Source organism: Ursus americanus, chromosome 7, assembly GCF_024610735.1.
Source record: "Ursus americanus isolate L20-20 chromosome 7, mUrsAme1.1.p, whole genome shotgun sequence".
In the NCBI taxonomy this organism is placed as follows: Eukaryota; Metazoa; Chordata; class Mammalia; order Carnivora; family Ursidae; genus Ursus; species Ursus americanus.
The window spans coordinates 27,050,309-27,194,487 of record NC_142133.1 but is presented as its reverse complement, the minus strand read 5'-3'; positions in this window follow the sequence as shown (position 1 = coordinate 27,194,487).

The following is a 144,179-nucleotide window of genomic DNA, read 5'->3' as shown; positions in this document are numbered from 1 at the left end:
GGAAAGAGCTGAATGATAATTCAGTGACTGTAGTATATGGCATACTGAACTTGATTTAGGGAGAAATGGGGGCACCAGAGGGTACAAAGACCAGAACTTAAGGCTTGAATGTTTGTCATTAGAGCTGTAGCTTGTATGGGGAAACACAGAGGGATGGGAGCTTTTTTATACCAAGTCACTAAGAGGCCATGGGGATTTGGGCTCAGCAGTCACCATGGCTCTACCAACTTTCTGGGAAAATAATTGCTCATCAGTGAGCTGCCAGCCAACTGTTTCATTTCCCCTTAGTCTAATTGAACTCTGATCATAAACACCCCAAACCAGTGCTCTCTGACAGGGATGCCTGTGAGCTCAGTGCTCAGGGATGAGCCAATCCTTGCCTATGATGGTGTCTAGAAGGTGTGAGTGAAGAAGGTCAGAAAGAGGTGACACTTGATCATTGATTTGAACCAGGTCTTAACTTCAGTCACTGCCTCTGCTGTTTCTCAGTGGGTGGTGGGCTGTCTGGGGCTCAGAGAGATGTTGTCACCCTCAGCTCCTGGAAAGACCAAGGAGTCCTGTTGATGGTTGGCTTTCGTGGGCTCCTGAAAACAACTTCTTGACAAAGTGTACTTCCCAGTTTCCAGCAACCACTCCAAACATCCAGCTTGGAAATAAATATCAGTCCATTCCAACGATTAAAAAGATCTGATAAAGGACTTAATATAACCACCAGAGCTGGTGGATGACTTCAAGTAATAGAACAAAGATGAGCTGTGTGATTCTGAGCAAATCACCTCACCTCTCTGAGCGTCAGTTTTCTCTTCTCAACAGGGATGGTGATATTACCTGCTGTCAGGGCTGTCAAAGAGCATTCAAGAAGATACCTAGCACTGTCAGCTTTGGGAATTCCTGCTAAAAACTAGGCTCCTTTTAGTGTTTCAGTGAGAAGATCCACTGAGCCCAGAAGCTGAAATCCTGTGGCCAATTCTTGGTTTTCTCCCTGAGTTTGTTTTTAGGACCAGGGACATGGTTCACATAAAGATGTCACATGGTATAATTAGGAAAACTGCCCATTTTTTTCAAGAAGTTTTTGATATTTTTAACTAAGCATGATGCTTATAGATGTGGTTCAGATCCATATTCTTTCCTGGGATGAGACCAGGCTTCTGCCTCCTGATTCACAGCCCAAATATCCATTCAGTGTCCTCTTCTAGGTCAGCCGGCCCCTCAGCTTGTGTGTCCACCTCTGTAAGTGCACAGATACTGCAGGAGCCTACAACTAGATGGGCCGCTAGATGCCACCATCTTGCATATACCTCTCCAGACGCATAGACACGCCAGCTACCAGGAGCACTGGGCACTCAGCCTGAGTTATGAGTGTGAGCAGTTTCCACAAAACCAAGATGGTGGGTCAGATTAGGACTCTCCTGCCTTCCTCTTGGATTCATTATAGGCTCTGGTGAGAAAACAGGCAGTTAATATGTGGACTTCCTTTGCTTAAAACACTGAGAGTGTGTATAGATATATATATATATTCTTTCTACACTTTAAAAATACATATAACTGTAACACTCTTCTTTGCTCATAATGAACAAAATGTCCAAAGTAGCGCTTAAAATACATTCTGAACAAACAGAAGCTGCATCTGGAAACATGGTTAGTGGGAAGTACAACTGTTTGGAGGGGTTTAATTTTTTTTTTCCTTTTCCTAAGCAAATGCTCTGAAAAGTTCATTTTATATCAGAACAGCTTTTTCTCGAACCTGTTTTAAAGTTAATTATCAAAAGCTTGCATCTTCTATCTCTTGCCTATGGATCCCTGCTGGGTTTGTTGTTTAGCTTTCCTTGGGAAAGAGTCGCTCTGTAGACGATCATCTACATGGTGTTACAGTCCGGGGACTCTACCCGTCCTAGCTAATCAGCTTAGAACATCAGTACCTCCTTAATGTGGGATTTGGGACCTTCTGGATGCAGGGCGAGGAGCTGAACTAGTCTGCAAGCGCATCACTTTATTTCTTTTGCTTTAAGCAAGAATAATTTGCCTTTTTTCTCTCATCTTTCTCCCTTGTTGTTTTGCCCCTGAAAACTGTGCAGCAAAAGCAACCTCCAGGGTGGACACTAAATCTTCTGATGCAGGCAGAGCAGTGATAACATCTGAACTGAGGGTGCTTTTCCAGGGCATGCTTGACAGATGTAGCAGGGCCTTTTAGGATTTAGTGCTGGAGCATATCTATTACCCGCGCCGCGGCGCAGCTTGGCAGGAGCTGTGTGGTAATCTCCCATGAATTCTGTCTGACTTATCAGAGCTGCTGCGCAGGTTGCTGTAGGACGCAGAGGCTCTGCAGCCAGTTGGGGAAAGGCAGACCTTCCGCTGGAAGCTCTTTGAACTCTCTTCTCTGGGCACATTTCCCAGGTGGGCTTCTCCCTGCCCCGGAATGTGTCATCTGGTCCCTTTTGCTTGTGGAGATATCATGTCAAATTTGCGTTCACCCCACTGGCTTCTTAGTGTACAGTTTCGAGAGACCAAATTTAATTTCTAACATGGTGAAAGTGGTTGCTTTAATGGAGTGGCAGCCTGCTTGAATCTTTGACAAGAGGGAGTAGGGATGATACACACCAAGATTTCTTCTCTTTCTTCCCTCCCTCCCTCCCTCCCTCCCTCCCTCCCATCCTCCTTCCCCCCTTCCTTCCCTCTGTGTCTTCCTGCCATCCTCCGCCTGCCTTCTCTTTTCATCTCTGGCTCTGACAGAGGCCTGTCTTCTCCCCAGGTCTCCTCACCTAGCTCCTGCCCCACGAGCCTCATTTGGTTCTACCAGAATGTGCTATTTGACAACTCTCCTCCTCTGCTCTAACAATTACCCTGGCATTTTATAAAAATACCAAGATTGATCACAAACACCAAATTGTTTAGATCACAGATTAAAGTTTAATTTTGGAGTTTTGCTGTAGGGTTAGAATTAGCTTCAGAGTGTGTGTCGCATAGGAGGTGCTGTAATTTGTTTTAAGGATAAGGCCTTCGGGCAGCTGTGCATAAAATGAGCATGATTCCTTATTCCCACGGTTGATTTTTGAATGGGAGTGCAATTAGAATTTTTTCACCCAGAAGCACATACAGTCAGAGCAAAGATAATACCTTGAATGCATATCAGTCTAGGAGACCTCTCCTGGAAATATATTTATTGTTCACCAAGTCCTAATGCAAAGAGATCCATGCTTTCCTTAACAACAATAAACTCACCCTTTAATTTGAAGTCTGGTGTGTTTGTAGAGACTCTTGCAGTGTCCTTGTTATTATCAAGTGAGACTTCGATGGTGAATTTTAATGTCACTCATTGGTATGTACAACTGCTTATTTTTCTTCACAGAATAGGACCTATTAGAAACCAAACTCTGGTAAAGCAGTGGTCTCTCTCCGTATCCTCAGGGGCTGCAGAGGTTTCCCCACCATGCTGGGGAACCCGGCTCCCGAGTGGCATGGAGCAGCTTCCTCCCATGTAGACTGGTCTGTAGATGATGCTTTTCTGATGAGTGATGCTGATCACATTTGTTTCCACTGGAGGAATTTGGAATCAACGTCTGCAAAATAGTCATTTAACCTACGGAGTGGAGAGGTCATTGCCTCTTGGTCGTGTGGATGTCGTGGTCACTGAAAACAAGGATTTGGTTTCACTGACTGGTCAGTGTATGTAGGGGGCACAACTCCATTGGGCTCTGCATTAGAAGTGGGGACTTAACACACATCCTGCTGAAGAAAATTCTAGCAGAAGCATCTATTTCCCTTTCTTTCTATTTAATGTATTTCTTTTAAAGAGTAGTCTCAAGAGTCTGTGCTCCTTGAAGAGGGTTTCTTTCTGGAAATCAAGATGTTAGAATATCTGTCTTGATTTAGGGTTTCCAAAATTGAAAGGTTGTGTACATTTTTTTTTGGGGGGGGAGAAACTGATTTCATGAGGTCTGTGGTTTGAGTAGATATGTAATGTCCCTGCTCCATGCCTTTGTTGTCTTTTTGTTTTTACCTGAGAGCACACTTTGGATATCTTTGCACATAACTGTCTTTCTACATCATCACTGTTAACTGTCCACCTTGTGTCTGCTCTGTAGCTATGACAAATATCATTTAACCAATCTCCCCAGTGTTGGGTATTTGGTAAACTTCATTTTTGTCTTTGATCCATAGTTACTATATCACATAGGACTGTGCCTAAATCTTTGTGGAGTTTTCGTTTAAAAAAATTTTTTTTTTATTTATTTGAGAGAGAGAGTGAGAGAGCATGAGTGGGGAGGGGTGGGGGCAAAGAGAGAGGGAGAAGTAGACTCCCACCGAGCAGGGAACTCGACTTGGACTCCATCCCAGGACCCTGAGATCATGACCTGAGCCAAAGGCAGAGGCTTAGGGGTGCCTGGGTGGCTCAGTTGTTAAGCGTCTGCCTTCGGCTCAGGGCGTGATCCCAGCGTTCTGGGATCGAGCCCCGCATCAGGCTCCTCTGCTGGGAGCCTGCTTCTTCCTCTCCCACTAACCCCTGCTTGTGTTCCCTCTCTCGCTGGCTGTCTCTCTCTGTCAAATAAATAAATAAAATAAAATCTTAAAAAAACAAAAAAACAAAAACAAAAAACCAAAGGCAGAGGCTTAACCGACTGAGCCACCCAGGCACCCAGTTTGTGTATTCTTCTTGATTATGTCTGCAGAATAAGTTTCTAGAAGCAGAATACTGAGTCAAGGAATATTAAAAAATTTTAATGTGTTTGGATAATTTTGTCAAATTGTCCAGTAGAATGACTCTATCAATTTATATTTCCACCAGTTGTCACGTATAAGAATACATTTGTCCTGACACCTTCAATGTTGTCATTTAAAAGAAATTAATAGTGATTTGATAGGTGAAAGTTGGTTCTGTTGTTTTGGTTTGCATTTTCTCAAGTTCTTTTAATATTTCGTTAGAATCTGTATTTGGTGTCATTCTCTAGTTGCTCTGATTTGCACGATGATCTTTCTTTTACTCCTGAGGACAGGGGCTATGGTTTTCACTTCTTAACATAGGAAGCATAGTGGTGAGATGTGGTAGATAATCCGTGAGTTCTTATTCAATTGAATTAGTTAGAAATGGAAGAAAAGATTGAAGGCCCATATCTCTTTCGTAGTAATGATAGTTCAGAAATTGGGGAGAAATTTAGTGGAAGGATTAAGTGTATAAATTGCCATTAGAGATTGGAAAAATTTAAGAAATCAAACAAAATCAAGTTTGAGAGGATGTGAGTCAATAAAATTTTTTATGTATTGCTAATGGTACAACTACTTCGCAAAATAATTTGGTACTGTCTCATAAGGTGAACATTTGCCCACCCTGTGACCTAGCAAACCCACTTCCAGAAAAACTCTTGCACATATTCATGAATGTTCATAGCTGCACTTCTCAGCCTAGCAAAAAATATGGGCATTACTTAAATGCCAATCATCAAGAAAATGGATAAATACAATGAAATACAATGTGTGTTATAACATGGATAAATCTTGTAAAAATAATATTGAATAAAAACAGTAAGTTTCGGAAAACCACACATGGTATGATACCATGTTTCTGGTTCTCAAAAGCAAGCACAGCGAGCTTCACCTTACACACATTTGTGGTAAAACCACACTTAAAAAAGCAGTAAAAATTAGGACTGCAATTATGTTTGGAGGAGGAGAGGAAGGTGGAGAAAGGAGAGGAGAGGTATATTTGCAAGTGGGTGAAGGTTAATCATAAGGTTCTAACTTTTTAATTGGATGGAAATTCACAAATATTCATTATATTATGCTTTATAAGTTAGATATGTGTTATTTGTAAATTTGATTGTTTCAGGTAATATATTTAAGAGTTAATAAAGGAAAGAAATAATGAAAAAAGAAGGGACTGCTGATAGCAGAGGGCAATTTCTTAAGTCTTCTTAAAGAAAAACTGTCTTTTTCCTTTGCTGTTATGGTTGCTAATTTTCTTAAACCCCATTCCTAAAACTGTCTTTTTTTAAGTGGTTAATGAAAGTGCTTATTAATGGACAAATGTCCAAGGTGGTTTCTTAGTGCTTCTGCCTCCCTCCTGTTGCCTAATGATTTCTCCTCTGACGAGCGTTTGCCTGGTGGTTTGGGGTAATGGGCTGGAATAACTTGGTTGGTCACTGATGCCTTTCTGGCCAGCTGACACTGTTCTCATCCACCATGCAGGCTGAATGGGTGACTTTAGGAAGTCACAGAGACAAAGTTATTTTCTGGTCAAAAAAAACCTTTTACATTTGATTCCATACATTACTTTCCTACCTGCCCTCAATTACCGTTCTGAATGCAGGATATTACTGGATAGTTGAAATATTTTTGCTGCAAGGGAGAGGGAGGCAGCCTGAGTGCAGCAGGGAGGAGCTTTTCAAAACACAAACTCACTGTCTTTAGGAAGTTTGCGTTCGTGTATCTAAAATGATTCTTTCTTACTCTCTGAAAAGTTTTCTGTTTTCTCTTTGTGGGTTGTAGGTGATTTTGTCCTCCAGGAGACTTGGAGCGTCTGGAGCTGGGTTTTTGGTGGGGGGGGGGGGTTCTACTGACATCTAGTGGGTGGAGGCCAGGGGTGCTGCTAAGCATCCCACAGTACACAGGACAGCCCCCGCCACGAAGAATCATCTGGCTCAAAACACCAACAGTGCCAAAGCTGAGAAGCCCTGGCTAGGAGTATGTTTCCTTTTCCACTTGGGGACAGAGGTTCTGGGTTCCTGAAGAATGTTGATGCTCTCTGAAAGTTGATGTATTCAATAGAGTGTAGCGGCATCAGGCAGAGAATAGTCACGCTGGTCTCTGATACCACACTGGCATGGCTTTGTGGTCCACTCTCTGGCTTTTAGTTATCTACACACAGTTGTAACTTGGCTAAAATTACCTTCCTCTGTGGGGCGCCTGGGTGGCTCAGTTGTTAAGCATCTGCCTTTGGCTCAGGGCCTGAACCCAGAGTCCTGGGATCGAGCCCCACATCAAGCCTCACATGGAGCCCCACATTGGGCTCCTCTGCTGGGAGTCTGCTCCTTCCTCTCCCACTCCCCCTGCTTGTGTTCCCTCTCTCGCTGGCTGTCTTTCTCTCTGTCAAATAAATAAATAAAATCTTAAAAAAAAATAAAATTACCTTCCTTTAATCAGTTAAGCGTCTGCCTTCAGCTCAGGTCATGATCCCAGGATCCTGGGATTGAGCCCCGCATTGGGCTCCCTGCTTGGGAGGGAGGGAGCCTGCTTCTCTCTCTTCCTCTGCTGTTCCCTCTGCTTGTGCTCTCCCTCTTTGTCTCTCTCTCTCTGTCAAATAAATAAAATCTTAAAAAAGCAATTAAATTAGGTATGCTAAACATTCTGCTGACTGAGTAATGAAACAGTGACTTCAAAAGTAAAGTTGAGAACTTTGTTCACAGAGGGCTGGTTGGGAGGGACTTTGAGGATTGAGAGGGGCTTGGTAGGGGTGGTAGCCCAGGCATTGGTATTAACTGTCTCTCCCAAGCCCTCAAGTGTTGTGGATTTATAGAATGTTGTTGTACAAAGGGTCATCTCTGGATTCCTTCGTTCAAAGGAGGAGAGTAAGACTAAGAGAGGCTGAGTATTTTGCACAAGTTTGTGCAAGTTTGGCAGATGTGAAAGAAGGACCCGATCCTGGTGCCTCCTGTTCACTGAGCTGTGCAGCAAGTTCTCTTCTTAAGGACCTGCACGAGGCCCTGAAATATTGGGCTCATGATTTTCAGGGATGATGTATGTGCTTCTGAGTATGTGTGTGCATGTACACTGAGTATCAGGTATTTGAACATACATGTTCCCTGACGTGTCCCTGACCCGTGACAGGGGAGGCTAGGTCCCTCTGTCCTGGTACTGCTATATATCCTGTCCTGCCCTGACCATAACACTTAGCCATGTCTTGCTGGACTTGTCAATTTAACATCTTTCTTCCATGCGAGCTTTGGGAGGACAGGAACTATATTTGTCTCGTTCAATGCTGAACACATAAAAGATGCTCCATAATGGTTTTCTGTGAATAAATACGTAAATATTACATCAAGGATGGCCATTTTGGGCTCAGTTCTGAGGAGGATGTTGTTTGGGTGGGTGCCTTGCTGGCGAAATAGAGATTACTAGAAGGGGTGGAATTGTTGAAGGCAGATTTTCCCAAGGTGGCAAATGTTGGGAGCTCAGCAACTCCAGGGTAGGCAGGACTGGGAAGGTGTGGCTGGTGGGACCCATACCACCTTACCTATGCCTTCATGAAACCTGAGAGCCCTGATGACAAAGAACCTAGTTCAAGAAGTAGTCCCATCCTCAACATGATTTTTTTATTATGGGGGGCATTGATATCTGTGGGTTTTTTTTTTTAAGGCTATAATATCTGAGCAATCCGCCCACAGCTCACAGCTTGTTATATGGAAGATGAGATAGCTCATTATCCTGAAAATTCTTCAATAGCTGCTCATAATAGGGTCAGTTAAGTACAGAGTGTCTGCTATCATTCAGAATCTTCTTATTCTCATTGAAGTTAAATCCAACATTATTTTCACACACTATTTTTCTTCATCTCCCAATCTGGGGGATGGGGAATCACAGGGCATTAAAATGGATGTCAGTTCAACTTGAGATGAACAGCTCCTGCCCAAGTCGCCTTGATGCTTCTCTAACTTCTGATGGACTCAGTTCACTAGGACCATTTCAGATGGATTCTTTTGGGCTCAGTATTTATGTAGAATGACTTTCTGCTCTACAGAGGGCACCAAAAGAGAAGCAGAACAGAGAGTGGAGAGGACAAGCAGCATTACTTTCTGTTTTCCCTGGAAGCATCTGAAAGAGGAGAGAAGTCTGAGAAAGTGCCCATCCTGGAACTAAGTTCTCCCTTTCTCGGATGCCTGGTTTCCTCAGTGTATTGTGAATATATCCCCATCAAACCTGCTTCCAGTTTCTCATTCATGTTGTTACCCAATGTGATGGGCTCTTCCCACACCCTTCCAGGAACCTAAGTCTGAGAATCCATGGTTGCCCTTCAATACCTCTCAAGTCTCCAGTCATCCATGAAGCCTCTAAGAGGCAAAACAGGGGTGGGGGGGCAGGCAGCATTGCTTCCAGTTTTCCATGAGCGTCTGAGTGGGGAGATAGCTGTGCTTATAGCAGACATCATAAAGCTTTTCACTTTATTATTGTAACATCTGACAATTATTGAGTGCTTACTGTGTACCAGGTGAGGCTTTAAGCGCTTTTCAAGCTTTATTTTATTCATTGCTCACATCACCCTTTGAGATAGGTACTGTTATCTCCCCTTTAGAGGGAACAAATCTGAGACTAAGTCATTTGTTCAAGGTCATCTAGCTGGGGGGGGGGGAGCTGGGTTTGAACCTTAGTGGTCTGACCTCAGAGACTATGATTCGGTGATACCGTGTCCGATTCTGTGGTTGAGCCAGAAGAGAGCTGGACTGGGAAGCAGAGGACAGAAGCGGGGGTTTTAGCTTTCCTCTCTTTAACTGTTGGGCTCTGGGCAAGTACCTTTGTTTCTTTTTGAACCTCGGTGTCCTCATTTATAAAATAAGAACAAACTAGCATACATAATATTACATGTGCATATTCATGAAAGCTGTTGCTAAACTCTTATCCTTATATAAAGTTAGGATTCTGTACTACTCAGTGTGACATTATTGGCTATTGTTACTTGCTTATGGGACTGTCTTGCCAAGAGCATTTTGTATTCATGTGGCCAGAGGCTATGTCTTACACTTCTGTAATATCCCACTGTACCATTCACTGGCCTGCCACTGCTTACCTTTTCAAATGTGCCTTTTAATATGTGCCATCTATTTTCTTGGTTAGACCCTAGTCCTCATCAATACCTATAACTGTTCCTCCTCTAAAATCTTGATTTCAGGCCTTGCCTTTCTGAACACTCTGTCCTCTGTTTTCAGTACCCCCTCTTCAGTGCTCTGCAGTCGCAGGGGGCTTTCAGTCCATGTACTCTACCACCTGTCCGTTGCCCTCCTAGGCTCAGATTCATGGTAACTGATACAAACACATATCCTTGCATGGATGGTGCCTTCTTCTCTGTTCTCTTTCCATTGCATTTTCCTGTCAGAACCCCAGCTCTCTGCTTACCCTGGACCCACACCTGAGTAGCTAAATGTGGCTGGAGAAATTGCACAACTGTGCCGACTTTACATTTATGACGACAAATCTCAGTACTGTAATTTTACCACATATCCTTTGTGAATATACCTGCCTTCTCTTCAAGATACTATTTCAAACCTCCTCTCCCTTCAAAATGCCAACTCTTACCTCTTTTGTGTTGAGAATCTCACTTCTTATTTCCCAGAGTCAAATAGAAACAACTGAATGAGGAGCCTTTTCAATGTGTGCCGTGAAATGAACTGGCCTCCCTGTGTTGGGGACCCTTGTGGTCAGCCTTCCTTCTGAATGGATTCCATGCTTCTGACATCAAGAGCTCAGCCCCATGCCCACCACTGTGTAGCCAGACTGGCCTGTGCCATTTCTCTGGCATGCCTGGGCCCTTCTGTCTCAGGGTCCTCACACTTGCTGTTTTCTCTCTCTTGTGCTCTTCTTCCAGATCTTTGCCTGTCTCACACTTCCTAGTCCCTGGGCCTGCTCAGACACTGCACGCTAAACAAGCTTTTCCTGACAATTCTTTCTAAAATAGTGCCCCTCACGTGCCATCGCTTGCTACCTCCTTAGTCTGTTTTAGCTTCTTCAGAGCACCACTCCTGTACTCTTTATTTGTTTACACTCTGTCTTCCGCGAGAGAATGTGGGCACCGTAACGATGGGAGAACTTGTCTTTCTTGTTCCCTGCTATTTTTCTAGTACCTGAAAAAGCCCCTGGCATATAGTGGGTACTCCTTTAATGTCTGCTAAATGAATGAATGAACAAGATTTAGACCATCTAAATAATTCTTGGATAAATCACTTTTTTTTTCTTAATTTAGAGACAGGGAGCGCGAGCAGGGCAGGGGCGCAGGCAAGGGGCAGAGGGGGAGGGTGAGAGAGAATTTTAAGCGGGCTTCATGCTCAGTGTGGGGCCCAGTGTGGGGCTCGATCTCACAACCCCAAGGTCATGACCTGAGCCAAAATCAAGAGTCGGACTCTTAATCAGCTGAGCCACCCAGGTGCCGCTTGGATATATCACTTTTATTGTCAATTTTTCTCATCTATAAAGTAGGAGAATTGGCTCCGCATTGATGCCTGTTCTGGGTTCTGTTCTTCCTAAATGAAGGTCATTTGGGGTAACCACACATCATCTATATGATCTAGCCACAAGTTTAGTGTGTGTTTAATGCCCAAAGGTTCCATGTGAATCCTAAAGGAATCTGCTTGGCTGGACTTCTGCATTGTTTGGCTGGAGTGTTCTAGTCATGGAACTTGAACAGTAGAAGATAAATTGAGAATGCTGTGGACATTTGAGGACGTTAATGCCAAGAGATCACAAGGGAATTAAAGGCTCCTGTCCAGGTTAGGATGACTTCGCAAAGCAGGCAGGGTGGATTCTCAGCGAGGGAGTAGGCTCTGTGGAGAGCATGTGCTATATTGGGCTGACCATCCTCTAGGGTAGTCCCATATGGCTGTATGCCCAGCGACCCCTGTGTCCCTTATACCTCAGTCTGACCAGGTGTTGGTCCCACAGAACTTGCAGTTTCAGTCTAGGCAAGAGGGAGGCATTTGTGTTCCCAGTCTGCTTAAGGAGAGTCTGTGAACTGTGATGTAAATTCAAAGTTAGTAGTAGTAGTAGTAGTAGTAGTAGTAGTAGTAGTAGTAGTAGTAGTAATAATAATAATAATAATAATAAATGCTTTTCTGGGCACATGTGCCTATGTGCCATGGTGCCATGTGTTTTATACATTATCTAATTTAATCTACCTTGCGGGGACGAGAAGTACAGCAGGTACTATTGCTGTCCCAACCATTTCCCTGAGCCCACCTCTGAGGTCACCTGTAGATGCAATGGACATTCCTTATGTCCACTGTTAACCTTCTTACCTCAAGCCCCCATGTTTCTCAGATTCTCTGCCAGAGGGATTTTTCTTCCTTTGGGGAATAACTTGTTCTGCCCACATGTAAGACAGCCTAAAAGTATAGGGGTCTTAATGCCCCCAAGGGCAGTCTTTAACTAATTAGGGATAAGAGTTGGTGGATACATACCCCAGTTTCTCCATCCTTTGGTGGGATATTTCTGAGGGTGTGTTATACACATGTCCTAAGAATGTCCTCAGGAGATAGAATTTCATTGCCCACCATGATAACTGGCTCGTGTCCTGCCTCTTCTCCCATCCTTGTCTTGTTTCCTTCTCTCACTTACTTGTGTTTGTTGTAATCACCTCCCAAATAAATATTTGAGCCCAAATCCTTTTCTCAGGGTCTGCTTTTGGGGGAACCCAAATTAAGGCACTAGTCGATCCCCGTTTCGCAGATGAAGACCTTGCAGGGAGGAGCAGAGGAACCTCTATGTCTCCAGTTCGTGTTTCTTCTTAACCAGAGTGGAGCTTCTGAGCCTGGTTCTCATCCCTCCAGGTGAACCATAACCATCTTTGGCCATCAGGTCTTTGAACGTAGGCCCAGCTGTCTCTGAGATATGAAAGCATTCAACCATGTTTGCTGTCAGGCAAGGAACAGGTATCCCTGTGGGGCTGGAGGTGGGGCTCATGTTGAGACATGCAGCTAAGACATCTAGGCCCACCGGGTTGAAAACAGCATGACACACATTCTGGAAATGCCAGCTTCAAAGCCTGGGTAGACGTGACTGGACAGGCTCTGTTTGTCCTGCTGTGTTCCATGTTGCAGTGACTCAGGTACACGTATGACTTTCTTCTTCCCTAGGGTCTCTCCTCCACCCCCAGCATACCCTTTGGAGGGAAACTTTTAGCCCAGAGTGTTGGAGGGAAGGAGAGAGGCTTGCCAGCAGGGGTGGTGGAACCCAAGCCGGATATTTGGAACTGGGAGAAGTGAGATGAATTTTGAGGAGGAAATGTTGGGGGAAGGAATAGGATTATGCTGTCTGAATCTCAATGATTCTCCAGGCCTTGCACCTTCCTTAATGACATTATAGTGGTTGCAGCACTCTCTGTATGGAGAAGCAAGCCTTGCTTGGTTAGGAAGAATATGTGGCAAGAGTGTTAGACTCCACCATAAAACAGGAGTAATGACTCGTAGCCCACGGTCTGTTATGGGGGATGAATTGGGATTATAACAGATGGGAGGACCAAGCCCTGTGTGGTGCTTAACTCACAGCACAGCATACCTTGGTCTCTTGCCTGCTGGCCTTCCTATGTGCCTTTCCATGGAATGACAGATACTTGAAAGGGAAGGTTTCTCCCCCTTTATGTCTGTGATATGGAATGTGTAACATACTATGCAGGAGAACCTTTTGTGAGAAATGTTGACTACAGGAAAGGTTTTTTTGATTATTTTATGGGAGGCTTCCCTTTTCTCCCTGAACTGAGAAAAGTCAGTAGTGAGCTGCTTCTGAGAGGGATACCAGGTTCCCAGCTTTCTAAGCTGGAAAGAAAGTGATCCCTGAATGTTGGCATGGGTGAGAATTATCTGGGGAAGCTTGTTCAAATGCAGGTGATCTGGTAGTGCCCACAGAGATTTAGATTTAGTAGTTTCTACACTGTAATAAGCAACACCAGTGATTTTTTCTCCTAAGAGACCACTTTGAATGTCCGTGATACGGGAAACGTTGGCACCCCCAAATTCATGAAGCCCTGCATTTTCAGAGTCCCAGCGCTGGTGTTTGAGGGGTCACTGACAGGAAGTTTCCCTGTGCAACAGGCCATCAGTGACAGATAACTTTGCCAGACAAGTACTTAGCAATAACAGAATGGCTCCTGGCCAGGGATTCCCATCTCAGGAGCTTCATCCCCTCCTCCAGAGGAGACAGTTCCAGGGCAGAGTCTTGCCGTCTTTTCGGAATCCACCACTTTTAAACCAGCTCTTCCTTTACCCAGTTACAGGGGCAGAAAACTTTCCTTCAGTTTTGACCTCATTCCTGCCTCCTGACAACCCAGTTCAGGTGTCCTGCCCCGAGTCTTGGATTGCATATTTGTCCCTGAGCTGGTCAAGAATGTGGGGGCAGCCCAGCTGTAATTCAGTTTACTTTCATGGGTAGGGATGGGAAAGGTCTGGTCTCCTCTTCCCATCCTGGGCGAAGACAGTCATCTTCTCAAGTCTATAGACAAAAAAGTCCCATGCCATGTCAACTCCAGGGCAGCAGGGCTGTGTGGTGAGCCCTGGACATGCACTGCAGACCAGCAGGAGCTCAACGGTGTTGAACAGCTCACCGCAGCCCAGCAGTCTGCTTGCCGCGTTGCGTGGAGGGCCTTTGCAGTTCTGCTTTGGTGCTTCTGTGCCTGCTTTCTCCAGTACCCACTTTCCTCTCCCTTCCCTTTTGCATCTCCCTTTTACTCTCTCTGCATTTTCCAGCCCTCTGCAATTGAAACATCTGTCTTAAATCGGCAAGGCTAGTCCAAATGTTTACTAGGCTTGTTTAATAAGAAGAATAATGATAAGTGCTTCTGTTTGTTTTCCTAAGTGCTCCCCAGGCAGGAAAAAAAGGAAACCCTCTGCCTAGAGGGAATCTGCAGTCACCCTAAATTTGTATTCTTATATAGAGGAGGTGAAGACTAATATTGTGATTATAATAATCATTCATCAGTGTTGGTCGGATATCTTGCTATCATCTCATTAGCAGTGACCTTGCTACAGACTGAAGCCTAAGGGAGGAGAGCATCTTTGGGGTTGGGTGAAGTGAGAGATGGTTGAATCGCTCATTCTAAGCCCATGTGGGGCCATATTTTTTTTTTAAACAATTGTATTGAGGTATGACTGACATACAATAAATGACATATTTAAATTGTACAACTTGATACATTTTGATCATTGCACACACTTGTGAAACCAGCGCCACAATGAAGATGGTGAACGTATTTATCCCTTAGAGGTTTTCTTGTGTCTCTTTGTAAACCTTTGTTCTTGTTTCTCTGGTCCCCTCTGCCATCCTCAAATAGCTACTGATCTGCTTTCTGTCACTATAGATTAGTTTGCATTTTCTAGGGTTTTATATAAGTGGAATGAGGTAGCATGGGCTCTTTTTGACTGACTACTTTCACTGAGCATGATTATTTTGGGCTTCATCAATGTTGTGTTCAATTGTTCTTGCTTATTGCTGAGACATATTATATTGTATGCATAAACCCTAGTTGTTTGTCTAGTCATCTCCTGATGGATATTTGGGGCCTTTCCAGTTCTGCCTGTATAATAAAGCTACCATGACATTTGCGTACAAGTCTTTGTATGGGATAATACACATTTTCTTTTCTATTGGGTAAATACACAGGAGTGAATGCAAAGCCATATGGTTTTTAAGAAGCTGCAGGAGTGATTGGAAAGAATCTGGGTCTGGCAGTCAGGAAATTTGGGTTTAATCTCAGTTTTTCTAGTTACTAGCTGTGTGACCTTAGACAAGGCACTTAACAACTCTGGATGCCGAGGTGCCTGTCTTTCAAATGACCTGAAAACTAATCTCTCTCTCTCACATGCATAGGTGAGAGGAGGACTAAGGGGCATAGCCCAAGATACTGCCCATAGTGCACTATAGAGCCATTATCAAGAATAAGCTCCCAGAGGGATAATTCTGTGCTTTAAGTCATGCGTTGCCAAGAGAGGGAACTATCCAAAGGCTTTGGAGGTGAAGAAATGCATTTGGTGTTTTCTTGTTGCTCCTAACTGCAGTTTCTCTCTTTCCCTGCCTTCCATGTTTCCTCCATCTCCTGTTATGGTCCCCTCACAAAGACAGGCCCATTGAGCAAGTATGAACTCTTAGAGGCATCGAATGAATTAACTTTCTTCCCTTGCCTTTGGTTCATAAATCCTGATGGTAAAAGCAAAGGAGAAGGGTAGTATCATAGAGCTTAGACCTCAAGAACACCTTTGCAGAATTTTACCAAGAAAAAGTTGTCAAGGACAGCTCGTATATATGGGTGTTGTTTCTCAGTGCATGCTCTCTTCTAAGTGCTGTGCAAAGTGGTTAGTGTCTTTGGGGTGTGACAGGCATGTGTTCACGCCCGGATTTCACAAGTGCTGACTGATAGGTTGTGGAGATACTTCCTCACCTATAAGCCTCCATTTCTTCTTCTGTCAAATAGGAATGTTTACCCTTCCTGATTGTTCAAAGGATTAACTGAAGTAAGGTGCACACTCATCCTTTGAAAGTATCCAGTTTGGCAGGACTTTGTAGCTATCTTTCTTTGCAGACTGCATGTCTTTAGGAACGGATGACCCTTCCATGGATGAATTGGATGATCCTATACATTATGTGAGTTGGGGTGGCAAAAGTCATCCCTCATTGTCAAGATATCATCCTCCGTATCTGAAATCCCTGGTGTTGGTCTTTACTTTGAGTTAAGTTGGTGTGCCATCAGAAGGAAACTTTAAAAGGGCAAGTTAGTTTACTTCATGGCAATCATCCATGATTTAGTGTGTAAATTACACCATTTTCCTAGCAACTATCTTCAGAATACAGGTTATAGAATGAGCATAGAGAAGAGTGGTTGGAACTGCAGAGACCTGGACCATACAGGAGAAAATAGATAGGAAATGACAAATTTCACCTTATCACTTATTTCTAGGGCTATTTCTGGCTAGGGGTGGTAGTTTACTCTGTCATTTCAGTGGTCCTATGAAGACTTGTTCTTTATCTCCTTCAAACATTCCACTATTCTCTTCTTTCTTCCCAAACCCATCCATATGTCTTACTCTACTACTGGGAGTAGTCTCTTACTAGATCAAACAATACTCTACTGGATGAGAGTTTCTTTTGCATATGCTACTTAATTTATTCTCAAGCCCTTTTCTGTGTATCAGAGAAGAAAACAGATGGTACTATTTGTACAAAATGATGGGAAAATGGAGGGATAAAGAGGCCAAGGCACTTTTTCGATATCTCAAATTTAGTGGCCAAATCAAGCAGTCCAGTGTTCAGGGTGCAAAGGTACTGAGACTGCCACCTAGGTGAGAGACTAGGACTCAGAGGTCTTCTCTGGTAGGGGTTGATTGTAGTCAGAGGAGGCTGATTTGTACCAGAGACAACATTGGAGAGAGGTCCCCCATCTTTTCTTCTTAGGAGTTCGTACTTCTGTTAGATGCTCTGTCCTGTTTATCCTAGAGGTTTCAAGGACGTACAAATCACTTGGATAAATAGAGAAAAAATAATTTTGGATAAATAGAGAAAAAATAATTTTGTTAAAAATATGACTTCCCCACAAAAGACCCTGAATGACCAAAACACTCTTGAGGAAGAAGAACAAAGCTGGAGGCATCATGCTTCCTGATTTCAAAATATATTACAAAGCTACAGTAATCAACAATATGGTATTGGCATAAAAACAGACACATAGATGAATGGAACAGAATAAAGAGCCCAGAAATAAAGCCATATATACATGGTTAATTAATTTATGACAAAGGAGTCAAAAATATACAATGGGAAAAGGACAGTTTCTTCAATACATGGTATTGGGAAAACTGGACAGCCAAATGCAAAAGAATGAAACTGGACATTGTGTTACACCATACACAAAAATTAACTCAAAATGGATTAAATACTTGAACGTAAGACCTGAAACTATAAAAATCCTAGAAGAAAACATGTGGGCATTAAGCTCCTTGACATTGGTCTCAGTGATGATTTTTTTGGATTTGAAACCAAAAGTGAAGGCAACAAAAGCAAAAATAAACAAATGGGACTATAGGAAACTAAAAAGCTTCTGCACAGTGAAGGAAATCGTCAACAAGATGAAGAGGCAATCTATGGAATGGGAGAAAATATTTGAAATTATATATCTGATAAGAGGTTAATATTTAAAATATATAAAGAGCTCATATAGTTCAATAGGTAAAAACCCAAACAATCCAATTAAAAAATGGCAGAGGATCTGAATAGATGTGTTTCCAAAGAAGGCATACAGATAGCCAACAGGTGCATGAAAAAGTGTTCAACATCACTAATCAGGGAAATATAATTTACAACCACAATGAGATGTATCACCTCCCACCTGTTAGAATGGCTGTTATCACAAAGACAAGATATTAATGTTCGTGAGGATTTAGAGAGAAGGAAGTCCTGGTGCACTGTTGGTGGCAGTGTAAATTGGTATAGCCACTATTATAAATAATTTGGAGGTTCCTCAAAAAATTAAAAATAGAACTATGATATGATCCAGCAATTTTACTTCTGGGTATTTATCTGAAGGAATCAAAAACACTAACTTAAAAAGGTATTTGTACCCCGTGTTCATTGCAGCATTATTTACGGTAGTCAAGACATGGAAATGATCTTAATGTCCATTGGTGGATGAATGTGTAAAGATAGTGTGGTATATATACAAAATGAGGTATTATTCAGCCATTAAAAAAGAGGAACAACATGGATAAACCTTGAGGGCATTATGCTAAGTGAAATAAGTCAGACGGACAGTACTGTATGGTCTCATTTATATGTGGAAAGTACACAAAATTGAACTCAGAGAACAGATTGGTGATTGCCAGAGGTGAGAGGTAGGGGGAGGCTGAAATGGGTTCAAGTGGTCAAAAAGTACAAACATCCAGTTATAAAGTAAGTCATGGCATATAATGTACAGCATGGTGCCTATAGTTAGTAATATTGTATTGCACATCTGAAAGTTGCTAAGAGACATCTGAAAAGTTGTCATTACAAGGAAAAAATTTGTAGCCTTGTCTGGTGATGGATGTTAGCTAACTAGACCTGCTGTGGTGATCATTTTGCAGTCTGTTCAAATACTGAATCATTATGTTGACCTGAAACTAATATAATGTTATATGTCAGTTATTTCTCAGGTTAAAAAAAAAAGAAAAAAGAAAAAAAGTTCTACTGGGCTTAATTCATAGCCCCCGAGAAGGAGTTCCTGTAGAATTAAACAAAACAAAAACACACAAAAAATTAACTTCCCTTTCTTTTAGTTAACTGGGGCTGACTGTGGCAAGGTTACACTGTGTTCCATTATTCCATTGGCCCATACATCCTGAACAGGCAGGCCAAATGGGACACCAGCCTGATGATGTTTTCTCCTGCTAGCCTTTGTCGCTGCTGGAATTGTACATAGAGATTCTGCTTTCCCCAGTTCCCCTCTCCAGCTTATTAAAGCTAGAACGGATTTTGGCAACATTGTTTTCCACTTTTTTTGTGAGGAAACTGAGGCAGAAGAAATATGGCCACTCACTCGAGATTATGCATCTGGTTGCTGTAGACTCAGATCTCATTCCCATTTCAGTGTTCTTTCAGAGGCACTGTGCATCTCCTTCCCATACTCTGAGAATCGGGTCTAATGGACTCTTGTGAGTTTACCATTGGAATAGAAAGCACCATACCTACATTTATTGCAGGGAGGCCTTGATAGTAGTGTGCCTGCTTCTCCTTAGAGATGGAGGCCAGAGGAGCACTAGAATTTGGTGACTTCTCTGAGAAGAAGATAACTCAATTTATGAGTACCTGAGTGTTTACACCTTTATGCGCCCATGAGGCTTCTGGCTCACCCTTTTCCTTCTTGATGATCCACCAGTCTTCTGAAAATGCAACCATATTCAGGAAATCTAGGTTGCCAGAGAACCACATAGGGTGAATAAGAACAAGAAAATGGGCCAGCCCGAGCAGTGATTATGAAGTATGTAGTATTTGCCTTTCAGTCCTCTGGCCCATCACATACCCACCTCCCCAACCCCTGCCCTTTTTGTATTTCTTTTTCAAGCACCAAGATACCAACCATTCCCAATCCTCACCTTCCTGGACCCATTGCCGGGGAACCAGTGAAGTCTATTCCAGTGGACAAATATACATGAGGACTTAGTGGCCGAGAATGCTTTATTGTGCTATCTACCATGGACATTTGTATTTTGAGTGGAGCCCTAAAGCTTACCATGATTCCGTCTCTTGGGAAGTGTAGCCACTGTAGCAGGTTGGTGGGGAAGGCTTACCATGCTAACCCTTGTGTCGTATCGCACAGAGGCAGCCTGAGGAGTCAAGAAGATAGCAGCCTCAATGGTGAGTACCTGGCAGCCTCCCTCACACCTGTTCATAATTGATATTTCAAGTACTAGCTGATTGCCTGAATTTTCCCCATATTTTCATGACCTCCAAATTCAGTATGTCTCTTCCTGAACTTAAAAAAACAAAATAAAAAAAAAATGGCACTTGTGTGGTCATATGTACAGAATTCACACCTCACCCTTGAAGGTTACTTATCTGGCAACCTAGATTTGTTGAGAATATGGCCATAGCCCTACTACTCATATTTTTGGGATATAAGGCAAGAGTGAAAATGGAGGGCCATGTAACATATGTCTAAATATTTTAGAGTTATAAATCAAACTAGTGGACTATTACATAAAATGTGTCTATCCTTCCACCTTGACAATTATACCTTCCTAATGGTGAAACTGACAAATGTTTATTAAACTTGTTCTTGTTATATGACTGAAGCTTGACAGAAAATCAGGGATGACAGAATTTAATTGTTTACTGTGCATACCTGAGTCATTTGATAGTCATTTTTATGGTTGATGATGTTGGCTAAGTAATAAGATAAAAGCATATATGTGTTTTGTTTTCTTTAGTTTTAACAAAAATCACCACTTATGGGATGATAATCAAGATTTTCACACATTTGGTTTTCTATTAACAGTAGCAATCTAAGAAATGAGAACTATGGTTGTATAAAAGTGTACAAATGAAAATCTTTTTCATAAAAATATGCACGTTAAACATAAAATGAAAACTTGAAATTATATTTATGTATGCTTTCTAAAAGTTACTTTTTCCTAAAATATTTGAAAGTATTACAATAAAATACAAAATATAAACTATAATTACTGGCATTAGATTTTAAATAGAAGTTATATAAATAAAACTGACATTCGAAATTTAATTTTTGAAAATGTCATTTAATTTTATTTTTAATAAAATTATTCTTAATTTTAGCATTTAATGTCCATCTATTTGCTAAGCTAAAGATTCAGTATCGTGCTTCATGAATGTTAAACCTAAATATATAGAAATACCTAAATTTAAGCGTAGTATGCATTGTTGAATATTGCAAAATGTTCCCTGGTCACACTGTGCAACTCTTGTGAATACCATGCTTATTCATGAGTACCTCTGAAGTCATGAATTGGGACACAAAGAAAAGCATGAAAAGAATGCTCAGCCCTGCTGGGAAACCAAAGTTATGCAAGAATCTATTGAATTCAAGCTATCTAAGAGGAAAGATTTGACAAGATAACTCATATGGTTAAAATGTTATTCTTTTAGCCAGTAATTCTTACGCTCAATTTTTCTGCATTCTGAAGTAGTATCACTATCAGTGTCAACAGTAGTGCAACCCTAAATGTTCATGACATTCAAACACAGCTGCTTTCTGTTTTGAGAGTACAGCGAGAATGATGTGGAGACTTTCCTGGGGCCTAAACCGTGCTGATCATGAGAGTGGATGTTCAGGGTTACTGGTTGTGCTGTGGCAACAATGAATTCTGGGTCTTGAATGACAGAGGCCAATGTCTTCTTTAATAAATGTATTTTTACTTTGTTTGCTTGTGATATGTAGGCTTCTCTGAATTATGAGGCCCAGAGCAAGGATCCCCCTTGTCTAGGTCAGGTACATGACTGTATTTAATCAGGGTTCTCCAGACAAACAGAGCCAGCAGGTTTTTATAATATATAAATAAATTTATTTACAAATAAATATAGTAAAATCTAATGAAAATAAAAATAAATATACAATATAGTAAATACATTAAAATAAATATAGCAACACTTATTAATCTTTACTATTAATCTATTATATACATAAAGTAAATCTATTAGTAATCTATTATTATTTTACATATTATCTATTATTATTTTACATAAAGTAAATTATGAAATACATAAATAAAATACATATCTTATATATATTATAAAGAATTGGCTCACATGATTGTGGAGTCTGAGAAGTCCCAAGATGAGCAGTTGGCAGTCTGAAGACCCAGCTAATGCAGCCGCAGTCTGAGTTAGAAGGACTGAACCAGGAGAGCCAGTGGTGTAAGTTTCCTTCTGAAACCTGGCAGGACCAAGAGCCAACTTTTCAGATGCATCTGAAGGAAAAGACCAAGGTCTTAGCTTCAGCAGCCAGCCTAGAGGAATTCTCTGTTCTTAAACTTTTTGTTCTATTTCAATCTTTAATTGATTGGCTAAGACCCACCCACATTAGGGAGAGCAGACAGTTTTATTCAGTCTACCTGTTCAAATGTTAATCTTATCTAGAAACACCTTCACAGGCAATACACCTAGGATTATGTTTGACCTAATGTCAGCGCATCCTGTGGCCCAGTCAAGTTGACACATACAATGAACCATCATATTGACCAACAGCCAGTAAATATGGAAAAGGAGCTGTTCAAGTAGATGATTCCAAATGCCTGGGCTGTAGCTAATGGCTGTTCCTTGGGAGATGGGACATTTGTGCAGAAACTCCATTTTCAGTATTCATGATGGCATAGCTATACCACAGGTTAATCCTGTAACACTTAATCCTTGTTTCTGAGCAAAAAACAGATCAAGATGCATGTAGTAAACTTGGTCTAAAAAGGTGAGGACATGTATAAAATGGTAGAAATGTCTCCATCTAAAATTGTCTCAACATTCTGAGGAATATTTATAATACAGGGGAGGGTTCAGTTATCCGGAATAACATAAGCATGGATAGTTCATTCCCTGATGACTGCAGACAATAGGAAATGCAGCTTTATGTATGCATACATTGTAAATATACCCAGTGCAGCAACTGAGTACTCGTTAAGAACAAGATACACTAGGTTTTTAAAGGGAATTATGAAAGAGGTAAGGAAGAAAATCACTGACTTTTGAGAAGACTTAAATTTTGTAAAAAATTCAAGACCGGTCCAAATATGTACCCAAAACATAGGCAATAGGAATGTACCAATGTATATATAATTATACACACTTCATCTTTGGCTTTCCATTCGTTTATAATTGGTCATCCTGTAGATCTGGGGCATGCCAAACTGATGTTGATTTTTTTTTTAGCCAGGAACAGGATTTTCAAAAAAAAAAAAAACCAAGGACGGAAATATTTTCTGGATGCCCAACATGTGCAGGGCACTAAGATACTTGTTTTACATGCATCTCACTTAATCCTTATGCTAGTTCTGTGAGGTACACTTTTTAAAAATGAGGAGACTGAGCCTCAGAGCAGTTAAATATAGATCACCCCAACCTCAACACTACATACCATTCAAACAAACTAGCAAGAAAATGCTTAGAAGGCCAACCATTCTTGAGAATATTATAATATTAGAAGGTGACATGAACAAATATTGATAAATCCATTACAGATAATTCTTCTCTTTTTGTTAGAGTGCTGAAGGACGTCAGCCAGCTATAGGTTGATAGCCCGTTTTAATTTATTGAGTGCACTCTGAATAATATTACCCTATATAATAAATAATTTAACTTCTGGTTGATTTCCAGCTTGAGCTGTCTTTCATTTTAACCCAAATGAATTAAATTTGACTTTTGAATTGAATTACGGAGAGCCAAAGTGTCCCACCGTGAACATTTTTGTGCGATGACCTCACCGGGATGGGTGCTGGGGAGTTGTTCTGTCTTTCTAATCATTACAAGCAAGTAAACTGATGTGTGCTGTTAAACTGTTAGTTTGTCTCCGTCCACAAATATGACCCAGTCCAACCAGGCCCTCCTCCTGTCTGCCCATGATCCCCCCAAGAAGGCTCAGAGCTATTTATTTATAAACATTTAATAAATGTTTAAATGTTTAATAAATGTTTATTTATAGATAAAATATTTATATTTTATATTTTATTTTTATATTTTATTATATTTATAAAAGGCTTTCATATTTAATAAAATAACAGTCATCTGGTACCATCACACAGTGCTCTACAGGAGAGACAAGAGTCAAAGAGACGTGGGCCCAGCAGTGTGCACCATAGGTCTTTAGTAAGTGTTGCCGATAACTGGGATGGAGTGACTATGCTGAGTTAGAGACACTTCATTCTGAACTTGGGTCAGAATTAGAAAAAAATTAGAAAAACAGTTGCAGGAATGAACACTGTGCCTGAGTTAAGGTTTCTTCCAGTGCCTTGCTACCTAAATAAAACAGGGGCTGTGTGCTCACCAAATCTTTGCAGGTAATTAGTGTCAATGATTTATCTCAGAGAAGTTGCATTGTTCCTGTATTCAGAGACATAAGTGGTTATTTCAGAATTGGCTGGTGTGGTTTAGATTTTGATCTGTAGCTTTGGTTTTCTTGTGATTCATATTGATTGCTCCAATTTGTATGCTGCTTTGCTCTGTAGGTTCTTGATCCACTTGTTTCTCTCCTCTTTGGCCATGGTTATAGGTTTATGTTTCTTATTTTCGATTTTCTTTTCTTCTTGGATTTTCAGTGTTTGTACTCAAGGTGGCTTTTTTTTTTTTTTTTTTAAGTGGTTCTTGCTTTTGTTTATTTGCCCTGCTGTCAGGCCTGTTTGGCCTTGTCCATGATATAATGGAAATGAAAGTGCTTTATAGGTTGTAAAGCACTATTCAAATGTAAGAGATGATTACTATTTTATTAAAAATAATAACCTTGGTTACAGCTCTGAGTCCTCTTGCTGAAATCTGGGGCACCTGATTGGACAGGTGGGTCATCTTTTTGCACTGAGATCCTAGTTTGCAGCAGCTCTAGCAACCAATGTTGTGACCTAGATTCCCTGCAAACATGGATTATGGTCTGTGTCTAATCTTGAGAATAGAGGCATGAGCCTAGAAAGGAGACAGAGGGTAGCCCCAGGAGCCTGACTGGTCCTACTCATGTCTGATTCTTAACGTGTATTCACACCCTGATTTGGGAGGCCTGAAATACTCTGTCAGGCTAGGGTTTGGCTTAGATTTTACCTTTACTCCCTGTGCTCTGTCAGGGATCCTGTTGTAGGCTCTATGGTAACATTGGGGGATGCCTTGGGGTGTCTTTCTTGGTCCACATACAAATTCACATCACCTTTAAAAATCAATCCTAAAGTGGTTTGCGTACAGAACTTTCATCCTGTGTAAGTAGTTCTGCCTCCTCATCAAGAAGTCCTACTGAGTGTAGGCCTGAACTAAAACCAGGCTGCATCTACAATTACTCTCTCTCAGTTGGTGTAGTACCAGGCTCAGCATATGGCTGTAGATGTTTATATGCTTAGCATGCTTATATCTAGAGCTAGTTACTAACTTTTGAAAAGTTGTTCCTTTTTAAACAAAGGTATCATTAGTGGAATTGATCCCAACTTTGAAGAAAAAAGGTCCTTATTGGCTCCCTAGTAGATTGGAAATGCAGAAATTTTTTTCTGGAGGAGAGAAGGATTTAAGAGTCATCCCCAAAAAGAGTTGTGTGGTGTGTTAAGGGTGGGTTTGGGACAGAGTTTTATAAAAGAAGATACCTCTATGACTAGACATCCTTAGGATCTGCACAGACACTCTAATGAAGTACGCAGTATTTGAGTCCATCTTTTTAAGTTTTTTTATAAAGATTTTATTTATTTATTTGACAGAGAGAGAGACAGCCAGTGAGAGAGGGAACACAAGCAGGAGGAGTGGGAGAGGAAGAAGCAGGCTCCTAGCGGAGAAGCCTGATGTGGGGCTCGATCCCAGAACACCAGGATCATGCCCTGAGCCAAAGGCAGACACTTAACGACCGCGCCACCCAGGCGCCCCTTGAGTCCATCTTTGTTTACACATCTCTACCTTGTTATTTATTCATTCATTCAACAAATACTTACTGAGCACTCATTTGGTGATAGGCAGTTGCTATCTGTTAGATGTGAGGGATGTCATTTCTGTTAATTGCCCTGGATCTGAAGGTCATCTGTGCTATTGTCTGTGAATAGGCTTTAGGTCAGACAGATCTGAGTTCTAGTGTGTGCTCTCCTGTTTGCTATTTGTGTTACTCTGTAAACTAACTCAATAACTTGTCATCTGGGTCTTGCTTTATGCATCTGTGAAATTTTATAACAATTACCACATAGAGCTATGGTGAGGATTCCGTAAGTGATATATATAACACCCATGCTAGACACACAGTAGGTCTCTAACTTATTAATTAATGTTTGCATCCTCTGCACTCATCTCTTGATCATTATCTTAGACTCACTGACTGCTCTTTGTGTGGGGCAAATTGGCCTCCAAGTAGAATTTAATAGTGTTTAAGTCTTTATTTGAATAGACATATGGATAAGATAATTTTGATAGAGTATAGATCCTAGTTCAAGATTCCAGAAATGTATGAACACATTCCCAGTCATATTTTACTTTTATCAGCATGATTGACGGTCTTTTTTTAATTGAAAAATTAAATTAATCAAAATGATTATGCTGGCAGACTAGACTATTAAATTAATGCATGCACATAGCAATCAACAATAGAGATAGAATGGAATCATAAAAATATTTAATCCAAAGAAGGGAGAATAAGAGGAAAAAGAAAACAAAAAAGCAGCATTCACATGTGAAACAGCAGGATGGTAGATTTCAACCCAGCCATATCAACAATCACATTAAATGTAAATGGCCAAAATATACCAATTAAAAGACAGAATGGACATGTTGGATAAAAAAAACAAGAGCCACTATGTGCTTTTTACAAGAAACCTACTTTAAATATGAAGACATAAATACATTATAAGTAAACTGATGGAAAAGTTATATCCTACACAAATCTAAAGAAAGCTGTAGTAGCTGTATTAGTATCAGACAAATTAGATTTCAGAGCAAAGAATATTACCAGGGATAAAGAGGGTCATTTAATGACATAAGAAATCTTAAACATTTGTGCAACTAATAACAGAGCTTCCAGACATGAAGCAAAAACTGCATGATAGAACTGCAAGGAGAAAAAATAAACATACAATTATAATCAAGATATTTAAGCACTTTTTTCTAATAATAGGTAGAACTTATACAGAAAAGATTCCAAAAGGATATAGATAGACCTAAACAATACTCTCAACTAACTTGACATAATTGACCTTTATAGAACACTGCATCTAACAACAGAAGAATATAAAGCACTCTACACCCAATAACCTAGCACCTGACACAGCACCCTAGCCAATCTGTCAACAGGAAAATGCTTCTGTCAGCAGTAATTACCATTGTTCTGGGCCTCTCTAGGCCATGAGAAATCTCACAGGATTCCTGTTAGAGGTGTACAGGTTCCTCTTTGAGGCACTGCTGCTGAATATACTGCTAGCAACTTCAAGAGGAGGTCATTGTTTCAAGAGCTCACCTTCCCAGAATGAGATCAGGAGTTGGATCTGGATCAACACATTGTCATCTTGTTGGGGAGAACAGAAGCCTGTAAACTTTGTCCAGACTTGTTAAAATCAACATATTATTGCCTGCAGGGGCTTGGCATTGAAAAACAACATGATAACAATGCCAGAGTTAGGCCCATCCAAAGATTTTCTCCCATTTTTTAAAGGTACCTGGACTGTTGAAATAAGTCAAACAATAGAGATCTTGAGAGATTAATATAATCTCTTGAGATAATATAATATAAAATAATATAATAAAATAATATAATCTCTTGAGAGATTATACTCCCTTAAGATAATTATGACAAGGCATGTCTTGCTGCTCCCCACCTTTCCAAAGAGAGAAAATTTGAAATCATAAGAACTATGATAGAACTGTGAAGTACAAATGTAATCAGCTTTAATTAATAAAATGTAAATGTAATTCACACAATAGTGTAACAGGTTGTAATATTTTGATCAAGGAGAACAAAGGATAAGCTAGAAGAATATTTGAATCGTGATGTTTTCATGATGCCATTTCGTGGGTAGCCCTATCATTATCTGATTCCAGTGAACTGTACCTCATGGGAATCAGATGTACAAATGAAGGATGGAGGCAAGAAATAGCTACAGAAATAGGTAATACATTGTACCCTGTATGCACCTCTTCATGAACCTTGGCTGCATCATGTGTTTCTGTACTCCACATGAGCTTCCTTCACAAAACAGCCGGTCCCGTGAACATGAAGCTATGCCCAGATTATAGGACACATCGTAATTTATCACAGTCTACCTTCAAGTTATATTCTGCCACTTTATGTGTTGTATAAGGATGTTACAACAGTGTATTTCCATTTCTCTACTCTGGCTCTTGTGCCATTTTTATCATAAATTTTACTTTTGTGTGTGTTATAAACCCTACCGTAGTTTTGTATTACTTTTGCTCCAAATAGTCAATGATCTTTTAAATTAATTTAAATTATAAGTTAAAAAAATCCGTGTTTACCCACTTCCAGTACTCTTTATTTCTTTGTGTGGATTCAGATTTACATCTGCTATCATTTTCCTGCTTGAAGTATTTCCTTTAACAGTTCTTGTAATGTAGATCTATTGATAATGAATTCTTTTAGCTTTTAAATACCGGAAAAAAATCTTTATTTTGCCTTTTTTACAAAGTAAAAAATTCTATGTTGACATTTTTCCCCATTAAGTATTGTAGAGGTGTTACTCCATGTGTTCAAGTTTGCATTGTTTTCAAAAAAAAATCTGCCTCCATTCTTACTGTTTTCCTTTGAATGTAATGTATTTTTTTTTTTCCTCTGCTGCTTTTTAGATTCTTTTTTATGGTTGGGTTTTAAGACATTTGATTATGATGTACCTTGGTGTAGTTTTCTTCATGTTTCTTGTGCTTGGAGTTTGTTGAGCTTCTTGGATCTGTGTGTTTATAATTTTCATCAAATTTGAAAAATTTTCAGCCAGTGTTTCTTCAAACACTGTTTTCGTCCTCTTCCTTTCAGAGATTAAAGTGACATCAATATTTGGCCTCAGAGTTGTCTCACAGCTCAGAGCTTCTCTGTTCCTTTTTTTTTTTTTCCATTTTGTAAAGTTTCTATCGCTATGTTTTCAAGTTTACTAATGTTCTCTTTTGCAATGTCTGATCTGTTCTTGATCTAATCTAGTATATGTTTGATCTCAGACATTGTAGTTTTTATCTTTAGAAGTTAGATTTAATCCTTTTTTATATCTCTCGTGTCTCAGTTAACATGCTAAAGTATTCCTACCTTCTTGAACATATGGAATACAGTTTTAGTAATTCTTTTAATGTGCTTCTGTACTGATTCCACCATCTGTACCAATTCTGAATCAATTTCAATTTATTGATTTTTTTTCCCTTCTGATTATGGCTCTATTTTCCTACTTTTTTGCATGCCTGGTAATTTTTAAATGGATGTTGAGAAATTTACCTTGTTAGGTATTGTATATTTTAGTACTTCCATAAATATTTCTGAGCTTTTTTCCTGGGACATTATTAAGTTCTTCGAAATAGTTTGAGTATTTCAGTATTTTGCTATTTTTATGCTTTGTTAGGCAGGATCAGAGCCGTGTGGTCAGGGTTAATTTCCCCCACTACTGAGGCAAAATCCCTGTTTGTATAATTAGGAGGTTTTTGCACTTTGGCTGGTAGAAAGAGGCACTGTTTTGTTTTGTTTTTTATCTCTAATCCTTTCAAATGATTTTTTTTTCCTCCTTGGTCTTGAATAGTTTCCTCACACACTTGAGCTGACTGGTACTCGGCTTTAGAGGGGGACCTTCTTAAGATCTCTAGAGTTTTCTTTCTCGGTGTGCCTTTATCTCCCCATCACTACTCTGCCCTGAAAACTCGAACTGTCTCCAGGACTCCCAGATCGATGTCTTCAACTCAAGGAGACTGTTGGGCTCCATGTGGGTCCCCCTCCTTTTACCATGACCTGGAAACTTTCTCTAGGCAGTAAGTTGGGCCAGTTGTGGGGATCAGCTCATTTGTCTCCCATCTCTCAGGGATCCTTGATAATCATTGCCTCATGTCCTGTGTTTTGCAAACCAGTTTTTTTTTTTTAAATGTATATTGTCTACTTTTTTTGTTGTTCCAGCCAGGAGTATAAATCCAATCTCTTTTACTCAGTCTTGGCTGGAAGCAAAGTCTGTAGTATCATTTATAATTTAAAAGAATCTTGTGCCTTTTCACTATTTTCATTTCATATTTTTAAAAGTGGGGGTGGGGGAGCTTCTGGAGATAAACCAGAGAGGGTTCCTTTGGTTAAAATACCTCTTTAGATGATCTTTCTCATTCTTTTTCACTATCCTGTTTCTTTGCTTTGCCACCAGAGTGATCTTTCCAAATCTAATCATTTTTCATTTCTCCCTAAATTCATCATGGCTCCTGAATGACTACTTAGTAATGTCTGAACTCCTTGGTATGTCTGCAAGGCTCCTGTGTACGTATTAACCCTCATTTCTAATACCACTCATCTCTCCTATCATACTTTTTGCTCTAACTAAGCCTCTGCTATCTGGCACAGTAGTATGTATGTGTTCCTGAGTTAGAGCAACAGTTCAGATCATATATAATTTCCCTGATTTTGGGAAATTAACTTCTTTATTATCTTATCTGAAAATAAGAGTAATTAATAATATTACACACCTACCAGGATTATGAACACTAAATAATATCCGTGGAGTGCTCACCACTGGGTCTGGCACAGAGTGAGTGCTCCATTAACATAATTTATTACTGGGGTGATTCCTCAGATGTGTCCTGTTCTGCTTCTTTGCCCACTGGGCCTTTAGACATGGTTCTCCTGTTGCCTGGAAGTTCTCCTTTTCCTGCTCCATACATTCTGCTACATCCTACTTCTTTTTTCAGATGTGTCTCAATCTTTACCTCATGTCGGAGGCTTTCCCTGATCTTCTGATCTTTGTAGGATATTGCATGATGCCGTATTAGTGTCGTTTTGCAATTGTTTCCCTCTTCCATCTTCACACAGGAAGAGGGAGATTGCGGCTCGTGGCAAGTGATCAATGTTAGTTGAATGAATGAAGATTGGTTCTTAATAAGTGTTGAAGAGAATGATGAAAAGGACGTTTACAATACTCTGACATAAACTGTTGTTTGAATGAGCACCGTAGAAGCACAGAATTCCTAGGCGAAAGGACACTGGGAGAACAGAAGTAGCATGCTCAAGGACACAACATGGCTGGTCACTCCTGCCTTTTGAGCTTCTCTATAAAACTGCTGTAAGAGGCTTCAATTCAGTGACAACGCAACTCGGTAAGGGAAAGAGTAAAGCCTGGTGATGAGAAGGAAACAAATGCAAGAAAATAAAAATCCTGAGCCAAATAATATGAGAACAGCTTCCTGCCCCCATCCTTACCCCATGGCCCAGGCCCTCAGCATTGATGGCATTGTCTCTGTACAGCTGGAATTTTAGGAAGTGCCTGCCGATATTGACATTAGCCCACGTTACGAAATCAAGGTGGATTGGTGAACAATCACTTTAAAAGTTAATTGTTGAAAACCTGCAGGTTAGAGATCTTAAGCTAATACCTGTTGGCTTGATGGCAGTTTTGGTCCTTGCTCTTTTTAAAATTGTTTTTATTTTTGGTGTCTCTTGTTCTCTTGATTTTGATGGCAGAAAGTAGAGCTCTCTTTAATTTTATTTCCTAAGGCAGGTTAAGGGATGTCTTGCTTGGTTTTTCTGAGTGGTGGTTTCCTTACTCCCTTTTATACTTCCTTTCTCCATTGTATGCTAGCCCTTTAGCAGTGCCTGCCTCTTGTCCTGCAGTCTTGCAGAGATAGTTGGGTATTTTGATAAACCCAGTCCCTACTACCTGCACCTTCCTCAAGTCCCTGGGGGCTATGTTGGAGGAGATTGTTCGTAACTGAGTCATTGGTGACATACTCAGAGCTCTGCCAGCATCTCCTTCTCAGAACCAGTTCCCCTGATGGTCCTAGAAAAAATCAGAGGTGGAAGACCTCTGTGTATAATGGAAGACCTTTCTATCCCACAGATTAGAGGCTGGCCCAGTGATGGCCCATCTGGAGGAGAGCCTCACCCGAAAGCTGATGTCTCCCTTTTCCCTTTCTCTTCGGATCTCAGACTGAGGTGAATGGAAACAGGGCATTAAGTCTGGCATAAATTTAGATCTATCAGTATATTTCCATTTATTGATGAGCCGATCACAGACTAGCCCCGGGCATGTTTTCAAACTTAATGAAGAAAAGACAGTTTCTGCCACCAGAGCTCTTCATCTAACTGACAGCATCAGTCAAGAGCCGCTCTTGACTCCTGGCTGCTCTCAGTAATGAAACCTTTCTCCTGAAACCTGGAGAGGCTGGGGAGACAGGACAGTAGGCCATGGGAAGGAGGGGTGGAAGATTCTAGTTCATCTTAATTATTTCCTTTGCCTCACCTGATGAGGGTGTGTAGGAGACCAGAGGGTGAAGTTTGGTGGTAGCTGGAAAGTTATGGAAAGCAGAGACTGTAGGGAGTCTTTCCCCAAGGGGAATGGTGCTCTAGGAGCTGCTTCAAACTTGGTGGTGGTTTTTTGATCCCCCATGGTGGAGAGGCAGTGTCTAGGAGATTCTCCTTCCAGAAATTTATTGTCCTTTCCATTTAGGACACAAAAAAATAGAATTTTTATATTCAGAAATCTGAGGCCTGTCATAGAGGTGGGTATTTCAGTGGTTTTCAAACTTTTTTTTTTTTTTTTTTGCTGGAGAACACTTTTTTTTCCCTCCCCGAAGGAAAGCTATTACCTCTACAACAGCCCAAAAGGTAAATATACCAAAAAGAGTAATAAGGATTTGGTATTTTGGGATGGAATGAAGTGGAGGGAAGTGTATGTTGGGGTGCAAACCCCAATGGCCATGTAGATGCACCAGAAATTTAGGTTTCCAAGAGGCACTGGACACCGTGAATCCAGTTCAGTGACCTCAAGTTGAAGAGCGGAGAGGTCATGAGACTTGTTGAAGGGCAAATCTATAATTTCTGGTGGAGCTAGTCTTTTGATTTCTCTTTTCCCTTTAAGATGGAGTATCCACTTTGTACCAAGTGTCCTGATGTACACCAATGATGTAGAGGGAGAGGGAGGAAAAGAAGAGGGAGAAAAACAGGCTCTGTATGGATCTATGGATCTTCTGGCCATCCTTGAAAAGGTGTGGCCTTACAGGTCTCTGGGACATCCCTCTGATCCTTCCCTGGCTTCTCAAGCAACAGTGGTGCTTTCTCTCTGAAGTAATTCAGGTATCTCTGACAGAAGGGTTTCATAATTCTGCATTCTAGGAGAAATTATTTGCCACATTGCCCACAAAACTACAAGTTATCCTTGTTACTTTCACCTCCCTAATCTCCCTTAATCACCTCATTACCTAGATCTGTTGAATTACCTCCCAAATAACCTGAGTGAGTTTACTTGGCTCTGTCTTCATCTGAATACCTGGTCCAAACCACCATAATCTTGCAAGATCTGGCAAAGGCCTCTTTATAGGCTCTTCTCTTTCATTCTTGTCTCATTTAAATTTATTCTTCACACAAATTATCATGATGTTTTTGAGCTGTAGTCCTCTTACATCACTTCCTCCACCAGCTGAAAACTCTTCAATGGCTTCCCATTGGTTTTAGAGTGAAGACCTCGATCTTAATATTCTTCGTGTCTGACATGTGTCTCCAGCCTTGTCTCATGTCTCCTCCTTCTTCCTCTGCTTCCCAGCTATACCTGTACCTTTGCCAAATGCCACCCCCCCCCCCAGGGACCTTGCATATGCAGTTTTCTCTACTTGGAACTCTCTCCCTATCCCCATTCACCCAGATGTCTCCTCCTCAACCTCAGCCTCTGTTCACTTATCAGGGAGCCCCCCCTACCCTGATTCAGTCACATCCCTTTATTGTGAGCTCTCATTGTGTCCTCTGTCCCTCCTGTCGCACTTGCACAGGAGTAGTGTCATTGTGCCTTGTGTGGTTCTCTGCTCAGTGTCTCACTGCCCCATGGAACTGTTAGCTCCATGGGCTGGAGGCCAGGTTTGTTTTACATTTTAATTTTTTGAATTTTTTTAATATTGTTATTTAAGTTCTAGTTAGTTAACACAGTGTAATATTACTTACAGGTGTATAATATAGTGATTCAACACTTCCATACATCACCCGGTGCTCATCATATGCTCATTATAGACAGGTGCCCTCCTTAATCCCCATCACCTATTTCTCCCATTCCCCCGCCCACCTCCCCTCTGGTAACCATCAGTTTGTTCTCCAGAGTTAAGAGTCTCTTTCTTGGTTTGCCTCTCTCTCTCTCTTCCCTTTGCTTGTTTTGTTTCTTAAACTATGCATATGAGTGAAATCATATGGTGTTTGTCTTTCTCTGACTTACTTCACTTAGCCTGATACTCTCTAGCTCCATTAATGTCATTGCAAATGGCAAGATTTTGTTCTTTTTTTTGGCTGAGTAATATTCCATTGTATATATATACCACCTCTTCCTTATCCATTTATCAATTGATGGACGCTTGGGGTGTCCGTAATATGGCTATTGTAGATAATGCTGCTATAAACATTGGGGTGCATGTATCCTTTTGAATTAGTATTTTTGTATTCTTTGCGTAGATGCCTAGTAGTGCATTTGCTGGATTGTAGGGTAGTTCTATTTTTAACTTTTTGAGGAACTTCCATACTATTTTCTACAGTGGCTGCACCAGTTTGCATTCCCAACAACAGTGCAAGGGGGGTTCCGTAGGTTGCCTTTTAGTTTTGTTAATTGTTTCCTTTGCTGTGCAGAAGCTTTTTATTTTGATGTAGTTCCAATAGTTTATTTTTGCTTTTGATTCCCTTGCCTCAGGGAACCTATCTAGAAAGAAGTTGCTAAGTCACTGTCAAAGAAGTTACTGCCTCTATTCTTTGTAGGATTTTTATGGTGTCAGGTCTCACATTTAGGTCTTTAATCAATTTTGAATTTATTTCTGTGTATGGTGTAAGACAGTGGTCCAGTTTTATTCTTCTGCATGTTGCTGTCCAGTTTTCCCAACACCATTTGGTGAAGAGACTGTCTTTTTTCCATTGGATATTCTTTCCTGCTTTGTTGAAGATTAATTGACCTTATAATTGTGATTTCTGGGTTTTCTATTCTGAACTATTGAACTGTCTGTTTTTGTGCTGGCACCATACTGTCTTGATTACTACAGCTTTGTAATATATTTGAAATTGGGAATTGTGATGCCTCCAGCTTTGCTTGTCTTTTTCAAGATTGCTTCAGCTGTTCAGGGTCTTTTGTGGTTCCATACAAATTTTTGGACTGTTGTTCTAGCTCTGTGAAAAATGCTGGTGGTATTTTGATAGGGATTGCATTGAATATGTAGATTGCTTTAGGTTGTATAGACATTTTACCAATATTTGTTTTTCCAATCCATGAGCATGGAATGTCTTTCCATTTGATGGTGTTATCTTCAGTTTCTTTCATCAGTGTCTTACAGTTTTCATAGTATAGGTCTTTCCCTCTTTGGTTAGGTTTATCCCTGGGTATCTTATTGTTTTGGGTGAATCGTAATGGAATTGAGTCCTTATTTTCTCTTTCTGCTTCTTTGTTATTGGTGTATAGGAATGCAACAGATTTCTGTATGTTGATTTTGTATCCTGGACTTTACTAAATTTATCAGTTCTTGCAGTTTTTTGGCGGAGTCTTTCAAGTTTTCTCTGTAGAGTATCATGTCATCTGCAAAGAGTTAAAAGTTTGACTTCTTTCTTACTGATTTGGATGCCTTGTATTTCTTTTTGTTGTCTGATTGTTGTGGCTAGGACTTCCATCACTATGTTGAATAAAAGTGGTGAGAGTGGACATCTCTTGTCTTGTTCCTGGCTGTAGAGAAAAAGCTCCCAGGTAGTCCTCATTGAGGATGATATTAGCTGTGGGTTTTTCATAGATGGGCCAGGTTTGTTTTAGCTCTAGCACGGTGCCCTTCATAGAGAAGGGGCTCAGTGAATATTTCGTGATGAACAAGGGAATGAATGAATGAATGAACTGACTTTTGGAATAGGAAATCTTTGCTGAATTGTCCCTTTTGAGTAGTAAGACAAGGTTTGCTTCTGGGACAGGGGACTTTTTAACCCCTGTTTGCATTATACTCTTGTCATTCAAGTTGTGAAAAGTGCCCAGAGCAAGCCTCTGGGATCCTTGACACCACCACCTACCTCTGGAAGCAGTGGAATGGGGTGCCTTCCCTTGTGCCACTGGGAACATGGCCTTTCCTCTGAGTTTTTCTGAGGATAGCCCTTCTGTGAGCAGTATCTTTATCCTTCCTCCATGCTCCTCTGCCAAATGAGTTGGGCCAGGAAGAACTTTCAGATTCACCACACAGTCAAGAGTAAGAGCACAAAGCCATCACTTTGAAGACGGGAGCATGGGGATGACATCTATAAATCAGTCATAAGCTATGTCCTCCAAGTAATTTTGGCAGAGTTTTGCCTGTTAATCCATCTTCTAAAAATGTCTTTCAGTTTCATGACCTTCCTCTATCTTGATCTTTACCATTGGCCACTCTGCCAACAGCATAGCATTCATAACAGTCCAAAAGTTGTTTGGGTCCAGAATTCAAGGGAACAGAACATCATTTTCCCTTTCCAGTCTCTGAGTCCCATCCATTCTGTTTGAGAAAGGCTGAATAGGGCAGATCACTGAGAAGTGGCATATGGTGTAGAAAAGAGCAATGGCTTTGGAGATTGATAGCTCTGGGCTCTGACACTTACTAGATAAGTGACTTAGGCTCTCTGAGCCTCAATTTACTTGTCTGTAAAATGGAGTTAAAACACTACAGTGTTGTAAGTTTAACTGAGGTAATATATATGTTTTTTGGCTCAGTTACTGGTCAAGATGCTTAATGAATATTGTCTTTTGGAGTCTGTCCTTCACTGACTCCTCCTAGGGTTGCAAATCCATCAACTGTCTTAATTGTGGTGAACATTAGGCTCCTTTTTCTTTAGCACTGATTTCTAGCTGCCCTAGCTCTGCATTTAACACACAAAAATTCTTATTTCCTGGAACTTTGCTTGGCCAGCCCCAAAGCTGCCCACTGGAGACATTCCCAGGTCAGATCTGAGGCAGGGCTAGTCCAGAATACTCACACTGAGATTACACCCTAAGTCCATACCTGGGGCTGCCACCATTATTATTCCTGGGAGTCTCCACTGATGTGCATCTCAAAGCCTTGTCACACTTTTTAAGAGGTTGCCCAAGGTGGAATCTTCAGTAGCACTCCACTATCCTGGAGTTCTTGGTGCTCAGCAACCATGGATGCCACTGGCCATGCTCCCAACAGCACTTGGAGCCAGAATCCTCAGTCAAGATTGTGTCTTGGCCTGGAAGCAGAGGGAGGCTGTGGCTCTCAGCACTCCTTTTCTGTGGAATGTTTTGGGCCTTCCATCTCTGTGGTCCCCACCAGGTGGCCCTATTTTGTAGAACTTGGTCACTTTTCCTGCATTGGGTGCCCAGGCCAGGGTCCTGGCAAAGGAAGCTGGATGGGTCTATCTGTGGAACTGCTCTCCTCTCTGCAAGGTCTGACATGGGACATTTGCCCGCTGACCATTTTCCTGCATCCTCCTGCATCCCCTTATCTTCTGCTCCTCTGGCCAGCAGTTGATCCCTAACTTCTCATCCTTTTCTCAGCTGCCACGCATGTGATGGATGGTTTTCACATACTCGAAACGGTCCCAAACACATGTCCAAATTTTGAGCACCTCCCCAAGAATTTTGTGAAGGAGGCACAGCCTTATAATGATTTATAATTGCCACAGTGCTTCAGAGTGTATCGGTAGCCTTTTTCTCCTGCAAATGGTGACACAGATCAGGTGGTCTTCAGATTTGGCAATTCCCAGACACTAGCTATATTTCTTTGCTTTCTTTCTCACGCAAATTCAAATACATTGAGTGAGAAAAGTAAACTAGAATTTGCTTAAATGTGTTAAAGAAGTTTAAAATCTTAGAATGTTATTATTAGTAGTAAATTACTGTGATCTTCCCACAGATGGTAGACATTTTGGCAAGGACATGGCCTTAAGGTGAGGAGCCCAGTGAAGGTTTTTTAAGATCATCTTGAGGTCTTTCAGTGAAGGTCATCTTCACTGGCTACCTAGATATTCATGATCTCTTGAGATAATTGGGGCTTAGTAGTTGAGAGTGACTGTGGGTCTTACTTGACACAGGCAGGGCGTTCTTACCAAGCCTTCTTGAGCCATGCTCCAGTGAAAGGGACCCACTGGGACATGTAATGAAATTGAATTTTGATCCTCAAGGTTGGCAATGGAAGGGCAATGTGGCTCGATTGGTGGGAGTGGTCTTGAAGTTGGTCTTCTAGGAGCCACTTCCCATTGCAGGTTTTACTCATCAGTGCTGCTCCTCCATGGAGGCTATTAGTAGACCAGATTAGCTTCATCAGACTCAGGCCACCTCTTTTTTATACTTCTTCCCTCAGCAGGCACTTCACATCATCCGACTTCCTTCAGACCTTGATGTCTGATCCCTCATAAGCCACAGCAAGGACAAGAACGTGTACTATCATGGTGCTTGTGGTGGTGGATGCTACCCTTTTTCTATAGGTTCCTTTCCAGCGTGGAGTAAGAAGAGTAAATGCTTCTCCTCTTGTGTTTTTTATACTCTCCCTTCCAAAGCAAGGGCATGTCTCAGAGCCCAGCAGGACTGACCCTGTGGCTATGCTGAGGAAAAACAGCAGCCTTGGCTTTTGAAGGGGTGACAGGACAGTGGCAGGGTGGTGACTTTGCCAGCTAGGTATCTTCTCTGGCTTCACACCCACTTGCTCCTCCCCCCCAGGGGCCTGGTTCTTAGAATTTACGGAGACAATCAGAGTATGTCCTCTGAGTTTTCAACAAGGCTTTAGCTTTGATACTTGTCTGCTTTGGTTGTGATTGGGGGGATGGTGGGGAGAAGTGCCACTTTAACCTCTGTTCCCCATTATTCCTGTCCTTCTGATCCCCAGAACAGCAAAGAAAAATTCCAGCTTTGAAGATGGGCCCTGGTCAGTTTCGAATCCCCCAAACAGGTGCCTCTGGCCATCAAAGTCTTGAAGCAGTTAAACTTGCTTTCACCTTTGTTGCAGTTCCCTTAAAAGAAAATAGAGAGATCTTCGAAAGGTGGAAGGGGTGGCAGGCCAGAAACGTAAAGTGTGTGCAATCACTCAGATACAAGTGGCACCACTAAAAATTGCCTTCATATATCAGCTTATGGTTTACACACTCTGGCAGAAAGGACACTAAAAGGTCAGTGGAAAAAAAATTTATATGTCAGGCCTGGAGCTGTGACTCCAAAGGTGGTGAGAAGACACAATCTGGGAGGGTTCTAGAGGGACCGGCTAAGTGCTTGATGTGGCAGGATTCTTTTTTTCACTCTTTATTTTGTTTTATTTTTAAGGAAGTTGCTTGCAAACGTCAGCAGAGAAGCCAAGGTATAGACTCGGAGTAACCTCTTGCTCCGACCCCCGGTGACAAGACAGATAGTTCCATTCATCTATGGGTGAGCAGTGGAGCCTCCCTGCATTTTTTTTCCTTTTTGCTTGGATTCAGGATATATTTGTTTGCAGAGAGGGATGTCACGCTTGTGAATGCACTGCTCAGTCATGTGCTGGGGGTGAAATCAGAGGAAGGGAGAGGAGAAGAGACAGGAGGGAGGAAAGGGGGCGGAGGGCGATGTAGGGAAAGGGCAAGCTATACTCTGGGGGCTTTGAGTGATGCCAGCTCAGATCCAGGAACAAATCTTCAACCAAATGCTAATGGAGAATGTGCCTTCCAACCAGAAGGATCAGCAAATATGCTGTAAATTAATAATGCACCCTTTTAATGGCAATTGCCTTGTGAAAAACTCTGGGGGAGGATTATTTATCCACTCCCCCTTCCATCCCACCTCCCATAAGAGAAGGAGCTAGAACATTGTAGGTCTGTTGGAGTTTTGTTTAAGATCGGCCCTCCCTCCTTACTTTATTAACCGTGTAACATTTTAAGGTTGTTTTTTCCTCTGTCTCCTCCAGCAAGTCTCTATTGATCACTGTTTACAGTTATAATCCCTTTCAAATTTATCATCCATGACTAACACTGCATGTATTGATTGGTGTTGACGGATGTCCCTCTACAGTTTAGAACCCCTGTGATCCTAGCCGGTGAAATACTGGGGAGATGGAGAGAGAGAGGAATACACAGTTCCCCCTTCTCCTCAATTTTCTTTTGGTAGTTTCCCCTGTTCATAACTTCAGTGATGTCTTTCCAACTATGCTGAGGAATTGCTTTGTATGTTTTAAAGATAATTTTTTATTCTCACCGAAACCTTTTGGGAGGAAAAGGAAGTAGCTGTGTTGCTCCTGGGTGGCAGCCTGGGGGTCGCTGATAGGGCCTGAAGGAGATCAGATTTATGAGGGGCATCCACATGTCTTAACCTAAAGCCTCAAGTACCAAAGACGTAAAGGCTAGTTTTTAGGGCCAAATTAGATGTCACTTGTGACTAAGGACAAAGTGTTTGAATCTCCACTAGAAGTGGAGTCATTTGTCAATAGGGCAATTTTTTTGGCCCTTTTTTGCTTACTCTTTGTAGTGTCCTCTTTGCCTGCTGTGGGCCAAAGGCAAGCGAGGGCCCATTTGTGAAGCTGTGCACTCATCTGTGTTGTCCCCGCCACTTGTCTGGCGCTTCCTGGCTTTGGAATGTCCTGCATGTGCATAAAAGTTAACCCCCCCCCCACCCCGCCCCACCAGGCTGGCATTGAGCTGGGGAGAGATCTGGCCCTCACCTGCAACCAGCCCACTCATGGGTAAGCCGCAATGTGAGTCCAGAGCTTAGCTGCCCCCTCTGTGCAGTTTTCCTTGCCCAGCCAGTGGGGAGGCTGCAGGGTACCACTTGTGAAAGGACCACAGGAACCAAGATGCTTTGTTATTGCTCAGGAAGCATTCTCCTCCCTCCCCCTGTCTCTGTCTCTGGGTCTCAGTCTCCCACTCTCTCTCTCTCTCTCTCTCTCTCTCTCTCTCTTTTTTAAAGATTGTATTTATTTATTTGACAGAGAGAGAGAGAGCACAAGCAGGGGGAGAGCAGAGGGTGAGGGAGAAGCAGGCTCTCCACTGAGCAGGAAGCCCGATGTGGGGCTCTATCCCAGAACCCTGAGATCATGACCTGAGCTGAAGGCAAATGCTGAATCGACTGAGCCACCCAGGTGCCCCAGTCTCCCTCTCTCTTGCTCCATGAAAATTTTATTAGTCTCTAAGGAGGTTTTTCTTCTGTTCCCTGGCACTTTAGTAGAGGACCCAAGGACTAGTCTTGAGAGTAGAACAAAGAAGTCTCGTAGGTTAACTCTTTAATTTGACTTGTGAGGAAACTGATGAAGCCTAAATTTTGGGAAGAGCTTGTTTGATGTCCCACACTGTGTGAGGCATAAGCCCAGGAAGAGAACTATTTCTGATTCTGAGGCAAGTGTCTCTCCTTCCCTTTCCTCTCCTTCTCACCACCTCTCCATCTCTCTCCTCCTCCTCCTCCCCCTCCCTCCCTCTCTGTCCCCCTCTCTCCTCTTCCCCACCTTTGCCCTCCCCTCTCCCTCTCCCTCTCCCAACCCCTCAGCAGCATTGTAGGTCTCTGGGTAGAGAGACAAGATCCTTTACCGCTTGAAGCTCACTTTTACTTTGGAAGACAAAATGATTTTCTAAGAAACCCAAGATTTCTTTAAGCAGAAAATGCACATTTCAGAAGTTGGTTTTCTTTCTACAGGAAAGAAAAGCGAAGACCATTCAGCTCCCAGGGGAGGGCACATTTACCTATGCAGTATGCCATTCTGTCAAGCTATACTGCTTTTGAATAGCTATTTAGTTGACTCATATGTAAATGGTATTTTGTCCTCCCTCATTGCCTCAGCCCCCACTATTGACAATAATTTGATGGAATGTTTTTTGCCTCTTATCTATTTTCCAAGTTTTCATGGTCTGTTTGTAATAGTGTTTTTGGTTCTTTGCACTACTTTAAATTAAGTTTCTCATATGGGTCTTATTATACCTGAATACTGTTCAGTTATTTGATGACATAGTTGTAAATCCTCAATAAAAAGATCTTTAATAATCAGTTGGCATTTATTTAATATACCACCCATCTTATTAAATCTAACTGCTTAGATTTAATAGGACAGTTTATTGTATTTTCATATCGGAATAGTGATGCTATAGTTATGCTTGAGAAGGCACTTTCATTATAAACTCCTGTTTTTAGGCACTTATAATTTTCTCAAGTAGCACACTTATTTCAATGTGCAATCATTTTCTGTTCTCTTCTCCCTCCCTGTCTCCATTTGTATGATTTTTCTCATTTTTTAAAAGTTTAATAAGGACATGTATCTTAAACTTTAGGGGAAGAGCTGTGTCATTGGCTGAGAATAGCTGAACAAAGCTGCCAGGGCCTTGAAATCCAGACTCTTGTGCCTTCAGTCAATTTGATGCAAATGGTGGGGAAGGAGGCTGCTAGCCCCAGGATTATGCTCCCACAATGGAAGGAATGTCCTCCTCAGTGCTTTCAAGTGAATTTGTTGTGCGGGGAGGGGGAGGGTGTTAAACATTCTCCAGCTTTGGCCAGTGGTAGGAGACTGAGGGACCGAACAGGCAGGAAATAGAGCAGAATGGGTTAGAATGGAAACAGACCCCTGAACCCCTCACCTGGTGCTTTTTCCCTTTCCACCCCACTCATGGTAGAAGGTGCTTCATTGTCTGGGTGCTTTGCACAGGTTGTCTCCTCTATTCACTCCTTGCCTGTTGAACACCAACTCATCCCTCCGATCTCAGCGCAAAGCATCAGTTCCTCAAGATGCCTATCGTAACCATGGAAGCTGGGTTTGGTTCCCTTGTTCTTTATCTTGTAGAATGGGGCTTTTTTGCTTTAGAACACATATCTCATTTCCATTTATTATGGTCTCTGGTACAACGGAGTGGGCTCATACTGTCTTATGAGAGCAGACTGTGTACATCTCTTCCCAACTCCATGTTCAGTGACATCACCTTAGTAGCCTGAAATCAGTCATGGAGTTTTTCCATCAAAGAAATGGGCAAATGCTACAAATCAGAGTTCACTCCTCCCCTTTCCCTCAGAGAGCTGGTTTTAAACATTCACCAGCATACAACGGACGCAAGGATTTGTGAAACCTTTCTTCTCCACTAAACTGTAAATTCCATGAGAACAGGGACTTTTGTCTATTTTGGTCTGTGTTGTATTCCCATCACATGTATCTGTCATATAGTATGTGATCAAAGATCTGAATTTATAAAGGTATTTGGGAATAGACAAAGTCTTATTTAAGCAAAGAGCTGGGCCATTCAGAGGATCTTAATCTTACAAGCTCAAGGTTCTCCGTGATTCACCTCTAAGAGTAATTCATCCTGCACCAGGATCTGGCTTCCTAAGGAAAGGGAGATTGTTAGATATTTAATTGGTTCCATTAATAAAATGATTCATCAGGAAGCCCTTGAAACTGTTTAGCCAGGTGCAGCAAGGATAATTCTGTTTAGGCAGGGGGAGAGGCTGGATACTCTCTGTATCTTTTGAATTTATTTCATTAAAGAGGTTCTCTTGTTTCTACTAGATAGCTGCTTCCAGGGGCTTCTTCTATGGGTTTTGTGTTGCTGATTCTGAGAGAATGAGACATTTTGCTTCTACCTCCTTACCATGTCCCTACCTCGGTAGTCACTATCCCTTTAGGAACTTTTGTTATCTAGTGACATGGGATCTGAACATGAAGTCAGAGAGATCAGGGTTCAAATTTGGTCTGTGCTATAGTTTTATAGCCTTGGAAATTAATTCCATTTTTGGAACATCAGTATCATCATGCCTGAAGTATGATACATGGTAAAGCTGTCATATTACATGGGTTTTAACAATATGTGAAGTTGCTGACAAAAATAAAGATTGTCATTAATTTTTAAACTTTTCCATCTTTTATGTGAGACCTGGACTGTGACTCTGTTGTTATAGTTGAGAGATGGATGACAAAGGGGTTGGAAATACGTAAGGATGGCACAAGTAGATTAGGTGGGGTGAGGGAAACATAATTAACATTAGTGATGCATTGAAAACATTTCCTGCAAGAGTTTTGCTTTCTGGAATAGAGGGCTGGGTAATTTGGACAACCATCCCACTGAGAACAACTAGAAAAGCTGGAAAAAGTGTGACAAACATCTATTGAAAGGCATAGTGGAGCTGATAAGATAGTGCAAACTAATGGGGCCAAGACCTGGGAGAGTAATGAAACCTAGATAGGTAAGGGCAGCATTTGGAGCAGTGTTCCCCAGTGGCAGCTATTGGAATCCTGGAAGAGGTTACCTGGAAGCTGAGAAGCTCGACATAGCTCCTGACAGTCTCACAACATTGGGGGAATATATGAGTTCAGGGACTGCAGAGAAATGCGGCCCCTGGAAAAACACTAGGTTTTCAACTGAGGTTAAGATTAAGCTGATTTTATACTTATTTGCAGGGACTGAAACCCAACTTCAAATCATCTCAGTTTCCTATTAGAATAAGAGGACTGGGAATGCTGATACTTGTAGTCGTCTTTCAAAAGCAGATATAAATCCTCTCTGGAGGAAACGTTATACTCCTGATCCTGAAATTACTACACTAATTTATTGTATACCGTGTTCTGCACTCAGGCAAAAATAACCAAGCCTACGAAAATATAAGATAATGTGATAAAAAATTAAGAGAAACAATATATAATATAAACAGACCAGAGAGATCCAGATAATGAAGTTATCATATATGAATTTTTGAATAACCATGATATATTGATATATCCTAAGAAATAAAAGGAAAGATTGAGGATTTGGGGTATCAGTCAAACACATATATACATGCATGCATTCATACATACATACATAAATATTTTAGAACTTAAAATACAATGAAAATTAAGAACTCAGTGGATGGATTAACAGTGAATAGACACAGTAGAAGAGAGAACAAAGAAACTAATATCAATCCAAAGAAAATATTCAAAGTAAAGCGTTGGGTACAAAAGAAGGACACGGGGAACACTAGGGAAAAAAAGGGGTAATGACAGAAGATGTAGCATGTATAATTGGAGTCTGGCAGGACAAGAAAGAGAGGATTGGGTAGAAGCAGTGTTCTAAGAGATGATGGCTGACAGTTTCCCTAAACTAAGGAAAGATATCAAGTTATATATTAAAGAAGCACTGTGAAACTGAAGTAGAATAAATATAGTAAAATTGTTTGTAGTATTAAACTGCTGAAAACAGAAGACAATGAGAAATTCCTAAGAGCAGTCAGAGAAGAACAGAGATTTAGAATAGACTTTTCAACAATGACAGTGGAAGCTAGCAGTTAATGAATGATATATTAAAAGCACTGAAAAAAAGTGGCAACTTAGAATTCTATACCAGTGAGAATATCCTAAAAAAAAAAATGAAGGCAGAGTGGAAATATTGGTAGAGAAACAAAAACTGAGAGGTTGTGTCACTGGCAGATCTATACTAAGGGAGAGTATAAAGGGTATTCTTTAGTGATTTCATAGTAAAGGATGGACATGTAGAAGAAATGAAAAGGGTAAATATGTGGATACATATAAATAGTAACTATAAAATGATGTCATGAGGGAAGAATAAATATATGGAATTAAAATCACTCTAACAATGGCATATACATGTTGGGGGGGTGGCGGTTAATGGAGTTAAAGTATTTGGGGGCACTTGTATTGTCCAGGAATGAGTGAAAGTCTGAATTAACATTAGAATTTGATAAGTCAAGAATGTATATTTTTAACTCTAGGTAGCTACTAAATAAAATACATATATATTTACGCTGAAAGAACACATAACAAAATAAAAAGGGGTCTGGAATAACTCAGTGGATCCAAAGGAGGCAACAAATGATAGTGCACCAATTGAGAAATGTAAGTTATCAGACTAAATAAAAACCAAACCAAACTATCTGCTGCTTATAGAGACACAACATAAATATATGGATGCAGAAAGGTTGAAAATTGAAAGATACGAAAACACCTACCAAAAGAAAGCTGATAAAGCTATGAAGACCTTAAGACAAAATATTACTAAAGATGAAAATGGACATATAATGCCCAAAACAGCATTGCACTGCAGGATGCAACAGGTCCAGATTTATAGCCACCTAATAGACATCCCAAATGTGTCAGACAATCCTCAAATATATAAAACAATTGAGAGGTAATCCAAAAGAGAAACTGAGAAATTCATGATCACAGCAGGAAAATTTAACATACCTTTCTTTGTAACTGGCAGAACACACAAAACGTTAGTAAAGGTATAGAACTTCTAAACAATGTTATTAACCAAATTGACCTGACACATAGAGAACACTGTAGTCAGAACTTTTTTAAAATTATAAGATATGCATGCCATAAAATTTAGCACTTTAACCAGTTTTACATTTATGGTGGTTCAGTGACATGAACTACATTCACATGTTTGTGCCACCATCACCACTATCTGTCTCTGCCAACTTGTTTTTAAATTCACAGAGAACATATACCAAAATTGATCATATGCTGGCTCATGAAGCAAGTCTGAACAAATTCATAAAGGACTGAAATACTTAATTTATTCTCTGACCAGAGTTGAGATTAAGCTAGAAATCAGTAACAAATAGGTAACTTGAAAATCCCTAAATGCTTGATAGTTAAGCAGTGTACTTTTAAATAACTGTTGTGTTACAGAAATAATCACAATAAGAACTTATTTCTTAAAATTTATTTTTCACAGTAAAAATTTTAAAAATATTTTGAATTGAATGATAAAGTGTCACATGTGAAAACTTTTGTGATGCAGCTGAAGGTGTAATTAGAGAAATATACAACAAATACATATTGGGAAAGAAAAAAAGGCTGAAAATCAACAATCTGAGTATTCATATCAAGAAGTTAGAAAAAAACAGCAAACCAAACCCAAAAAAGGAAAAGAAATGAAACAGTATAGGTAAGACCAAAGAACTAATAAAATGGAATGCAAATATAGAGTAGAGAAATTTGGTAGAGCCAAAAGTTAGTTCTCTGAAAGATTACAAACTGACAAGCCTCAAGTTAGACGGATTAAGAAAAAAATGGGGAAGGCACAAATTACTAATATCAGGAATAAACAAGGTATTTCATACAGATGCTATAGATAGTAAAGGAGTTACCAAGAGGAAATTAGGGAAAATTTTATGCCAAAAAATTCTGGAAATTTCTATGAAGTGGAAAAATTCTGAAGAAAATATAATTTATTAGAACTATAAGAAGTATATCAATTAGGGAAATTTAATTTGGAATTAATAATTTCCACAAAGAAATTTTCATGTCCACATGACCTCACAAATTATTTGAATCCTTTTAAAGTCAGTGAAATTAATTTTATAGCCCTGAATGTGGTCTGTGTTGGTAAATGTTTCCTGTGTATTTTTTAATTATGGTTAAAAAATGCATAACATATAGATTTCCATCTAAACTGTTTCTAAGCATATAGTTCGGTAGTGCTAAGGATATTCACTTTGTTGTGTAGAAACCTTCAGAATTTTTAATTTTGCAAAACTGAAAGCCTGTACCTATTATACCATCCCTTATTTCCTCCTTACTCTACACCCTGGCAAGGACCATTCTGTTTTCCGTTTCCATGAATTTGACTATTTGAGAAATCTCATATAAGTGGATCATAACGTATTTGTGTCTTTGTGACTGGTTTATTTTACTTAGCTTAATGTCCTCAGGGTTTATCCATGTTGTAGCATGTGTCAATTTCCTTTTTAAGGCGGAGTAATATTCCATTCTGTGTATATACTGCATTTTGTTTCTCCATTCTTCTCTCGATGGGTACTTGGGTTGCTTCCACCTCTTGGCTATTTTGAATAGTACTGCTGTGAACATGGGTGTACAAATATCTCTTTGAGATCCTGCTTGCAGTTCTTTTGGATATATACCCAGAAGTGGAATTGCAGGATTATGTAGAAATTCTGTTTTTAACTTTCTGAGAAATTGCTGTACTATTTTTCACAGTGGCTTCACCACTTTATATTCTCACTAGTAGTATACAGCAATCAGATTTCTCCAAACCCTCATCAGCACTTTTAAACAGAATTGTTTGTAGCCATTCTAATGGGTGTAAAGTGATAGCTCATTGTGGTTTTGATTTGCAGTTTCCTAATACTTAATGATGTTGAGCACCTTTTCTTATGCTTTTTGGGCATTTGTGTATCATCTTTGGAGAAATGTCTATTTAATTCCTTTCCTTATTATTATTTTTTTTAAAGATTTTATTTATTCATTCGACAGAGATAGAGACAGCCAGTGAGAGAGGGAACACAAGCAGGGGGAGTGGGAGAGGAAGAAGCAGGCTCATACCAGAGGAGCCTGATGTGGGACTCGATCCCATAACGCAGGGATCACGCCCTGAGCCGAAGGCAGACGCTTAACCGCTCTGCCACCCAGGCGCCTCATCCTTTCCTTATTTTTTAATTGGGGTATTTTTTTGTTGTTGAGTTTTAGATATTCTTATATATCTCTCATTCTATACGTTGCCTTTTCACTCTGTTGGTTATATCCTTTGATGCACAAGTTTTAATTTTAACATAGTCCCATTTGTCTCTGTTTACTTTTCTTGCCAGTACTTTTGATGTCATATCCGGGAAGTCCTTGCCATATCTAGTGTCATGAAGCTTTTGCAGTTTTTTTTTCCTAAGAGTTTTATAGTTTTAGTTCTTACATTTAGGTTTTTGATTCATTTTGCATTTTTGTATAGGGTGTAAGGGTCCAGGTTCTTTCTTTTGCATGTGAATATTCAGTTTTCCCAACACTGTTTGTTGAAGAGACTTTCCTTTCCTCCATTGAATGGTCTTGGCACTCTAGTCAAAAATCATTTGACCCTATATACAAATGTTATTTCTGGGCTTTTTGTTATATTCCATTGGCCCATGTGTCTGTCTTTATGCCAGTACCACACCAATTTGATTACTGTAGCCTTATATAATAAGTTTTGAAATCAGGAAGTGTGCTTCCAACTTTGTTCTTTTTCAAGAGTGTTTTGCCTATTCAGGGTTCCTGAGATTTCATATGAGTTTTAGGATGGCCTTTTCTGTTTCTGTAAAAAAATGGCATTGGGATTTTGATAAGGAATGCATTAAATTTGTAGATTGCTATGGGATGTTTTGACATCTTAACAGTACTGTCTTCCAATCCATGAATGTGGAATGTCTTCCCATTTATTTGTGTCTTCTTTCATTTCTTTTAGCAACTTTTTATAGTTTTTAGTGTACAGGTCTTTTGCTTCCTTAGTTAAGTTTATTCTTAAATTTTTTATTCATCTGGATGCTATGTAAATTACTGTTAATTTCCTTCTGGATTGTTCATTGTTAGTGTATTGAAAAGCAACTGGTATTTGAGAATTGATTTTGTATCCTGCAACATTGCTGAATTCATTTATTTGTTCTAAAAGTGCTTTTTGTTTTGTTTTTGTTTTTGTGGCGTCCTTAGAGTTTTCTACATATAAAGTTGTGTTGTTGTTGAGCAGAAATCTACTTCTTCCTTTCCAATTCGGACATGTTTTATTTCTTTTTCTTGATTAATTCATCTTGGATTTCCATTAAAATGTTGAATAAAGTGGTGAAACAAAGCATCCTTTTCTTATTTCTGATTTTAGAGGAAAAACTTCCAGTCTTTAGTCATTGAGTATGATGTTAGCTGTGCATTTTTTCATATAAGGCCTTTATTCTGTTAAGGTGGTCTCCTATCCCTTGTTTATTGAATGCTGTTACATTTGCTTTTGAAAGGAGTGTGTGTTTGCAGTGCATGGACTGTTGTATAAATATGAATTAGGTCAAACTGGTTGATTGTATTTTTCTCTTTCTACTTGGTGATTCTCTCTGCTTTTTTGTATCAGTTATTGATAAAAAGAGGATTGAAATTTTTGACAGCAGTTATTTTATCTGTTTCTCCTTTCATCTATCAATTTTGCTTTAGCCGTTTTGAAGTTTTGTTATTAAATTCATAAGTGTTTAATATTATTTGCCCCTTTGTTGAATTTACCTTTTTTTAAAAAGATTTATTTAAAAGAAGTTGCTGTCACTGATGTTGGAGAGGTTACTGCCTATGTTCTCTAGGATTTTGATGGATTCCTGTCTCACACTGAGGTCTTTCATCCATTTTGAGTTTATCTTTGTGTATGGTGTAAGATAATGGTCCAGTTTCATTCTTCTGTATGTAGCTGTCCAGTTTTCCCAGCACCACTTATTAAAGAGATTGTCTTTTTTCCATTGGATATTTTTTCCTGATTTGTCAAAGATTAGTTGACCATAGAGTTGAGGATCCATTTATGGAGTCTCTATTCTGTTCTCTTGGTCTGTGTGTCTGTTTTTGTGCCAATACCATGCTGTCTTGGTGATCACAGGGTGATGGATATTAAGGAGGGCACGTGTTGTGATGAGTACTGGGTGTTATATGCAACTAATGAATCATTGAGCATTACATCAAAAACTAATGATGTACTATACAGTGGCTAACTGCATATAATAAAAACATAAATAAAATAAAATGCTATAATAAGAAAAAAATAATGATTTATTTACTTGAGAGAGAGAGTACACATGCAATCAGGAAGAGGGGCAGAGAGAGAGAATCTCAAGTAGACTGCCTGCTGAGTCAGAGCCTGATGCGAGACTCAATATCATGACCCTGAGTTCATCACCTGAGCCAAAATCAAGAGTTGGGTGCTTAACCAACTGAGCCCCCCAGGTGCTCCAAATTTGCCATTTTATTATTATGAAATGAACCTCTCAATTTGTGGTTAACATTCTTTGTTCTGAAATCCACATTGTTTGGTATTAATATGGCTACTCCTGCTTTATTTAACCAGTATTAGGGTATTATATTTTTTTCATCTCTTTCCTTTTAACCTATTTGTATCTTTATATTTAAAGGAAATTTCTTATAGTCATACCATAGTTGTGAATGAATTCTGAGCAAGGAGTGAAGATACGGAATAAAAGAATAAGCAAAAGAAGGGGGTTTCCATTAATTTATAAATATCTAAACCAGTCTTTCAGAATGAAGCTTTCATTCTAGTTCTATAATGTCAGGTTTAGGGAAGGACAAAGTGGCCAGATTAAGGGAACCTACAAAGTAAGGGATAGAGAATGGATTTAGGGGAAATTGAAAAAAATCCACAAATATAAATCTGAGCCTGTTTCCACATTGAAACTGAAATTGAATTGTTTGTACCTCAGAAATGTCTCAGTATAATGGATGCTAATCTTTGCTTCTCTACCGTTTCGGAGTCTGCCATGTTTTGAGTGCATTAAAGCTCCACTCCAGAGCTTATAAGTTGATTGGAAAGTAGTGGGAATTTTTTTTTGGCAGAATGGCATACTAACACCATGACCAACACCTCTGCTTGGAATAAAAAAAAAATTGCTGCGTGAAATAGAAACTTAGTTTTAATGCACTGCAGCAGTGGCATAAGAGGAAGGACTATGTAGAGGGCAAATAGAAGGAAGAGTGGGAAATATGAAAGATAAATGAGTACCATCAATACTGACTTGTGCCCTGAAAGTTTCTGCTGAGTCCTAATGACACTGCATTTTGACTTAATGTCGAAAAGGGGCATGGGAAGGTGGAGGTGAAACCTACCCTCCTCAGTGCAGGAAGTCTGACAGAGGCCCCCATATAAATGTAGACTTCAAAGGGCTACATTGTATGTATGAAGGTGAATAAGAAAATGCAGAAGAACATAGCAAGGATAGAAATTTATTTTTGTTGCTGAGTGAAGGCAGGGGGAGGGATGTTCCTTGCGAATTAATAACTAATACCTTGCTCTCATGTGAGTTTGAGGTCAAAATTCATGCTACTTCTGTAATCCCAAAATAAGTTCAGGTGGGGAATTTATTTGGAAATAGTTGTGGTCTGGATTGCTTTCCTTTTTTCTTTGAAGAAAAACAACGGTTAATTCCTGCCTAAAATATTCCAAAGATGAAGTTGCAAAGCAAATAAACAGCCCAGTCAAAAACCATAAAACATGCAAGGAAGCAAGGTGCCATGAATAAAGGCTGGTGGAAGTAACTGAAGGCAAAGTCAGACTTGTAAAATATTCCATTGTTGTAATTATTAGATACATAATTTACATTAACAAGTTTCAATATATTTAAATAAATAAAAGGGAAGCTTGAAAATTTGAGGAAGGCATGAAACTGTAAAGAATGACCAAAATGATTCAAATAAAAAAAGTCAAATTGAACTTCCAGAGAAGACAAATTTAATAATTGAAACTTAAAACCCCCTAGGAGGGTTGAAGAGCAAGGTAGATAGAGCTAAATAGAGACTTAGTGAACTGGAAGAGGCAGCAATAACAATTGGGAGATTAAGGATGCAGACCTGGGAGACAAGGATGTGGAAATGGGGGGTTAAGAGAGAGGCAGGGTGGAATTAGAGGGTCTAACATATATCTGATCAGAGATCTAGATGGTTATTATAGGAAGAATGGAAAAGAGTCAACATATGAAGTGGGTAATTACTGAGCGTTTTTCTGAATTATGTAGTACAAATTCTCAGAACCAGACAGCCTGACAAATGCCAAGGAGTATAAAAAATAAACCCACACCTAGATAAAAAAATTACAAAACAGCAAAGACAAAGAAAAGATCTTCAACACAGTCAGAGAAATGACACATTACTTACAAGAGATAGTATTTAGACTTTTCAACAGCAACAATAGAATATAGTGGAATAGTATATTCTGTGTGCTGAAAGAACATAACTCTCGATGTTGAATTGTATGCAGAGAAAATCTTGAAGAATAAAGCCTAAATAAGAACATTTCTGACAAATATAACTAAATGACAAACAGCCTCATTAAAGGCTGTCCTAAAGGATAAACTTCAGGTAAAAGGAAAATTATCCTATGTGGAAGGCCTGTGGTGAAGGAAGGAATCATAAACAAAGATTGCTGTATGTAGGTGGCACACTAAGCAAATACTGATTGTATAAAAATAATATCTGCTGTTTTTGGAGTGGGATAAACAGAATATAACCAAAATAATTAAGAATTGGGATGGGGAATCAAGCAAAAATGTTCTGGGTTCTTGTGATTCTTGGGAAAGAGACAATACTGTTAATCAGCTTTGGGGCACCTGGGTGGCTCAGTCAGTTAAGCATCTGCCTTCAGCTCAGGTCATGATCTCTAGGTCCTGGGATTGAGCCTTAAGTTGGGCTCCCTGCTCAGTGGGGAGTCTGCTTCTCCCTCTCCCTCTGCCCCTCCCTTCTTTCTCTAATAAATAAATAAAATCTTTAAAAAAATCAGTCTTGGATTTTGATAATTTATATCTGTATGTTAAAATTGCTAGGGTAATCACAGAAAGAGAAATATATAGCATGTAGCATATAGCTTTCAAACAAATGGGGCATATAGAGTGGGAAGAAGAGACTTAGTCTAAAAAAAAAATGGAAGAGAAAATTTTAAAAGAGATCCAGAAAATAACAGGGAAATAGAAAATACACCATGAAATGGTAGAAATAAATCTAAATATAACAGTGATCATTATAAATGTAAGTAAGCTGAACCTTCCAATCAGAAATCAATTTAAAAAATTAAGCTAAATGCTATTTATAAAAGGTATAGTTAAAACATAAGCACACAGAAAGATTGAAAGACGAAGGGTAGAAAAAGATACCCCTTGCAAATTCTAATGAAAATATATCTGAAATCACTATGTAAATTTCAGATAAAAATATTACTAGAGATAAAGAGAGTCATCACATAAATGATAAAAATTCAAATTGCTAGGACATTCCAATTCAAAAATGTATCCTATCTTGGCAGTTTACGCCGTAAAAAGAGAGCTATTAAGTGAAATAGATCTCCTATAGCATTTGGGATTTTACCATACTGCTCTTAGTAACTGATGAAACAGAGTGATGAAATATTATAAGGCGATGGAAGACTTGAACAACTCAGTTAAGTTTGTTTTAATGGATATATGTGGACCACTGCTGCCAGCAATTGCAGAGCACATGTTCTTTCAAGGACACATGACATGCGTGTGATCAACCACCATTTATTGAGCACCACAGCAGGTCTTGGCTAGTCTCAATGTGTCATTACTACACAGACCACATCGTCTGCCCACAATGCAATTATATTATAAAACAATAACATTAAACTAGAAAAAAAGCCTTATGTTTGGAAATTAAGAAACATGCCTGTAAGTCATCTGTGAAAGGAGAAATCACAAATTATTTAGAATTGCATGACAATAATAGTTTATATATCTCTAATGTGGGGTATAGCTAATTGAGTTACCTGGAGAGAAATTTATAGACTTAAATATTGGTACTGGAAGATAAGAAAAACTCAAAATTAATGAACAAAGCATCCAGTTTTAGAAGGCAGAAAAGCAGAATAGTATGAACTCCTCAAAAATAAGAGGAAAGAAATAAAGATAGCTGTAGAAATGAACAGAATGGAAAACATATCGTAGAGAAGATCACTGAATTCAAAAGTTGATAATCTGAAGGTATTGACAACATAGCATCTCTTGAAGGACTAATCCATAAACAGAAAGAAGGCAAACTAAATTAGAAACACAAGAGGGGATAGCTATCAACGCTGTAGAGGTAAGGGGATGCCTCCCTTGGGGACGTCCCTTGTGAGACCACGGACACACAAAGGCAATTCAGCCTTCAAGTTTTCACTGTCATTGTGTTCAGTGTAACATCTCAAGTGGGAGATGCTGTAGGGAACATTCTGAGTAAACCCAAAGGCAAAAGAGTAGCCAGGATGGGGCAGTTGTCTAAGATTCCAGAAGACCTACAGTAGAACTTGAAGTCTTCGATGACACAGGTGGGTGGAGAGCTTGCTGAGAAGCAGTTGAGATGGCATGAGCGAGAGGCGTGGTGGCCTGCTTGGGAAGTCAAGTAGATGGGGAACTAGGAGAGACTCTCCCTCCACAGGCACAGGCATGGAAAGGGTGAAGGGGGAAAAGAATGGGTAAAAGGTTGAAGTTGACTGGTGGCCAGAACTTGGGAAATCTTTAGCTTTTTACACTATCTTTCTGCTCTGGGATCTTGCCTCCAGGCTGCTCCTGCTGGGTCCCCCCACTGCCCTCTTGGTATTCCTTCTTGGATGCCACCCCCGTGGTGTCAGTGCTCACAGGGACAGCCTCCAAATCTAGGAACATAAATGCTATTCTCACTCCCAGTGGTGTATGAAAACTCAAGTAACTGACCTCTGTTCCATTTCAGAAGCCTTAAGCTTGACTTGACTTCCTTTCTTTATTTTTCTTCCCATTCTTATATTTGTTTTTTCCTCCCTTCTTCCCAGCGCCTCTCCCTCCCATGCTTCCTTTCTCCCTTCCTCCTCCCTTTCCTCCTTTCCTCACACTTCATTCTTTCTGTCACACCCCATACATTTGCTGAGTTCTCACTGCAGTGTAGACCAGCGATCAGTAAACTTTTTCTGTAAGATTAGCTAGTAAATATTTTAGACTTTGGGGGCCATACAGTCTCTGTCACAATGACTCAGCTGGATGGGACTGTGAAAGCAGCTGTAGACAATATATACACACGAGTGTGTCTGTGTTCCAATAAGATTTATGGACACTGAAATTTGAATTTCATGTCATTTTAATAGGTTACAAAACATTCTTCTTCTTTTGATTCTTTCAACCATTTGAAAGTGTAGACAACATTCTTAGGTCATGGGCCATAGTTTAATGACCCCTGGTGCTGAATCCTAGGAAAAAAAAATAAGAGTCTAAATGCCAGCCCCGCCTTCCTGCATCTCTGCTGCTATGGGACAAGTCTGTGACACCCTTGTGTGTGAGCTCAGGTTAGAATTAAGTGGTAGGGGTAATGATGAGGCAGGGGAGATTGTCCCTGGAGGAGGTGGCATTTTTACTGCCCCTTGAAGGATGGGTGGGTTTGGATGTCTATAATTAGACTGCCCTTTTGGGTGGCTCCCGGTTCTCACTTCATTTCCCAACTTAAAAATTATCAGGCAGGACACCTGTCTCTTAACTTTGAAAGGCAGTAGACCCTTTCAGCAGGCTTGGGTGCAGCTACAACCCAGATGCCCCGCCACTCTCTGATGCTCCTCCTTCCCTGTGATTTGGAATCCTCGAGGGATGTGTATGAGTGAGCTTTGCTGTTGGGCTTTTTTTCTTGGCTTAGGAGTTTTCAGAGCCAGAGTTTCATGAGTAGGAAGAGAAAGTACTGGCTTCAAGCTTCTTGTCAAGACCCTGTCTAAGAGGGGCGCCTGGGTGGCTCAGTTGGTTAAGCGTCTGCCTTTGGGCTCAGGTCATGATCCCAGGGTCCTGGGATCTAGCCCCACCGAGGGCTCCCTGCTCAGCAGGGAGCCTGCTTTTTCCAACTCTCCCTCTACTCCTCCCCCACTTGTGGTTTCTCTCTCTCTCTCTCTCTGTTTCAAATAAATAAGTAAAATCTTAAAAAAAAAAAAAAAAAAAAAAGACCCTGTCTAAGAAATCCATTTTGATGGCCCCATCTGGCCCTGCTACACAGTCCTCTTTACATTGGAACATTACCAGCTAGAATACCAAAAAGTGGCTCTTGTTTTCCTGCGTTAGTTTTCCAGTTTCTTTCTCTGCCTTTCCTTACTTCTTTTTTTCCTTCAAGCCTTTGCAGAAGGCCAAGGTACTGAAATAAGAATTGAATGTGCAAAACAAACTAAAATTTACCTGGGGCATAACATACAGATTTTTCATTTATTTCCCTTCACATCTTCCAGTCCGTGAGTGTGTATATAAAGGATAGGAGCCCTAATTTATCACAGTGATCATAAAGAGATGCTGTGGCTTTTGTCTTTGAAAGTCTAATGATTAGATGGCATTGTTATTTAGAGCTGAGGCCTGAGGGCTGGGGAAGCTCTGAGAAGGAATCTGGCTCATGCTGGCATTTTTTATGATGAGAAAGCTGGTCTTCACTTCGTCTCCCAACACAATCACATAGTAAAAAGAACATTGACCTTGAACCTTCAGAACTGGATTAAGATTCCAGCTTGACTACTTGGCTATGTTTATTACTTTGTGAAAATTACTTAACCTTATAGAAAGTCGGTTCCAGTTACCTATTCTTTAAAATGGAGATAACTAATAATTTAAAATTCATGGAGTTGTTGGCAGAGAACTATGAGTTAATAGATATAAAAGTGCCTTGCACAGTATGAAATTGGAGAACCTTTCTAGGGTTGAGTCCAGATCACCCAAGACTCTTCTGAGCTCCCAAGGACCTTACTAGAGAAGGTGATGAATGTCAAAGAAAGCAAAATTATTCCTTGGTCTGGTTTAAGACTCTGCTTAACAATCCCCCACCTTCCTATTTCTCCTAGTGGAATTTTCCTTAGTCCATCAATGTCTTCTTTCCCCAGGTTCCAACTACTCTTTGGGTATGGCTTGTGATGTGGTTCACAGCATGCTATCCCAGAATATGGGGCCTTGGAATATGGAGTATTTTAAGCTGAAGGAATTGGAGATATGGCAGGTGCAGAACAGACTCTCTGACTTCCCCCTTCTACCCTGAAGCAGATCAAAAGACCACCATGTGAGAGATGCCCTCCCTGTATCTAGAGGAAAGAACCGTCCTTGTATTTGAAGCAGATATCCTTATACCTTACATCCTTATGTGCAGGGACGTCAGAAGGGATCCAAACAAACACGCCTTGCTAAGTTTCCCTTAGTTTACTACCCTTAACTCATGCTCTTCCGTCCTGTCATCTTTTTGCATGACTCTCCACTCTTCACCAGACCTAGTGTAAAAATACTCAGGCTTAACTGCTTTTTCGGGTCTTCAGTTAGTTAGGAAAGCTCTTGTGTCACATAAAAGTTCTATTAAATTGGTGTGCTTTTCTCTTTTAATCTGTTTTTGTGAATTTAATTTTCACACCCACCCAGGGACCCGGAGAGGGTGGGGGAAACAGTTTTTCCTCCCTTAAACCTACAAATTCCTATATTCCTTCCTTTATAGGTATCCGTTCATTCTGAAACCCCCTCCCTGTGGGTATATGGAACTTTGGCTCTGTTTTCAAGGCCACTTCCTCCAAGGAATGTCCTATAACTTCAGCTTCTAGACAGAAAAGTTTTGCTACTCTGAGTTGCACCCTTTGGAATGTAATCATACGGTCTCTTTTGTTATATAAGCATTTCTTGGATGACTCTGTGTGTGTGTGTGTGTGTGTGTGTGTGTGTGTGTGTTTGCAATTGTAAATGCTTTGAAATGTATGTCTCTCAGTGCCTAGGCAGTTCTAGGCCCACAGTTAGTGACTGATAAATAGTTGTTTTATTAAAAGTAGTTAGGCCATTTAGAATGCCTGAATTTGAGGTTTTCCCTAGGTCTCTGAGGCCTCTTAGGTTCGTTGGAACCTCTGGATTTGTTCCACACGAGGCTGGTTTGCAGGAGTTGTTAGCAGAGTGTTAACATGTTTATGTAGCTGTTCAACTCTTTCCATAACCACCTGGACAACATGCTTAATGCCCGAGGGAAATCAGCCTGAGTTAAGGCTTCTAGAGTGGTCCTCTGGCCCCATCCTAGAGCTGACAGAGATACCCATCTATAGATATTTTAATAGTCATTGAGGTCCTTCAGGGTCTCTCAAATTGGGTGGCTGTTGATGAATCATTTTGGGTGTTGAATTAAACAGGTCCTTTCTACAGGTGGATGAGGCTGGGTTTCCATGCTCTGGCTCCTGAAATAATATTAAAACTCACTCAGGGCATGATATAAGTTTAGCTACCAGGTGGAGAAGAAGTAGATATACAAATATTTGATTAACTTCTCTCTGAGAAAATTCTGATTGTGCTGTTCTCCCTGGATGAGACTGTTGGAGAGTCGGCTCACTTTGGGACAGGCCTCTATGCCACTGAGGCAGAACGTCTGGGGGCAGCAGAGAACACTGGTCTCTCTTCCTGGAGAAGCTTAGAATGTTTGGTTACCCAAGAGCTCACTTAGTGCCTCACTTCCTGTGCAACATTCACGATTGCCTATATTATTACTTCTCTGAAGTCTTTTTGATCTACCAGTGCTTCCCAATCCTGGCTCTGCATCAGAATCACCTTGTCGGGGGCGGCATTTACAGAAACAGAGATGCCAGGGCCCTACACTGCAGAGATTCTGACTTATAGTCTGGGATAGTCTAGGCAGTGGTGGTACTTTTGAAAGACTTCCCAGATGATTTTTAAATTGAAGCTAGGGCTGGAACCACTGCTCTAGACCAGGGATCAACAAACATTTTCTGTAAAGGGCCAGACAGTAAATAGTTTAAGTTTTGCAGGCCATGTGATTCTGTCACAATTAATCAACTCTCTCATTGCAGTGCCAAAGCAGCCATGGATGGGTGTGGCTGTGTTCCAATAAAACTTTATTAACCAAAACAGGTGGTGGGCCAGATTTGGCCTTTGGGCTGTAGTTTGTGGACTCCTGCTCCAGAGTCTAGACAGTTACCTTCATGAAGACAAGGCACTGTACTTATGAAGTTCAACCTTGGGTCCCCGGCATGCAACAGACACACCATAAATACTTACTAAATTAAATTGAGTTCCATGAGTTTATTGTACTCATGGGGTAATATCTGAGAAGGAGACAGAGCGGCTGGCCTTGGGGGAAAATTATAGCATTTTGGAAGAAAATGTTTATAGCTTAAAGATTTGGGACAATTTATGGAAATTCCTGTTGAACTTTGTTAAGCTTTGTTGAACTTTCTAGTGAAACTTCAAAAACAGATTCATATTAAGTAATTTTTGTATGTGCGTATTTGTGTGTGAGAGACCGAGCAGGAGAGACAGAGACAGAAAGAGAAAGATTTTCTGTAGTTTTCATTTGCCTGCACCAATAAAAATATAGAGCAGCGAATAGAATTCCCGTAATTAGGCAATCAGTGAGTCAGTTTATGAAAAATGTGTTGTCAGTTGACTAAACTGCCCAGACTTATTAAGTCAGACCAGTGCGGTGGTAAAGTCATGTAAACAAAACGTCTGCGTCTAAATGGTTCAGAATGTAGTAGTTAGAAGTGTGCGTTGGCTCTTTAAGGGTTGCGTCGGTGGGTGGGAGGAGCAGGTATCGGCAGTAAACGCCTATGGGCAGCTGACCAGCCACTGGGTTGGAAGGGGAGGTTCACAGTCACTGCATCGTGGTCTCAAATGTGACCAAGCTGCCCCAGGGACGAGAACACAGAGACATCACCGGAGAGTATTTTCCAAGCAAAATAAAACAGAATACATGGGAAATTCCTACAAAGAAGTCACTCTTGTATACAGATACGTAGAAATCTTGGCCAGGCATCCATTTTCGCTTCTCCTCTTTGGTCAGATGCATCTGTCTTATTTTTAATCCAAGTCTGTTCATCAGTTATACTACAGAGACATCTTTTATGTGAATTGGCACTTCTCTCCTGCAGGAGCTTAGAATTCCTAAATTCTGCTGTCCTGAGTGTGGAAATGACACTGTGTGTGAATGGTTGTGTGACACCAGCATCCCGGGCCTCAGCAAGTCTTTAGAAGGAGTACATGATACCCAGGAATAGCTACTTAACCGGCCTGCTTTTCTGAAGCCCGCAGGCGCGGTGCAGAACGTTTTCATCTAAAACCCTTCCTTGACTTTGGTTGGAGACTTTGCACATTTGAATCTGTGGGCTCAAATGGCCTCTGGAAAGAGTCTCGTGCTGTGGGGCCCTGGTGTGGACACAACATAGAGAGGAGGAGGGTAATGCAGGAAAGTCATGTTTATGAGCAGTGGGTCACTGTACATTATGTGATCACAGAGATCTGTTATTAGTGAAAAGCTTATCAGAACAAAAGGGAACATATCTATGGCAGAGCAGCAGGGGGAGGATTTTAAAAGTTTTAATGGAAAACTAAAATGGCTTAGGAAAATATAAACTGTTTTCCTTTCTCCATGTGTGACTTTTAAATTGAATTTCTTTTAGGCAGTAAGGTATTGTTTTATCCAGGACAGAACATGGAGGGGTCTGAGTTTTGAGGCTCCGAACATTTCTTTGTAGGATTGTTAATGCAAGTCCCTTGGGAAACACGCTTTTCTGTGCATGTGTCCTGTATTGTCTTTTCCTTTCCCTCCTCCTCCCACCCCTTCTCCTTACCGCAGAGGTAGCAATCCTCCTGCTATTAGCAAGATGTCTATTATAGTGTCATTAAAAAAGCCATAGTCAGTGCGAGGAATGACTCATGTCATAGAGGACTTAATAATTCACTGTAATAAAAGTATAAAGTTTTATGATAAACCACTCTCAGGGGAGTTAAATATAATCCTTAGCGGGTCACACACTGACTACAAAGCTTACATTTGTAATGGTAATTTGAATTTACTACATTGTCTTTAGTTTTTAAGCGTTTGTGTGTCATTAGACCTTATAAATTGATTTATATGTTTCAACTCCAGTATAATTCTGCATAAAGGTACAATAAATTTTATGGATTGGAGATATGGCATCTAAAACATTTTAATAAAATTATTGTTCTAAATTCACTTAAATGGCATTGATGAAAAGCTGCAGCAAAGATGCCAACATTTCAGAACTTTCAGGAATCGGATGAGGTGGGAGGGACAGCTGCAGGTGGGGTGTCGCTGGGTGTGATTCCCCACTTCCTTCTCCTTGCTTTGTTAGCGAATCAGGACCTCTGGGGCCCTTGAAAGGGTGCCCACTGCCATTTGGCCTGCCGTGTGGGGACATCAAAGCTCTGTGTAATGCACGGATGATGAGTTTGCTGGAGAGAGGAGCCCATTGCATCCCTCAGAAGGACCTGTCTGTTATTTGTGGAACTCAACGGAATTCTGTCTTTCTAAGGAAATGGAAAGAAGCTTGTCCAAGCCAGCAGCTTTCCCACTAGAAATTGAGAGCGGATCACCCATTGCTTCATGTTTTTTCTCCTCCAGCTTCTTAAGGAAAGGCGTTCAGAGGAAAACCACAACAGCACCTGCCTGAAGAGTGTGATAGGAGGGACTGCTGTGCGGGTGCCTGGCCTCCCGGGCCCTGGGTCTCAGCAGCTGTACTTTTGAGGAATGTCTCTCAGCCACACTCCCTCTTTCCCTCTATTATCAGAAAAATAAAGGTCAAATAAACTGGATTATGAAAAATGAAAACTAAAACCCAGAGAAACAAAACTCTTGTTTATTTCACAGGCTTGGATCCAAATGGCACAAGCTCAAGCTCTTGAAAGGAAAGGAGGGAACGGCCCTTCCCCCTCCCCTCCCCTCCCCCTATTCCCCCCAAATCCTCCTATTAATTTTTTACTTTTTCTCATTGGTATTATTTCAACTAGCCAGCTAGGAGTGAGTTGTGATTAATTATATTTTCCTTCTGACTTTGCAGATTCAGGGGCGATTGCTCACTGGCTCCTGTCCTGTGAGAACTTTGTTTACATTTGGCAGTGTGCTTTTAAGTCACTGAAAGCAGCACTGATTTTGGCTAAAAATACTTGATAAACTATACCGTCTGTTTTAGGCTCTCTAATCACCAGGTTTTTTTTTTTTTTTTTCTTTTTGAATGCAGCTTCCCCAAAGCTGGTATAATTTCAGTGCAGATCTTCAAAACCCGTTTTGTCTAATCCTGTGTATAGGCTTTCCCATAAGAAACTTTAAAGGTCCCATTCCTCTCTGGTGGGCAGTCCCCATTGTATTCCCTTTGGCCCTTGCACACTAGAAAAGCTTTATCCCCTCATCGATAGCAGGTTTTCTGTTAGGAAAGCACCATTGTGAACCTGCAGGGGCCCTCAGGACTCAGTGGGTATGTCACTGTTAAATGACCCAGCCAGCTGGACAGGTGGAGGTACAATTTACTGGAAATATATTAAAAGTGTCTTGGGAAATGATTCTTAAAAATGTTCTCACTGCTGGCATGATGCAGATTAGAACCCCAGTGTGCAACTGAGAAAAATTAAATTGTAACAAGAAACCCCTGATGGTACAATGATGGTTTGTGGGGAGGAGGGTGGAATTCAAGGAACTGAAGGGAGAAGATTGAGCTTCTGCTCTCTTTCTGCCCCGGCCCAAGCCAGGCCTGTCTGCACAGCGCAGGGAGCCTGATGGGCCCAGGCTCCTCCCTCTGAAAGCTGACATCTGTGTGCACTTCCCAGGTAGTGGAGGTGTCAGACTCTGCATTCTTCCCTCTCTTCACCCTGCCCCTTAGTGACATCTCAAGGGAACCAGAGCCGCCTTATGCAGAGACAGATTTGGCAGCCACTTGTATGATGTGATTTGTGCAGAGGAAAAGGGTTTCTGGCTGGCATGGCCACCTTTCAACTGTTTTTTTTCCCCAAAGCAAGGACTCTCCAAGAATCCCTATTTAAAATGCAAATGGCCCAGAGAAAGGAATTCATCAGTCATCAACAGACCAGAATATCAAGAGTGAGAATTAGTGTCATTAGAATTTAGCAAGCTGAACAATCAAGATCTAAAAAGTGGGACCAGAACATAGGAATTTCGAGGAGAAGAAAGAATTTCTTTGGAGTTGCTTAAGACAAGCAAGCCAGAATGGTACACTGCAGGGGAGGCTGGGGTCATCGTGAAGGGTAGAGAAGACTGGGGCTGGTGGAAGCACAAAGAATGGAGAAAGAGACTGTAGAAATGAGATGTGGGAGAGCATCAAAGTCAATTTGACCAGCCTTGGAGTTTGTCTTGAGTAGTTCTACAGATCTTGTCACTTGGAGTTTTGTCCTAGAACTCTCCTCTGGTATCTCTGGAATTTTCTTAGTCCATTGGCAGAGGGCCCTGGGCCCATTAAACACTAAAATAAAACAAAATTTTATGAAACATATATGACAAATACAAAAATATGCAAAGCACTTTCACATACACCCCTTTTTGATTATTTTCATCTTCAGAGTGGCACATAGTAGATGGTTAATAAATATTTGTTCAAATGAATTGAATATATAGAACAGTTATTAGTAGCATTCCCATTTTATGGATGAGGAAACTAAGCCTCAGAGAGGTTAAGTGAGTTGCCCAAGATCAGGCAACTAATCAGTGTTGAAGCCTCTTTCCACTCTTAGTGCCTCCATTTTCATTAGAGTCCCCCTTGTAGTACCCCACTTTGACTTGCCCTCTTTTGGTCGCTCCAAAGCAGTGCTTTCTTCCATATGGGAATAGTATTGGGTGATGCTCTGGGTGCTCCATGGTATTGAAACAGGGCCAAGTAGAGAAATTGGGAAGTCCTTGACCTTTTAATTACAACCTACTGAGTCTGCTGGACTTCTAGGTCTCCAGCTGCCCAACCAGATAGACTTTTCCAAGCAACTTGAAGTCTTGGACAGTATTTTATTTGGAAGTAACTCCTGTGTCTTAAACTGGGATCAGTGGCCCTTTTCTTCCATCATGAATGATAAGGCCTGATTATTGGGGTCACTGCTTGAACCAAGAGTTGGGTCCCCAGAGGGCTAAGGGGTCAAACACTTACATGACCCAGAGGTAGTCTGTGTTTTCAAAGTGGGACAAGCTGATGGAGAAAATGCCCTTGATATTCTTGAGTGGCAGCCCAAAGCCAGGGGCCACAGAGCTGGGTGGTAAAGGCAAGACTAGAGTGTCATGATGGAGGAAGAGCTGGGTGATAAGCTCAACACTGGTGAGTGCTTGTATAATAGATGACCGTGGATGGCCTTCGGAGCATCAGACTGACTTAAAGGTAGAGAGTAAAGATAGTTCTACGATATGCAGATTGCCCCACCTTGACCATAATACTTTGTCTCTCATTTTATTCTCAGTGTGCCTACCCCCCAAACCCAATTGTGACATCCTTGTTGTCTCTGAGATATGAGGGTCACTCTTTCTAGATCCCAGAGTAATCCAGTGGCTGTTTGGATGGGATTCTCTACATCATTCTCTCCTTTTTTATTATGGACTCTGTTCGATCCCCAAGCATTCATGGATAATTGTCAAACACTCCAGCTGTGCTGCAAGGGTGATGTTTTTTAGGGTTACTATTTCTTTGAATATATAGTGGCTTAATTATTTCATGCTGTTTCTCTTAAAGTATCACAAATCATATGTTCTTCTTTCCTTCCTTTTTTTTTTACTCCTTTGTGTACGTGTGTGTGTAGGTGTGTCTGTAATGTGTAACAACTGAATGTGTGTGGAGGAAGAAAGTGTGTGACCCTCTAGGCCTGCACCATCCCACAGTTGGAGCTATTAGCCACTTACATGCACAATTAACCAGCTGATTCTTAGATTGAAGGCTGAGGGAGCTAATTGCAGGTACAAAAATTGCACCCAGATAAAAAGAGGTTGGTCTGGAAATTTAATCTTTAAGCCTTCTTCTTCAGGGTGACTAGGTTGTGTGTGTGTGTGTGTGTGTGTGTGTGTGTGTGTACATATATATGTGTTATATATGTATGTGTATATATGTATTTATTTGAGGTTGACTCATCTCCTGGTTTGCTTTCATCATAATTACTAATGGCATCCAGTGGAATCCCTTATTTACATCATAAATCGCTTCTACCAAATTACAGTCCATTTAAGTTTCCACAAAGGTCTGTTGCAGACTCTTTCTCTCTTTATCGTGAATTTTCTCTTACATCTAGAATCCTGCAATAATTTGTTGGGAAAATATGAATGATGTGTATGTATTTGTGTTGAATATCTTATTAAGAAGTGTCTCTGGGAAGGGAATTCATATTTATTGATAGCCTACCTTGTATGGGGCACCTTCATCCATTATCTTTTTATCTTATCAGTAACCCAGTGAGGTTGGTGGGTTATTTCCATTTGATGTGTGAAGTTACTGAGATTCTACAAAGTGAAGTAATCTGCCTGGGGTTATACAACTAATCTTAGCTATACTTGATGCCAAAGGCTAGCTCTTTGCATTGCTCACTGACCTTTCAGCTTCATAAACTTCCGTGAGTCGGATGGACTCCATTCTTAACATCTCTGTGTAAATATGAAATGCTATAGTTCAAAACAGTTCTCTTTACACTGTCTCTGGAAGTTAGAGCTAGTGGTGGTAAGACTAAACAGGTTGGCTCAGACTGCATGTGTTAAACAGACCGTCTAGGTTTCACGTTTGGGCTTTTGCACAGTGGCACATGGTGATGCTGAGGAAGCATCTTTGGGATATTCTCCTCTATGCTTCTCTTCCATTTTCCACAACCATTTCTCTGGCATTCCTGCCTCCTCCTACCCCTGGGATGCCTTGGGATTTTTGCTTCTCTGAGGACATCCTCATTCTGCCTTACCCTCCTCTGGTAGTCTTCCATGATCCGGGTCTTTCCTTCCCATTGCCATTCAGCTTCTTCCAACAAAAGCATAACTCCCATGTTCCTGCCCCAGGCTATGCTCTGTGTTTTCTAGTTAGTTAATAAAAGAATTCCACAAGAACATGGAGATTATTAGATGTTAATGGGTTAATAAATTATGATGCAGCCACTATATCCCACTATCAGTTTCCCACTTGGAAAAATGAGGGGGTGGGACTGAAGAAGCTCTAAGATCCTGTGTTTTTCAATTTCATTTTCAACCTATGATCCATGAGCCTCCACACGTTATTCTTACATTTTGACAAGGGCCTTCCATACATAATGGGGCCTAATTAAATGAGCACTCTTCTCTCTCCTGCTTCCTAAATGGAATGCCTGGGTTTAATGCTTGGCCGTCTCCCCTCTCATGGGGGATCCCTATGACCCCACATTTATGCTGATGACTCCTAAATCTGTGTTTCCAGTCTGCCTCTGCCCTTGAGCACTAGATGTCTACATGTAACTGTCTGCTGGCCATTTCCATTTGGGTTTTCCACAGTCCCCCCAAATTAACTAAATATGGAACAAGATTATCGTTTTTATAACTCTCCCAAGCTGCTCTTCCTTACTTCCTCACTGTTAATGAGCGGTATCATTCTCCTTGTCACCCACTGGAGAAATTTGCTCATAGTCTTGCATTCTCCTCCTTCCTTGCCTTCACAGCCATTCCAGTGAGTACATGCTTATTCATCTTAAACTTCTCTTTTTATCTGTCTGATTCCCTTAACTCCCCAGAGTAACCCTTGTCAGTTTTCTTAGAAATTATTGTAATGACAGGTTTCCCATCACCTAGTGCTCTTTTATGCCGTGGGTATGCACCAGGGTCAGTGGGAAAAGCAAATAAGATAAGGAACATGGATGTGTTTTCTAAAATTTAAAGTCTTCTAATGTGCTCTATTATTTTTTGTGTTCTGTGAAGACAGAGAGCTGATTCTGGCTTCTTGAGTCTTTGTGCTACTTCCTCTGCCTAGAATGTTCCTCTTTACCCCTCCTCTTTCTAAAATAATACCCATTCTTCAAGGCCTAGCACAAACCCATGTCTTCCAGAAGCATGATCTAACCATGTCCACCCTCTTTAGCATGTCTTCTTCCTAGTCACCTATGCTTCCACACCTTGCTCTTACTTAGTTTTGCTCTTGAACTGCTATTGGATTTCTGGTTTATGGTTTGTTCTTCATGATCAGGTTGTAAGGTCATTTGAAGGCAGGGACCATATCTTTATTCTTCTCTAAGCACACTGGAAGGTGCTCAGAAACACTGGGTGGATACTTCAGTGGACCTCTGTTTGATTTGGCTTGGGATTATTAATCTGGCACATGCAATCTATATGGAAAGGATTCCTACATCCCTCTTGTCACAGAAGTTCAGCCATCCAAGCAACGGAACAGTATATATGGATCCTGAAGCCCTGACCCCACTCAGGGTCAGAGGGAATGAAGCTAGAAGAAATACCATGAGCCAATACATTTATGACACCTTTCGGACCTACTGCTTTTTTTTTTCTGTCTGGTGGGGCAGGAAGAGGTTCCACAGCCAGGTGCACAGGGCAGGGCAGTGTGCAAGGCGAGTCTGCAGGCCTGCGGTGTCGTGTGCACGTGCCTCCCTCCGGCAAGCACGTCACAGTCTGTAGCCCATTGTTTCCACTGCCCACCTGGGCACATTCAGCCCTTTCCCCGAAAATGTGGTCAGTGTCCTCCCTTGCTTATCCAGATACACAATTGGACAATAAATGAAACCATGGAAAATCCACAATGCCAGAGGTCTTCGTTCATTGCTGATTTTAAATGAACTTTGATGCATAGCATGAAAAGAGCCATTAGCAGGAGAGAGTTTAAACTACATTAGAAGAGGGGAGAAAATTGTCCAACATTTGGTCAGTCCGCCAAGGTAAAAAGGAATGTGGGGTGGGGGCAAGCTATTAGGGAAGGGAGGACTTCCGTGTACAACGGTGCTGAAGAGCAGGCCTGGGGAGGAATAAAGTGCTGGGGCCGGGCTGGAGACAATGTGTAAGTGTGTGCAGAGTCACCAGGCAGGAGAACAATTCTTTCTTTACAGTTAAAAACCGTACAAATGCCTTCTTGCTTCCCTCTCTCTTCTCCCAACCGTGCCTCCTCCTTCCTTTGACTCTCCGTCTGTGGAACTTAAAGAATATTTGCGGTGCTTAAAGGAAGCCTTCAACTACTGTTTAACACGTCGATACTAATTATTGTTTACCACTGGATTATGGGCCCCATCATGGAATTAAAACAGAGTTGTTAGGACACCTTTGTACCTGGCAAAGAGTTAATGAGCACATGCCAGGTCCCTGCATTAACTGCCAGGCTTGTGTACTATTTTATTTCAGTGGCACAGAAACAAAATCTAATAAATCATTTTACTTTTATCTCAATGCTTTCTTTCTTCATTAGGAAAATGTGAAAGCTTCATTGTAATGTTTATCATAATTTGGGATATTGTTTTTTTATATTTTTCAGTTGGTTTTCTGCAGTGTGGTATGTATATTGGAGGACAAAAAAAAAAAAGATTACAAGTAAATTTGGTATCAGCAAAAGGTCCTGGATTAATAGCAAAAACAGAGAAGGTGATTTACCCCCTGAGACCATGGATGGTGACTGGACTCCCTCATGACTGTGTGCATGTGTGGACTATGGATGTAGAATACAGATACTGGAGTGTGTGTGTGTGTGTGTGTGTGTGTGTGTGTGTGTGTGTGTAGTATAAGCATCTACATTTCTTAAAGTGGGAGGGCAGGGTTTCTGACTCCAGGCCCAGTCATTTGGGGTCTTTTGGTAAGGGCTCCATAGCTAGGATAATATGGGGGAAGGGAAGGAAGCAGGGAGGAACAGGGTGAGTTATGAATGATCTGTTCATTCTGATTAGATGTCCAGCTGGGATGGTGACCAGACTTCTCATAGCAACTTAATTCACCAGATCCCTGAGCAACTAAATGGTCATGGCTTTGGGGTCCTGCTGACTGGAGTGAGACTTGAACCAGTGACCTGTAAGCGAGAAATGCTATTTGCTATTGCTAGGTGCATGTGCTGTTTAGCTTGACCCTCTCACCACTTGCCACTGGCTCCTCAAAATTAACATTTAAACTTGTTCGGCCCTGAAATGTGAAGTGCAGGTGACTGTCCCACTAAACCTGGTGATCAGACCTACAGTTGATTTTAAAAGCTTTGGGAAATGGTTGGTAACATACATTATTTGTATAAGTTTAGTAAGTTTTAATTTTCTTATGTGAAAATGAAGCAGGTAAATACTCTATACATAAGACAAAGTATGTAAAAGATAACATATAGTTTTAATAACAGATTCTGTTTTTCTTCCCATTAAGCGTTACTTCTTACTTCAGTAATTTATCATATCGGAATTACTTCATAGGAACGAGGAGTCCATTAAGATGTGTATATTATGTTGCTGGTATTATATGTAATATTTTTTTTTTAAAAAACTCTTAATCTTTAACCTCACTATTGCATCAAGATGCAGGGGATCAATTATAGATAAAAAGAGGGGAGATCTCAGAGGACTTGCAAACTTATTGGCAGTTTTTCAGGATACAGTACTGAGTCTGTATATATTGGTAGTAAGTTTTCCATGGCTCAGACAAGAAGAAACATAATTGATTTTATTTGAAAGAAAGAGATGGGGCCAAAGGGGGACTTGTGGTCTCCAGGTTTTGCTTTCAGCTCATATGAAGTAAGCATGCTTACCAGAGGTGTTTAATGGTGTACTCAGTCTGTGTGTGTGTGTGTGTGTGTGTTTAATACAAGTGTGAATGGATGCCTCAGGCTAAGCAAGCTCCACCTCTCAGAACCTCAGAGGCTGTGGGAATGATCCCTGCCCTCCCGACCCATCCTTAATTGGCCTATAGTCCAAGAAGCAATTAAAACTAAGGGTCTGATTCATAAAATGTGAACATGCCATTTAAATGTGTGCAGGGGGATTCCTGTTCATAATGCTGGGATAGAAGCAGCAAGGACCTTATTTTTATCCTCTCAGTCTGCCTTTCATAAATTTACTTTTCTTCTCTCCTCTGGGCCCTAAATGGCCTCCATCCCCCCCCCCCCCTTTTTAAAAATAAATCTAAAGCCAGCTTCAGGGCAAAGGTTGGTTTTAAGTCCTTGGGTGCATGTCATCATGGCCCGATGACCTAGTCCCCACTTTGCCTCCTTAGGCTGAACATTTTAATCATGATTTTCCCATATCTATTCCTATTATTTAGCTATTTTAATATTTTGCCCAACAGTATATGGAAGAAAACTCTAGAAACTGAGTTGAGCATTGCTGTCTGCAGAGATTGAAGTTAAGGGAAAGCTGCCAGACCTTTCCAGAGATAAGCTTCAGAAATGAGCTGGGGGAAGAGAAAGTACCCCTGAATTCCACGATGTTTAATTATAATACCAGGGAAACCCTAATTTGACAATCACTATTTACGTTTTCCCACAATTTATACACTCTATACTCTCAGCCCTCCACCCCACACTATTAAACTCCTAGTGTTGCTAATATATTGAGTTTCTGAAATCAGTGCAGAAGTTCTGTTAAGTTGAATGTGATTCTTGGGAAGTGTTTCATGTATTTTTTCTATTATTTGTTTTAGAACTGACTCACAAACAGAGAGAGTCTCTTATAGGAGATACCAGTTAGGGTCTAGAAATCATATATTTTAGCTTAACCACAATTCCAAGCATGGATGCCTTTTCAAGACTGCCTTTTAGACTAACGTCCAACCGTAGGAAAGAATTGTAATAATATACCCTTGAGAATTTTGTGCTAGCTGTCTGGGACAAACTAAGTTGACAAATAATCACTTGATTCAGTTCTTGTGTTTGCTTTATCTAATAAACAATAATCTTATTCTTTATTATTTCCTGCAATTTGTGTTATACTACTATTCACAAAGTTTCAGTTTATTTTCCAGAATGGTGCTATAGGCCTCGTTATCCTGGACTCCTCTTTTAGCTTTTCAGATGGGGCAAAGGGTTATCCGGTACTTCAGCCTAGTGAAAGGCTGCATCTATACCACACTGAACAACCAGGCAGAAAGTGAAAAAATTTAGTCCGTCTCCCAGATGGCCCCAGATGCATGGCATTGTGTAGACCGAAACAGCCAGATGGCTGAATGGATTTTTCACTTTCCATCTGGGTGCGTGACATGGTGGAGATGCAGCCAAAGTCTTGAGCCAAAGAAAATGCCAGCCAAGGAGATGAGGTATTGCTACTTTCCAGGCACCTAATTCCTGCTGGGTGGTATTGTGACCTTGGATTAATTTATTCCTCCAAAGCAGGTCACTCTTGTGGGAACAATGATTGTCAACCTCTAGAAATAAAGAGGGAGACAGACAGACCGGGAGAGACTTGTAGAGAATGGCTCATTTGCTTTCTTGCAAGGATGGGTCTTATACCGACTTGGTGGGAGCGCTCACACCTTATGAAGGTCCTCTCCTTCCAGGGCTCTAGAGGTCAGCAAGCTGGAGGCACTACGAAACACCAAGTGAAAATGAACACGTCAAGGGGCTTGCTGTCCATCATGGGCATCACTAAATCTCTTTGAACAACCCTGGGCAGTGAATTATGGCAGCATGGAATTGACTTACAGTTTATTTCTAGTAACAGGCAGTTACTGTGTCAAATCTGAAACCATTCAGAAAGGCCTATAAAAATATATGACAAAGTAACAGGCTACCTCTAGCTCCTTTTAGCATGTTTATGAGTTTAAACTGCACTGAGCTTGTGTTTGTAGAAACAAATACTGGGATTTCTTATGTCCTGTTCTTGCTTTTTTTCCCTGCCCGGCAGTAAGCTCTTTTGTGACCATGTATCCAAGACCTTCAGAATGTTTGACCTCCCAACCGGAGTCGCCGTTTTCTTCAGAGGCAATCTTGTTGATGAGCATACAACTTGTCTTTTGCTGGAATAGTTGAAGTTCTTTTGTTGAGGAACAGGATAGTTAAGTGACAGTTGCAGAAGAAAATCATTTCCAAGTTACCTTTCACCCACTCTTCCCCCCCAACGCTGTTTGACACTTACTGAGAAACTAATTGCAGCCTGAGTGGGGCCATGGGACAAATGCTGCAATCCAGGCATAATGCGACACCAAATATAATAAGGTAACATATTGTTAAAAGTCAATACCCCAAGTCTAACAATACGGTGTCACAGACTCATAAGCGTGTAACCATATAATACATAATTGTCATCTGCAGAGAAAAGATCTAATTTTGATAATGCATATTGAGATTGGTTGTCTGAAAAATGCTTATGGCTCCAGAAGGTTTGACAGTCCTGAATATCACATAATAGCATGTAGCCAAGGAACATGGGATGAAGGGAAGAAAAAAAGACTCTATTCCAAACGCAAGCACTCCCACTCACAGTTTTATTTTTAAAAGAACACGATTCTGCTCAGACAATGAGCAAGTTTACTGTGAAGGGTGATTTGTTCCTGGGTTTCCATATCTGGAATCTGTGTGTGTGTGTGTGTGTGTGTGTGTGTGTGCGCGTGCGTGCACGTGCATGCTCGAGCAAAGGTCCCAATCCATCCTCCAGGGTCTGAGCTATAGGATCCTGCTTTGACAGACACGAATATCCTGAGGTCTCTAATGTATAAGGACTTGGTGTAGCTTTAAATTCCAAAGAAATTAAGCAAAATCAGTGGACTCTTGAGACATACTGTCTACTACTACCATACTTCCTCAATTCTAGGAAGTAGCTTTTTAGCATTTTAAGATAGCTGTGGTCAGCATCCCGCTTATAGTACACTAAACCTATCTTTTTTTACTTCTTTTTCTTCCTAAAACACTGTTTTTAAATCAAAGACATACCTTCTAACCCGTGGGACCTTAGAGTTGAGATATTGTAATAATATGTGTGGTAGTTATTATTTATTGGATATATGTGGTGTCTTTAGTGTAGTAGGAGATCTTTGACAAATATTTCATTTCGATCTCTGTGGAGGAGCTAATGTTATTTTCATTTTACAGATGAGGATTCCAAGGCTTATAGCCACTGAGTTCTTTTTTTTTATTATTATGATACGTTAGTCACCATACAGTACATCCTTAGTTTTTGATGTAGTGTTCCACGATTCGTTGTTTGTGTATAACACCCAGTGCTCCATGCAATACGTGCCCTCCTTACTACCCGTCACCGGGCTATAGCCGCTGAGTTCTATGAAAGGCCTTCCCTGTATTTGAGGATCTGGCCATCTCTGAACGTGTCACCTCATGGCAAGGTATAGTTGCAAGGGCGTACTTTGTTCCCATACCTGTGACTTTGATAGGGTCCACTGACCTGGACTCCCTGATCCTTGAATCCCATTAGCTCCTGTAAACTTGGGCTTTTGTTGATCATTGATGTAGCTCTCATAACTAGAAGATTTGCACTTCTTTCAAACTTCTGGGATGTTTGTTTATACCTCTTGCCTCATTTTGTTTATTTGAGGCTGCTGTATCAATATGCATTTATGACCATGCCTCAAGTCCCTTTACTAGATGAAGGCTTCTCAAGGGCAGGGCCATTTCTGTGACCCTTTATGAATCACACCACGAGTGCATCTAGTTTGCTTATGGTGTGTGAACATTAAATACGCGTGGAATAAGTACATAGCATTAAAAAAATAACAAACATCGGACTAGTACCATTTAAGGAGGGTGGAAGGAATTTTGAGGTAATCAGCCTTGCTTCTCATAGCATCTGACTCCCTATGGCACTTCTTTCTTACGAGCCCTTCGTTCATTTGTTCATTTCTTCCTCAGATTTTGATTGTACACGGTTCTATGGTCAAAGCATTGGTCAGATGCCCTGGGGAATACAGAGAGAAATATGAAATAAAATCTATGTCTTTGAAGGGATTATAAGGTAGTTGATGAGATCATGGAAATGTAAATATTAGAAGAGACTTGTGGATATGTGAGGCCTATATAAGAGGTTAGGTGGTTATTTTTTATTATTATTTAAATACCTATCAGTCAATGTGGAGCATGTTGATTGCTCTGGGAGTTCAGAGAAGGGAACAATGTCAATGTGGCTTATTGGGGAGGGCATTTTGTTTTGTTTTGTTTTGAGGTGTGGTTGTACGTGTGGAAATGAGGAACAGCAGAAGGGAACAGCAGAAGAAAGTCAGGGTCTTGTACAGCAATCATTTCCATTTTTGCTGCAGTTGGAATGCTGGTTCAGGAGTGGCCACAACTGAAATATTTGCTTGGGTAGAATCATGCAGGACTTTGACTGGCAGGCCAAGGTGCTTGGGGAGCTGCTGAGAGTGTTTGAGGAGGGAAGATGCCTGATTGGGTCTGTGGTCTTCGGAGGTTAGCTTGGCCTGTGGTACTGATGGTCTCATTTCACGATGACTCAAGCCCAGAAATAGGAAGTATCAGGAGAGAATGAAGATCATCAGATCACTGTTCAGAAAGGTGCTATTTTGTTTAAAAAGGTTTAAGTTATTTTTGAAAGATGATAAAAGCTTCTCTTTAAAAACTGGATTTGTTAAAGTGGATTTTATGTGCTGATAATGGAATTGAGGACCTCCATCAGATGGTGAGGATGCATTCAGTAGAAACGCATGGAAGGAGGCTGGAGTTGGGGAGCAGGCAACTGAGGCAGCTGCATACAAATCCTCCCTGGGAGGTGGAGCCACGGGGGCACGGCTGCCTCGTGGACGGCAGATCTGAGGAAGCGCATTTCCTTAGATTCTCTGAGAGAAATGGGGCAACAGGGAAGAGCACCACAGGAAAGTAACATTGATTAAGTTCCTCTGTGTATCAGGCAGAGTGATGTAATGCTGCTTCTTATTTACTGACTCCTTACATCCCTACAGTATTCCAATGAGGAAGGTGTTGTTATCCCCATTTCACATGAGAGAAAAAATGAGGCTCAGAGAATTTTAGTGACTGACTTGCCCAAAGTCCAAAACCAGATTTTGTGTTGAGTTTCATCCCAAGAATTGTTCAAGCCCTACCCCTATGCTTTCCTCGCTGGCCCTGATGGCATTATATTGACATGCCAGATTATTGCCTGTTGTTCAGATTAGAGTCTCAGAGATGTTAAATACCCACCTCTTGCATTGCCCATACTCCTCTTGACCTGGGCGTCTGACTCTTACGTCTCTCACCATCATGGGGAAAAATGGGCAAGTCAGAGAATCAAGTGCCCTCCCCAAGGACAGAGCAGAGATAGCTCAAGCCCTTCTTCTGTGTGTTCTTCCCCCAAACATTCAATCTAGGATCAGGAGAGGTGAGATGTTCTGATCAGCGCAGAGCTAGTTGGAACCTTAAACAGGGAACACAGTGAGGAAGGCAAAATAGAAACACAGAATAGTTTGCCCCTGTCTGTTTTCATTTACTTTCCCTCTACTCCTCCCATGCATTAAAGCCTCTACCCTTAATATGAGGACCAAAATTGTGTTCCCTAAGGACTCGACTTGTCATTGATCCATTTCAGAGTTCCTCTTCTTCCTCAGGGTGGATTTTGTGGGGGTGGGGGGCGTCAAGGTGGCAAAGCTGTGAGCTTTCCCTGGAGGCTAGAATAGTGCTTCCCATCATTTTTCACGTCATGGCACAAATATAAAATGAAAATATTTGTAGGGCTCTCTGGAGGAGGTGGATGAGCTGTTTATGGATGGAATGCTGGCCCAGGGCTTTGGCCCCTTCCAGTCTTCCTGAGGCCCTTACCTTTGTCTCCTATGAGGCATACCTGTGTACCCACTGGCTAGAGGCTTTGGTCTGGGGAGGGCCACTGGTCATCACCCTCAGCAGTGGGTTTATAGATTTACCATCAGAAGTTAGTATAGGCCCCACTTACCTGTAGTTTCTTAGTGTCTCAGTATTTTTTAAAATAAGAAAGGCACAAAATAGTGTTACAAAACTGTGATGCAATGGAAATATGCTTTTCCCATTATAATCACAGGGTTTATAAAATAATATTTACATATAAAGTATGAATAACTCTATGACACGAGCTTAAAGCTTTGTAGGGAGGACATTTTTTCAAGCTTGTCAGGGGATTTTGGTGAAGGCAGGTTTAATTTCATCTGGAGAGGTCCAGGCCAATTGCACCCTCCCCACCAGTCATGCAATAAGTCCCTATGGGTAATAAAGATGCTAGGTGATGGGAATGTATTAGATGATTGCTATATGCCAAGTATAGTGCTCCCACATGGACTATTTAATCCTCGTAGCAACGATGATTACCCCTCTGTTACACATGGGCAGACTGAGGCCTAGAGGGAGGGGATAAGTAACTTGCCCAGAGCCACATGGCTACTGAGTGATGGTGGTCGGATGCTGATACCACTGGCACCGCTAGGCGATGCTGCCAGAATTCCTAGAGAATTCTCCTCAGATGCTGAGAAAAAAAGAGAAACAAATTCTTAAGTGTTACTTGCTAACAACTGGCCTTAAAATCTGATCCTTCAGAGGTACTGACAATAGGGTGAGGGAGGTAAGTACTGTGTAGTATAGTTAATGAAGTCTTTTGTACTTATAAATAGCCAATGGACTATTATTTAGGGTTGCTGGATTTAGCAAATAAAAATACATACGATGCCCAGATAATTTTGCATTTCAGATAAACAGATATTTTTTTTATTTTTTTATTTTTTTTTAATTTTATTTATTTATTTATTTATTTTTTAAAGATTTTATTTATTTATTTGACAGAGACAGAGATAGCCAGCGAGAGAGGGAACACAAGCAGGGGGAGTGGGAGAGGAAGAAGCAGGCTCACAGCAGAGGAGCCTGATGTGGGGCTCGATCCCATAACGCCGGGATCACGCCCTGAGCCGAAGGCAGACGCTTAACCGCTGTGCCACGCAGGCGCCCCAACAGATATTTTTTTTAGAACAAATATGTCCTAAATATTGCATGGGCCATACTTATACTAAAAATTTATTCCTTGTTATCTGAAATTCACATTTAACTAGGAATCCTGTATTTTATCTGGCAACTCTAACATTGTTAATACTGTCTGTTGGTAGGTAAGGATTTCCTTTAACTTTTACGTCTCCTTGATAGCATTAGACAAAGGCAAGTATTATTTAAAATGGCAAAATGATAATTATGGCCATAGAATCACAAGGAAAAGAGCGGAGAATGGTTACAGCTTTGCTACTCTTTGCTAGACAGTGACTGTATTCATACGAAGAGTAGGCTAGGCTTTTTTGTCTTGCCCACAAGACATCAGAGGAAGCCACTGAAGCCATGAGCCCAGATTTGGGAAGTCTCCATGTTGTGAAGATTTGGGAAACAAAAAGTGGAGGATTGCCATAAATGGGCTTTCTCTGATGTAAATCTTCAAAAGGAAGTAAAAAAAAAGGGATATTAGAGAGTTGAGAAGAAGTGACATATTTCTAAGTAGAGGAGAGGAGACATAAACATACCAAAGGACAGAAGGACAAGCTCCTTAGAGCTGTTGTGGAGGGAAGAGGGTTAGCTGACTTGGAAATTGGTCAGAATATATCACAAAGGGCTAAGTAAATAAGTAAATAAATAAAATTTCTTGAGTACCAAGTACTAAATTGTTCTGGGTTGAAGAGTGTCCTCTCAAAATTCATGTCCTAGAACCTGTGAATGTGACCTTAATTGGAAATAGGGTCATTGCAGATGTAATCAAGTTAAGATGAGGTTATACAGAATAGCGTGGGCCCTAAGTCCAATACAACTGGTGTCCTCATAAGATGAGGAAAATTTGGACGTGGGATGCAGACACACAGGGAGAAGGCCATGGGAAGATGGAGCCAGAGATTGGAATGATGCAGCTACCAGCCAAGGGATGCCAAGGATTTCTGGTAATCACCAGAAGCTAGAAAGAAGCAAGGAAGTATCCTCCCCTAGAGTCTTTGGAGAAAGCATAGCCCAGAAAACATCTTGATTTTGGATTTTTAGCCTCCAGAATCGTGAAAATGAATTTCTTTTGTTAACATACACCCAGATTATGGTCATTTGTTATGGTGGCCCTAGAGACTAATAAAAGTATATGCCAAATTATGTTATCACCTTCCATACAAATAAAAAAATCAAGTGTCATCGAGGAAAACTGGGGAGGAAAGACAATTCACCACACGTTCCATACTTTAGTTAGCCTCTGAAACAGACTCAATCACAAAGGACTGGGGTCAGCAGACTTCTTGTAAAGGGTCTGATAGTAAGTATTTCAGGCTTTGCTGGCCATGGGTTCTCTGTGGCAGCTCGTCAATGCTGCCATTGTAGAGTGAAAACAGGGTAAGCAGTACGTAAACAAACGGGCATGGCTGTGCTTCAGTAAAAGTTTATTTACAAAAACAGGTGCTGAACAAGTGGGTTGGATGTGGCCCGTGGGCTATGATTAGCCCAACTCTGACTAAAGGCATGGATGGCTTTTGCAGACCTCTCTTCCCTTGTGAATATGTAGACATTTATTGCTGGCTACATCGAAAGTCCACTTATATGACCTTGACTTCTTGCATACCTGGTGGCGCTGAAAGTCATGGAACTAATGTTTCCTCACGCTAAGTGACATCTCAGTGAGTGTGTCTTTCAGTGTTAGTCACTTACGCACGGGCTGCCACTGTTCAGGGTGTTGTGGAGAACGTGCCTGTTACCAGCACTCTCAGGACCAGGATCTGAGCCAGCCAAGGCAAGGAGACCCATTTCTTCATAACCTTACTTAAACCCTACATGCTGTTCCCCAGTTTGATTACTTGCCTTGTTCACAGGCTTGGTTCGGAGCAACGTTTTCACTTATTCTAAAAGTCAGATTTACCCTCAAAAGATAAAATTGCTACTTTTGGGGGGGCTTTCCAGAGAATTTGCCAAAGAATCTGACAAGGAGTCCTGGTGAAGAGCTCCAGACCCTTCTTGTGGCATTAGTAGAGTAAATGCTCAGCTTTCCAGGACAGCTCTTGGGACAGGATGGTGCCTCAGCTGCATGTGTAAATGGTGCTAGGCCAATTTAAAGCTCATTTCCATCACCTTCTAGGCTCACTTCATTTGACTGGCCCCAGTGTGGTATGCACATACACACATACTCCAGCCTTACGGGCATAGCCATTCCAGAGACTCAGGGACACCAGCCAAGTTTACCCCTACAACCACCACCTGTGCTTCTCAGCCATGTGTCCAATGCCCCTGAGAAGGGATTCCTCCTGGGGAAGCTTTTCCAAAAGCATCAGCAACTTCCAGGCCTCGATCTTGTCTCCGCAGAGGAGCAGCTGTGCACATCGCAGTTTATCAGTACTTCTGAGAGGAGCGGCTTCCCCGGCTCGCTGCTGTAGACGTGGGCCTCGGAGGAGCCCTTCTGGCTGGTATTGCAGGACATTTTCTTACCCTCTCCACTTTAGAGTGTTAGTTTCCTACTCGCCACAGTGTTCTTTCTTGTCAGAGGGCTGCTGAGTGTGTGAGAGCGTGTAGCACCTGAGACTCACTCGAGGCTGTCACCTGTGATTTCATCTCATTTTCTGAGGCACTGGAGGGAGGAATGCTGGGTTTCATTTGAAACTTGGGTCTCTCTTGGATGCAGGAAGTGTTCCTCAGACCATCCGTCCACTTCCACTAAGTTTTAAAATTAAATAAAATATAATGTGTTATTTATATTACAATACATATTATTATAATTATGTCATTATTAATAGTTAATTCTGGTGATGATAGGACTTTGACGACTCCCAAGGGATAATCTTTTTATGTGGCAAAGCACCTTAGGTTTGCTCGAGTAAAATATTCCCCAGGAGCAATACAACTAGAATGATATCTGCAAACAGCTTAGCTTTACCCAGCTTCTGAGCTGACCCCAGAATGTCCACATAAAGGTACTACATTAATTAAATAATTTGTCTGTGGTTTGAATCCTATTTATCTGCTAGAGAAGTAATAACATTTGTGAAGGGGTTCTCGTATAAGACCTTAGACTAAAGTTTCTCTGCAGGCTGAATGCTAGTAATATACACCTTAAAACCTCTGGAGCCTGTGGTTTGGTGACATATACTTCCTTTTTGTTTAAGAATTAGCCTGACCAGATAGAGAACAAACATCAGTAATTTTTCCTTGTTCGAACAAGTAAGTAGATTTGTGGACTGTCCTAGCTAATACATATTATTATTCCGTGAAGGAAGACAGAGGTCATTCTGGCAGTGCTGAAGCAGGGAACATGTGTGCAACTTTGTTTATGTGGCATTTCATGGAGGACTAGGAAAGAAAGCAGTGTGTGGTCACGGAGTGAGGTGGAAGATCCTCTTGTTGGCATTTGAATGACGGGACTGGAAGGCACTTTTGAGGGTCTCATCACTGATTCATGTATTTAAGTGGACTAACAAGGTCCTCTAACGCAGTAGCACATGTGGGTGTGGGGCCTCTCCGGCCCAGAGTGGGTTGACTTTGAGAAAGCCATGCTGACCTTTTCCATGATATGAGCTTCCTCAGTAGAGCTTTCAGCCAATTCCACCATCATGCAGTCCTGGGTTACTTAGGATTACTCAGCAAGGCATTTGGATAGCCACCTGACTTAGTTACCTAGCCCTTATGTACAGGTTGGTTCATTTGGTAATGCTCACCTCCTAATGGCCTGTGGTAAGGGTCAGCAAAATTTTTCTGCAAACGTTCAGATAGTAACTATTTTGGGTCTTGTGGGCCATGCAGTCTCTGTCACAATGACTTAACTCTGCCACTGTAGTATGGATGTGGTCATAGACCCAATACATAAATGAACAGGCACAGCTATGTTCCAATAAAACTTTATTTGCCAAAACAGGCAACGAGCAGGATTTGTCTTATAGGCCATGGTTTGCTGATGCTTGGGGGCAGAAGGATTCTATTCTTAGACACTTGCAAATCTTGTATTTTAGATTTAACTTGGAACAATACAAAGATCAATAAATGAGGAGGCATGGGCTCTAATCTCCATTCTGCCATTGCTTGTGGTAACTTGCTTAAACTCCCATGCCTTAATTTCACCATCATAAAACAAAGAGTTTAGATTAAGTGATCTCTGAGGTTCCTTGCAGCTGGAAAATCCTGATCTAAGAGTTGGGAGTTCAAATTTCAGGCTCTAAGGAATATCCTTCCCCACATCTTCATCATCATTTTGGGTTCTTGGTGGCAATGGTGGTATTATGGAGGGGGGCTGGGAGAGAGTGACGCTTTATATAGTGCCTGTTCACTGGAGCAGTGCTCTGCTTCCCAGACCTGGCCGTGGATCATTTCTGTCTAGAGCCCCAATTATTCTTTCAGCAAATCCCATATTCAGTACGTTCTCCACTGGTGCCATTTTTTTTTTCCCACCAGTGACAGCAGAATCAGGAAGTGCCTTGTTTCCCACTTTTCTTCTTTTGCCCCCAAGAATGAGCTCTTACCTTGTGCAGCTGCTGCACTGTTTATTCGAGTGCCTGTTTTCCCAAGTGGACTGGGATGGAGCCTACACTTCACATTGGTATGTCTTTCCCCACAGGACTTAGTGTGGTGAAGAGCATACAGCAAGTACTTACTACATCCCTGTTGGCTTGAGTTCAGAGAAAAATGTGATAGACCCCTGTCCTCCATTACTCCACATTCAACTGAGAGATGGCTGCAGAGAGCTTGTGGGATTACCTCAAGGTAGGTCACAAAATTGATGGTACGATGTGTGGAGCACTCTTGTGCACGCTGTTGATACTCTGCCCAAATGCCCTCGGATCCTTTTTTACCATTTTTGTGCACCACCAGCCACTTAGTTTCTGACAGTCAGCAGCTGCAACTCGTCTTCTGGACTGTCTTCACAGCCTGCTTTGCTCACGGTTTGGCGAGATGAAAAGTGCCTGGGAATTCAAATCTCCTCAGGGAAGCCTTGACTAATGACGAACAGGCCCAGGGATATGAACACCAATTTCTTGCCTTCTGGTGACTCTGAGGTATAACTTAAACTCTAGAGTTCCTCTGAGGGTCAGGCTGAAGCTACCTTCCATGATACTTCACCTGAAATACAGCCCTTTTCAGGCCATCTCCCCTTTCTTGTCCTGATTCTCCCACTCCCCTACAGATTTGCCCTGGGAAGACCCTCTTTACAAATCACAAATGTGCACTAATCCTCATAGAAGGTCCGATTCTAGGGAATCCCCTAAAACAAGAGCCTCCTATGTTGCAGCTACTCTGTTAGGCACTCGACACACTTTATCACTGCTCTTTGGCCCAATCCTGCAGGATAGATACTGCTGTCCCCATTTTGCAGATGAGGAAACTGAGGCCCAGAGAGAGGAATGATGTTCCCAGGTTCATTCCGGTTGGAAGTGGCAAATCCAGAATTCCAAGTTCAGAATTCAGACTCTCTCTCTAGAATCCACATTCTTTCTACTCCGTGAGGTTTAGCTTGCTACAAATGAAACTGTTCATTGAGGGGGGTTATCACAAAGATACCAGAGGATCTTTGCAGGTTTACCTCAGAGGGATGTCTGCCTTAGAAGAGCTCTTTCCTACATGCCAGGATCAGAGGGATCTTACCTCCTCCTGGGAGAGCAGGAAGACTTGAACAACTGGAAAAGGTGTCTTTTATTATTTATTTATTTCAGTACAAAACCCCCACACTATGTAAAATGGCAGCTGCCAGAAATATTGTCCTTGTCTCCCTCCAAGTGCCAGTAAAAAATTAAGTTACGTTTCTATCCTCTGCTGAAATGGGCTCTTCCCTGGGATTGGAAGAGTTACGGTCCTCATCCATGACCTATTCATCACAGTGGCATTGGCAAATGTTTGCATGCGCTAACTTTCCCCCAGTGCATCTCTTGCATTTCCACAGCTAATGGTTAAACAGGACTTGGACCCGTATTTGCATCTCTCCCAGCCTCTGGCAGTTTGATTATTAGTGTAATAAATATACAACATTTAATAACTCTTCGCTTTTCCACTTTGAAACCATTAGTTGTCTCCAGGTTGACTATGAAGAACTTCAAATTCAATTCATTAACATTTCCTTAAATAGTCCTCTTAACAATGTAGGTCTGGCTTTCCCATTATGTCCTGTCACTAATAATGGTTTTACTTCTAACCTATTATTAATTGAAAAACAAAAAAGAGCCCTCCACTCTCTCCATTTCTGAGTAAGGTTTGTATCCTCTCTGTGTGAACTGCAAAGAGGTCTTTAGAGTGTGGTTTGTAGTGTTTGATAATTGCTATCAAAGTAAATACTTTCGCCGGTCAGACAGAGTGCACTTTCCCCTCCCCGAGTGGACGGCTCAAGTCGCGGCCAGTCAGGCAAACCAAACCCAAAGCGAAGAGAAGCAGAGCTGCATGAAACCTGGATTTGGAGCTAACAGGGAAAGGCAGCCTTCCCTAGGGGACGCTGTGGTGACCTCTGAAGCTTGCCATGACCTGGGACCCGGTTCTCCTTCCCAGGCTGCAGCCAGACTGGGATGTCCAGACCTGCAGAACTCCTGTAGACAGGGGCATCTTTCCCTAAAGGCTTTCAGGATTTTGCCATGAAGGACAAATGAACAGGCACCAATCCTCTGGATGCCCTGATCTTTTCTTTCTCTACTTCAAAGCCTTTGGAGTTGCCTCTGAGCCTGTAATTACCCTGGAGGTATTTTAGACTTGAAGCGACACCAGCAGAATTGCACTTCCTGATCACGGGAGTCCACAGTTGTGTTTAATCAGTTATGAAGCTGGTCGTGAGATGGAGCTTTTCAGCCATAACCATTAAAGTGGAATCATGATCTAGCCCAACTCCTTGTGCTTAGGGTAAGGGACCCACAATCTGAAATTAAAGAAACACTAGCCGCTTGATGTGGTTTAATTTAGTCTCTGCCTCCTTAATTAAAAGCATACCATTACCCACCCACATAACAAACTGGCACTTTTGTGCCAGACTGTAACTCAAAAAAAAAAACAAAAAACAAAAAACAAACCACAAACCTGCAAAAGTTAGGTGGAGCTAAAACACTGATTTTAAGACAGTAACAGAGGCCCCCAAACACTGCAGCAGGATCTGGATTTATTTAAATGGGAAGCTTTGAACAAGCTTTGAGGCTTTTAGAGAGTCAGTTTCCTGCCTGCCTGTCCCTCACCCCCATCCCCTCTATCTGTCTCTTGTGTCTCTGCTACTTTCTCTCTGTCTCTCTCTCTCTCTCTGTCTTTCTGTCACTGTCTCTCTGTCTCTCTGTGTCTCTTTCTCTGTCTCTGTCTCTCTTCCCTGTAGGGTCCCGAGCACACAGTATCACATTTATACACACACCTTTGCTTATTTGCCATTAGCGGTACAGAAAGTGAAGAAACAGTTTCTTGGATGTTCTTTTTGGAGACCTCTGTGTCCGTGCTCAGGCATGGGGAGTTTCAGGGAAAAGAACTTCAGGCCACCCTTCAGGCTCCCCGTCCCGTAATTATGGCCATGCAGCAGCGAGCCTGGAGAGGCCTGGCTTTGAGAAGGCTGGCTGTGGTGGGTGCAGGACTGTGCAGGACTGCACAGGCTGCCCCGTGCGTCTCTGATGAACCTTTCTTGCCAGTTCTGCTCAGAGATAACCACAGGCTTTCGGAGACTTAAGGTAGCAGCAAGGGAGCTCATGTCATGCATACAGGCCCGGCTGGGCTGCTTTCTGCTCATGTCTCTTGCCATGGGCTCCATTGTTCTGTGCGAACCCTGAAGATTGGGGCCACCCGACCACCGGTCCTGGTCAGCATCTTCAGCTCTCTTTCTTCTTGCCCCCAGCCCTGCCTAACCTATGCCAATTCTTGGTGGCACACTGCTGTTCTGCTGTGAGAGGTGGTGCGGCATAGTGGTTTGGAACACTCACAGTTAACACTGTTGTGTTGGGCTTCCTGCTTTGTAGCTCCCTAGCTGAGTGCCTGCACCTCAGTCTCCTCATCTGTGAAATGGAGATGGTAAGAGTAATGACTTCAGATGTTTTTTTGAGGCTCCAAGGAGTTAATTCAGGTTAAGTACTTAGACTAACACGTAACAAATCTGCCATCCAAGTACTAAGCAGGCCCGACCCTGCTTAGCCTCCGAGATCAGACGAGATCAGGCGCGTTCTGGGTGGTATGGCCGTAGACAACACATAACAAATCTGAAATGTTATTAACTTTAAAATCTGATGCCACTTCCCATTTCCATAACTTCGAGTGAATCACGACAGCACCGGAATATAATCTTTCAGCCATTCAAAGCTCAGAGAACTTCATGATCTACCAGCTGGACCTTCTCATTTTTTAAATGAAGAAACTGAGGCCTGGTGAGGTAAAGTAACCAACATACTAAACAGATTGAGTGGTGGAGTGGATTCTGCTTAATCCGGTACTCTTTGCAAATATTTCTCCTTGTTTCTGATGAGAGCTCCCTAGGACCTGGGCTTGCTAGAAAGGGCAGCAGTGCTGAGCACAGGGTTTAGTACTAAAGCCTTGCTGACCAGCCTCAGATTCATAGAGGCAGTTGGTGGGCTCCTTGGAGTGATTTGAAGGATATTTTAAAGACCCTACACAACTCACCCATTGCTGTGGACATCCCACCCTTCTCCAATCATTTTTTTTTTGGATAATAATTGCACCAGAAGAAAATGAGCCCTTCTTTTTAAAAATTGTGCATGGTACTCGTAATACGCAGAAAGCACCCACCACTTTACTGTGGATGAGATGCCGTCTCTACTCAGCAGCGCTTGGGAGCCTCAAGCCCCAGGGAGAAAATTATTTCTGAAAAAGGGGAAATGTATGGGAAGAGCAGGAGCCTCTGAAAACAAGCTTTTTGGACTCTGCGGTTTTGCCTAGGGCGAGCTTGATCTTCCGTTTCCAGCTGTGTCTCCTCTTCCCCTTGGCCGGCTCTGCCTGGATGAATAATGGATTGGGAACGAATGTTTGGAAGCAAGCCCCGGACTGATTGGGTGACCTGTGGTTGGCAACAAGTTACCCAGAAGGGTGTTGGCTGTCCAGCCCTGGTGAAGGTCACCCTGCAGGCATCTCAGCTTCCCAGACATGAATCAGAAAGACCGGAGCGAGGTTGCCTTTTCCTCCGTCCCCACCCCAGCCAACCCCGGAGGATGCGAAACCTGGGGTGGTGGGGGTGATTCCAGGACCTGGAGTGGAGTCGTCCTCCCTGTCAGCTCTCAGCTGCCAGCCTGCAGTGCTCCTGCTGTGGGCTGCCTCCACGGAACTCCGCTGAACTGATAATCAGACTGCCCGAATGAGGAGCTGGGGATGGACGTTTGATTCAAGAGGTTCAGGTTTCTTCATTTTGAGCTAGAAGCCTGGCACAGTGCTGTCTGAGTAGTGTCTCTGAGGGCTGTATTTCCCCAGTGCCAGTGCACAGCTCAGGTCGGAGGTAGAAAGCAGAAAAAACAGCATGTGTCTTCTCATGTGATGTCGCTAGGAATTCCCGCCTCAAATGCATAACCTAAAGCTAATCATGAAGTATCAGGTAACCAGAACCCAGTCGAGGGACATTCTACAAATAGCTGGACTGCACTCTTCAAAAATGTCAACCTGAAAGACTAACCTAATGATAAGATCAGCTCCTGGTCTTCCCTGGGACCCCAGTGGCCGCCACTTTGGAAATACGGCCTTCCGTTGTGTAAGGTTCCAGAACTTCTCATTCCTACCAAAGCCCTAGCTGGTGAAGGAAAACAAGAGCAACCATGGTAACTATCCTTCTCCCGCCTTCAAATGCAGCGACTCACTGCTCTTTGTTTTGGGGAGGTGACTGGCTGGCAGCTCATACATTGAGTGTTTCGTGAAAGCAGTTATTGGAGAGAAGGTATTGAAACTTTGAAAAACAATCAAACAAACCGTGTTGATAGAAATTGCCACCCTCAGTCCAGCTTGCTTAAGCAGAACCTTGTGAGAGCAGCTTTCTGGCAGTGGAAGGAACGGCATGAAATTGTGCCATCCCTGAGAAAATGCCAGATTGTCTTCTAGGAAGGTTGGGCCAGTTTCTCCATAGCTGCAGAGTCTGGACAGCTGTTTTCCGGGAATTAATTCAGAAGATGAGGCTTTCTGGTGCAGAACTGCTCTGTGACCTTAGGTCTTAATTTCTTCTTCTGTACAATGAGAGGTTTCATTATGGTCTCCTCAAACTCTGAAACTGTATGATAAATATACAAATATATCAATAAGATACAACAGACTAAAAGGATATGTGTTCATTGAATGATAGGATATTGGTTTGTGATGGGGCCTATAAGATCTGTAATTTAATATTGTTTGCAAAGTCATGGGGATGAATTTTGGGTATGTCTGGGCATTTTGTTCTTTAATCTCATTTAGAAATAAGACTGTATTAAAGAGCCCTTATTTATAGCATTTGTTCAGATCAAGGTATATACCTTGAGAAGAAGAATGCATATCGTATCTCTTTTACTGTAATAAGCTGTGTCTGTAAAGTGGGTATTTTTAAATAAGATTTTATTTATTTATTTATTTGAGAAAGAGCGAGAAGGAGGGAGGGAGAGAGAGAAAGACAGCACATGCACATGAGCAAGGGTGGGGGAGGGAGAGGGAGAGAGAATCTCAAGCGGACTCCACACTGAATGTGGAGCCCGATGCAGGGCTCGATCTTATGACCCATGGGATCATGACCTGAGCCAAAACCAAGAGTCAGATGCTCAACTGACTGAGCCACCCAGGTGCCCCTAAAATGGATATTTCTGAACCCAAGCCCCAGATTCTAATGAGGTTCCACGATCATGTCCTTCAAACCTCTGAAAAACATAATCTCATATTCTTCATAACTAAGGCTATCACTTCTTGGCTACATGAAGCATACCAGTAGTTTTAAACCAACTTCAGGTAGTAGGTCTCTTTGAAAATTGAACAAAAGCAATGACTCTCTTCTCCTAAAATGCGCATACTTGCAGAATATGGCATACAGTACTAGGGGCTCCTTGGACCTTCCAGAAGGCCTTAAATGCCAGGTCAAGCAACTCTTTTTGTGAAGTTATGCATATGTTGAAGAGGCAGGAACACTATCAGCTTTTTGCTGTGTGGTAATTTGAAACAAAAAGATACCCCAAATCAAGTAATTATAATTTTTAGACCCTCCAAGGTCAGAAGGTCGCTAAGTTTCTTGCACACCGCCCTCCCCCGCCCAGACAGACCTTTCTGAGTCATTGTTGCCGCTAAGGTACAGGAACCTTCTATTGCATCTCTTGTACTTTCTGGGATGTCTTGCTAACTCCAGGCTCCTCTTGATTTGGGGGAGTATCATATTTCTTGGGGGCGTGTAGAGAATCGTGAGGAGACCCAGGTGGCTGTTGGGAGGTCACACGAACCTAGCACCTGCTCATTTCTCTGGGGATGGAGAATCTTTGTGCAGGTAGAGCTCATCATTCGTCACATAGTTTGCTGAGCAGAGCCCTAAGGGGTTATGCCTGCAGATTTGCTTCCTGTGGTATTGCTGTTTTCTGCATCCCCCATCATTTTAGAACTTCCAGAGAAGTGCCAGAGTAAGAGAGAGTAGGAGAATCACATTTCTCTGTAGCTCTGGAGTTTTCTTTCTCTGCTTTTGAATTTTTGGTTGTTGACCATTGGCTAGAACCATATGGCTCTCCGTTGTTTTCATGCACATCTCCTCTCCAACTCCCCACACAATGTTGGGACTGTTTGCAAGGTTTCTTTCCATCAGTCCGCCCAGCAGCATATGACATCTTGGGGATTTGCATTTTTAGTTTAATCATTAGTTTAATGTTTGGGGGACATTAGTCATAGGAAGTTAGTCTCATTCATCCAGATGCGTTTTTAAAAGTTACAGCTCTTCTTTCCCCACCATGATGCCCCCCTTGAGCATCCCTTCTCCCATTTCCTTTTAAAAACACGCTGTTCTCCTGGAACTCTCAAATGAAGATATCAAAGCTGGAAGGAATTATTAATTCAGAAACTACATTTGAGTCTTCCAGAGGAGCTGAACCTGGCTGGAGTTATGTAGGGACTATGCTAGTATTTGGTCAGGAAATGACTTAAACCTGATCTTCAAGGGTCTGAAATTGCTCCCCTGAAAAAAAGAGGAGGCATTTCTCTTGCCTACAACTCTTTGGGGAGACCTGAGTCCAGTGTTTGCTTCTTGTTCAATGCAAATGAATGAATGAGTTTTCTCCCCAGGCTTCTGGCCAAGAGAACTGGAATTATTCTTGGAAGTTGGGCTGCCTTTTGAGTCCTTGGGCTTTGTAAGTTGCTAGACAGATGACTCTGGAGGGGAGGGTAAGACTTGACATGGACTTTGGAAGTGTTGACTTCAGATAGAAGGGAGGAAGATTTTTCCAGGTGAGCAAATGACATGAACAAAAGCATGGAAGCAGGTATAATAATGGATATTTTGGGCCTCATGGGTACATTCCTTCTGAACATAAGCAGGAAATCAGAGTTGCTGATTCTGGATAGGGCAGACCATGGGTGGAAGGATTTCCTGCCATGTTCTTTAGAGTTTAGTATTTATTCTGTGGTTAACCTAGAGGTGTTGGAAGCATGTGAATTCAAGAATCAAAGGAGTTTTAGAATTGTGAATTAGACAGTGATAATTCCATAGCTGGTCTTGTGGGAGTTCCTTTCTGGAGCTTTCTTTCTCAAAGACCAATGACAATGATATTTTTCTTGATAATGAAATTGCCTCGCTCTTAGCATTGCCATTCTTTATATGTTTAAAGACTCCCTTTCAGGGGCACCTGGGTGGCACAGCGGTTAAGCGTCTGCCTTCGGCTCAGGGCGTGATCCCGGCGTTATGGGATCGGGCCCGACATCAGGCTCCTCCGCTATGAGCCTGCTTCTTCCTCTCCCACTCCCCCTGCTTGTGTTCCCTCTCTCGCTGGCTGTCTCTCTCTCTGTCAAATAAATAAAATCTTAAAAAAAAAAAAAATGACTCCCTTTCAGTTGTAAATATGCCTTAAGCAATCCTCCTATAACCCTTCCCTCTTTAAGTTGACTATTGGACTGCTTTTGTCCCAAGCACAAAGCCTCCACAGCATTGACTTTGGAAGACATTAATCCACGTAAGTCCCCTGGTCATGGTCCAGAGAAGCCATTTTTCTGCATCCTACATCCCTTTCTGGGCCACAGTCTCAATGCCCTTGTGACTCCCACATACCCTATATTTTCCCCTTTCTCTCTTTGCCTTACTCTTAATCTGAACATTTTCTAATAACCACCTCCCCCAGCAGGGAAAATATTGTTGGCTCATTCTAGGAACTGAAAAAGTTAATTTTCTTCTTACAGCTCACCTGCTCAAGATCCCCACTTTCACATTTTTAGACATCATTATGACCCTAATCCATTGACTCCTCCACTTTCTTCCATTTTCACATGCTATGTATCTAGCTTATTATATTCACAATCTTATAAATACCCTCACCCTCTTTCTTTCCTTCCCACCTGGCAAGAAAACGTATACTCTGGATGAGCTCAACCTATTATCTTTGTGCCTGTAATTAAATAGCAAGACATTTCTGGCAAGAGAGAGAAAGAGATTGAGAGATTGAGAAGGGGGTTTGGAGGGATGAGGGAGGAAGGAAGGATGGGAGGGAGGAAAAGAGAAAATTATCACATGACCAAGCAGTGTATCGCCACTGTACACTGACCTTCACAAACTTCAGTTAGGCTCTCATCATTACCCGTTTTTCCTGCCTGTCTCTAGTAGGCTTGCTTTCCCACACTTGACAGACCAATTCTTCTCTCTTCTCCTCTCCTTCTGTCATCTCTGCTTCCTACCTCCCTGGTCTACCAGGCCTCATAATACATAGATAAATGCTCTTTCTCTAACTTTATTTAAATATAATTTTATTTATTTTGGTCTATACATTCAAATTGTCCAAAAGGTACAAAAGTTGTCAAAAGGTACAAAAGTCAAAAGTCACCATTCTATCACAGTTCTCTATGCTCCCCATTTGCCTTCACGTGGGGCTACCATTGATCTCAGTCTGTGTGTTTCAAAGACAATGTACACATATAAAAGCAAATATAGGGGTGACTGGGTGGCACAGTCAGTTGCGCATCCAACTCTTGGTTTTGGCTCAGGTTGTGATCTCAGGGTTGTGAGATCGAGCACTGCATCAGGCTCCGTGCTCAGCATCGGGTCTGCTCAAGGTTCTCTCTCCCTCTTCCTCTGCCTCCCTGCCCCGTCCCCCCCCCCCCTTTCAAATAAATAAATAAATAAATAAATAAATCTTTTTTTTTAAAAGCAAATACACGTGTATATACTCTCCCTTCTGTCTTTTACATATATGGTAGCACTTTGCTTTTTTTTTTTTTTAACTTACTGTCAGAGAGATAAATCCATATCCATATATGGAGAATGTTTCCATTCTTTTTATAATATTATAGTACTATTGATGGATAGTTAATTTCCAATATGTTATTACAAATTGTGCTGTAATGAATACATTTATGCCTGTGTCATTTTGTGTATGTGTTGCTACATTTGTAAAATAAGTTCCTAGAAATAATTTGGGTGGGTCAAATGATGTGTCATTTTCTGTTTTGATAGATATTGTTGGAATTCTGTCCACAGTGATTACTCTAGTTATGTTCCCTCCAGCAGTCTATAAGAATGCCAGTATCTTCCGGCTCACCACTACAGCATGCTACTCAATCTTTTATTTTTGCTAATCTGATAAATGGGAAAAGTTTCTCATTGTAGTTGTAATTTGCATTTCCATAGAGAAAATTGAAAGCATTGGAGAAATGTTTTCTCATTTTATCTCCACCACAGCAATAAACATACCCGATTCCATTCTTGTCCTGCCCAGTTCCCACCTGTGATACTGAAAAATGCATACTCTCCTCAAAGACTGGTCCTTTCGTATATGTTCTAGATTGTACTCCTTTTTTTTCCTTAGACTAAGACCTTCATTGGCAAGTCCTTCTTTCTGTTGCATCTTCAACCTTTACTCCTTATAAGATTCTTTCCGTTGACTTTCAAGCAAGCATTAGTACTCTTCATGTCTTCCTTTCATCCCAGTTCCTCCCTCCAGTTACAACCCTAACTGTACTTCACAGCCAAGCCACACAAAAGAAGTTTGTACAAATGCTTCCTCTTCTGCTTCCTCACCTTACAGCTGTTCTTCCATATATACATCCGTGTCTTTTTTCTCTGCCTCTCCTGACTGTTCTTTCTGAGGTCACCAGTGACCTCCATTTTGCTCCATCTAATGTTGACGACTCAGTGTTCATTTTTTAAAATCTCTTTTTAGTAGCATTTGTCAAAGTTGACATCTCCCTTCTTCTGAAATACTCTCTTTTCTTGTTTTTCATGACACTACACTCCCTGCTTCCCTTCTGAATAACTCACTTGCATTTTAAGTTTCAGATGTCCAGAACTAAAATCTCTTTCTCTCAAACCCAAATATTTCTTTTCTCTAGTATTACCCATCTCTGTACCCATCTCTAGTATTACCCATCTGTGTACCCATTCTCTAGTATTATCCATCTCTGTATGCACCTCCAGCCATATGGTTGTACCTCCCACCAATTTAGGCATTATCCTGGAAAACTCCCACAGCTCCAGTCCTGCATTAAATATATAAACATTTCCGCTCTTTTCATCTCTGACATAAATCTTGATTCCACCATGTTTTCCCATTATGAAGGCTATAACATCTCTTTCCTAGACCATCATGATACCCTGTTTCTACTCTTACCCATTCTGTAGTCTATACTCATGAAGCAGCCAAAGTTTCTAAGCATGCCAACTAGGTAATGTTACTTTCCCTCTTAAAAACTTGTATAGACTTTGCATCATACTGACAATAAAATCGAAACTCTCCATCATGATATGGCAGAGACTACCAGTGACCTTCCTGATAATCCATTCTCCTCCCCTTCTTGAGGAACAGGATCTGCCTGGTTATAAGATTACATTTCCCTCCCTCCCTTGGGAACAGGTGTGTTTATGTAACAATCTGGCCAAAGATATGTAAGTGGAAGTGTCACCTGGGAGTTCTGGGAAGGATCCCTTAGAGAAACTGATTTAGGGCAGCCTTTTGGCCTGCCCTCCATTCCTCCTTCCTGTTGCCTGGTGCAAATGTGACAGCTGGGTCACCACAAACCTCCTTAGACCATGACGGGACCTGTCAGAAAGAAGCTGATATGCTGGATGGCCGAGTGGAAAGATAGGGAAGGGCTCCTGGTCCTGAAGCTATGGAACTGTGATACTCACCCTGGACTGATTCTTTGACGTGTGAGAGAAATAAGCTTCTGTTTTCTTCATGCCACTGTTATTTCTGCATTTCAGTTATATGCAGCTGAACTTAATGTTAACTGATACATATGACTCATAAAGCCCTGCTTGATGATCTGGCCCTGGCTTCCTTCTTCAACCTCGTCTTGTGTGCCTGTCCCCTTGGATCACTATCTACTCCCCACACTGGTCTGCTGTCAGTTTCTCGAACTCCTTCCCACCTTGGGGCCTTCCCACCTGTCGTTCCCCTGCCTGGAATGCTCTTCTACTCCTTCTTTGCCGGGCTGACTCCTGTCATCTTTCAGGTTCGAGTTTAAATGTCATTTACTTGGAGAGGACTTCTCTGATTCTCTGATGTAAATTATGTTTCCTGTATCTCTCACACTACTCTGATTTTTCCTTCACGATACTGATTACAATTTGAAATGACATATTTATTTGTGAGTCCCCCCCCCCCAATGTCTGTCTCTCTTTTATGGCAAAATCATGTCTGTTTGCTCAGTACTTATGCCCAGAACCTAATTCTAGGCCAGGCATCTACTCAGATAGTAATCACATGAATGGAAGAGTATAGAGTAGAGTTTAGAGAGTAGAATCAGGGATCTAGGAGTCTGGGGTTAATCCTGACTCTTACTAGCTGTGTGACTTAACCAAATTACAGAACCTCTTTAAGCCTCATTTTACTGATCTTTAAATATGGCTAATAGAACATTCCTCAGGGGATTGTGGTGAAGATTAAGTGACCAAATAAAACTAAAGAATTCAGCATAGTGCCCTTCACAGAGGAAATGCTCGGTATATGCTAGCTATTATTAATGAAGAAATCAATAAAAAAATGCAGGGTCTTTTTTGGCAGCATGTTATCTGACCCGGGAAAGAGGTCAGCACTTCAGTAGTGGCCTTCATTTGCTGAGGTTACAATGCCTTCAGCCAAAGGATAGTGGTAATGTTTGTCACAGGCATTTGGAATGTCTACCATTACCCTTTGTAGGGGCAGAGCAAATGCCCCTGCTCCAACAAGGCCCACCCTTGGCTTTTAATAATTATTTCTTTGGTTTCTACAGCACTCTGACTCACTCTCCTGGCATCTACCATAAGGTTCCAGAACTGTTGCTCTTTAAACCTGAGTCTTATCTATCCCTGGGGATGCCAGGCTCTTCCATGCTGCGCCATGTTTTATGTGCCTACTCTCCTGACCATGGAGCTAAATCCTTCTAGAAGTGAGATTTTAGTCTTTGTTACCAAATGAGGGTGAGAACCAAAACACCAAGAAGTGAAGAATGTGGGAAGGGAGGGGGCGGTTGGCTTCCTGTGTGTAAAACCGCTCCTTACCCAATTACTTTAAAGATTTGGAGAAACCACCTCAGAGTTTGTTTTGGTTCTATTAGGGAAACTCCAAAGCCACGGTTTTGGAAAGGCTTCAGACATTCCCCAGATGAGCCGTCTTTCCATTTATAAGATACTCCAAAGTCCTATATTTAGTAAGAGTGGAGCAGGGCGGACACACACAGACACACACACACAGTCTCACACACACACACACACACACACACACACACGCACTCACACACTCAAGCACCAACCCATTCTGGAGTTGCTGTAATCCTGGCTTGAACATTCAAGAGAATACTTGAATAATACTTACCTACCTCACTGGGGTGTTGTTAACGATTAATTAGTTAATGTTTGTAAAGCACTTTGCAGATGTAAAGTGCTTGTATAAGTGCTAAGTATTATTATTAAGCAGAAGTTCTATGGTTTGCGTGAAAATATATATATATGTATTTTGCAATCACACATTTAAACATAAGTAAATCAAGTTTATTTACAAGAGGATTTTGCTTTAAGGGTCACCTCCTGTTTATTATCGTTTAATCTCTTTTATTTTTATTTCGGTTATGAATAGAGCTGCCTCATCCTGAAAACCTCTAGCTTTGAGATAATTTCAAGAATATCCTCCGGAAATGAATTCCCAAGGACACTGCCCATTTCATCAGGATCAAGGCTGAGTGTGTATTTCCTCAGCTAGGACTCTGTACCTTTCCAGTGTCCAGAATTCCTCCGTAGAGTCCGTGTCCAATTTAGTTCTAAATTGAAAAAAAAAAAATTGCATACAGATCAGCACCGTGTCAAACAGGTCAGTAGAATTAATTTGACAAGGATAATAACAGTAATAATAACAAAAATAGGGATTGGATATATTTGGGTTTTCATTTCTTCACTCCTCTGTCTTCAGCCTGTCTTTGTTCTTGGGAAGAATGTGGAGAAGGTGGGGGTAGGAGGCTGAGGAAGAAGTGAGCAGCCGCTTTGGCACAGCAATATGCAAACTGTCCAGGGGAAGAGCAGCCGTAATGAAGCAGTAAGCTGTCTAAGTCCATAACAGCCTGGGAGTAAAGTTCTTTCTTCCAGTGCCTTAGGCGATTCCATGGGAGTCTTGTGGATCTTTAAGGTACTCAGTAGACTATAAATCAACAAGGGATATGACACTGGGGAAAGGGAAGAAACAGAAGAAGATCAGACAAGGAAGGCTGCTGCCTCCTTACTAAAAAACCACACTGTGTTTTTGAGCGATCATATTCTTTGGCATATTTTGGTATGCATTTTTTTTTCAAGGTATGGTTGGACAGTGGCTGTTATTAGCAGGGGCTTGACTTCTCCAGATTTTGGATGAGTACCATGCAAGGGTTACATCCTTCAAGTGTAATTTCAGAGTAGGTGGGAACAATCAAGTTGAATTACTGACATAGTAAGGAAATGAAAAGTCAAACTGCTGACCGTGTATATTTTATATTATTTAATTAAAAGTAGATAACAGTGTATGAGTGAATCAAAGATCAGATAAAAATGGCAACATTTTCTCATATTTAGCACATATGAGTGTTTGACTTGTGGTTGTGTGACAGTTTACCAGAACAAGTCTGTGATGTCTCCAAACAGAGAATCGGGAGTGTAGTTAAAAAAATACTGCAGAGGAAAAGGAATATTAACACCAACTGTGAGCAGAGTTAATCACAGCCACAGTTCCTCTCACCGTTACTCCCCTTTAATGAGAGTCTTCTCTATTTCTTTCTATATGTTGAAATAAAAAAAAGAAATCATGAGAATTTTTGTTTTAAACATAACCATGTGCCTTTTATAGAAATAAAGAGAATGGACGGATTATGAAATCTATGTGTCAGGATTCCCTATTTATTTATTTGTTTTAATGGCATCTTATCAAATATCCAACAGTCAGTCATTCAAAGTTGTCCCTCAGGACAAAACTGTCATTTCACGGGACTATCTTTAGAGTTTTTGGTTTCATCAGATGAGCAGTTTGGGGGAATGTCCATCTACTCTTCTTCAGTATCACTGGAGCGACTATTCCTAAATTGTGCAGAGAATGTTCTCAGTGAATCCAGTCTCTTCAGCACCCATTCAGATGTGTCTGGTATAGCCAGAGTGCAGCATCCTCAGACTCTGAGACAGTGCCACAGTCAGAGTCCTGACTCTCCCTGTCAGGCTCCATTTGGCATTCAGACCCAGTGGGAAAGACTATGGTGTGTTCTCTGTTTTCTGATCTTCAATTATTAGATGACTCAGTTAATTTACCCACCTTTGTTTAAAAATGTTCACAAAAATCTCTCACTATACTTTGGTTCTTCTGTCAGAGGGTGAGAGCAAAGTACATAAATATACTCAATGACAAATTGATGATAACTGATGTTTCAGTACCTTCTTCTGCTTTGGATTGGGCAAGACTGTGGGGTGTTTCTGAATTAGAATCTGGTCTAGTACTGCCACTATTTACACTTCCTTTAGTCCTGAGTCAGAATAAATCCCCCACTCTTTAAATTAAAATCTTACCTTTCATTGCCCAAAATTAAGATTGTTTTCCTGATTTTTATGTAAGGGTTCTCCTTGGAGCCAGTACAGAGAACTTGGTATTTTACCAATAGAAGGGGTTCTGATTCATAGGAGGAGAGGTATAGAGACTGATGATTCCAAGTGAAGAAGAACATAGCTCATGTTCTTGTGTCTAGAACAACCTTGATGGGTGAGCTGCCCGTGAAGGATGGCGACCAGAGAAGGAGGGTCCTTGGCCAAATCAGCTGAGCAGACTGATTATCTGAGTCAGGTGCAGCTGGGACTGGAGAGGATTTTGGAAACTGGCACTGTCAAGTCCAGAGATTGATGTGAGGGTGATAATAGAAGGCAAGGGGAGATCATCAAGAGCATGGTAGAATTGAGTAGGAGGCATGGTTCAAGAGAGAAGTTCAAAACTAAGACAGTTTGGTGAGCGTGGAAGAGAGAATTCTCATTCCCCTTAAAATACTGCTCAGTAGGTGGTGTAAGAATGGTCATGGTTGCTTAAAGCATTTTCAAAAGGGGTGGCAGGAAGTGGGAGGAAGAAACTAAGTCATTGGAGTAGAGCTGTACAGTATGCTGAGATCTCCAGTAGGAAATAAATGTAAACTTAAAAAGAACAGTGTCAGAATTACTCTATTTCATAGATTGTAAGACATTCCTATTCTAACATTTTAGCATCTCTAGCATTGGTTTGCACTTCACAATTGGTGGCATCTTGGATTTAATAAAATATGATCTAGCACAAAAGGCACACAAGCACAGAGAGAAATGGGCATGGTAGGAGAACGGGTTAATTGTCAGCCCTTTGGAGAGGCCTTCCCAGACTACCGGACAAGTAACCATCCTCCATTCGCTATCACATCACCGTATGTTCTTCTCAGCGTAGCGCTTATGCTTTTCTGATAGTTTCTTATCCATTCATTGATTAATTTTGTTTATGATCCATATTCTCTGTTAGAACGTAAGCTTAATAAGGATAAGGGTTTTGTCCACTAAAGTGTTTTCTGTGCTTACAATAGTGCCTGGCACATAGCTAACTCTTAGTAAATGTGTGTAAATGAGTAAATGGGTGTACGACCTTGAAAAGAGTTGAACTCTCCCTGGAGAGTTAGAGCTCCCTGGAGTAAAGTACTGAGCATTATATCCAACTAACGTGTGTAAGGATGTTTCGTGGGTTCCTCTACATTTCCCGTATATCTTTTAATCAAATAAAAAACTTTAAGAATCATGTGATTCTGGGTCTTTAAGATAGCAACCCTAAAATATAGGTTGAGATTTTCCAGAATCTTAAATTAAAGCCTCGCCATCTCCCTGTCTGGACTTATGTGTGCTGATCCAGCTTCAGATCAGCCAGCGGCTATTATTCACCCTAAAATTAAAAGCAAGAAAACAACCTCTCTTCTTGCAAACAGACATTTATGAAAAGTTTTGGCCTTGTTATGTTGGCTGTGGTCTTAGTGATCCATATTTATTTACTTATACAATCTCTCTCACATGTTTAAAATAGACTTATTAATGTTACACTAGTAGTTGTAATTACTAAGGTTGTTACTGCAACACATTTAAACCAACTAAAAATCCTATCAAAAGAAATTAACCTACCTCCACATATAGACAGCTCTCAAAATAGCTCATTTATTGCCTAGAGATGGAGATCATGCTAGGAGAAATTGTGAAAATGGACATGAGTCATGGAAGTAACTTTTAGCTTAACCTACATTGATCCTTTGAACAGGCATCACTCTCAGAATGAAATGAACCTCGCTGATTTTAGGAGATCAAGTCCCATTATGCCCTTATTCTAAGTTAAAAGCAAAAGTATAAACAAAACCCGTTAAAATTTTGAGTGTGTGTGATGCAGAGTCATCCAGGAATCATTTAGGAATCTCTCTTATTAAATTTAACAGCATTTGAAAAGGCAGGTATATATAAGGAGAATAACCCTTACTTAATCATACTAGGGTCACCTTGATGCTGGCAGGGGTCCTTGTCATGCTGGACAAGAACAGTCTAGGCAGTCATCATCATCATCTTTAGCTTGATGGTTCATGGATGAGGCTTAATACTGATATGCAGATGAACAGTATTTATTATTTCTTCATTCTGAAACCTTGGTTCTCCTGTATTCTACTTAGTGAGTGATATGTCTAAACTATGACGACCGAAGGGCTCATTCGCTCACTGTGCATTCCCTGAGCATCTGCTCTACGGAAGGTGCTGAGCTGTGTTCTGAGGTTACTGAGCTTTCCCTTCAAACTGGTTAGGCACATCTCTAGCTTTCCTGGCAATATTATAGCAGTGTGTAAAAAACACTAGAGTGTCTGAGTCATCCTTGGAAAAAGACTCATCATATACCCATGACATGTCTTATTTTCACATTATTAAAAAGTAAGACCCAACTACCAAATGACTGACAGAAATTTCCCTTTTGATTTATATGTTTTCATTGTGAATAGACATGACCATTGGGGTTGGGTCATTCCTTGCGTACTTTTTGGTTTGCTTAGATCTACAACCTTACAGGGTGTGTGGCATTGCCTCCATGTTACCTATGAGGAACCTGAGGTTTAGGTAGGTTTAGATTCCTGTGGCTGCTCTAACAATTACCATAAACTAGGTGGCTTAAAACAACAGAAACTTATTCTCTCACAGTCTTAGAGGCCAAAAGTCAGAAATCAAGGTATTGGCAGGGCCACGTACCCTTTGGAGGCTCCAGAGGAGAGTTTGTTCTTTTCTTCTTAAGCTTCTGGCTGTTGGCATTCCTAGACTTGTGGCTACATTATTCCAGTCTCTACCTCTGGGATTACATTGCCTCTTCCTTCTTTGACCCTGTGTCTTCTTTGTGTCTCTGTCTCATAAAGATACATGTGACTGCATTTAGGGCTCACCTGGGTAACCCAGGATCTCCTTCTCATCTCAAGATGAATAACTTAATCACTTTTGCAAAAATCTTTTTACAAATTAGGTGATAATTAGAGGTTCCAGAGATCTGACATGGAATCTCCTGGGGAGCTATTTCCAGCCTACCTCAGAGGTTAAGCCTTTGGCCAGGGTCACAGAGCTGGCAGAAGTGGGGTTTGAACATAGCCAGGTCTGACTCTAGAGTCTACTCTTTTATTTATTTATTTATTTATTTATTTATTTATTTATTTATTTATTTATTTATTTATTTTAAAGATTTTATTTATTTATTCGACAGAGATAGAGACAGCCAGCGAGAGAGGGAACACAAGCAGGGGGAGTGGGAGAGGAAGAAGCAGGCTCATAGCAGAGGAGCCTGACGTGGGGCTCGATCCCACAACGCCGGGATCACGCCCTGAGCCGAAGGCAGACGCTTAACCGCTGTGCCACCCAGGCGCCCCTAGAGTCTACTCTTTTAAATCTCCACACTGATGCTCTGGGATCCATCTGGGCATATCACTGTCTTCCTCCTGATTCATTCAGTAAGGATCAACCAGTACTTGCAGTGTGCCCAGGCTGTTCCAGGCTCTGTGCTGTCACAGAAACTTGATCTTAACCAAAAACAACCACTACTCCTATCTTTCCAGACTCACTATTCTGTGTGGGGACAGAGATAGATTAAGTAACACACGAATGAGTGTGTAATCACCAACCAAGAAGGAAAAGGGACATAGAACAAGGAAAGCTGACCCAGGCTGGATGTGAAGAAGTTTTCCCTAAGGAAGTGATATTGGAGTCAAGATTTGAAAGCTGAGTAGGAGTTAGCTAGCTAGATGAAGGAGGCAGGCAGCAGGGAAAACCACTCCAGAAAGAGAATGGCATCTGTGAAGGCCCTGTGACAAGAGAGATCCTCAGCTTTTTAGGAATTGAAATAAGGGTAGAGAACAGAGTGAGGCAGTTTTCTCAGTGTGAGCATTTGTTTCTAGGTGTCTTACTGGGTACAGAGTAAGACTCAATGAATTTTCTATGTTGGCAAACCTTTTGAAAGCAGTGAATGTGTTTTATTCATCTCTGGATGCTCTGGCCCAGAATAGTATCTGGAACAGAATATATGTTCAATGCTATGCTTGTTGATTGACAGTGAATAGAAGAATGAGCAAATTAGCCTTGACCTTACATATGCAGGGTGTTTGACAAAACAGGTGAAATAGCCACAGTCCCGCTTGCTAGGCCTTCCCCTTCCAAACCAGAGGATCATAGTGTAGCCAAGTATATTCTGGCCAGTTGTTACACCCACACGATTGTCCCGTGTGAGCAGAGGGCTGATAAGGGAGCCAGGAGTCAAAGCCTTGTTGCACCTTGTTATGAAAAACTCTGGGAAGGCCTTGACTTGAGGAGAGAAATCTGGGATAATAAAACCTGAAAGAGCTTTCTCAGTCCTCTTCACAGCTTTACCCCAGCACAGACATTGCTGACTGCATCTGGAGGCCAGAGCAGTGTCCATGGATTCCTCTATCTCCTTTGAGGGAAGAGACAATATGAGGCTTTTCTGCAAGCCAACCTCTGTCTGTTGTTCCATATTTTGTTGTACCAGAAAAGAGCTAGCTTTGGGTCCTAAAAAAAGGGACAGGCCAGGAGGAAGGCTTTCCCATCCTCCGCTCCGAGAGTTTAACATCCCTTGTTCACGACATGCCGATTGGGCCGCCTCCTGTTAGTGTGTATGCTTGTGAGATACGTAACTTCTACTAACACTCACTTTGCTTCTTCATCTGAGAGAGAACAATATTCATTTCTGTACAGAACTCACTCAAAGGGATAAGGTTTCAGAGATTGCCTTAGAACTTATGTTGAGAGCTCTGTGTGGGATGAAACCTGGCTAGTGGTTTTGGCCACACGGATGTCGCAGATGTAAAGGTCTGGTTGTGAAAATCTCATGGGCGAGGGGATGAAGGCCCTCAGAGGCCTGTGTCTGTAATTGCCACCATTCCATACAGGAAGCTCTCAAAGCTGACAAATTGTGTCCTGGACTTTGCCCACCATACTTCGGGGGTCCACGCAGAGAGAAATATGATATTTTAAATTTTGTCCTAAAATAGAAATTCTACGTTGACCTACTAGCCTTGTACTTCTAAGATTACCTTTCCTCCATCCCTTCCCTACCATCTTTCCTACTTCTCTCATCTTTCTTTTCTTGTTCTTCGTCTTGTCTTGAGACGTTATGAGGTACTAAAAATGGACGGTGAATCAGGAGAGCACTAGGCCTGGCTCTAGTGCTAAGTAGCTGCGTGGGCTGGGGCGTTCCACAGAACCTCCCTGGTCCTTAGTTTCTTCATCTACAACGTGGAGCTCTGGACTCTGCATACCCTGTGAAGCACTCACTGCAGTCTTTAGACCTTTCTTCCCTCTTTTCCCCCCAGACAGTTCACTCTTCTTCCCCCTGCCCACAAGGCCCTCATCTCTTTCCAGTCGTTTTCTGCACTTCCGTCCCTCTTCTCCTGTCTTTCCTCTCTCTTCCTTGTTCTTCTGAGGAGTGGAGGATCACAAGTTGGATTTGGTATTTATTCTCTTTGGAGAATAATGGAGAGATTTCTAAAGCTGCAGTTGATAAGATATATCAGCCATAATTGTAAGATTTGCCCTACTCTAATTAGGACAATCGGCGCCAACATATCATGGGCTTGAGAAGCCATGGACTGCCAAAGTGGGCTGGTTCATGACATAAAAAGGAATTGGGATGAGAGGGAAGATGTGAGGCATCTCTTTTCCTTTGCATATCTGTACCCCTATTTGTTTGCCTTGTATCAGGGGCCATGGTCCCCACATTCTCAACTCCAAGGGTGGTCAAGGGATTCCCCATTTGTGCCCCTTCACAGGACTCCAGCTGCTCCGTAATAGTGGACAACGTTGGCCAAACTCGCAGGAGACTCCTCCTCCTTTCATCTGCTCTCCCAGATTATACCTTCTTTCCACTTTGTTTTTCAGAGACAAGACCACCTCAGAATGCGGCTTCTTCCAAAAGAGCATTTGGCAGCTTTCTTCCAAGCCTGAGGGTAGACTGAGAAGTGGTTTCTTCTTTTTCCTAATACAGGTATTAAGCTGACTTAATATTCACTTACTCTGAAAAATCCCACTTCACAGAAACATTTTTTAACATGAGCCAAAGTGTTTCTCCCTAATTCAGCACAATTGCGCCTGGTTTATATCCATTGATGTTAAATGATTTCCCGTTTAATATCAATTGGAAATGGCTGATTTCCTACCCCAAACAGTACTTAATGTCAATTATGGCAGGCAGGGCAGAGCTGTTTTTCAATTAACTACACCACTCCATTTTGTTTGCTGGAGAGTGGTGCAAAATACATGCACACAGAGCCACCTTGTGAAACAGTGACAGAGGGAGATGCAGTATTGATTTTGCTTCCTGTTCCTGACCGTTGGTTTGGGAGGTGATGGTGGGATGAGGGTTGGTAGGGGGTGGTGGGAGCATCCCTTTCCCCCTTTCCCCAGGGACCAGTCATGGTTTAATGAGAACCTACCCTTCCATCAGAGGAACCACTGGTCTGGTAAGGACCAGAACTTGTTGGGGGAAAGTAGAACACTTAATCATAAACAGTCTTGCTAGAACAGAGTTCACAGACATGTGGAAGGGGGTTATGGATTCATAAAGAGGATGTGATTGTGAGGTGGATTTTCGAGTAGTTTTCAGAGAGCCTGGGTATGGTTGTGGTGTAAGGCTGAGAATGACAGCTAACATCTGTTGAACGCCTGCTGAGGGTCAGCAGCGTCCTGTTATTTAATCCTCTCAATAACCTTGTAAGGGTATATGCCTGTTACATAGGTGTCCACATCTGAGGCCGATAGGGTTGTCTAATGCCATTGAGCTATTCAGCACTTGAAGGTAGAGTTCAAATCCAGAGCTGTCTGATTTTATCTCATGGACCAATCTCCCTTTCTAATGAAACAAATGGTTGAAAATATCCCTGGTGATTCTGTGTAATTAGGGTGATGCTGCTTGGGACGTTGAAGGATAGCACCGGAGGGGAATGGCATCTAGGGGTTTCTCTTCCCCTTGGTCTAGGATCTGCAACTCGACACAGTCTTCTCATGTTGCCTTGTGTTTTTCCACCTCTCTCTGTGTAGAAGCCTTTCCTCACACTCCTGCCTGTGCTAATCCCACGCCTTTCAGGGACTAGCTTGAATTGTCTCTGAAATGTTTCTTGACGCTCTGCCCACCTTGGGCACTACCTGCTGAGCTCTTTCAGCACTTGTGCTCGAAAATCCTTTGCTCACATTTTCCACATATGGCTGCAGCAAACTTTCTTCAGAGCAGAAACCAAGCAGGAAAGAACTTCGTATGAGGGGGCTAATAGGTCAGAGCTGAAATTCAGTTTTGTCATGTTTTACCTCATTTTTCTTCATTCAGTGAGGATCTATTAGGTGCCTGCCATGTGCCAGGCATTATGCCAAGAGCCGTTGATGCCAAGGGGCCTGTGTACCAGCAGAGGGAACAGACACTGAATGGGACGCTTCGGTGAACATCATCGATGCTATGGAATTGCCCAGGACAGAAGCACTTCAGTCCATGATGGAGATGAATCAGGGGAGTTTCTCTGGGGTGGACATGTGAATTGAGTTTTGAGGAGGTGGCCAAGCAATGGCAGGTAGGGGTCAGAGGGATGGAAACATGAGAATGTTTTAGCGCAGGAGTCAGCAGCTGCCTGGGTGTAGGTAATGCTGGACCTGGCAGGTTATCGATGCTCTTGACGTCCCATCCTTTGTCTACACCTTCACCATAGGGATGGTGTGAGGATGAGTAACAGCCTCCATATACTGAGTGTTTACTCTGAGCCTTGCGTTGTTATAAACCCTTTCCTGGTATGAACTCTTTGAATCCTCATAACCATTTTATGATGTAGACATTGCGGTGACGCTCACCTTACAGGTTAAGAAAACTGAGTCACGAAGAGTTTACCTCTTCCAAAATAACCAAGCTAGTGCGCAGTAGGGCTGGAATTCAGACCTGGCAGTCTAGCTTTCAAGGCTGACATCGTGGCCGTTAATCTCCGTGTCCTGAATGAGCTGGTACGTTCAAAGTGTATAGCGCAGTGCCTGAATAAAGGAATCACTCTGTTAGTAGTACTGCCTTGATTTTTGCTTTTACTTTAACAACAAAAACAACAACAGTCCCTTTCCTCTTTGGAAAGGTAAGCTCTTTGATCTTCAGAATACCACTTTTTTAGGAATAGGTCTGTGCTAGCTGCACAGTGACCCTGTCTCTCCTTCACGGTGGGACCTAAAGCAGAACAAAACATGGAGATAAATGCTTGTGCAGGTGAAGGTTGCCAGCCAGATTAGGAAAAAGTGAAGCTTCTTATTTCTAAGGTTTATGCTAAAGTTTATCAGAATGCAGACAATTTCTCGTCTGGGTATTGCCAAGTGAATGGGCAACTCTGTTCTTGGCTACTCTTTCTTTTTTTTTTTTAAAGATTTTATTTATTTATTTGACAGAGACAGAGACAGCCAGCGAGAGAGGGAACACAGGCAGGGGGAGTGGGAGAGGAAGAAGCAGGCTCCCAGTGGAGGAGCCCGATGTGGGACTCGATCCCATAATGCTGGGATCACGCCCTGAGCCGAAGGCAGACGCTTAACCGCTGTGCCACCCAGGCGCCCCTTGGCTACTCTTTCTAAGATGGCTTGCGAATATGCTTTCTTGGGGGGAGGGGTCCTCTTGAGCTCTCAGATTCCAGGATAACTCATATGTTTTTCGAGGTGGTTTGAGTGTCATAATTGCGAATGTAAGTTTTTCTAACCAATTTATTTGGAGGAAACGTCAGATACCAGTGCATGGACTGGTCCTATTGGTTGAAAAATGCAGGATGTTATCCAAGTATTGCTCTGACCCGCACTTGAAGATGTACATTTTCTGTTTCCTCTCCCTGTGTCTTCTGTTGACCTACGTGAGACATTCTGTATATCACATGTGTGTCTGAGATGTTCAAGTTTGTGTAAAAATATATGGGATTACTTGGTAAGACCATTTGATGACAATTTGGATTTTTAAAAAATTCTTACAGTAGTAGGAATTTATTCTTGAAAATTTAAAGTAATTAGAATCATCCATAAATGCTAGTCATTTTTATTTTCCTGTATGTTTTTGAGGTTAGATCAATTTTAAAAACTAAAAGGGAAGGAGAATAAGAGAGAATGGACATAGGGAAGGGCCGGGACTCAAGAACCCTTACTAAGTTATTGAGCCAACATATCATTGTTTCCAATAATGGTACTAGTGATAACTCATACGCAGTAATTTCTAGCCTAAACAAACAAAAAGAATTCTGTTATTTGACACTAGACAGTATTTATGGACATTGTTTCATTCATCCTTGCAAGTATCTCAGAATGTCATGAGAATAAATATCTTCTTCAATTCAGACGGGCTCAGGGTTGATACATGGAAGCCAGACCTTTGGACTCCTTTTACTACACGTCTGACTCCCAGTGGTTATCCTTTGCCTCAATTGAAAGCATTTTTCTCTAGGGCTGGGCTTTCAGAACTGTGAAGCATGGACAAGAAAGAGGTTTATGAAGAAATGAGAAGTTTGTAAAGAATGCCTACTACACGCCCGCTACCACGTTGGGCAGATTTTCAACACATTCTTGATTCTTCAGAGGAAGCCAGTTCTCTGCACCTGATGTATGCACCCCTTTGGCGTAGTCTTTTCAATAATAGGTGGTGATTATGCCAGAGAATCCCAAGCCTTGCCAAATGAAAAACAGGGATTTGGCATGGTGTGGGGTAGTAGGTCCACATTATTGGATCCATCTCACAGGTGTGGTGGAAAGATGGTCTCAAGTTTATTGGGCAGAAATTCTTGACATTTGGTTCAGGTCTGTCTTTGGTGTGTTTAGTTGCTCACCTCCAGCAGTACGTAATCCAGCTGCTACTTAAGGGAGAAATAGAGACAGCAGCTGAGAAGTGTGGCTTTTTTCCCCCTTTCGAAGCAATGTAAACCTTTGGAAGATGCACAAATGTAGTCCTATTATTCAAGTTCATTTACAGTCCTTCCCTCGTCCACCACAAGGAATTTATGAACCTGGAAGAGTTGGAAGTCCCTTAGCAAAGTAAACAAACTGTAACTCAGGGTTGCATACGTTCAAGGAGCCTCTTTCAGCAGGTTTTATTTTCACACCAGAGGTGAAAAGATAATTTGGTGACCCATACTTTGTCTCGTCGGGAGCGGCCAACAGCCTGCCTGCACTGGGCGGGAAGAGAGGGTTAATGCACAGCTGTCATTGTCCTGGTGAGGACAGTGATGGCAGCCAGAGCTGGCAGAGCCTTGCCGGGCCTCCGGGACCGTCTTCTGAGTTTCATCCTCGCCACACCCTTTGAACTAGACACCGTTAGTATTTACATTTGACAGATGAGGAAACTGAGGCTCGCTCTTTTCTTTCTTTCTTGCTTTCTTGCTTTCTTGCTTTCTTGCTTTCATTTATTTGACAGAGCGAGAGAGCACAAGCAGGGGGAATAGTAGAGGGAGAGGGAGAAGCTAGGTTCCCTGCTGAGCCCAGAGCCCTTTGTGGGGCTCGATCCCAGGACCCTGGGATCATGACCTGAGCTGAAGGCAGATGCTTAACCACCTGAGCCACCCAGGTGCCCGGGAAACTGAGGCTTTTGGGTGTTTCCTCTAGAAACAAAGTCAGAATGTGACTTCACACAATTGAACCACAGATGGGGCATTACCCGAGGCGGAGAATGGAGTCTGTGTGCATGTGGGTCGAGAGGTGGGATTGGATAGGGTTTCTTTATAGAAAGGGGGGAAATTTCTTGTCCTTCTGTGTTTGCAGCCCCTTGTTTTCCCCTTTCAAAGCTGACTGTGAACACTGGACTGAAGGTCAGGAGGCCTGCATCCAGTCCTCACCCTAAAAGGTACTGGCCACATGATCTTGAACACTTCCTTTCCCCTCATCAGTTTTCTTATTTCTAAAATGAGGAGGGCAGCACAAGTAGCTGGTGTTTAGGACCGGTGACTCAGTTTTAATGGCTCAAGGCGTCGGTGACCCAGGGTGATCGATCTTTGCCTTTCAGCCCCTCCCTCATCCACCCTTGTGTGTGGGACGGTGATGCTTCTCTCGGATGTGCTAGGCCCCGAAAAGAGAGAAAGTTGTTTTTTTTATGTGCTGTATACCAGATGACCTTGATGTGATGGACTGTGGGATCTGGTGACACTGCACACTCAGTACTATTCAACACTTCGCCTGAAAGGGAGGAAGGAATGGATTTATTGACTTGCGACTTTGACTCGGGCCTGTGTATCAGGCCTGTTATTATGTGGAATGATTAGGCTGCAGTGGCAGGGACAAGTTAAACTAGAACAACAAAAGACCTCCTTAACCTTTACCTGGACACAAGGCCATTCATAATGACTTGCATGGTTTGGAAAACCAAGTCTCTCCTGGAGCACTCAATACTTCTGCAGCCCCAGCAAATGAGCAGGAAAGGGGAAGATGGATGGGTGAGGGAGATGAGATGTAATCCAATTCTGCATAGTCCTGTTTAGAATGCTGAGTTCAGGTCTGTGTCAAAAAACAGTGATGCCTTAGAGATCATCATCATTTCCTTTGGCTTGAAAAAGGAATTTGAAACCAGATACAGTGGTTGCTCGCTGAGAAACTTCAAACTATTTGTTATCCACTAGAGCAAATTATGCTGTTTCTGATAGATATTTTCACTCTTGAAGGAACCATGTGCCTTCTATTAATGTGAAAGGAACTGGATACATGGAGCTTTCTCTCTCTCCCTCTCTCTCTCTCTCTCTCTCTCTCTCACACACACACGCGCACACACACACACACACACACAGAGCCTCAAATACAAGGTCTCCTTGAAAAGCTAAAATAACCATCTTAGGTTACTCTTACTTCTGAAAAATACTCTCTCCTCTAAGCCAGCTCCCTAGCTCAGCCTGATGAGCCATAATTTTTTTTGGAATGGCAGTAATGTCAACCATTTCAGAATCTTGGGTAGCATGTTTTTTTTTGTTTGTTTGTTTTTTTGTTTTCAGACACCTTTCCCTAAATATTGTAAATATCAACGGAGCTGGATGTGACATAAGAATTAGAGAATTACAGAGTATTGCAGCAGTGGAGACCTTAGTGATCATCTAACCCAAGGGTAAACCAACCTTTTTTGCAAAGGGCCTGGTGGCAAATATTTTAGGCTTTGTAGGCTAGTCAGTCTTTATTACAAATACTCAACTCTGCTGTGACAGCAAGAAAGCAGCCATGGACAGTATGCAAACAAGTGTGTGTGGCTGCGTTCCGTAAAACTTTGCTTCCAAAACCAGACAAGTGGCAGGCCTGATTTTGCCTAGAGGCTGTAGTTTGCTGATCCCTGATCTAAGCTATTAATCAGATGATGAACACAGAAGCCCAATGTGAAGAGGCTCATCCAGGGCCACCTCAGCCAGCTAGCCATAGAGCTAGGACTGGAGATCGGTGGAGCTGGAATTAGATGGTTCATTCTGGGGTGCCAGGTCTGGAGAATTTCTTTCAGCAGCATGGTCTTAGTCCACTTGTGCTCACAAATATTTCAAAGTGATTTGTTATGAAAATTGTAAGATAGACCAAGGAAACAATAGAGGTCATGGCTGGGATAAGATGAGACTTGAGTGTGGTTGTTGGTGACCCTGAAACCAAACATTCCTCACACGTCATATGGGCAGTCTCTGACCATCCATGGACTTGTGGGCCTGTGGGAAGGAACTTAAATCCTTTCAGTCACTGGGACAAGCCTAATTGGGAGACTTGAGTGGGATTGGTTCCAACAGATGCCAGATTGCAGAAAAGGACACTGGGGCACAACAGAGTGAGGAAGTCTGGTAGAAGTGGACCAACTTAGCTGTATTTGGTGAAGGACCAAAATTCTGGGACAATAAAAAACCCTACTAAGTCTAGTTGACGTGGTCACCTGGGGGCACCCATGAATCCTGCCACAATAAAACTAAAAAAAAAAAAAAAAAAAGAAAAAAAGATTACTAGGAACCCAAGTGTCTCTGCAAGGAGCTTCTATGTTCCCTTATAAAATATTACAGCCGAAAAGAGCACACATTTCTTTTCCTGATGGAGATTTATGTAGCCTGGAAATCTGGAATGAGGCAGTAAGGGAACACCAGCTAGAGCAGCTGAGCAAGTGGACACCAGCGGGTGATGGAGGTCATGAGTGAGCCAGTGCCGCCACCCAGGTGGCACAGATGGGCACCAAGACACAAAACACAGAAGACGCAGAGGCAGACTACGGTAACGCACAGGCAGTGGCAGAGAGGAGAGACTATGTGAAGTGTTGGTTGTGTGTGGGGCTTTGTGGTGAGTTAACATCAGGGTGTTAGGGACTCAAGCTGAGCCTCAGCAGTATGCTTGGCATAGGTGTGGTCGAACCTCAAGAAACGGACCTGTCCTGTAACAACTTTACCATTTCTGAGCAGTTACCGGACGTCAGACATTACGCTGCCTGCCCTTCGGGTGTTGTATCATTTGATCGACATAACAACCCTTGAAGGTAGGTACTGTTACTATCTTCCGTGCCAGTCAGCTATTGCTGCAGTAACAGCCCCCCTCAAATATCAGTGGCCTACAACAATCGAGCATTTTTTTCTCACCCACATTTCATGAGGGCTGCAGGTTAGCTCCAGCTCTGCACCAAGTTGAAGGTCAGCTGTGGGTGTGTTTATGTGTTTCCTCATTCTGGGACCCTGGCTGAAGGAGCAGTCCTTATCTTAGACGTGTTGTTCTCATAGTGGGACAATGGAAGAAAAATGCACGAGCGGGCTGAACTTCGTAATCACTTTTAAAGCTTCTGCTTGGATGTTGTGTGCATCACACCCACACACATGCCACAGGCCCACGTAAATCATGGCCAAGCCTGACGTGGGTGCGGAAGCAGTCTCTGCCTGCCGGGAGGCAGGGCAGGTCACATGACAAGGAAAGGAAAGGGTATTTGTGACTAATTTGATCTATCATGTCATCTCTGTTTTATAAATGAGAGAGGAGTCATTATATCACATAGCCATTCATTCATAGCCACTCATTACTCTATACTTGTGGTGCGAAGGAATACACAGCTGACTTAATTATATGGGAGCTCTCTTACGCCCTTTTGTCCCCAGTCCATATATACACACTAAGGTGAGGCCATCTGGCAGGTGGAGGATACTGTGCCTGTAGAATGAGGAACACACACAGGGCATCTTAATGTAGAGTCTATAAAGTTGAAGCTCGGACAACATTCAGATTACACTTTTAAAATTCATGGTGCAAACACTTTCCTGCTCTTGTATAAAAAGGCTTTTCTTCTACCATGCCCAATCCTCTGTGGTACCATAAGGACTCTGATCTTGCAGAGTCAATAGTATTATTCTAGAGATAGGACTGCTCTTTGAAGCAGGCCACCTTGTCAGATTGCTTTGGGTGAGATTTGAGAAAGAGTGTCCCGCTGTCTTTTTATCATTAACATTTTCAATCTGCAGAAAGGTTGGAATGGATTGTACAGTGACCACAAGTTTCAACAGTTCCTATTTTCTCTATCTGCATATATCTAAACAGACACACACACACACACACACACATGTATATGCACACATACATGCATGTACATACTGAGCCATTTGAAAGTCAGTTGCAGACACCGTGATATTTCATCCTAAATATTTCTGAATATAACTCCTAAAAATGGGTACATTCTTCTCAATAACCATATTACCATTACTATACCTAAGAATAATTTCAGAGGTCTACAAGATGTCATTTGTAGCTGGTCAAAGTTTGGTACCAGGATCCAGTCAAGGTTTATGCATTACATTTACTTGTAATGTTTCTTTAGATTCTCTTATTTAGAAGAGTCCAACAGTACCCCCACTTTTTTTTAATAGTATAGATTTTTTTTAAAAAGACTGGGGCAGCTGTCTTGTAGAGTATCCCATCATCTGGATTTGCTTGATCATTCTCTCTTGGTGTCCTTTGTTTTGTGCCACTGTCCCCTGTATTTCCTGTAACTAGAAGTTAGTTCTAAAGGCCTGGCAGGATTCCCAGGTGACCTTGATGGCCAGAATGCTTTACAGGCAGTTCTGTGTGCTTGACATTGCTTCTTACCAGGAGGCACATGGACCAGGACATCCCATTATCACTGATGTTGAGTTTGATCATTTAGTTAAGGTAGTGAGTGCAAGCACTTTCCATGATAGGTTTATGTTTTTCCCTTTGCAATTTAGAGTGATACTTGGAAATCTCGTGACTGTCTTCTTCCTTATAAATCTTTTACCACATAATTGTAGAAAATAAAAATATAAATGCCCAGTTAAATTTGAATTTCAAATAAACAATATAAACATGTTTTGTATAGTGTGTCCCAAGTATTGCATGGGGCATATGCATATTAACATTTTTTTCTTGTTTATCTGAAATTCAAATCTAACTGGGCATCCTATATATTGTCTGGCAAGCCTAGTTTATGAGCTCAAGCTTGGGTATATTGGAGGTGGAGTGTTGTGGAAAAGGAGGGGAGAAGGGAAGGTACCAAACGCTGAAGACAGCCTGCATGGATGTGGTGAGGCTGCCTGAAGACAGACTTGTACCTCAAGGTTGGACAGATATGTCTGGGGATGCTCAATACGCAGCTGCGAGGTTTGGGGACAGTTGCAGTGATGTGTGAGGATCGTCTGAAAGGGCGAGCTCTTCTGCTGCCTCCTGCACGCACGCCCCGGACTCGGTCCCAGTGCAAGGCAGAGTGGTGGTTCTTATGCTTTCTTCTCCCATTCTTCAGTGTATTTTGGGCAGCAGAGGGGCTTTGAAGCTTGAAGTCTGGGCAGTGGTATGGATCACCGTTTCTTTAGTGTCAGTATTCATAGAGGTCATCCGAAGATCTTGTGAAAATGCAGTTGGCTTGGAGTGAGGCCTGAGATTCTGAATTTCTAACACATTCCTGTCGCTGCTGACTTCCTGGTTGGTCCTCTAGCTGTCTCACACAGTGGGGAAGTGAATGGTATCAGAGCCAAAGAAGCCGGAGTTCAGTCTCGGCTTTGCAGCTTCTGATCTGTGTCCTTGGGAAGTTACACCACCTTTCAAAGCTTCCAGTTCCTCTTCCCTAAATAACTCTGTCTAGCAAATAGGGTCGATACAGGGATTAAGTCAGGTAGTAGCTGCAAAGTGCTTATCATGAGTCCTACCATATTTTACAATATGTAATAAATATTTGCTGTTTTTATTACTATTCACAACGGTCATATATGTGAAATGAATAGATATCTCCAAGCTCATGCATTTTGTTCTGTTGGAGTGGATGAGATCCACCGTCAACTTGACATGACTTATACAGTGTACAAAGTACAGTAGACAAAGAGGGCAGCTGTCCTCTTACTCAGAGTAGTGTATTTCTGTCTAGGAAAAAGTGTACATATTTTCCAAGAGAGGACAACAGATTAATTCCATGAAGGGAAGAAAGCTGTGATATCTGGAGCTAGGGGCAGCCTGGACGTCTGAAAAATAACAGGTGAATGGTGGGGAGGAGTCACTGAGTAGATAAGTCAGGGTGAATGTGCATTAGTGTGGGGTTAATTTAGTGTGAGGGACAAACAGCCTTGCTTCATTTCATAGTCACGACTGGGATCCAGTTTCTCAAAGAAAATTCGACATACCCATAGCAAAGGGTGATATATGAGGACAATAGAAATTCATTAGAAACAAATGACACTCAACTTCTGATTCTGTACTATAGAATTTTTCGGGATTACTTGATGACTCCATCTGTGTTTTACTGATGGCAATATGGCTGGACCAAGAGGGGTTCATGACTTGTAACCAGAGTTGTGAGTTTGGGAGGGCACGTGTACACCTAGCTATAGCATGAACTTTCAGGCCAGACAGATAGGAATCTCTATCCCAGGCACTAGAGGGTTGTGGCTAAGAGCACTAGTTCCAGAGTCAGACTGCCTGGATTGCATCTCACTTCTGCCACTGCTCAGCTGTGTGACTTCGAGCTTAGTACCTAGCCTTTCTGTGGCTCAGTATCCTCATATGTAAAATGGGGATAATAATCATAATATCTTTCTGATGGCATTTTTGTAAAGCTTCAGTAGTTCGTGTATGTATATAATGTGTTCAGTAAGTAGTAGTTCAGTGAGTAGCATCATTACTGATTCTTCTGTCACTGTATAAATGAGAGCCATCTCTTTTATGTATGTATGTATGTATGTATGTATGTCCAACCCTGAAAGCTCAGTGTTATCTATCAGGGATAAGTCTCTGCCAATAGCCAGGGAGCATCTTGCCCTCTGTTTTAGCCAGGATGGCAGGACATGCAGCAGCTTGAACTGAGAGATCTGGCTGATTGAAGTTGAGGTGGAAGGGGGGAGGTGGGGGTGAGGGGAGCTCAGAGGATCTAAGTAATAGGTGTGGAGATGTCATTGTATGGGAAGCCAGATGAATCACTGAAGGGCACTATCAGGAGATCTGGTCTGGAAGGTCGAGGCTGAGACCAGCTAGCTCATTGTTGAGGTCGGAAGGTGAGGGACCAAGCTCACACAGGTTGGAAAAGGTTAGACAAGTGGAGATGTGGTGGGGAACACAGATCAAGACCACAGTACGAGCTGTGTTTTGGCCAACTGTCCCTCCAGTTGCACAAACCAGAAGCCTAGATGTCATCTTGACAACCCCTCACCCCACACGTCTAATCCAAATCTCTTTGCTTCTGCCTCCTAATGTGTTTGCTTTTCCCCTCTTTTCTACCTCCAGCACCACCCTTAAGAAAGCCAGACCCTCTTTTGCTTGGACTGTAAAAGACTTCCATCTGATCTTTCTGCTTCCATGCTGGCTACCTTCCTTTCCTGTTTCCATCCTGCAGCCAGAGGGACTTTTCCTAATAACCGATATCATCATATTGCAGCCTGCAAAAGTTTTTCATGGTTCTGAGGACAAAGTCGCAGTTTCTAATGAGTGTTGTTGAACTCCCATGCATTCTTCTTCAGTTGTGTCTTCTTCCAGGTGCTTCTTCATGGTGTTCTGGCCTCCCTTTAGTCCTACTGCTCACCACACGGTGCCCAGCTCTTGTGACTGCATTTGCCTTTGCCTGGAGCACTCTTCCTTCCTCCTTTTATCTACCTAATATCTTTCTAATCAGAGGTCAAGGATCAGAGAAATTATCCTTGATCTCCCTGATCAGTCCAGCCCTCCCTGCTCATTTTAGGCTCTCAAAGAGCACCATGAATTTCTCCTTTGTGGCACTTTAACACAGTTGGAATTTCACATTTATTTGCAATTAATTATTAATAAGCTCCATGAAGGCAAGAATCATGTTTGATTTTGCTCAGCATTACATCTCTGGAGTGTAACATGATGTTTAGAATATACTCTATACTTGATAAATATTGGTTGACTGAGTAGATGCATGCATGCATAAATGAATGGACACATACACAAAAAAGGAGAGATTCAGGCAGAATCAGGATGTGGGATTGTCTAACGGTACAGGTTCCTCGGGAGACATTGACAGCTGAGTCATCTTACCAGGAGATAGCTCAGATCTTCCCTGTTTGTTCCATCCCTTGAGCTCACCTTTTCTACCATGAGGGGTCTTTACTCTTCTGCAAAGTTCAGGAATGCAGAGGCTCCATTCTGGTTGGGTCATCTGTGTATCTGCTTGCAGTGGACACTTAATGCGTTTTTTCCCCTAATAAGTAAATGAATCATTGCCAAGGGGGGACTAATTCCCCACATTCTTATCTTACGTACCATTTTACTCCTGGAAAGCTGGGCTGGGATGTCTGGTCTCTGTTGGAATTGGTACAGACACTGCCTCTGAGTGTGTCTTAGATCCGCCTCTCCTTGGGAAAGGATTCTGAACACTGTACTTTGATGTGTTAGGTCATTCGGGATCAGAGTCTTGGTCTCTCTGTCCCACCTCTGCTATGTTGTGACATACCAAACAAACCTAAGCCCTCTTATTCTGGGGTGAATTTGGACCAGGGCTGTTGTCATTCTAGGGCACTAAGCTGGGTCTGGAGTCTTTCTCCCCTCCAAGGCCTGGGAGTACCTCTCTTTCCTCAGTTGTTCTGAGGAAATTACTTTTCTGGACATAATAGACCCAGGCCCCAGTTTCTTGGCAGTCAGCACTGGGGGGAGAGTGTAAGCTGAGCCTCATCCTTTCTCCCCTCACTTTACAAATATCTCATTCTTTATTTCCTTCCAACAACATGTGATGACCCTTTGGCAAGTCCTTAGTGCTAAATTTCTTTTTTATGGAGGCAGCAGTAAGAACTCTAGGGCCTTTGATAGGCAGTGCTGGGACGTTGAGCGGATGTAAATCACTTGAGCATTGGCTGGATTCGGTTGACAGATTTCTAGGTTCAGTGAAACGTTCCTTTTCCAAATAAATCAAATTCTGACCTATGAAGGTCTAAGCTGGGAACGCTTCTGAAGTGTCTGAATTTGGACTGAGGTTGGAGGTTGTCCTATTTGGGTGATGGGCACGGATTTTGTAGTAAGCATGAAGGGAAAACTCAGATGTAGAGTTTTTCACATTTCCCTTTTGTTTGAGGATTTTGGTACTTTCTGCTCCTGGTCCCTTAAATGAATTGGATGCAAAATGCATATAAAGAAAAACGAGGAGGTCTTGGAATAAGCATGGAGAATTGAACCCATGCTTTCGTGGTGGAGACATTTTTACTTGAAAAGAAGTGTGTGTGTGTGTGTGTGTGTGTGTGTGTAACTCTAAACTCTATGAACTTGTTGAAGTTCACAAAGAACAGCTATTGCTGGACCTTATAAAGGATTAGTATGTGGAATGGCATTGAGGAGATCTGCTTTTAGGACTTGGAATTTTAGAAATGTCCCTGACCTTATCTTGCTATGACTCAAAGTGCCTTGAGGATCAGAAGGACCTGACTGTTTGCTATTGCGCTTAGTTTTATCATTTCAGATGGTAAATTGTTGTCCCTTATAACACAAGTGCCCATTAGCCAGTTTACTATAGGAGTCCCAAAGAGAGACTGTTCAGGGACACAAGGTGTCCAGAATGGGTAATTTAGAAAGGCACTCCTTCTGTCTCTCACCTGTTTGGGAACCATCACGAATGGAAATGTGCAGCTCCTCTGAAGCTGGGTATCAGTCAGGTGGGGTACTGCGTTGACACTCACTAATGGCCCAGTTATCACAGAATAGCATAGTGCCATTAACAACTGATTATACACATTATTGGGTAGCTCACAGCTAATGGGACCTGTCACAAGATCTCAGAAGACTGGGCTTATGATCTGTTGATAAATAGATACGTGGTACACGTGGGTCAGTCATTTCCTTGTTAAGGAGGAAAGAGGAAATGAAGTGACAGCCTCAGCAGTTCCGCACGGACCATGGCTACGTGCCTGGCTGGAGTATGGTATCAGGATGTGAGGCCTGAGCAGGGGCTGGAGCGCACTGGGACGTGGCTCCATTCTAGACCTGCAAATATAAAAGCTGGTTATGGATAGGCAATGCCATGGAGATTTTAAAGAGGGCTTCAGAACCTCAGCAGGTATCCCCCTCCTAGTAGGCCCTTTGGGAAGCTGGCAATACTTTCTGGTGGGGCTGCCTTTATTTTTGTATTTTCTTTGTGGGATTTCTATGGGGGTGGGGAGATGGTATATCTTTTTTGAGTGTCCTCAGTAGTATCAAATCTTTAAAGGAGTGGTTTGAAGATGTGAAATAAACAGGGATGGGAATATTACTGCAGACTAGTACTGTATAATTTAAACAATGGTCAAGGTCTACTTTCCATTCTGATACAGTTATCCAGGGTAGTAAAGTCGATCTGAACTTTTGGCCACAAATACAGGTGTGCAGTATTATTTTGTTTGTTTATTTATTTATTTATTTATTTATTTATTTATTTTAAGATTTTATTTATTTGAGAGAGAGCACAAGCAGGGGGTGCAGCAGGCAGAGGGAGAAGCAGGCTCCCTGCTGAGCAGGGAGCCCAAAGCGGGGCCCAATCTCAGGACCCTGGGATCATGACCTGAGCCAAAGGCAGACGCTTAACTGAGCCACCCAGGTGCCCCCCATTATTTTATTGAAATCAAATGGTATTTGATTTAGCTCAGATGAGAAATCCCATTGCACTCATTTTGGTAGAGAGTGGGGGATGAGGATGTTTCTTTAGGCCACTGTGGTACCAGTGGACCTGGGTATTGTTCAGACCCTAATCTGCATTGGTCCCTTGAAGTCTGGGGCTTCCTTGGCACCATATTACTGCCAAGGCTGGGGATCTTTTCTGTTTAGGGTCAGCCTTGTTAGGTGCACTATGCCAGCTCTCCACCAGAGGCCCTGTCACTTCCTCAGGGCATTGCAGAACCCTGGAGTCTCACTCCCCTCCATCCTTATCCCAGTCTTGGGAAACCTCTCAACTCAAAAGCATTTACTTCTTTCCCTATGTCTCAAGGAGCTCAAGTATTTAGGGGAAAAAAAACAGTTAAAGACTTCTCTGCAGGCAATTTCTATGTTTGGCCTTTACAATCCTCTGCTAAAATAAGGGAACAGAAAGAGCCTGGCTACTTTTTGGGAATTAAAGAGGGGGAAATATAGTGAGAACAAAACACACATTAATATCTCAGTGCATTATACTGCCATGATATTGATGGTGATGACAGTGATGGTGATAAAGATGATGATTTATATTGGCATATGGCTTTAGAATTTCAATCCACTGCCTGGTATGCTCCCTGTAGTAGGCCAGGAAGATAGGAGAGTGTGCCAAAAGGAAATGAAGACTCAGAGAGGTTTTGTGAATTGGCCAAGTCCACACTGTAGGTTAGTAACCACAAGTCCTCACTTACTGGTTCAACATAGTTTTCTCTGAAAAGAGGCCATGGGTTGCCATCTTTTGTTTGGGGAATACCAGACCCACCCTTCTACGGCAGAGTGGCTTCGAATGACTTAGAGATAGTCAGGGTCTTTGACGCGCAGGGATGTTAACAGAGGGAACCCGAGACTTCCAAATCCCTCAAAGTCTCCCTGCTTTCTGGCAGCAGGGTTGCCTGTCAGGTCAGCACGAATTTGACCCCCTGCCAGAGGGTGGATTCTCCTGGAAAGGAAATAAAGTTTATTTTGGTGTTATTTTTCTCCTCTGCATCAATCTCCCTTAATGTCTGCTTCTCCTTTCCTTGTACCAGGACTAGCTGTTTACTTAATTATTCTGACAGTGAAAGTAGTTAAGGGTTGGACAGAGGAGGCAGAAAAAGATTATGCTGGAAGGAAAGAGAAATGTTCTATTTTTTCAGAGGGACACAGATTTATTTCAGTTTTAGTAGTTCTTATTCAAATTCATCTGAAGTAATTAATGAAAGCTAGAAGAAGGCCTACACACACAAACACACACGTGCACATGCGCGCGCATGCACACACACACACACACACACACACACACACACACACCCCTTCTTAGGATTTTTTCACTCTTACTTGAATTATGTTGAGCTGTTTGGTCTATTGGTTCAGTACCCCAAGCCTAGTGCAGTATTGTCATCCCTTGCTTTACAACACAGTCATTATATCCCTAAACCACATTGTGATACACAGTGCCTTCTGTTTACGACTCCCGAAACTCCCACTCCATATATCACCTGCCATAAAACCCATCAAACTGCTGCTACTAAAATGGTGCACAGTGGTCTAAGCAGGAGCCAGGCAAATTGTGTGATACCCTACTGTGGTTAATGAGAGTGAAAATGTGGTTAGGATTTTATTCAGGCGATGTTCATTTGCAGGGCCATTGTAGTGAGATGGTAAAGAAAGATTCTTTTGTTAACTTGAATGACAATATATTTTCTATTGTATGGAGTGGCTCAGTGCAGAGTTTGCCAAGTTATTTGTCAATTGTAAATAAGTCAAACTGTGACCTTGAACGACTAGCTTTTTATTGCTTGGGGGTCCTGAAAACTAATTAATATACTGAAATTGTTATATGGCTTATCAGAAACCTGTTGCCAGATTTTAAAGTACAGTAGTGAAATTCAACTCTAATAAAGACAAAAACAAAAGTTAAAATAGAATGTCCCTTTTTTGTAGAATAGATAAAATTTATTGTGTCTTTTACCCTGGGGGATTTTTTTTTTTTAAAGAAGATGGATAAGAGAGGGGGCAATGTACCTTTCAAATTTTTTGCATTCTTCTGAAACCTGCACATACACAGAAAATTCTTAGTAATACCTGTAACCATCACTGAGTCCCTGAAAAGATATGTGAGGATCTTCTCTAAAAAATAATTAGAGCAACTGAACAGTTTTGTTCTGTAAATAATCTTAATTAAATGAAATTCTCACCCTTCCCGCACCCTTCCTTATCTCCAACTCTAGAGCCAAGATGTTTTTGATCCTAGTAAACGGATTTCTCAAAGGTTCAATCAATGCAGGTATTTTACTCAAGGAACAGATGTAAACTTCTCTCCTGTTAATACACAAGCCACCTTGTTATTGTCACACACACAGCTCTTTCTTTTCTTCTAAACAACTAATTGTGTAACATGGAAGACATGTACTGATGATAGTAGAAAACTTTCTTCTGTGAGCCTTGGTCCATTTATGAAAACTTTAGAGAAAAAATTATCACAGTGTATATACAGCATGTCTGATCTCAGTATCCCCAGAGACCACTCTGGGCAATGTCATGGAATCAGAGCTTGTCTCTGGGATATTTTTCCTCTTTATTTGATCTTCTCCATCACTGCCCACCCCCCCGCCCCGCCCCGATGATTGGGGTCCTGGGGCTGTCCCTGCAATAGCGTTGTTATCACTGCCAAAGCTGCTGTGGCCATCCCACCAAACCCCAAGTTCTCCACTAAGTGCTTCCTACATGTTATTCATTGACACACACAACAATGCTATGAGGTGGGTTCTAGTGTATTTTCTGATTTACAGATAAAACAAATATGAGGCCCATGGAGATTAAACAATTTTCCCAAGGTCAAGTGAATAGGAAGAAGTAGGACCTATTGTGGCTTCTCTTCTTTTAGACCTTTTTCTTCTTCCTTCTGACCACCTTCTCCTGGGGTTCTCTCCGTCCGCAGTCCTTTTACCCCCACCATTTCTTTAAAGTCTTGTTCTCTTTTGGGGAAAATGAGTGAGCAGGGGATGAGCTATATAACCCCTCCTAACTCCCATATAAGTGCTGCCTAATCTCAGCGCAGGTGTCGTGTTTCTTGGAGGTCCTTAAAATGATGTTTTTCCTGGGTATGTTACATGCTAGAGCCTCAGCAGAGAAGCCGTTGGAGAGGAGGCACTAAGCCTGCTTCATAAGTGGGTTGTGGGTTGGCCCCCTCTGCAATGAACAGATTTCCTTAGAGATTCGTATCTCTCTGTTCGCATCTTGGCAGCTCTACCCATGGAAGAGAGTAGAGTCACTATTACCAGGAAGGACTAAATAGGGGTGAAAGAAGTATCCCACCCACAAAGGTTTTGTGGGTGATACTAATGAATTCTGTGTTCATTCTTGAGGTTTTGTTCATCAACCCCAGTATTACACCATCATAATGCTGAGACAAATCATTCAGATAGAAACAAAAGAATAGCAAAGGAAGAATACTGTTCCCCATAGAATGACCACAGGCTGTGGGGCAGAGTTTTCAGATTGGGCCCCTCTGTGATCTGTTTGACTTCTTCGGGGGGGGGGGGATCTGATTTCAATTGAGTCATATTGTTTTAAAAAAGTTCCAACCCCAAACAGCACCACAAAGAGGAAATTAAACTATAAAAAGTGCATTATGGTAAGGGTAGGGATCTAAGTTACTGTCCCAGAAACAAGTCAAAATCAAAGTTAAGAATAGAACCTGTAAGTTGCTCTAGTTAGACATTACAGATGCCACCGGTATTTACAATTGCTTGATATAAAACAGTCTGTCTTGCAGTGGATGCTGACATCATTAGCATAGCACTTAGGACTTGGGGGTCTCCAAGTACATTTATAAGCATCCCTTTACTTATTCAGTTCTTGCGGAAAATCAGATAAATAGAAAGTACCATTATCTAAGTCACATGGATAGAAGTGCTCCAGTTGGAAGCGCATGCTCAGTAGGGGGTTAGCAAGGGTTTTTGGCCCTCCAAAGCCTTGGCTACATTCTTTCTCTGAGTCAGCATTACTGTGCTTTATAATTCATATTTCTGGCTTTAGGTATCTGCTTTAAGATAGGCAGTTGGGGGTGCCTGGCTGGCTCAGTCAGTAGAGCATGTGGCTCCTGATCTTGGGGTTGTAGTTTCAAACCCCATGTTGGGTGTAGAGATTGCTTAAAAATAAAATTAAAAAAAAAAAAAAAGAAAGAAAGGCAGTTAGGAAAAGATAGCTATTTATATTCTAGCCTTGGTGGTGCCACTAACTAGCTATGTGACCTTGGGCAGGTCACTTATCCTCTCTCCCATGCCTACTGTCCAAAGTTATTTTGAAGATCAAGCAATAATAAATAAATAAATAAATAATGTGGTTAAACCTATGAAAGTCTAGAGCATGAAACAATCGTATTATCATTATATAGGAGAAAAAGAAGAAAAACAAAGGAAAGGTATACTTTAAAAAGTTAAGGTGAGGATGGGCCACAGTGTTTTGCAGGCATGTAAACAAAATATCAAATTTAATTCAGGTGTGGTTGTGCCCTTCCTAATTATTTCTTACACCTGGATGTGGCCCATGGGAAAATTCTCTCAGAGGCCATGCATTTAGGGTCTTGTATATTTTCAGGTTTCCTTATTAAGTAGAAACCAGAAGCCTTTTTATGTCTCCATGGGGACACCTCCAGAGCTTGTATCAGCAAAAAAGAAACCATAATGTGAGGTGTTGGGGTTAGGACAGAAAATCTGAAGGGGCTCAACCCCAGAGAAATGGGAGACCAGTCCACTGGCTGGCCTTGTGGGCTGTACAGCTCGATGGTCTTCTCCTGGACACAGGATGGTGGTTGTGTTTAAAAGGAGCTTTGCCTTTTAAAGAGGAAAGAGTTTAGAAGGGTGTGTGTGTGTGTGTGTGTGTGTGTGTGTGTGTTGTGTTTATATATAGGCTCTTCATCAAAATGTTTTGGGTCTCTTCACTAGCAATGGGTGAAAAGTATCAGAGAAGGAAGAGCAAAAAAAAACAGCTAACAGATATTAATTGAACACGTGGTGACATAGAGTATTGTGCAATATGCTACCTGTGATATCCTTTTTAAAAAGAGGTTAGACATGGCCATATTTTTTACTCTCAACTGCTAATTGTTTGCAGGTTCACCAAATCATTCTTTCTGATGGTTGATCCACTGCAACCTGCCTAGTTTCAATCTGGGTTTTCTGGGGTTCAGAAGAAATCAGAGTCATACTCAGTGGCCTGGAGAAACTTATGGACTTGGTCAAGGACAGTATACTGATTAAAAGAGAGTGCCTAATGTGAGAGTATTTGCAGTTAAGTGATGCATCAAGTGGCCAAGGCAGCCCATGCTTTGAGGGCTTCAGAGAAGGGGTAATTTCAATACTGGAGAAACAGGTATTGGAGTTGCAGATTGGGGTAGGGAGATCTCCTGGGAGTGCTGGGACCAGAAGTGGCAGAGAGATGTGGGTAGAATTTGGAGACTTAACTCTATAAATACTTTGGCTCTGTGAGCCTGGGACCAGCAGAGGGAGCACAAGGTAATAAACAGCTTTGGTTCGAGAACTTGACTGTGCTCTTTGGAGCCCAAGGAAGACAAGTCCATGAGCAAGATGGGATCATTCACCATTATCTTCTCTTGCCTTGTACATACTTGTTGCCTTTTAAAAGTCTACCATGTTTTGCTCCCTCACTCACTTACAAAACTTGTTCTATGGTAAGTGCAGAAACAGACCCCAAACCAACCAAAAGAGCCCACAAGCAAACAAAGAAAATCTAGACAAAGAAAAAACAATAACATTAGTTCTTACTTGTTCTTTAAACCAACTTCAATTTTTTAGCCTCCCGATTCTTTGAATAATCGGGTAATATGAAGAACTCACAGAATATTATAGCTCAGAGACCTGTCACTTTAATAGTTTCTCTGCCTTGGGGAAATGGGCTGTTTAACAAACTTCAGCAAATCAATGACTGTTGGAAAGGAGATTTGAGGGGAACTAATGCAATCTTTCTAAGGCTTCAGTGGTGAAACATGCATTAAAAAAGGCTTCAGACTCATGTTTATTCTCAGCAGAACTACTTTAAATTTCTAGAAACTTGGCCAAATATGGCCATAGATATGTTAGAGTGAGCCTTCAGCTATACTGAGCTGGCTCTGCTTGGCTCTCCATGGCCCATTTTATGGGTCTTCCATCAGTTCAGCAAAGAACAACACACTTCACCTGCCTTGGGGCCTTTACACATGCCATTTCCACTGGAAGCCCCTTCCTCTTCAACCTTTCTTTGGCCAAGTTAATTGCAACTCAGTATTCAGATCTCAACTCAGGCATCACTTAGGAAAGTTATCCATGACCTACAGATTAGGTCTGTCCACAATACATTCTTGGGGCACTTTGCCCTTTTTATTCACAATGCTTAACAAAGGTTGCAGTTGCATATGTATTTTTGTGACTATTCCACTCATTGTTCTTTACCTTACTAGACCAAAGCTCCAAGATACAGGGACTCTGTTCTTTTTATATACCAGCGTATCCTCAGCATGAAGTATAGTGCCTGCTACTTACTAAGGCTCAATAACTACTCATTTGTTGGATGAAAAAAATACATAATAACTATCAACTGCTAATGGCAGGTGTTACATTCTGCTAAGGGAGGGCTATGAGAGCAGACAGAAGACCTGAGACCTAGGCGAGGACAGTAAGGTCAGGAGAGCCTTGATAAATACTAGTTTTGAAGGAGAGAGATGGAATGGGGAGTGGAGTGGGAAGGTATTAGGAGAGAGGCTGGGAAGCATGCATAGTGCTGGCTAAGGGTTATATGGGGACATATGATAGAATATGTGGAGATAACTGCCCTGTGCCAACTCTAGGTTGAAGCCCTAGTCACAGTTATCAATGTAGTGCTATCTGAAGAATATTACTGATAGTGCTAGCTATTCTTTATTTGCTTCCACCCCTGAATTCATTCTGTTCTTTATATCTTTCTGTGTCCAGGAGGCTGACCTTAGCTCCTGGTTGGATTTGGCCGATGGAAGGCACTGGCATGGACTGGTGGGAGAGAGGGAGGAAGGAAAGAATAGGTGGGTATGCCCACTCCCTCACTTCCTCGGGTGCACATCTCTGGATAGGCAGTTGTGGTGCCTGTCCCTTGGCTGAGCTCTCACTGGTCTCAGAACCCTTTTCCTACCCTCCTTCCGTCAACCTTAGGGCCTTCTGCTAACTTGGCTCTCTTCCTGGTGCTTTGGTCGTTCCTGTTCCTTGTTTCTTTCCTTAACTCTGCTCACTCCTCTTTTAGTAGCCCTTGTTAAAGTCTCATTTCAATCATCTGCAGACAACTCTGTTTCTTGTTGGGATCCTGAGTGATGCACTCACTTTCTCCAAGTGATGGCCATTTGTCTAGATTCCCATTAGAAATCACCTCTTTATTTTTGAGTAGCACATTGGCTGTTAGATTCTTGGCTCTGTCAGTAGAAGGAAAGGCCTCCCTTGCTGCTGCTTCGACTGTGCGTGCAATGGCTGTATGGTTAACAACCTAATCCCAAACCTAAAATCTCTAAAGAAATGTGACTTAGAAAACCCCAAGCTGGCAGGGGCATGGAGAATAGAACCATTAGCAGATAAGAGTGCTTATTAGACATCCAGTCTGCAAAATTCAGGTCACCAAATTTTTTTGAACTATTGGGTTATTTCATTAGCTGCCTCAGTTTTCTAATTTATTTTGCCAGTGCAGACCCTGGGTTTGCATCCCTTCTTCTCCCCTTGCCCCCAATAAAAAGCACAGCAAAGAAGAATGGGAAGATGATAGGTACAAGAGATTTCTTTCCTGGTTCCAGTCCTATTTTGATATTATTGGCTAGTTAGATTTTTCTCCCTAGACATATTGAACGTGTACCCCCAGATCTATAAAATGTCCAATTAAGAAACCAAATGAAAATGTTCAGGAACCAACTCAGTTACACTGGTACATAATGTAAGGCTTTCAAAAATAGAAGAGAATAATTTAAATATGTTTTTAAACTTATGGCGTAATATTTCTTCTGACACTCCCCACACTCAACTCCCTGCCAGATACCCAGAGCAAGAAAATACTAAGTGAATTTTCTAAATTAGGAATTGAGAAATGACCCATTTACAGAAAATCAAATGCAGTCTCTCGCACGTTCTGCAAGTACCTGAAGAAAATATATAGATGACTCATTTTAGAATCTGCCACAGAAAGGGCCAACCCTTGATCTGTAGAATCCTTTTCACTAAGGAAACCTTTCGTCGTAGTATGGAATGTTGGAATAGAAGACACCAGGGCCCGAATCCTGTCTTCACTTGGTCTTAATGGGACTGGGCAGGGATGCCACTCAGAGCTCTGTGACCTGGAGGAATGGAAATATCATGTTGAGGATTTAAGGTAGAATGGCTGCCTGATTGTTTATTCTAATTTTAGTTTCCTTCAGATTACTTTAAAGAACAATCTTGTATTATACAACTCGTACTTTTCCATAAATAGTCTCATTCTGTTTGTTTTGAGGCTCTACTATCATTTCTCTTTCATTCCTGAGTAGGAAATTCTACTCTGAGACCATCGTCCATAATCCCAGGGCTTCGAAGGAGAGCTGACATGGCCCCTCACTACACTCCCTCTGTGCAGACCCTCCTTGGGGATAAACAAAGATAAACATAAAAATAATATGGATTGTACCTAAATCAAACCTCTGGGCTTTTTCCTTAGCCAATTTCCCCATCCTTTTCTTTCTCAAGAGGTATATGGCTAAAGGAAAATCACACTTTTTACAATTGGTCTTGGGGTATTTGCCATATGTAAGGGACTGTTTATAGGGCTGATTTATAAGTATGTTGACTATGGTTCACAGCAGAAATTCACTTAAGTAATAACTCTAAGCCTTGCTGTGTTGGTGCTCCAGGCTGGCTGGACCCACTTCAAGGAGAGTCAAAAGTGCTTGAAATAAATTATTTTAAATTCAGTTTCACTTTAAACATATAAGCCAACTCGTTGTAGTGGCCTGGGAGTTAGAGACATAGCTCCATTTGTGCTATGAGCTTGTTGTGCAATTTGTGGCCGTTCCCTTGCCTCTTCTAAACTTCACATTCCTCTCCAGGAGATGGGGTGTTTGGATGCAGGACCTCTGTGTTGCACCACTGCAGGGGGCGCTATTTACATTGCAGTCTGTATGGTGCTTCAGGGAGGCTCCATTCCCATATTCCACAGTGAGAATGGCATCCCCTGGAATGAACGGTACATTGCTGAGGCCCAGGCTTGACTTCTAAATCAATAAATAGCTGTTGAGTACTCATTTTGTGCCCAATGATAGGCATGTAGAAGGCAGAAGGCATGGTGCGAGCCGTCGGAGGTTGGAGGAGGGGAGCTGGCTAACAGAGGTTAAACATTATTTCATGCATGTGTTTGTGTACTTGTCTCACAGACACGTGTAAAAAATCTACTAAGTGCCAGAAATTATGCCAGGCTAATCCCTATTTTTATTTCTGAACTCAGCTTAAACCTGATTCCCTTCATGAAGACCCAGTCCCTCCCTCAATGAGCTCACAAGCTTGTGGAGAATAAACAGAAACGTGTGGTAAGTATCATGGTAGCGGTATGAGCCCGAGACAGGGCAAAATTTAGCTGTAAGGGTTTTTGGATTACCTGATGTTTTATATTATTCCCATTTCTTTCCTCTATGGATGAGTAATTGAGATGTCAACAGACTTCGGCTAATATTTATTGAGTGGGGGAAGCGCTGTTAAGGAAGCAAAGGTGGGTGACATGTACTGTGTGCCGCCGGGGGTTAAGAAAGTCAGACCGATTTGTAGGTAACATGAATGGACCTTGCTAAGGGCTTAGCAGTGTGCTCTAGAACTCTGAGAGAGACGCAGAGAGAGACAGAGAGAGGTCCCAAGCATACACATGCACACCTGGCTGGGAGATTAAGAAAGGCGTCCTTGCAGGAGGCGCCACTACGGTGACTTATGCTTGTTCTGCCGGGATTGGCTTGCTCTCTGTTTCACGCTGTCGTAGCTCCCAGGACTCGGCCTTTATGGCATGTCTCCCAGTTATAATTACACGTGACTTTGCTGTTGGAATAATGTCTATGCCACTAGATTGTAAGCCCTGGAAGGGTAGAGACTGTGTTCCTTTTGCTTACTGTGTTTTCCACCAGGTCTTAAACAGTGTCACATTAGAAAACATTCAGAAATATCCAAAAAATGGATGAATGAGTGGGCGATGAGTAAGTAGGAATTGGAGTAGAGAAGGATCTTTCGGGTGGGGGGAACTGTGCGAGTGATTGCCACTTATAAGCGGCCCCGTGTTAATCTTTGGAGACTTCATGCGTGTTAGAAATGGCAAACTGCAGCAGATCTTTTTGCTCAGTGACTAGAGGGCTTATCGAGAGAACCTGTGGCAGGTGCACAGAGTGTGTCTAACCTCTCCTTACTAAACTCAAGAAAGATTTGTCATCCCTGGTTTCTTTCAAGCTTTTCTTGAACTTAGTAGGTGCTCATTAAATATTTGAAAACAGAATGAGAGCATGGATGGATTTCCTGATGTTTTCTGTCCGACAATCTTTTGGAATAACAAACTCTCATTGCCTACCCCCATGCCCCCTCCTGCTTCTCACTTAAGCCATGTCTTTATGCTGTGAGAAAAATGGTGCAATATGAGGGGGAAAAACAGGGCATCTGGTTCACCAGATATGCATATGGCCACAACATATGGCAAACCCAGGGCATTTGACCATCGTGCTCATTAGGACGTGCCGGCAAACCGGATGCCGCACGGTCCCTGTGTCTGTGTCGTTTTTCTCTCAGCACGTCGACCTGGTGTTAATCATCAGGGCACGCTTGCCTCTCCTGAGCAAACCACTTCCCCCTCCCCTGTATCTCCGCTTCCTTCTGAAATTCCCTCCACATGAGTGCTGACTCTGCACGGGTTGGTGGCCTTCAATTCCGCAGGATGGTCTTACTCTACAGGTCCCACTAAAAACATCAGCAAACCACACTAACAACAAAAAGCTGCGGTAGCAGCTTCCGGCTTCTCAGGTGGCGAGAAGAAAACGCAGAGTCCGTTGGCATTAGGCATTAAGGGAAATGGTCTTTTTTTCCCTTTTTTTCTTTTTTCTTCTCAGAGAGTCTGGGATAATTAACTTTGCATAGAAGAAAGAAAACCCAGCCCACCCTAGATCTCCTGATTTTCACTCAGATTTTCCAACTTCAGGAAGAGGAGGGACAGAGAGAATCGAGCCCCACCCCCTACGCTGGCAAACCAAACAAAACAACCAGCAATTCAAAGGACTGAGATGGAGAGAGAGTGGGTCCATATTGAGAAGCCAGTGGAGCTGCTCGTTCCTTTTGTGTATTAGTTTTCCCCTAAAACGTCCCTGCTCCAGCTTTCCCAGGCCCAGCTGATGTCTCTGTTCCCCACTCCCTGCAGACCTCTACCAACCACTTCTCTAAGGAAATTCCATTTTTCAGTTTTTGTTGGCAATTGTTATACCATTCATTTAGCACATTTGCATATTTCATTTTTGTCCAGGTTGCTCCTCTCCCGTTGCAGTTCTAAAAATGAGAAATGAGATCAAAACTCACATTAACCTTGATGTCATCCCCTTTGCTTTTCGTTCATTGCTATTCTTTGTTTATCATCTTTCAGCAAATTTTCAATCCATATGACAATACTCCCATCGAAATCAATTAGAACCAGTTTCACAAAATAGACTTACTGATGCCCTCTGTCAATCTTCTCTTGAATTCCAGCTGTATACTGTTGATGCACATTCACTGATTGCTAGATATACATTATTCCTTTCATCTGCTGGTAACTATCAAAAAACAGTAACAAATTTGTCCGGAAGGATTTATTCACCACATAGTTCCCTTCTTTTCTTTCTTTCTAAGTATTGCTGATGCTTTGATTGAACTCAAAAGAGTTACAGATTTTTCTCATTTAATACCCACTCCATTATTTCAAGGCAGGAAAAGTGCAGATTTTTTTCTTTTAAATAGTTTTATAGACAAAGTGAAAGATTTTTCATTCTTGCTTCAAATTCATTGTGAAAACAGAAGGCAGTTTTCCCAGATGGAAATCTGTCATATCATTATGGAAATGTCAGATTTCCACCCAGGGCATATTGACAAAAAGCCATGGTTTTTGCCCAGGGGGTGGAATTTCACAAATTTTCCCAAGAAGAGCTGCACTCCCTGGTAGAAGACAGAGGCAATTTCTTTCCCCATTTCAGATTTGCGAGACTGAGCTCTAAGAGATTGGTTTCAGGCAAATACCCAAAGAGGAGAAAAGAAGATTTTCGCATCTCCATTACTGGCCAGAGCCGCTTGGCCCGCCTTCCTGAGTCAGTCCTGGCTGTATTTACTTGGGTGTTAGTTACCCTGGGCGGTAAGCCTGTGGGTGTGTCACATTATAGAACGGAGGAGAGATTTCATTCTTTGACTTACCTGACTCTGCCATGTAGCTGTCTCCCTTTTCATTAATAGATATGCTCTTCTTAAAGTCTCTCTTAATTTTTGTAATTGTCTTCCCCCCGCCCCCCGCCGGGAATAGAGCATTTTAAACCTCCGTTAGTGGAGTCTTCATGCATGCATTAGAAATATTAGCAAATCATGTCCGTGTTAATGAATGATAGGACATTTAGAGGAAAATAAAACAATCCCCAAACATTTTCATACATTTATAGTCATCAGAATCTCACGCTTTAAACAGATGAAAGAGATTTGTGAGTGGCATAAGTCACGGCAGAAATAGCCTTGGGACATGAGTTACTCTATTCTATTACGTAAAAGTCTCGCTGCCTTGTATAATAGCTCTGTAGATTAGCAAGTACAATGCAAAGGATCTAAATATTTTTCTTAAATAAAGATTTGCTCTTCTCAACAAAAAAACTCCTCCAAAGATTATGCTAGTATAGGTACTCTGCTCCATTAATATAAATGACTCTGATGTATATTTTTTTCCTAGCAGAAATACCTGCATTAAAAAAAAATGCAGCAATAACTTCAAACTTCAAAGGTCTAAACTTCAAAAGGTTTCTTGCATTCTGCTTGATGGGACAGCATCTTATGCACACATGCTTTTTTCCCTGCTAAATGCCTTAATAATGAGCTTGGGTTCAGATTTTGTGAATCGGAGCCAAGTAACTCTATTTTATTATATTTGCTGGGAAATGAACTAGCTCAGGGTAATTAGGAAAGCAATTTTATTAGCTTCTATTTCATAAAGATTGTTTTTTAATCAGAGTCAGAACTTACTAGAAATGATTCTGTGCTCATTGCTCGGGTCTCAGGAAATGAAGTGGGGCACCATAGGTCCTAACCCACAGTAAAACCAATGTGATGAAGACAGAAGCTTTGCTCTTAATCTCTAACAATGCTGTAAAAATAAACCCAATCTGATGGCATTGTAAATAAAAGGGTCATGGCTAACGATTACCTGTGTCTAGTTTATTATAGACTAGAGCCTTGATAACTGAAGGAGTTCAAGCTTTCTTTTAATTGACCGGGGAGTCTTGGATTCGAGTTGTGAACAATCCTGGTGTGGGGGCTGGGGCTCCTGGGGCAGGTAGGAAGAAAAGTAAAAACACTGGATTAGGTAAATATGTCTTCCAGAGACAAATGGGAGAAGGAATTGGGACTGATAGCGTATTTAGATAATGTAGTGCGGCTGTGAAAAAGACAAATGCTCTACTGAGGCACACAGCATACAAGGGGGGTGTTGCTTATAGGAAAATGGAGTTCCTGTAATCATGCCTCTCCTAGCAGCCACTTACGGAGCACGGCATACTGTTTGGGGCACCTCATTATAAAGAGAACATCAATACGGTAAATTAGAGAGAACTCAGAGAAGGGTGACAAAAAAGATAAAAGGATTAGAAGAGGTGACCTATAAAGAAAGGTTAAAGGAACATAACATTTAAAGCTTTCAGGAAAAGGAGCTAGAGAGATGGAAGCCTATGCTAACTGTCTACAAATATTTGAGCAATAATAATTTTAAGGAAAGAAGAGGATTGCTTGCAGTGGTTGAGAATGGTCTAATAAGAAGTAACGGCTTGAAACAAGGAAAGGGGAAAATGTCGGTTAGGAGACATTAGGAAAAATTTCTTCCCAGTAAGGGCAATTAGGCACCGAAGTGAACTGCCTGGAGAGGTGGCTGAGGCCCTATCACTGCGAGTGTCATGGGAATTCCAGGGCAGCTTGAAGACTCAGGAGAGAAAGCCCGCCTTTTCTGAAGACATTCCTGTCCAGGAGAATGGGGCTGGAACAGCCGGGGGGCCTTTCCCGATGGCCGAAACCCTAATTTAAATCCTGTATGCCTGTGGCAGGTGGGGGCAGAGGCCGTAGGTATCCTCCAGGAGAAAAGCCCATCCTGTGTGTGTGGGGGAGAAATACCTTTCGGAAAGCTGTTCTTTTCTCCTGGGTCATTAGTGTTGGTGTTCCTCATTTCCCTTTACAGTCATCAAGGCATTTACATAAATAATTGTACAGCACCTCCAGGAGTCAGAGCTGAAGTGGGGAAGGGAGGAATGCCTCTGACGAGGGAGCCCATTTAAGAATGAGTGGTGTGAGGTTGTGTGCGTCAGTTTCTGTTGTGCAAGCAAAGGGAAATAGAGAAAATTGCCATGTTTTATCATGTCGGATGAGCTGGAATAAGTGACACTGTGATCAGGTGTGCATGCATAATCACTCCCCCAAATAATCGCCGTGTGGAATAATTTCCCCCCAAATCTTGCAGCTTCAACTTATTCTCTGCGAGTGACTCATAAATCTTGGCCTTGAACGTGAATCAAGATTCCAAGCTGCAGGCTCAGGGGTGTGTTGGATTTATTCAACTTTAGTCTTTATTTATAGACATAAAAGTGTATTATTGGTTGTAACATCCAAACAAAAGAAAACAGATTGTAAGCATCCATTAATGTTTTCCCAAAAGGGAAATCGCACGTTTCTCTCGGGTCTTTCATTCTCTCTCTTGTAATATTAAGATGATGTCATAAACTCGTAATTACTTTGTGATGTTCTTGTGCACTTTATATCTGTTGGTTCAGAGACGCAAATTCCCTTTCAGATCAGAATGCAGCAAACAATGTGAGCAGGTGGAAGATAAGTCTTCAGTGGCCTGCGATTTAGAAACCTCTGAAGTTTTGAATGCATACTATTTAAACTGTTCCCTGGGAGGGGAAAGATGCTTTTGAAAAATCTTGGGTCTTGCATTTATATGTGAGATGACGTGTTAATTTACTGGAACAATTACTCTTTCTACCAGAAAAGAAAATGATTTTGGCTGATGAAAGTGGAGACTGTGTGAAAAAATATTATTGTATTTATCAGGTGGAAATTTTTCATCCATTAATCATCTCCAGGAAAGCAAAAAATACTTTAAAAGAAGGGGTGTATTTGTATGCATATTATTAGATAAGTTTGTCTTTCAAGGCCCTGTGACATTGGGAAAAACAGAAAGCGGGAAACATAGGTCTGTGAGAGAGAAATCGATCACAAGATGGTGACTTTCTCTTTTCTTGACCAAATCTTTGTTCTTTTACTCTCAGCTTATCTCTTCAGTTCTGCAAAAAAGAGGCCATAAAGTATCCATTTCCAAGTCCTCTTTAAGCCTTGCTCAGATTTCTTATTGCTCATTGCTAACCATTTTAATTTCTGACCTCTTCTGCTCCACTAGTTATAGATCCATTCAGTGACCCTCTAGGATTTCCAACTCGGTGATTTATGTCCTTGCCATATTCATGTGAAGCGCCAGCATCAACCTCACAGAGAGGGGAAGAGAGAAAGAGAGAGAGAGGGAGGGAGGAAAGGAGGGAGAGAATAGAGGAGGGAGAGAGAGAGAGATGCTTTCCCACCATTCTCCTGCTTGGTGTCAGAACAACTTTTCTTTCCGTTTCACTTTTCTTAGAATCTTAATAATGATCTTGATGCTGGCAATTTTAGATGTCCCCAACAATGTCCCTCCCTATCCCTAAAAAAAAGAAAAGGACTCCTCTTTGGGTTTTAATTGCTGGAGCTATTATAGACTGAGAGGCAGTGTTCTCTTGAGTGGTGGAGTTTGGGGCAGGATGGAATGAGAAGTGATCCCACAGTCTGTAATCTGATCAATAAAACGACCGACTTCTGGGAGAGTCAGAGAAGGGAGGGCAAGCCTGATTCTGCTTTGGACTTTGTACCGTTGCTCTCTTTTGGGGAAGCAGAGCCTTTTCGCCTTTACTGTCTTGCTATTGAGGGTTGTGGGCCATCTGTTAGAAGGAGCTGAGCCACCCTTATCACTTACGTAGTATATGCCTGCTCCAGTCTTATAAGTTGCCAAGTAGACCAGCAAACATGGCTGCCACGTGCCCTTCTCAGCTGAGTCATTCGCTTTCAAGATTGAGTTAAAGGTAATTTGGCTTGAGATCTTTGTTTTGCCAGTTTTGTATATATTCCTTTCTGTATCTTTATTCTCCCCTCTATGTCTAAGTTTCAGTCCTCTCCCCCATTCTTTGCGTTCTTTGCGAATTGTAGGTCTCCGGCAAACACCACTTCTCGTGAGCCCTGCTGGAGGATCAGACTTTCTCTCTCTCCCACCGAGGCACGTGTTGTGTGTAACACTGTTCAGAGCTGCATACGATTGCAGACTAGCTAGCCTCTTTGTCAGGTTATGGACGTGCCCCATGCGTCGATCCTGTTTAGTTATTAGACTCTGAAAACTTAATCATACACTCTAAGAAAAGGCTTTGATAAAGAATTTTACTCCTGCATGTTCATTTAAGATTTAGATTTGACGTATTAACGCCAAATTTAAAATTGTGTCCTCTTCATTGCAATCCTCTGTAGTTACAAGGTTCTAATAAATATTATGTCCTCCCATCATGCAATTAAAATTTTCCACCTCATTTCACAATGCAAAACATTCACATGTTGTCAATCATTTTGAAACATGATTTTTTGACATCATATAATTTCACTTCATTTTTACAGACAGACACCGCACTAGGAAATTATTTAAGAAAGAATCCTATTATATCTTTATTTTTCCACCAAATTTCACCTTCAAATGCAGTCATTTGTGTACATTTCAGTAATTTCAACAATAAACTTGCAAGGAGAGGGAATGGCAACTCTTCAGTCAGACGTTTGCATATGGGTTTTGCCACTCTTGCGAGGCTCTGGCTCAGTTGTGGGCACCTGGTTAGAAAACACGGTTTTAGCCACGGGAAGTTTACAAGTCTTGCTGCACAAAGTGAAAAGGTTGCTGCTTGAAACAGCTACCACCTGGGAAGCTGGGAGAAAAACATGCGTGTGCTTTTGAACTTTCCTCTGTTTAATAACTAGCAGACACTAATGATTTGCCAAACATCCTGATTTAAAATGGTGGTAGTCAAAAGCAAAGCTGCCTGCTGGTTGTCAGGTAGCCCACCTGTTCTCCAAACCAAAGTTCCCCTGACCTGTGCCCAACGCAAAGCTGTTATCCTTTAAACCACTGCTAGATGTGCACGTACACCTCGTTGATTTCTCTTGCTAGCATTCTGGTCTGCCGTCGGAGAGAAGCTTCTTACTGGAAGCTCCATGTTGCCTTTTTTAATGAAGGAAGATCCTTGGGGAGTGATCTCAAGCGCACAGTCTTTGGGAAGGATGGGGTGGGAGGTGCGGTAGGGAGAATGAGGGCTCAACCTGTCTGAGCAGCAAGGGAGAGTTAATGGTGGCATGTTGACCAAGACAGTGCTCAGTTCAGAATAGGACGAGTATTGCTGCCTAGTTTTTTTTTAAAAGAGTGGGGTGGATTTTTCTAGAAAGATCAACCATATCATTCAGGACTTGGTGTAGTTTCTGTGAGAGGAAAAGTAGAAAACAGCCCGTGGTTGAGGTTGGGGGAGATATGACCTAGGGAAAGCCGTGTTGAAATGGTGTCCATAGTCTCTAGTAGGCTGAGCAGAGGTGGTTTTTGATTAAAACGGAGGGCGCTGGGGAGGTGGGAGAACACTATTTTAGTGTACCCTAGAGTAGAAAAGTGAGTAGAAGAGTTTATGAAGTATCAGTTTGGTTATCATTTATTAGCACAAGTAAGTTAATGTAATTAGCACTCTTAGGATAGTCAAAACCGTCTGGCCTTTGCAATGGTCCAGGTTGCTGTTTCCAGCCAGCCATGTAATGGCAAGAACATGGAAGCTGCTAGGCCTAGGCTCTTTTTTCATGTTCTACTCCTATTTGTTTAAGATACTCTAGGTTTATTTAGATACTATAATGTAAACATCAATGAATATATCTGAGTGAAACATTCTACAGCATAGGAGGGAATTCTTTGAAGATCATTCCATCTAGTACTGAGTATTATAATTGAAATGATTACAGTTAGGATTTTATTCATGCTTAATCTGTGAAAGTACTTGGTATAGAGTACGATTTTATGGCAGGGTTTAAATGCCTACTATGTACTCTGTTTTACAAACATTATGTCATACCAACCCAACAGATTGGTATTATTCTCTCTCTTTTACTGATGTGAAATCTAACACTCACACTAAGTCATGTGGCTAATACTGTGGCAGAGCTCAAAATCAAATCTCCCATACCCTAAATGTTTGTTCAATGATCGTTGACAATTAAATCCATACCATATTCACTTATGGATAGCCATCCATGGTTATTCATTAATTATAAACACACATGTCAGAATACCCATCTGTTTTTGTTGTTGTTGTTTTGATGGATGATTAGTAATTAGGAGGAGATCCTTTATGATAGGCGAGAGCATGCTTCCCCCATCTTTATTTTAAGTAAAGGCCTTTGTAATATTCTTTAAATCCCAATCCAGAGAGTTTGTCTCCAGGGATCAGGGGATGCTTAACTTTGTTCTTTCAAGCCAATTGTGCTACAGATGAAGATAGTTGTTAGCATTCGTCATCCTTGGTGATTTTTATCTCCCTCTCTGGGTTGACATAATGCTCATTGCTATGCTACCGAAGTGCACTGACATGTTTGCTAGCTTCTCATTAAACAATACTGGGAGTGTAGCCCCTTCCTCTTAGCTGTTCAGTGCCTAGCTCACAGATAACCATTTAATTTTCTCAATATCGCAAGTCCTTCAATATCTGAACTCCTGTGTTGTTTACACTTGTCCAACTTGCACGCAATGAAATTCTTACCTGATGGTGAGCAGCCCTTTAAACCACAGTAAGATACATTGAAGAGTTTGTGCCATGGCGTGTCTACTACTTACCACTTGTTTTAGGAATTATTTGGTACAAGGAAGAGAATGTACATGAATAAGCTAAAAAAAAAAAAAAAAAGTGGGTGTTTTTAAAAGGCTTCATGGGCATCTGGGTCCACTTCTATTCCCTACGTCATAGTAATGCAGATTCTCGTTTCCCTGTTTCACATTCCTGGGAGAAAGAGCCTGCTGCAGCCCAGGTCACCTATCCACTCCTGGTCTAAGCAGTTGTAGTCGGGGAGGGTAGCTGGACAGGACGGACCCCGCATGCTGGGACACTTCCTCAGGATGCTGGGAAGGTCTCCGAAGGAATGAATTAGGGGTAGAGAGGTGTGTCTTTTTAGAGTCCTCTACACTTGATCCTTGAACAACATGGGTTTGAATGGTGCAGGTTCACTCGTACATGGATTTTCTTGCAGTACAGTATATTAAATATATTTTTTCATATGACTTTCTTAACATTTTTTTCTCTAGCTTACTTTATTGTGAGAATACAGTATATAATAAAACATACAAAATGTGTGTTAATCAATTGTTTGTTATTAGTAGGGCTTCCAGTCAACAGTAGGCTATTATAAGTAGCTACATTTTGATGAGTCAAAAGTTATATGAGGATTTTGGACTGTGCAGGGGGTCAGTACCTCTAGCCCCCATGTTGTTCAAGGGCCAACCATATAGTAAGGATTGTGGGGGAAAAAAGTGGACTTAACTATGTACATTGACGGATTTTTAGGTCGATATACCTAAGAGAGAAAAACTGAATTCTCATGCAGAAAGCCATGCTTTGGACATTTTTAGATAGCAGTATTTCTACAGGGCACCACGGAAACAGAAGTACCTGAATTTGGATCTAAAGTCAAGAATCTCCATTCTTTCTGTACTGAAATCACAGATTATTTCTTGGAAGGTTTCATTTCTGTTTCCACATGCAAGCCCATTTGTTGGAATCCAGAGAAGAGAGAAATTTAAATTCAGCCAAATATCCTTTCTCCCTTGATGCTCCCCTTCCCCCAACCCTAGAATACACTGGAGAATCACCTTTCTCCTTTCTACTCCATGTGATTTTCATATGAGGACACAGCCACTACTGTAGTATTTTTGGATTTTTGCACATGGCCCCAAGAGTCTTGAAGTCTCCTGAAAAGTTCAGCTAGCTATTCAGATATTTCTGTCAGTGACTGTAGGTTATAATAGGGGTTTCTAATAATCCTGAGCAGATTTCTATGATTTGCTGAGGAAAGGTTAAATTATCGTCAATCTCAGGGAAGTTTCAATTGGAGGGCAGCTTCTCTCGATGCCTGGGAGCTCCTTCCTCCTCCTGGCAGCACCATCATGGTCTGGTCTTAGATGACTTCACTCAGTTCACTTGCTGTTTCGCCAGACTTCCATGGTAGCCAGGCAGTCAGTCGATCCTCGTTGAGATAAAGGCATCTGTATTTGAACAGGCTGAGATATCAGGTTTCTTCCTGTCATTTTAAGGTTCCAAGCAGAATTGTTATGCCATCATAGGGTGACCCATATGGTCTACCAGGTTAGAAAAATGATCCCACTTCTAATATCCTTTTTGCATATTTCCTTTTCCAAAGGTGCTTTTCACACAGGTTGCTGGCCCTGAAGTGTGTGGCAGGTTTATGAAGGGCTGATGTCTCCAAAAGTGCTTCATGCTCCAGTTGGAGACAGACATGCCTACAGGAGCTGGAAGTATTGTATTCTAGTTCTAGTGATGGCAAGTTCTAGCACAAAACACCTTTGTGTTTTCCCCACCTTCTGAAAACTGTTTAAGAGCATCAGCTTTGTCACTCTTACTTTAGTCCTTGGCCTCTGTAAGAGACTAACGCGGGGGGATGCTGAAGATTGTGTGTCCATGGATACTATCAAATTGTTCCACTGGGTGAAATAGAGGAACATAATGAACCTAAGCTTGAATGGAGTCAGACAACAATTGAATCACTTGAAAGAGTCACTGGTTTCCGATTTCTTGTCATCTGAAGGCTTGTTATGTGTAGGCAAAAGAAACCAATAGCCCTGAGTTGTGGTCCCTTTCAGAGCTATGTAATTTAATAACATAAATAACAACATTTTAAAGTAAGCCATATATTAGACACTGTTCTAAGTTAGCTTCACCTGGATCATCTCATTTAATTCTAAAAACCACCTTTCAAGGTAGATATTTTCATTATCCCAATTTTATAGATAAATAAACTGAGGTTCAGAGAGGTGAAGTAACTTGCCTACAGTCACAGAACATGAAAGGAGTGTATTAGGGTTTGAACCCATTGTGAGTTCAGACTTTGTCTTTGGAGCACCCAGCAACCAGTTGTAGTGTGAGCATTTAAAGGGCATGACCAAAGTGCCCTTCCCTGTGAGCATTCTCTTCCAGGCATACCTCAGTTCTCTTCCTCAGACCCCAAACCTAATAATGCTTCCAAAGCTATGTATTATGTGGGGTTCTGAAAATAAGGAGACAAAGGAGAGGGGACAAGAGCAAGAAGAGAAGAGAAAGATAGGAAGGGAGGGATGGAGGGGGGAGGGAGGGATGAATAGGAGGAGCACAGAGTATTTTTAGAGCAGTGAAAAATACTCTGGATGATGCTGTGATGATGGATATCTGCCATTACACATTTCTCCAAATCCATAGCATGTACACAACTGACGGTGAGCGCTGATGTCACCTGTGGACTCTGGGTGATTATACTGCACAAATGTAGGTTCATCAGTTGTAACAAATGTACCACTCTGATGGGGGACGTTGATAATGGGGAAGGCCATGCGTGTGTGAGGGCAGGGTATATGGGACATCTCCATACCTTCTGCTGAATTTTGCAGTGAACATCAAAGTGCTATAAAAAAAATAAAGTAAAAAAAAAAAAAGCTAGGAGGAGAATGTGGGAGGAGTGTTAAGAAACTTGTTGATGATCCTTTGAAGGAGAGTGGGAGAGAAGGGGCACGTGGCTTCCCTGTTTGGAAATGCTCATCTGTTTTTAGTGGCTTCTTTCTCTGCGAAACGTGCCCTTTAGATGACAAAAAGCAGGTCATCATAGAATAGGCACTAGGAGAGACTGAGGGGAAAGGCCCTTCCGAATGTGGGACGATAAACTTCGCATTGGTTTTCCATGCTGCTGTGTTCAATGAGTTCTCCTTCATGGAGAGTATGAGACGCAGAGTCTGGCCTCTCAGGCAGGAATCGGGGATCGGAAGACTCTGGGTTCATCTTTCCCTCTCCAAATAAGACCATTGGGTCTGTGGCAGGGGAGAAGCCAGAGTAGGACTCTATCATGGGGAGAAGTTTTAATGGAGCAGTTGGGTAAAGCCGAGTAGCATAATCAGACAGTGGTCAGATAAGTGGTCTGAGCATAAGGCCCTTCCTTGCAGGTGGCGTAGTATGGAATTACAGTGGGTGAGTGCCCATTGTGAACCCCCTGTCTGTGCCCACCCACTTTTTAACCCTTTCGCCTGCTTTTCTCCCCTAGTCCTTGTTGTCATGGATCACCCTGGATGTTATACTGATTTAGATTATTTATTATTTAGCTTCCTCCTCTGTGGAATATAAGCTCCATAGGGGCAGGGAATTTTGAACATTTTGAGCACATTTTAGGGGTCTTCTTAGGTACTCAGTAAATACTGTCGAAGGAATGAATGTTGGTGCTGGACACCCAGTAGGACAGTCTGGCCAGGAGGCCCTGCCTTTGTCTTTCTGTTCACAATAGCCATTCTGTCTTCTTTCTCATTGTCTTTACATCTCAGCTCTTTTATGGCCGGGGGGCTAGCTGGATAGGTTTTTTCATTTTGTTTTGGGCTTTCTGTCTTCTCTTTTTCTGTCCTCCACACCGTATTCCTTTTAGTGTTCCTCACTGTCATTTGGGGCAAGCTCCTCTCTCTGCAGAATCTTTATGCTAAGTCATGATGTAGTGTGAGGAAGGTGAGGATGACAGCCTAAGACAAGGTGACTAGCCACTTGTCCAAGGAGGCAGGTGGTTGAAGAGCATCCTGGTATCAGAAGGCAGAGCTCAGGGGGTGCAAGCTTCCTGCTCTGGGTCCGTAGGACTAAATTTCCTGGGCAGAAAATAAAACATTAGTCCACATTCCACACTAGGTTTCAAGGTGAAATGTTTTGCTTTTTATGGGAAAGACAATTTCAAAACCTCCCTTGGTAACATTTCCTGGATAAATATTCTATGTATGTGTGTACTTATTGATTTAACAAACACCTCTGTAATGCTTATTATGTGCCAGGCACTGTTCTAAATGATTCAAAAATAAATATTAAGGCATCTGGAAGTAAGTACTAGTCTTATCGTCTCCCCTCCCACCATCTTATAATGAAGAGCTAGGCGCAAGGAGACGTTAAGTAACTTGCTTGAGACTGAGAGGTAATAGTGGCAGAGCTGAAATTTGTGCTTGCACACCCAGATCCGGCTCCAGAGTCAACACTTTGATCTACTAATTAGGCTACATCTCCAATATTTACTAATAGTTTTGAAGTATTAGTTATGGTCTCATTAAAAATCTTCCATAATTCTCTAGATCTTTGCAACGGAGATGGTAAAAGCCCACAGTAGAAGATAGGTAACTATTCTAACTTCAAAGAAAGCAAATCTTCTAATCCGATTTGTTTTGTTTTAATACATTGATTATCTGGTATGTATATATGCATACATATATATTAAATATATATAAACATAGATCAGAATATATACATACATATACATATATATTCAAATGCTACATGAATATATTGTGCCTAATCCATACAGAGCTTCATCAATATTTCTTCTTTATTCTCCTTTATGCCAGCAGCTTTCTTTATGCATTTCCATTTTCCACATTTTTCAGAGTGATTGGATTAGGTTGCGTACACTTCTCCTGAAATATTAAGTGCATACAATCTGCATCCACACGTATTGGGTCTATAGTTATGATCTATCATTTCGAAAATCCACATGTTAAAAAAGAGCAGAACAGGGGCTCGAGTACTATGAAGTATTAGGTACAAAGAACCCCCTGCCATTTATCTTCTCACTAATGCAGGGACTAACAAGACCCCAGAGTTTCTGTCTCATTGGCAGATCCTTTGTCCTACTGAAACCACACACACACACACACACACACACACACATGCGTATGCATACCCATACTCACTTGCTCACATCTACTTTATCTAATTAACCCATTTCATAATGAATTAGTCGCTGCATAGTCAAATAGAAGAAGGATATCTAACTAGTGGGCCATTTCTGAAATTTCTACAGGGAATGTGGTATCAGTACAAGTGTCAATCAGATTGTTGAGCTTGGTCCCCAGGACAGTTTGGGGAAAAACTAGGTACAAAAATAGTTGGGCAAGACATCATTTTTTAACTTATAATTGCTTCCACCTGATGTCTTTCTCTCCATAATGTTTCTTCCTTATGACCTTTAGCATTTGCAGTATCTAAAGGTGCCGATGCTAGATCTTCCCCATTTTTTTCCCCTTTCATCTCTTAAAAATATGATAAGGCAGCCTTTCTTGTTTGACTTACGGAAATTGGTCTTACTGCTTTGGAGTCAAGCCATGCTTGTTGCAGTATAATTTCCTGGCTGATGGTGGCTCACTGTACTCACTTTCTGGACACCCCCATGCTTGTATTGAGTCCACAAAGTCATTTTTCCTGCTATCTCAGTGGATTTCTGCTATGGTGTGTGCGCACACCTCTAAGCATACATTCACTTTACTTCTGTCTTCCCTTGAAGCCCACTGCTCAGAACTTCTGAGTCCCTGTCCTCTGCTTGTGAGATTTCATGACTGGTTTAAGGTTGAATCTACAAGTAGAACAAAACTACCAATCCCTTCAGTATGTTCTAGATAAATTCATGATAAAAAGTCAATTTGATTGAATTAGTTTGTTCAAATGGAAAAATCTTATGTCCTGTGTGAACATGATGTTATTCACTGAGTATCTTAGTTGCTAGTTATTTATGCCTATAAAGTCTACAAAGCCCAGATACCCAGATATGGTCATCATCTTTGTCTGTGCGATTCCCCAAATAAAGACGATCTTACATGTACATAAACCCTGATGGTTAACATCATGGGCCAAACATCCTGATTATTTTGTGAATTTTTCAGAATGCTTCCCAGTAGGTATGTCTTTGAATTTGCTTTATCGATATAGAACAAAGTTTCATTTGCTCACGGGTTTTAATTTACAAAAGAAAAGCTAATGAATGTTGGATTGCATTCTTCAGTGAAGGTAATAAGCCTTGCATGTGTATATAAAAAGCTACCGCCCTCTGATTGTCAAAGTTTACTTCTTTCTTTTCAGATTCTTCTTTGTATTGTTTTACAATCTAGGTATATCTGTTTAACATGAAATGCAGAAAATGACAGGGCTCAGACAGCTACTGCATCCAGTGACAAAGATTACTGTCATCCTGGCTCATCAGTTAATTCATCATTGGCAATGGTCCATTCCATTTCCTGGTAGCCTAGCAACAGCCAATGGCGGGGAGGGCTGTTTGCCATGTGACAATGGGATGTGGTACTTTCCAGAATGCTTTTACATAAAAATAGGATGATAATTTATAAATTTACATTTTTATTTTAATAAATGGGAATATTTGGTTTTAGGGGTTGACATTCAAAAGGGAGACAATTTTATTTTGCAGACCATGACTTTAAAGTGCTGGACTAGTGACTTGATAACAGAAAGGGAGCTATCAATTTCACACATAAACAGGGGTTTAAAGTTGAGCCTGTGAATGCCTTACTTTACCTTAGAATGAATGATATTCCCCCCACAGAGTAACTATGAAAAATATAATTAAATGAGGGCTGTTCTTATATCTTATACACACACACACACACACACACACACACGCC